Raw genomic sequence first — 144,179 nt, 5'->3', positions numbered from 1 at the left:
ACTGTGAGTGAACAACGAAAAAACCCTGTGGTCATAGCTGTGCAGTGGTAGAATGTATAAATACAGAGAAAATCATTAGGCAAGAGCAAAATGAACTAATATGTGATTTAGTATTGCATAGCAATTCAAATATAAATAGCTGTAAGGAGTACCTCACAGCTATCATTAATCAATTCAAATTAAAAATGTTTTTCAAAGCGTGAAATACACAAAACAGCTATTCATATTCTGTATTTAAGTGTGACTGACTTCAATGCAACTGTTCATAGGAATATGGGCAAACCTATTAGTAGATAAAGTGACCAAAGAGCAGTGGGAGGCGTTTAAAAAATAATTACTCGCAACACAGAACCAATACATATCCTTAATGGGCAAGTGTTCAACTTTCCAAAATAATCGCAATGGATGGAAAAATCAGTAAGAAAGAGGCTGTATAAAACAAAAAGGGGTAGCATGCAAACTATAAATATATATTGTACAGATAGAAGTTGACAAACAGATTGTACAAAAAGAGAATCTGAATGCAAACTTGTTAAGGAAGTCAAAAAAAAAATACAATGGCTTTTCCCGGTGTCATCTGTTGCAATTGCAAAAGTAGAGTTGCTTTCTCAGCAATTTTGCAAAATGATGATAGTGAATGGACAATTAACAGGAGCAGCGTCAACCTATTGAAAATTAACGTTGGAATCTTCCAGACACACAGGAGACAAGGAAAGAGGTGGGAGGCCGGGAACATGAGGTGGGTTGTTGTCAGCACTGTCTTCTGTCCCCCAGGCAGCAATTCAGTTCCAGGTGGGAAAGCCCATGAGCTAATTTCCTGCCTTGCCTCCATTGAAAACCTTTAAGTGGTCAACGAGAACAAAGAGACCGTGGAGTGCAGGTTCATAGCTCCTTGAAAGTGGAGTCGCAGGTAGATAGGATGGTGAAGAAGGCGTTTGGTATGCTTTCCTTTATTGGTCAGAGTATTGAGTACAGGAGTTGGGAGGTCATGTTGCAGCTGTACAGGATATTGGTTAGGCCACTGTTGGAATATTGCGTGCAATTCTGGTCTCCTTCCTATCGGAAAGAAGTTGTGAAACTTGAAAGGGTTCAGTAAAGATCTGCAAGGATGTTGCCAGGGTTGGAGGATTTGAGGGAGAGGCCGAACAGGCTGGGGTTGTTTTCCCCGGAATGTCAGAGGCTGAGGAGTGATGTTATAAAGGTATACAAAATCATGAGGAGCATGGATAGGGTAAATAGGCAATGTCTTTTCCCTGGGGTCGGGGAGTTCAGAACTAGAGGGCATAGGTTTAGGGTGAGAAGGGAAAGATATAAAAGAGACCTAAGGGGTAGCTTTTTCACATGTGTATGGAATGAGTGGCCAAAGGATGTGGTTGAGGCTGATACAATTGCAACATTTAAGAGGCATTTGGATGGGTATATGAACAGGAAGGGTTTGGAGGGATATGGGCTGGGTGCTGGCAGGTGGGACTAGACTGGGTTGGGATATCTGGTCGGCATGGACGGGTTGGACCAAAGGGTCTGTTTCCAAGCTGTACCTCTCTATGAGTCCATAACTTCAGGACCTATTTCCTGCCTGGGCTGCAGATTTTTCAGTTTCACGTGGGACAGTCTGCTTGACTGGTAAAGCTGTGCCAGTGGTCAGACAGCATGGGGTCTGGGAAGAGGAGTCTCTTCATTGGTGCTAAGATATGCATGATCAAGGGCATGGATGTGGTGCCAGTGAATGGCCGCTGATAGCCGCACACAGATAACATTACAGCGCAGTACAGGCCCTTCAGCCCTCAATGTTGTGCCCTTGCTTCCAACCCCATGCTCCCCATCTTCACCAGCATCAGTCCCAACCCACAATACTCCTCAGCACTCCCTAAAACAACACAACTCATTGCGGCTTGTTATTGTTCCATTCCATGTGTCCATGAAGCATAGTGGGTCTTCCATGTATGGGTGTGTCAGTAGTTTGTTTCGTGACACCCACTGAACTCAGAAGATCCTGTTTTCTTAGTGGTAGCATTGTCAATGAAAATAAGGAAATGCTTGAGGTGTTAACTAATTAGGTTGTATGACCAAGAGCTGGTGGAGTCAGTAAGTCAGACATCCCACTGGAAACAGTTGTTGAATCAAGATCAGGGAATTACCAAAGTTAAACTGAGCAATAAAGGGAGTTGGTGCCGAATAGTGACACCACTGGACTAGTTAATGCAAAGGTTAATTCTGTGGGGCTGGAATTCAAATCCCACTATGACAGCTGGTGCTAGTTAAATTCAATTCATTTAAAAAAATCTGGAATTCAAATTTATCTTCTTAAATGGTGACTGTGAAGCTGTCACTGTTTGTCATTAACATTGCATCTGGTTCACAGTTGGTCTTTAGGGAAGGCAATCTGCCAGCTTTACCTGCTCTGACCTACATGTGACTTCAGACCCACAGCAAGTACCCTCTGAAATGGCTGTGCAGACTCTTCAGTTCAAGTCAACTGGAGGATGGGCAATTAATGCTGATCTTGTCAGTAATGCCATGTTTCATGAATAAATGAATTTAAGAAAGAAACTGAAGAGAATAATGACATCAAACAGCAATGCGTGCCCAAATCTCAACGGGTTCCATGGCAGGAAGTAAAAGCAAGCAAGATAACGGCATTGCTGAAATATAAACTTGCAACATTCGCTCGATGTAGGAACTGTTCCACCTGATTAGAAAATTGCCCATGTCACACTGCAATTTGAGAAAGATGAGAGAGGGAAGTTCGAAAGCAATTAATTAAGTATTACTTGCTGGTAAGTTACCAGGTTAATGGTAAGTTACTTACACACTGTGATCAGAGAAAACCAGGATGGATTTGTAAAGGTTGATGAACCTAACTGGATTTTCTGAGGTGATGACTGAAGTGTTGGTCAGAGGAATGTCTATGCAAGTTATTAAAATGGACTTGTGCCAGATACTTCATAAACTCCCTCATGAGAGATTGCTCAGCGGCTCACACTGTTGCCCCAGAGCACCAGGGACCTGGCTTCGATTCAAGCCTCAGGGGACTGTCTGTGTGGAGTTTGTACATTCTCCCTGTGTCTGTGTGGGTTTCCTCTGGGTGCTCCGGTTTCCTCCCACAGTCCAAAGATGTGCAAGTTGAGTGAATTGGCCGTGCTAAATTGCCCACTGTGTCCAGGGATGTACAGGCTAAGTGGATTAGCCAGGGGAAATGAAGTTATAGGTATAGGCCGGGGTGGGTGGGTTGGCTGGGGTGGAGTGTTGTTCTTCAGGTCATGACTTCATGAGCTGAATGACCTGCTTCCACACTGTAACAACTCTGTGAATCTGGTCTGTAAGCATTTCCTTCCTCAGAGCACTGTTCCTCTCCCTCCATGGACTGTAATGGTTCAAGGAAAGATCTCACCAACACCTTCTTGGGGGCAGTTCGGGATTGGGAACAAATACTGACTGAGCCAGCAGCACCCACACGAAAAGAAACATGACCAGAGTAGGAGACATGATTCGGAGATGCCGGTGTTGGACTGGGGTGTACACAATCACCTGATGAAGGAGCGTCACTCCAAAAGCTAGTGTGATTAGATTAGATTACATTACATTACAGTGTGGAAACAGGCCCTTCGGCCCAACAAGTCCACACCGCCCCGCCGAAGCGTAACCCACCCATACCCATACATCTACCCCTTACCTAACACTATGGGCGATTTAGCATGGCCAATTCACCTGACCTGCACATCTTTGGACTGTGGGAGGAAACCGGAGCACCCGGAGGAAACCAACGCAGACACGGGGAGAACGTGCAAACTCCACACAGTCAGTCACCTGAGGCAGGAATTGAACCCAGGTCTCTGGCGCTGTGAGGCAGCAGTGCTAACCACTGTGCCACCGTGCCGCCCCGTGTGCTTCCAATTAAACCTGTTGGACTATAACCTGGTGTTGTGTGATTTTTAACTGAGTAGGAGAGACAGAGATAAAAGAAATGGCCTGATTTTCCTAATTGTTAGGATGTGGCATGTGATGCAGGACAAGGATCAAATAATTGTGCAGCCTCAAATAATTGCTCCTTTAATTACGAATTTAAATGATGGACTAGACATGGCACTCATATTTACCACGGACACAAAAATAACATTGTAGGACATGTCAATGGGACAATAACAAGGCACAGAGATACTAGATAAGTGGGTGACCAAAGCTGAAGTAATTTATTTCAATGCAGCCACACAATGACCCAAAAAGAAGGAAGTGTTGCTCTCTAAATAGGGAAAAACTAGTAAAGAGTGGAAGATCCAAACAGACTACACAGGGGAGGGTGGCAATTGCAGATACATGAATCATTAAATTGTCATGAACAGACACAGAAAAAATTTGAGAGGCCAATAGAACCTTTTAGATCTACAGACCAAATATACAAGGGAACCAAAGGTCACTGTTTATTCAGTGTTATTATCAGTTATCCTTTGATTAACTGTGCAGTATCATTGTTTATTCAGCAGGGTAAAGGCTACTCACTGAGTCACTGTTTATAGACACGGATGCTTCCGAAGGATGAAGAATTCTCCCAAGTCCAAATTCTCTGCTGTTAAAAGCTGTTGTCTGGTTTGTCTTCATTATGTTTTAGAAATCAAGTCACAGTCTTACTAGACTGTAGGGCTGCTCTCTCATTTGAGAGAAATGACTCATGGTGATTTAACCTGACAGCCACTATACCTCAGGCGAGTGGAGAGGTTGAGAAGGAGAGTCATGCATGGTTATCTCAACCAGAGTTGAACTCATGCTGTCAGTATCACCCTGTTTCACAAACCAACTGCCCAGCCAACTGAGTTAAACCAACACCCAGCTTTATACAGATCTATCAGCAACATATTGGAAATTGTTTAGGTGGTCACAATGGATATGAGTTTTATCTGTTGTAGCAACACTTATGTTATCTCTCTTAACATATGAAGCAGAAATGTGAATATTTGGTTTGATTTGATTTGATTTATTATTGTCACATGTCCCTAGGTACAATGAAAATTTTTGTTTTGCATGCAGTACAGGCAGATCATACCACACAAAGAGCACCAGTGTAATAAAACAGAGCAAAGAATATAATGTTATGGCTGCAGAGAAGGTGCACAAAGAGCCGGGACTGGTATTAAATTTAAAATTTGAGAGGTCCATTCAGAAGTCAAATAACAGCGGGAAAGAAGTTGTTCTTAAATTCTTTGGTGTGTGTGTTTAAGCTTTACTATCTTCTCCTTGACGGAAGAGGTTGGAAGAGATTATCACCGGGTGGGAGTTTGCTGCAACGAGAAATATAGATGGAGTCAATGGATGGAAGGTTGGCTTGCTTGATTATTAAGGCCCTGGGCAAAGCAGTTATCATACCAAGCTGTGATGCATCTGGATAGAATGCTTTCTATGGTGCATCTATAAAAATTGGCAAGAGTTTTTATGGGCATGCTGAATTTCCTTAGCCTCCTGAGGAAGTAGAGGTGTTGTTGTGCTTTCTTAACCGTGTGCCAGTGTGGGTGGCACAGGGCAGATTGTTGGTGATTGTCACTCCTAAGAACATGATGGTCTCCATCATCTCCACCTTGCTGTATTAATGCAGACAGGCACTTGCCCATTCCTTTCTCCCTGAAGTCATTGACCAGCTCTTTCATTTTGCTGACATTGAGGGAGAAGATTGTTATCTTTACACAGCACCACTAAGCACTCTATCTCTTTCCTGCATTCTGTCTCGCCATTGTTTGAGACCCAGCCTTCAACAGAGGTATCATCAGCAAACTTTTATTACGGATTTAGGATGAAATTCGGCCTCGTGGACATGAGTGTGCAGGGAGTACAGTAGGGGCTGAGTACACAGCCTTGCAGGGTGCTGGTGTTGAGGATAGTCATGGGGATATTATAGTATTGAAGCATCCAACAGGCATTTATTATAACTGCTGTATACAAAGATTACATTCCACAGAAACATTAGTAGCTGGACTAGTGTTAAACTATAGCTTTGTAAAGACTGTATCTTCCCCTTCTGCATTTTTGATCATGGACTGAAAAGGGGAGGAGGCCTGTTTTAAAATCCAGGTTTGTAGAAAGAATTTGTTCTATCAAGTTACCTGATGCTAATTATAAATAATCTTGACCTTGCCATTTGCTCAAGCAGTGGAGGAGGTTACAGCAGATGACCTGGAGCCAAGGGGTCAGCTGGCAATAAGTAGCTGACTGGTTTGTGGAGCAGTGAACAGTTGCCAATGGTAGACGCCTGCCAGCAACCACATGACTGGATCCCTGTAGCTGAAGAGTTTGTGGGTGTGAGTTATTAGTCAAAAACCAATGAACCTCTGGAAGAAAAAGGCGCTGTTTTTTTTCTACATCGAAAAATACCTCAGGCCTGAAGAAAACCAGTTTATTATCTCTCATCAGTTGCAGTAAGGTCAGAGATTTTATCAGTCACCTTGTGCCTCCTACAAACAAGTGAAGGTATGATTAGAATCTCTACAGTGTGGAAACAGGCTATTTGGCCTAACAAGTCCACACCGACCCTCTGAACAGCAACCCATCCAGACCCATTCCCCTACCCTTTACCCCTGACTAATGCACCTAATCTACACATCCCTGTACACTATGGGCAATTTAGCATGGCCAATTCACCTAACCTGCACATCTTTGGACTGTGGGAGGAAACCCACACTGACAGTTCCCCGAGGCAGGTATTGAACCCACATCCCTGGAGCTGTGAGGCACCGGTGCTAACCACTGAGCCACCGTGCCACCCAAAATAAAGAAAGAATATTAAAAAGCAGCGCACCTTGACAAGTAAAATGATTATTTCAGCAAACACTGCAGTGAGGGAGCACTGATCTGCCTTCCCAGTCTCTCTCTGTGCCCACAATAACCAGGTTTTATTTGTGACCCTCTGTGTGTGTCTTATAACAGGGGTTAAAGTTTTCACTCGAAGATGGTTTACAATTGTTGGCATGTAACTCGAATCTACCAACTTATAATAAACAGTAATTCTTGGTCAGTACAGAACCCTGATCTATGGGTTCTCACAACCTGCATTGAAGGGACAGATACATTGGGGATTTCTGTACTTATATCAAATCTTTAATTTTTGTGATGACTCTGGGAAAAACAGGACTGGATTACCAATGTGCTGTGTAATAGTGGAGTATTCTTCCAATATCACAGAATCCCTACAACGTGGAAGCAGGCCATTCGACCCATCGAGTTCACACCGACCTCAAAGATCATCCCGCCTCAACCCGCCCCCTGCATTCCCCAGTCCAATCCACCGAACATCTTTGGATTGTGGGAGGAAACGGGAGCAACCAGTGGGAACCCACGCACACTTGGGGAGAATGTACAAACTCCACATGGACAGTGTTTTTTGCTGTTGGGCGGCACGGTGGCATAGTGGTTAGCACTGCTGCCTCACAGCACCAGAGACCCGGGTTCAATTCCCGCCTCAGGCGACTGACTGTGTGGAGTTTGCACATTCTCCCCGTGTCTGCGTGGGTTTCCTCCGGGTGCTCCGGTTTCCTCCCACAGCTCAAAGATGTGCAGGTCAGGTGAATTGGCCATGCTAAATTGCCCGTAGTGTTAGGTAAGGGGTAGATGTAGGGGTATGGGTGGATTACGCTTCGGCGGGGCGGTGTGGACTTGTTGGGCCGAAGGGCCTGTTTCCACACTGTAAGTAATCTAATCTAGTCACCCAAAGGATGGAATTGAACACAGGCTCCTGGTGGTGTGAGGCAGCGGTGTTAACCACTGAGCCACTGTGCCACTCAGTAGAATAACAGTATTCAAGTGATCCCAGGGCAGGATATAATATGGGATCCTTTTTTCCATCAGGTCGCATGTTAGGATCAGCGATGACATAACTATGTCTCACATTTACTGTCACCATAGTCCGAGCAAATCAGAGGGCTGATCTCTCACTAGAGAGTGACAACTGGTGGTGACTTTATCCTGAGGTTCACCTTGCCTCAGATGAGGGAAGAAGATGAGGAGGATCAACATTCAGAGTAACTTCAGAGTAACTGTGTGAATTAAACCCACACTATTGGCATCACGTTGTATTGCAAACCAGCCATCCAACCAGAATGTGTTAACCTGTGTGTCTTAAAGATGTATTGACATACTGATAGTGATGGTTAATAACAAGCACATGGGCTAACAGTACAGAGGTCCTGCTTATTCAGGGGAAGGGTTACCATTTTAGTTGTAATGCTCATTGCAACACAGTCTCAAGCCAATGACCATTTTAACTGGAATGTGTTGAGTGTTTCCCTGTTCCCTACTGGGAATCCATCCTGTGTAACATATGATAAGTATTAAATACTGAAGCCATAGTGTTGGAGTGTTTTTTGCTGTTGGGAATATCTCATTCCAGGCGTAATTCAATGCTTCCTCTGATCTCCTGTGCCTTGATGCTGTCTTCAGATGGTTCAGTTTGTGCCAGCTGTGGAGAAACTCTCCCATCAGGTCTTCATTAACCTATAAATAAACCCTTTCAAGGAAAGGAACAGAAGGAGAGACCTGGAGACAACCTGGTCCTTCACAGGACAGAGAAATCTCTTTCATTTTGCTGTTTTATTTCACAAAGAAAAATAAATAAAAATGTAATAACTAAATTTGCAATTGTAGTGCCACTTCAGGAGTAGTTGAAACAGTTAGTGACAGCTTTCAGTAATGAAAGGGAGTTCAACAAGGGGACAGGAGAGCCGAGGTAGGGGAGAAGAAGGTTTTCCAGACCGTGGGGTAATGGTTGTGGGATGTGTCAGAGGCGCTCTGCTGATGACACAGAGTCCGATAGAATGTGTGTTTTTTATTCATCCATTGGAGATGGTCACTACTGGCTGGCCAGCAATTATTCCCATACCTCAACAAGGTGGTGGTGAGCTGCCTTCTTGAACTGTTGCCGTCTATGTGCTGTAAATAGACCCACACTGGTGTTGGGGAAGGAATTCGAGGATTCACACAGTGACACTGAAGGAAAGGCAATATATTTCCAAGTCAGGATGCTGAGTTCTTTGGAGCAGAACTTGCAGGGGGTGGTGTTCCCATGTATCTGCTGCCCTCATTCTTCTAAATGGAAACGGCCTTTGGTTTGGACAGCATTCTATCTAAAGTGATTTGTGTGTCTATTTATGCATGTGCATGTCTCTGTGGATTCAATTGTAACAATGACATATCCTTGATCAAATATTAGATTAGATTAGATTAGATTACTTACAGTGTGGAAACAGGCCCTTCGGCCCAACAAGTCCACACCGCCCCGCCGAAGCGTACCCACCCATACCCCTACATCTACATCAACCCCTTACCTAACACTACGGGCAATTTAGCATGGCCAATTCACCTGACCTGCACATCTTTGGACTGTGGGAGGAAACCGGAGCACTCGGAGGAAACCCATGCAGACACGGGGAGAACGTGCAAACTCCACACAGTCAGTCGCCTGAGGCGGGAATTGAACCCGGGTCTCCAGCGCTGTGAGGCAGCAGTGCTAACCACTGTGCCACCGTGCCGCCCAACAGCAAATACTGTTGTGGTTCTGTTCGCCGAGCTGGGAATTTGTCTTGCAAACGTTTCGTCCCCTGTCTAGGTGACATCCTCAGTGCTTGGGAGCCTCCTGTGAAGCGCTTCTGTGCTGTTTCCTCCGGCATTTATAGTGGCCTGTCTCTGCCGCTTCCGGTTGTCACTTCGAGCTGTCCACTGTAGTGGCCGGTATATTGGGTCCAATATACTTGATCAAATAGCTAATATATGTTCAATCCTCCGTAATACACTCAAATCAATATCTATGAACAATTACTTCGCTGGTATTCTCTCTCTTCATGTGGCCTCCCTGTTATCCGAACAATGCTTATCATTGTTTTTGCCACAGGTTTTCTCCATGTAGTAGGGCAAGGAGAAGGTCTCAAGTACCTCAGCTGATCCAGTCCAATCACTTTAGCTCACACTGTTGTGTTATGCTGCACCACACTCTAACCAACTGAGCTGACCACACTACAGGGGTGATTGGGAACTGATGCTGCAGAAAAGGCTGAATCTGGTGCTGCTATTACTGATAGATCCACCAGATGGCAGTGCAGCCCGTTGTTTAACTCCTTCAAAGAGTTGTACAGTATCAGACTCAAGAAAATTCAGCAACAGGGAACAGGGTGGGGAGTATTATTTACTCTGGAGGGCTGATGCTAAAGTTGGATACTTCAGTGGAATTTCTTACTTCATCTATTCTGATCTAATTTCCCAGCCCTTTTCTTGTTTCCTTTATCTTTTATTTTATTTTCAAATCCATTATCAATCATTTTAAATAATAATACTTTTCTTGGAAAATCAATTCCTGCTCTCAAACCAATTCTCTAAGATGCTTCATATTGTAATATTCCTCAGTCTTTGTCCCCTTATTAGCCACCAGCAAATGAAAATGATATTTTCCTTTCAGAAATCTTCAATGGACAGGTTCCATTTCACTCTTCAAAGGTAGGAGGTTCAGAACTTGAATCCAATCTGTATTTTGTACAAATTTAACATCACTCCAGCATGTGCTTGATATTGTATTTATAAATCCACCTGAAAATTACTGAATCTCATTTTTTAACCTCAATCCAATTTCCAACATAGAACAGGCAGCATAAAGTGTTGATACAAATATCACCCAAATGCAATTAACACAATTTGTAATTTTGTGTCAAATGGTGAGTTCATATCTGGCATTCAGTTTTCTAGGATAATCTCTGTCTGTCCTCCTAGAGGAACACCAATAAAAACAAAAAATGGAGAGAAACGTTGGGAGCCTGAGTCTTTAACTTCAGCTGAACCCAGCTCCTATCACAGTCCTTGGGCCTAGGGAACCCACAGATACATCATCCAGGAGGGCTTCATTGGTGAGATCATATATTAATGATCTGGATGAAGGGACTGGGGGCATTCTAGTGAAGTTTGCCGATGATACAAAGTTAGGTGGACAGGCAGGTAGTACTGAGGAAGTGGGGAGACTGCAGAAGGATCTAGACAGTTTGGGAGAGTGGTCCAGGAAGTGGCTGATGGAATTCAATGTGAGCAAATGCGAGGTCTTGCACTTTGGAAAAAAGAATACAAGCATGGACTACTTTCTAAACGGTAAGAAAATTCATAAAGCCAAAAGACAAAGGGATCTGGGAGTGCTAGTCGAGATTCTCTAAAGGTAAACATGCAGGTTGAGTCCGTGATTAAGAAAGCGAATGCAATGTTGTCACTTATCTCAAGAGGGTTGGAATATAAAAGCAGCGTTTTGCTACTGAGACTTTATAAAGCTCTGGTTAGGCTCCATTTGGAGTACTGTGTCCAGTTTTGGTCCCCACACCTCAGGAAGGACATACTGGCACTGGAGCGTGTCCAGCGGAGATTCACACGGATGATCCCTAAAATGGTAGGTCTAACATATGAGGAACGGCTGAGGTTCCTGGGATTGTATTCATTGGAGCTTAGAAGATTAAGGGGAGATCTAATAGAAACTTACAAGATAATACATGACTTGGAGAGGGTGGACGATAGGAAATTGTTTCCGTTAGGCGAGGAGACTAGGACCCGTGGACACAGCCTTAGAATTAGAGGGGGTAAATTCAGAACAGAAATGGGGAGACATTTCTTCAGCCAGAGAGTGGTGGGCCTGTGGAATTCATTGCTGCAGAGTGCAGTGGAGGCCGGGACGCTAAATGTCTTCAAGGCAGAGATTGATAGATTCTTGTTGTCTCGAGGAATTAAGGGCTACGGGGAGAATGTGGGTAAGTGGAGTTGAAATGCCAATCAGCCATGATTGAATGGTGGAGTGGACTCGATGGGCCGAATGGCCTTACTTCCACTCCTATGTCTTATGGTCTTATGGAGATACATGGAGATGCACGGTGCACCAGGAAGGAACATAGGCAGTGGATATAACTGTTGTCATCGCTGCCCAGTGGAGTCACAGGCAGATTGTCCTCTAGGTTTACTTGGAATTTAAGGGTGATGTTGCTGAAGTACCAGCAATAGTACCTGTAGAATGTAAGTTTCTCTAACTCCCAAGTCAGATGCAATTCCAATGTTGCAAAGTGATAGTGCCAAATCAGAGAAGCCCAAGAGTCACCCTCAATGGGGAACACCAAATTAGAGTCTGGGACAAACAGTGTGCAGACCATCCCTGAGTGTGCTTTATAAAGGGCTCAGGTGATGAGTCCCATTACCCATTGCCATGCAAATCATAATCAGCGAGCTCCACAAGAAGATAAATTAGTGATTCCATGTGAGCCTTGGAAGGGTTATTCCACAGCCTTTAATGCAGAACCATAAACTATAAATGCAGGTTTTGCAGTTGGAATGAACCTGAAAGAACTGCCAGTCTGCAGGAAAAGTGAGGAGGTGCATAGTTTATTATCTTCTGACAGTCTTGAGGACTGTAATGAAATTTTATGTGATTTAATTCTGAGTTATGTGCGGTTCTTGCAAGGCTAGCATTTAATGCCCATCCTGAATTGCTTTGAAAATGTGGTAGTGAACAAGATTCTTGAACCTTGACCGCTGCAACCCATGTGCCTTTAGAAAGGGAATTCCAGGCTGTTGACCCAGTGATACTAAAGGAACAGCAATATACTATCAAATCAGGATGGCGAGTGGCTTGGAGGGGAGCTTGAAGGTGATAGTGTTCCCATGTATCTTGCTGGCCTTGTCCTTCTGTATGGAAATCTTAAGAGTCATCGAGATGGACAGTGTGGAAGCTAACCTTTCAGTCCAACTCATCCATGCTGACCAGATGTTCTAAATTCATGTAGTCCCATATGCCAGCATTTGGCCCAGATCCCTATAAACCCTTCTCGTTCATATACCCTTCCAGCTGCCTGACCATGGGTTTGGAATGTGCCATTGGAGAAGCCTTGGTAAGTCACTGCAGTGAATCTTACAGATGTTACTCAGTGATGGTTCTTGGGTGTGAACGTTTGAGAAGGTGCTAAGGTGCCACAGCCAGAGATTGGTTTGTTCTGGTTAGTGTCGAGCTTCTTGAGCTAAATAGGTTGAATTTTCTTGACTAAGAGTCAGTAAGGACTGCAGATGCTGGAAGTCAGAGTCATCAATGTGAAGTTGGAAAAGCACAGCAGGCCAGACAGCATCCGAGGAGCAGGACAGTCAATGTTTCAGGCTGAAACCCTTCATCTGTTCATCACCATGCTCACTTGCTGTCTGTGAAATAAAGTAGCTCACCATTTAGATCTCATGATGTCTCATTTTCCCAAGTTTCTCCCAAACCATTTTCTAAAAGTCATGGGAAATACACATTGTAAATAAGGAGTACTCAAGTCTTCCTGGTTTAAGGGACGCAGAACACTGAAAACAATTTAAAACCAACTGCTGATGTTTGGAATTCTGTGATGTTTGCTGTGGTAAATCAGCTGCTAATAATGCCCCTAGTCCCATTTCTCAATAATGACCCCTTTCCTGGATATCAAAGGGGTACTGTTACCCTGTAATACCATCACAGAGTGTGGATCTTCAACAGAAAGATAGAGGCGAGTTGAGAAAGACATGGAGGAAAATAGGAAACAGGTGTTGGGAAGGATAAAAATTCACATCGTTACACATTTTGGCTTAATTTTGAACACCATTCAGGACTGCCCTGGTAAAGGTTCTGAGATGACTGCACTTGCACTGACATGTAGATTAACAATGTAATCTGATGCCATTTGTTACTATGAGAAAGCTGCAACAGGATACATTTTATTAAGGGATAAAACTTGTAAAAACATAGTGACATTCCTGTTTTACTCAGTTCCGAAATTCTTTTAACCCATTACCCTCTTCATATTTATTCAGGCGCGATCACAGCCCTGTTTCTTGGCTGTCATGTTATATTGATGTTTCTGTTACAATGGACATTTTGCCCTTCACTTTTCACTTCCCGTCTGTGGAGACACCTAGAGAATGGGGCAGAACGTTTTTATTCAGTGTAGAGTTAGAGGTTATCTACATGAAGTTGAAATAAAAACTCTAAAGATAAAATTGGTAAATATTTGAAATAAACGATGATTCGGCCAACAGGGAAAGATTCGGTTAGCATTGGCTTCCTCTAGCACAATATAATCTGAATGGCTTCCCTCTCAACTGGAAACATCTAACTGTTAACCGATGCCAAGCAATCAAGTCTATGCCAAGGCAGTGGGCATAGGCAGGTTTGTCAATCACTACACAGAAAAAACAGCAGAATAATTCTGCCTTCACACACAGTTCATGCACATAGCAACATGCACACATGTAAGTAACTCGTAGAGGTGTATGCATATGTTCATAAATTAGCACTCACACATACACATGCATGTCTACATGCAAAGGCTTAAGTACAGGCACATGTACATATGCACACACTCACATTACACACTTATATACACACGTGCACTGGCAGATTCACAGCAATGTGCAGACACTCTTTTTCTGGAAACAGTCACGATTTGCAGTTCGCTGAGAAAGGGGGAGGGTGGAGTTGAATAATTTCCTGGCTATTGTTCCCACCCAGCCAACCTCTTGTATCCAAAGGCAAAATTGTCCTGTCAAAACAGGGAGGTCCTGATTAGTTGTCAGCTCTGTAGTTCAGGACTTGAAGTAAATGACAGCACACTGACAATCTCACGCAGGTGAAATCGGGAGAAAGTGAGGACTACATATGCAGGAGATCAGAGTCGAAACGTGTAGTGCTGAAAAGCACAGCAGGTCGGGCAGCATCTAAGGAGCAGGAGAATCAAAGTTTCAAGCATAAGCTCGAACGCTCAAAATATCGCCTCTCCTGCTCCTCGGATGCTGCCTGACCAACTGTGCTTTTCCAACACTGCACTTATTGACTCCAGATGAATTCAGCCGACTTTATTCAAAGCAAGGTCCTATTGAACAGGTCTTTTACTTTTTAAAAAAGATTCTTTGAAAAACACTTGTTTCCAAAATTTCTGAAGTTGCTCAGGGCAGTGGGTGACTGCAGTCTGCTTCTTATAGCATCTTGTGAGACACAAACTGAATCCTAGGGGTAAAAACAATGACTGCAGATGCTGGAAACCAGATTCTGGATTAGTGGTGCTGGAAGAGCACAGCAGTTCAGTCAGCATCCAAGTAACTTCAAAATCGACGTTTCGGGCAAAAGCCCTTCATCAGGAATAAAGGCAGTGAGCCTTAAGTGTGGAGAGATAAGCTAGAGGAGGGTGGGGCTGGGGAGAAAGTAGCATAGAGTACAATGGGTGAGTGGGGGAGGGGATGAAGGTGATAGGTCAAGGAGGAGCGGGTGGAGTGGATTGGTGGAAAAGAGGATAGGCAGGTAGGACAAGTCCGGACAAGTCATGGGGACAGTTACTGAGCTGGAAGTTTAGAACTAGGATGAGGTGGGGGAAGGGGAAATGAGGAAACTGTTGAAGTCCAGTCCTCACCCTTAACAATTTCTCCTTTGAATCTTCCCACTTCCTCCAGACCAAAGGGGTAGCCATGGGCACACATATGGGCCCCAGCTATGCCTGTCTCTTCGTTGGCTACATAGAGCAGTTGATCTTCCATAATTACACCGGCACCACTCCCCACCTCTTCCTCCGCTACATTGATGCTCGTGCTCCCGCGAGGAGGTTGAGCAATTCATCAACTTCACCAACACATTCCACCCTGACCTTAAACTTACCTGGACCATCTCTGACACCTCCCTCCCCTTCCTGGACCTCTCCATCTCCATTAATGACGACCGACTTGACACTGACATTTTTTACAAACCCACCGACTCCCACAGCTTCCTCTTCCCACCCTACCTCTTGCAAAAATGCCATCCCATATTCCCAATTCCTCCGCCTCTGCCGGATCTGTTCCCAGGAGGACCAGTTCCACCACAGAACACACCAGATGGCCTCCTTCTTTAGAGACCACAATTTCCCTTCCCACTTGGTTAAAGATACCCTCTAACGCATCTCGTCCACATCCCGCACCTCCGCCCTCAGACCCCACCCCTCCAACCGTAACAAGGACAGAATGCCCCTGGTGCTCACCTTCCACCCTACCAACCTTCGCATAAACCAAATCATCCGCCGACATTTCCGCCACCTCCAAACAGACCCCACTACCAGGGATATATTTCCCTCCCCACCCCTTTCCGCCTTCCACAAAGACCGTTCCCTCCGCGTCTACCTGGTCAGGTCCACGCCCCCAAACAATCCACCCTCCAATCCTGACACTTGCCCCTGCCACCGCAGGAACTGTAAAACCTGCGCCCACACCTCCTCCCTCACCTCTATCCAAGGCCCTAAAGGAACCTTCCACATCCATCAAAGTTTTACCTGCACATCCACTAATATCATTTATTGTATCCGTTGCTCCCGATGCGGTCTCCTCTACATTGTGGAGACTGGGCACCTCCTAGCAGAGCGCTTTAGGGAACTCACTGCCTTTATTCCTGATGAAGGGCTTTTGCTCGAAACGTCGATTTCGAAGCTACTTGGATGCTGCCTGAACTGCTGTGCTCTTCCAGCACCACTAATCCACAAACTGAATCCTGGCTATTGCCCCGTGATAAGACAGTCTTTAATTCTCACTAAATAAACATTTTCAGGCAAAACCCCGAGAAGGATACAAAGATGATGCTGGAGTATTGCGACTTATTGAGAGCTGTCTACAGCAAATCTTCTTATTAAATACCTCATAATCATTCTGCTCCTTTAAAACTTAATTCTAGGTCTATCAAAATTACTAGCAAAATTCCCTTAAATCTACTTGCAGGCCTGACGATCCTCCTGTCAATGGGGCCTGATTACCAACACCAGAACTGCAAGACCTTAGGAACCCTGAACTGCGGGCCGATCAGCACAACAACAGGACCTGATTCCACAACAATTCAACATTGAGAAAGCCTGACCAGATCAACCAGAAGACTGCCCAGAGTGATCAAGGCCACAACCAGTGCCCAGGACCCTATTGGGAGCACACATCTAGCTCTTAGAGCAGCAGACTTCCCTCACCGACACCTGGGATCAAGTAGGAGCAGCCACCTACCCAGGATACGTGGGAGACGCACTGGACTTCAGGTGAAACTGAAACTCTCAGGTTTCAAGCCCCCCCTCCCCAGCTTATGCCTGGCAAATGTCCAAACTGAACAAGATAGATGATCTTAAAGCTAGACTCACCTTCCAAAGGGAATTGAGAGACTGTTGTGTGCTGTGTTGTACATAGCTCACTTCCGCTGCACCTGACTGCACCTTCCACCCTGAAAGTTTCTCAGTTCACCAAATGGACCACTAGCGCCCTCGGGCAAGGCAGGGAGGGGTGCAGTCTACCTCCTAATCAACATCTCCTGGTGCTGAGACGTTATGGCCCTGGTGAGTCATTGCTCCCTGGATCTGGAATAATTAACAGTGAAATGCTGCCCATACTACCTGCTGCCTGAGTTCACCTTTGCTATCCCTACAGCAGTCTGCATTCCACCCCATGCGAAAGTGGGGATTGCAGTTGATGAAGTATATATTGCTACAAACCATCTTCAGATAGAATACTCCAAGGTCTCGTTCATCATAGCCAGTGACTGCAACAAGAATGTGCTACCAGAGTGCCATCAATAAGTGTCCTGCCCCACCAGAGGTCTGAACATGCTTGAGCCTTGCTACACAACCATCAAAGATGCCTACTGTTCCATTCCCCATCCGTGAAAATTAACACTATGCTCCTGCTCCAGGCTTACAAGCAGAAATTGAAGTGTGAGGACCCAGTATAGAAAGTAGCGCAGCATTGGTCTGAGGCAATGGAAGGGCTTCTACTGGATTGCTTAGAGTCGGTGGATGGTCCACGTTAAAGAAATCAGTGACCAATACCGTTACAGATTGCAGTCGTAAGTATGTTGAAAACTGCATGCCAAAGAAGTTGTCAGCTGGAAACCATGGAGATCCACTCCCGAATGAGTTACAGGTCTGAGGTATTCAAGTCAGATGACCCTGATCTATACAGGAAATCCAAGTAAGATCTTTGCAAGGATGCCAAGAGGTAATACCAAACTAAGCATGGGACCCAGACTAACCACATGGACACTAGTCATTTGTGGCAAGGTTTGGACAACATAATGAGCTACAAAGTGAAGTCAAACAGAATCATGGACCAAGTGCATCTATACCCAATGAGCTCAATGCATTCCCTGTGTTCACTTTGAACAGAAGGTCAATTAAACCTCAGAAAGATTGAAGGAGCTAGGGCTTTTCTCATTGGAGTGAAGAAGGATAAGAGGTGACTTGACAGAGGTGTACAAGATGTTGAGGGGTATAGATGGAGTAGACAGTCAGAGACATTTTCCCATTGCGGAAGTGTCTATCACGTCAGGGTATAATTTTAGGGTAATTGGAGAAAGGTTTGGGGAGATGTCAGAGGTAGGTTCTTTACACAGAGAGTGGTGGGTGCTGGAAGGCACTGCCAGCAGTGGTAGTAGAGTCAGATACACTGGGGACATTTAAGTGACTCTTGGATAGGCACATGGAAGATAGTACAATGAAGGGTATGTAGATTAGTCTGATCTTTAAGTAGGATAAAAGGCCAGCACAACATCGAGGACCAAAATGATTGTACTGTGCTGTACTGTTCTATGTTCTATATTCTAAATAATGTCACCTACCCCAAAAGCCTTGGATGCACCTGTATCCACAGTCACCACTACAAACATGAGACCAGCTTTCTTGAGGGTCAACCCACAGAAAGCAACTAGCCTGGATGGAATCTCCAGCCATGCACCCAACATTCTGTATGGACCAGTTGGTCACAGTCATCTCCAGCTTCTCCTTACTACGATCCAAGCATACTCTAACATTAGCACAAGGAAATCCACTGGATTGTGACTGGCATTGAATTCAATTATTAGGCTGAACAATGTGAACAATTAGTAGCGACTGACCAAACTTACAACAACAGAACTTTTCCACTGTGCGCTTTGTACCAGCAACCAGCTCAAGCAACAATGCCATGAGGAACCATCACCTCCACATTTCCTTCCGAAACATACACTATCCAGCCTTGGACATATATCATCACTCCTTCAGCTGTGCTGAGTCAATCGCTTTGAATTTGTTAACCAAATATTATGTTTCTCAAGATTCACAATTTCAGAATATCATCCCTTCAAGGAATACCGATGTTGAAAGAGGAAAATAAAAACTAAAATCAGCTAACATTACAAGATTAGGTTGTTAGGTGAAGAGCAGTCATCAGACATTTTAGGATGACTTTCTTAAATTAATCTATTCATTAAATGTTGACATTACTGGCTGAGTTAGTATGTTCTCACCATCCCTAATTGTTCTTGAGGAGGTGATGCTGAGCTGCCTTCTTGAACTGCTATGGTCCATGAGTGATAAATGTCTGTCATTTGTGTGGCATCAATATTAATGGTCAGTTATTAGCACAAGGCAGGTATTACCAAATTTCTACACAGACTGCTCCAGTATTTGAAGAGTCACAAATGAGTCATAGAGTCATAGAGATGTACAGCATGGAAACAGACCCTTCGGTCCAACCTGTCCATGCTGACCAGATATCCTAACCCAATCTAGTCCCATCTGCCAGCACCCGGCCCATATCCCTCCAAACCCTTCCTATGCATATACCCATCTAAATGCTTTTTTTAAATGCTGTAATTGTACCAGCCTCCACTTCCTCTGGCAGCTCATTCCACACACAACCCAGCCTCTGTGTGAAAACATTGCCCCTTAGGCCCCCTTTATATCTTTCCTCTCTCACTCTAAATCTGTGCCCTCTAGTTCTGGGCTCCCCCACCCCAGGGAAAAGATTTTGTCTATTTATCCTATCCATGCCCCTCATGATTTTGTAAACCTCTATAAGGTCACCCCTCAGCCTCCGACGCTCCAAGGAAAACAGCCCCAGCCTTTTCAGTCTCTCCCTATAGCTCAAATCCTCTAACCCTGACAACATGCTTGTAAATCTTTTCTGAACCCTTTCACAACACCCTTCTCACAATATTCCAATAGTGGCCTAACCAATGTCCTGTACAGCCGCAACATGACCTCCCAACTCATGTACTCAATACTCTGACCAATAAAGGAAAGCATACCAAATGCCTTCTTCACTATCCTATCTACCTGTGACTCCACTTTCAAGGAGCTATGAACCTACACTCCAAGGTCTCTTTGTTCAGCAACACTCCCGAGGACCTTACCATTAAGTGTATATGTCCAGCTAAGATTTGCTTTCTCAAAATGCAGCACCTCGCATTTATCTAAATTTAATTCCATTTGCTGCTTCTTAGCCCATTGGCCCATCTGATAAAGATCCCATTGTAACCTGAGGTAACTTTCTTCACTATCCACTACACCTCCAATTTTGGTGTCATCTGCAAAGTTACCAACTATACCTCTTATGCTCACATCCAAATAATTTATATAAATGACAAAAAATATTGGACCCAGCACTGATCCTTGAGGCACTCCAATGGTCACAGGCCTCCAGTCTGAAAAACAACCCTCCACCACCACCATCTGTCTTCTACCTTTGAGCCAGTTCTGTATCCAAATGGCTAGTTCTCCCTGTATTGCATGAGATCTAACCTTGCTAACCAGTCTCCCATGGGGAACCTTGTCGAACCCCAGTACTGAAATCCATATAGATCATGTCTACCACTCTGCCCTCATCAATCCTCTTTGTTACTTCTTCAAAAAACTCAATCAAGCTTGAGAGACATGATTTCTCATGCACAAAGCCATGTTGACTATCCCTAATCAGTCCTTGCCTTTCTAAATACATGTATATCCTGTCCCTCAGGATTCCCTCCAACAACCTGCCCATCACCAACGTCAAGCTCACCGGTCTATAGTTCCCTGCCTTGTCCATACCACCCTTCTTAAATAGTGGCACCATGTTAGCCAACCTCCAGTCTTCCAGCACCTCACCTGTGACTATCGATGATACAAATCTCTCAGCAAGAGGCCCAGCAATTATTTCCCTAGCTTCCCACAGAGTTCTAGGATATACCTGATCAGGTCTTGGGAATTTATCCACTTTTATGCGTTTCATGACTTCCAGCACTTCCTCCTCTGTAATATGGACATTTTTCATGATGTCACCATTTCCTTAAGTTCTATATATTCATGTCCTTCCCCACACAAAAAACTGAAGCAAAATACTTGTTTAGTAACTCCCTCATCTCCTGCGGCTCTACACAAAGGCTGCCTTGCTGATCTTTGAGGGGCCATATTCTCTCCCTAGTTAACCTTTTGCCCTTAATGTATTTGTAAAAACCCTTTGGATTCTCCTGAATTCTATTTGCCAAAGCTATCTCATGTCCCCTTTTTAGCCCTCCTGATTTCCTTCTTAAGTATACTCCTACTTCCTTTATACTCTTCTAAGGATTCACTCGATCTATCCTGTCTATATCTGACATATGCTTCCTTCTTTTTCTTCACCAAACCCTCAATTTCTTTAGTCATCCAGCATTCCCTATACCTACCAGCCTTTCCTTTTACCCTAACAGAAATATACTGTCTCTGGTGTCTCATTATCTCATTTCTGAAGGCTTCCCATTTTTCCAGTCATCCCCTTATCTGTGAACATCTGCCCCAAATCAACTTTTGAAAGTTCTTGCTGAATAACGTCAAAATTGGCCTTTCTCTAATTTAAATCTTCAGCTTTTAGATCTGGTCTATCCTTTTTCATCAACATTGTAAAATTAATAGAATTATGGTCGCAGCCCCAAAGTCCTCCCCCATTGATATCTCAGTCACCTGCCTTGTCTTATTTCCCAAGAGTAGGTCAAGGTTTGCACCTTCTCTAGTAGGTACATCCACAAACTGAATCAGAAAGTTTTCTTGTACATGCTTAACAAATTCCTCTCCATATAAACTCTTCACATAATGGCAGTCCCAGTCTATGTTTGGTAAGTTAAAATCCCCTACCCTAACCACCCTATTCTGAACATTGTGCAATCATCAGTCAATATTCTCACCTCTGACCTCAACATCAATGATAAATATTTACAAATCATCTATTTATATTTGGGTCAATGCATTTAGATCAATATATTGAGATGAATGTTCACTTACCATTAGCTGTTTACCACACGTGGCTCAGTATATAGTCAGCACTCTTTCTGCACTATTACGCTACTCCTACCAGGGACCCTTACATAACTCCCATTTTAGCTTTAAATACTTATTCATGTAGTGATGCGAAACTTGAGTATTACTGGAGAACCATATTTTATTGAAGCATTTCATCTTGTATTCAACAGGACATTATTTCAAGGGCCAAGGATGATTCAAGTATCAAAAAAAAGGCAGCTGGGCAAGGCAATCTATTTATTTCCTCTCAACAGATGGGGGCATGGCTCAACATGCAAGTTTGTGTTTTTCCCTGCCAGGAACTGTCGAAAGCAAGGTTTAAATATCAATTACAACCCCTGGTCTGTGTTGTTAGTGGACTAACCTATTTTGAAGTTCATAACTTAAGGACAGCCATTAAATTCCTCTGCATTGCAGGTAAAAGAAAAATACAAAATCTTGCTCTGAGTGCTGAAAGTCAGCCACCATCGAAAGGAAAGAGAACAGGTTTGATGGGCCTGATGGCATGCTCCTGTTCTTATTTCTTATATTCTTCTGAAACAAAACAAAAAGAAGTTCAACTAAGCTGCAAAACCAAACATCTTAAAATCAGCTATATATTCGAGATGTAATCTTTCAGCAGTCAATTAATTGTATTGCTCAGATTTTCCATTCCCAGACACTTTGGCTGTTTGTCATGTTTTGAAATCACATGTTGTACTTAAACGTCCAATATTTCCATAGGTAATCTGTGGTTAAGGTCCATGGTTACGACACTTGTTATGTTCTCCCTTATTATTGAAGTGATTTATTTTTTTAATTTGTTATATCTGCTTCAATCTTTTGTAAAAAAGGGATATCAGAAAAACGTTTTGTGAGAGATATAAAGGACATTAAATGTTATTATAAGCTTATTAGCGAAGAAATTACATGTTGTCCATGTGTGTGAGAAATGGATGACTTCCAGCTATCAAGAAACAAAAGCCACTCTATCCCAAACCGCTTTAAATTTCAATGTTTATGATGTCCACTCATCATGGTCAAGAAAACACAAGCAACACCTCTTCTTCCTCAGGCAGCTCAGGAAATTTGGCATGTCCATAAGGACCCTCATTAACCTCTATAGATGCACCATTGAAAGCACACCATCTGGGTGCATAACAGGCTGGTATGCCAGGACCATAAGAAACAACAGAAGGTGGTGAGCACAGCCCAGGCCATCACAGAAGCCAACTTTCCATCCATGGACTCCATTTGCACGGCTCGCTGCAGTGGAAAGGCTATCAACATCAGCAAGGACCCATCACACCCCAGCAATGATCTGCTACAATCTCTTCTGTCAGGCAGATGATACAGAGCCTGAATATATGCATCAGCTGGTTCAGGAACAGCTTCTTCCCAGCCGTTATTAGGCTGATGAATGCACTCTGTAGCCTCAAATTATGCTGGCCTTGGTCTCACCTAGTGCATGCCCCATGTAATGTAACGTGTCTGCTTCAGTATAAGTCTTTCTGATCTATATGTCCTTGCTTACTACGATCTGCCTGTACTGTTCATAAATAAAGCTTTTCACTGTACTTCAGTATAAATGACAATAAATCAATCAAATCAATTCAAAAGGTCAAAGTCACAGTTACAACAGTCCTCTGGAGATTCAAAAGGGGTCGTTTGAGGAGGCTTGACAAGTTACTGCTGCACGTCCTGTACACTCTGCAGTAATATGCTGCAATGTTTTGCATTTCTCCACAACTACATAATTAGTTTGTCCTGAGGCTCTTGCAGTGGCTGCACAGATGCCCCTAGCTTGTCCTGAAACCAATTACTAAGGACTACCCTCCTCATGGGAGTTCAAAATCAATAAATAGAGTTTGTCACAAGGAAATTTTTAATGCCCTTCCTGTGTTTCCCATGCCAAGTAATAGTTCTGATTCTCGATGGTTGCTCCATCTAGGGCACCAGATTGTGCCGTAAGTTGGTTGAACAGATCATTATAGAGTGGGTAACCATGAGGTAGGACATGGTTGGTTTCAACCTGTTTGCGAGTTTTTTCCAGTCAGTGGATCTATTGGGGAAGGGTTGCATGCAAAGACAGAAAACCAAGGAAGATGTATTAAGTAGAAGTTTGAATTGTCCAAGAATCATAGAATTTCTACAGTGTGGAAGCAGGTCAGTCAACACATTGAGTCCACATCAACATTTCAAAAAGCATCCCACCCAGACCCACTCCATCCTGTAGCCCTGCATTTCTCTTGGCCAATCCACCTAACCTTTGAGTTGTGGGAGGAAAACAGAGCATCCAGAGGAAACACACGCAGACACTGGGAGAACATGCAAACTCCACACATACAGCCACATAATGATGCAATTGAACCAAGTCCCTAGCACTGTGAGGCAGCAGTGCTAACCATTGAGCCACTGTGCCATCCAATGTGTTGCATATTGTTGCATTTAATTAATTGTCAATAAGATGTTAGGGTGAGATCTATGTCAGACAGGGCCATTGTACACTGCAGAAAAGAATAAGGCAGCAAGAGCTGAGGACTGGAATGTTCCCAAGAGGAAACAGGGGATCCTGACAGCAGAATGAGTTCCAGCAGAAAATTGAAGGAACAGACACAGAGAGTGCTGGAGAATTGTAACTGTTTTGACAACATCTGCGAAGACAGAAACAGAGTTAACATTTCAACTTAGGCAACATTTCATCTTCCATTAAGGCACTTTACAGTTTCAGGGTCTCAGTATTGAATCCCATTCCTTCAGAAACAGACCATAATATGCATGCTCCCTAGTTTTCTCAAACTCCTTGCATGACTCATACACTCCAGGCACAGCCTTGTCTTGGTTACTCGGCTCACAGCAGACAAGACGCATTCTCTCCCCTTTCAGACCTTAATTTACACCCATTTTACATCTTTTTTCACTCTTTCACCACTATTACAATCCTTCTGGTTTTTGCACTGGTCGTCTATACCATCTGTCCCCTTGTATTTTCTCCATCTTTGTCAAAATTATACTTTTAAAAACCCATTTCAGTTCTTAAGAAGAGTCACATTGACTAAAACTGAAAGAACTGCGGATGCTGGGAATCAGAAACAGAAACAAAAATTGCTGGAAAAGCTCAGTAGGTCTGGCAGCATCCGTGGAAAGAAATCAGAGTTAATATTTCAGGTCCAGTGGCTCTTCCTCAAAATTGATGCTAGCTCAGAAAAAGTTGTTTTTACGCAGAAGATAGGGTGGATGAAGGGATTAAGGAGCAAGCGATTGGTGGAGATTAAGCCCAAAAACAAAAAAGAGCAGTTGGACAGACAAAGGAGTGGATAACGATCAGTCTGGGAGAATGAAGAGCTACTCATGGGGACAATTCAATGAATCAGAGAATACCTACAGTGTGGAAGTGGGCCATTTGGTTCATCGAGTTCACACTGACCACTAAACATCATTTCCCCCAATGCACCGCCCCCCTCCACCCCCCACCAACTCTATCATTGTAACTCTGCATTTACCATCGCCAAACCATCTTTGGACTGTGGGAGGAGACCAGAGCACCCAGGGGAAACCCACACAGACACAGGGAGAACTTGCAAACTCCACACAGACAGTTGCCTAAGACGAGAGTTGAACATGAGTCCCTGGCACTTTGAGAAGTCACACAATGCTAGGTTATATTCTCAACAGGTTTGTTTGAAATCACAAGCTTTTGCAGCACTGCACTGAAAGTTTGTCATTTCAAATAAGCCAGTTGGACTATAAGCTGGTGTCATGTGACTTCTGACTTTGTTGACTCCAGTCCAACACCAGCACCTCCACATCCTGCTCTGTGAGGCAGCTGTGCTAACCGCTGTGCTAGCCCATATGCTATTCATATGTTAATGGGTCACATGTTAATTGTATGTAGTAGCAGACCATGTAATAACAAGGTCAAAACGATGACTGCAGATGCTGGAAACCAGAAGATAGGGTGGATGAAGGGATTAAGGAGCAAGCGATTGGTGGAGATTAAGCCCAAAAACAAAAAAGAGCAGTTGGACAGACAAAGGAGTGGATAACGATCAGTCTGGGAGAATGAAGAGCATAGAGTACAATAGGTGAGTGGAGGAGGGGATGAAGGTGATAGGTCAGAGAGGAGGGTGGAGTGGATAGGTGGAAAAGAAGATAGGCAGGTCGGACAAGTCATGGGGACAGTGCTGAGCTGGGCCTTTGGATACTGAGGAGAGAGGATATAAAGTGAGAGGTGCTACACCTTCTGCAATTGCAGAGGGAAGGTATTGTACTCTGTGTTACTTTCTCCCCAGCCCCAACCTCCTCTCATTTATCTCTCCACCCTTCAGGCATTCCGTCTGTATTCCCGATGAAGGGCTTTTGCCCGAAATGTCAATTTTACTGCTCCTCAGATGTTGCCTGAACTGCTGTGCTTTTCCAGCACCACTAATCCAGCATGTGATAACAAGGCCTGGTGTGTGGGGTTTGGGGTAAGGACATGGGAGAAGGTGCCTCAAGGCCTAAAATTGTTAAACTTGATATTGAGTCCAGAAGGCTGTAGAATTCTCAAGCAGAAAATGAGGTGCTGTCCTTCCAACTTGCAATGCAACAGGGTTAGGGTTAGGGTCAGCATTGCATCAAGCCAGGGAACAAGGTAGTGTGTTGAAGTGCCAGGCAACTGGAGGATCAAGGTCTTTTTTGCACACAAAACATAGATATTCTCTGAAGTGGTCAACGAGTCTGTGCTTTGTTTCCCCAATGTAGAGGAGACCACATTGTGAGCTGTGAATATAGGAGACTAGATTGTGTGAAGTGCAGGCAAAGTGCTGCCTCAGCTGGAAGGTATGTTTGGGCCTTTGGATACTGAGGATGGAGGACATAAAGGGGGAGGTGCTACAACTTCTGTGATTGCAGGAGGAAGGTGCCATGGGGTATGGGGAGGTGTTGGGAATGAAGTAGGAGTGGACTAGGTTCTCCCAAAGGATCGGTTCTTACAAAAAGCTGACAAGGGAGGGGATGGGACTATGTATCTGATGGTGACATCCCACTGGAGGTGGCGCACATGGTGGCTAATGATCCTCTGGATGTGGATGTTCAATGGACAGACAAAGGACTGGATGACAATCAGCCTGGAAGAATGTATAGCTACTAATGGGTGAGATGTAGGTGAGGACAAGGGAGATCCTTTTGCTGTTGTGGAAGGGAAGAGAGAGAGAGAGACAGAGATGTAGGTGAAGACAAGGGAGATCCTTTTGCTGTTGTGGAAGGGAAGAGAGAGAGAGAGACAGAGATGTAGGTGAAGACAAGGGAGATCCTTTTGCTGTTGTAGAAGGGAAGAGAGAGAGAGAGAGAGAAAGAGGGCTGAAATGAGGGAGGTGAGTCAGACCCAGCTGAGAGCCTTGTCAACTACAGTGCTGGGGAATCCTTCGTTGAGGAAGAAGGTGGACATTTCGGAGGCCCCGTTGTCAAAGAAGGCATCATTAGAACAATGTGATAGAGATGGAAGAACTGGAATAATAGAATAGAGTCTTTCCAGGAAGTAGGGTGCATAGTCAAGGTAACTGTGGGACTTGATTGGTTTGGAGTGGATTCATACTTAGTACTCTGCTCTTCTATTTCTCTCCAACAGTTCTGGGACCAATAGGGTGTGCCATCAACCAACTTGCTGCTGTGTCCTAGCTAGTGTCCAACCTTTTGAGTGTTGTTTGAGCTGCACTTGTTCAGGCAAGTGAAGAAATTCCATCACGTCCTGACAAAATTGTGTTAAACAGCGGTTTAACTAGTAACGAGCAGAGAATCAAACTTTGTCCTTGAATACATAGTCAACACTGAGAAAGATCCCTGGATATGTCACTGCTCACCAAATTTCAGTGATTCCTCGTCATCTAAATGAGGATGACTACTCCAAGAGTAGACAAAACTATGTTGTAAAGATTACATTCTTTCTAGCCAAAAAGTTTTTCAAGTTCAGGGTTACTGTGGACGATTGATACATATATGAATTCTACAAATTTATGAAGTTTTGGGATACGGCTGGGACTTTCGTTCCCTAGTCTGGATCATAGAGGTGGGATATTTCCTAGCTCTACAAACCTGACTAGTGAAGCTGGCTTTTTGAGGTCGGATTCTAAATCCAGTTGGTGTGACTTGCTGGGAAGCTCGGAACAAGAGCAGGTCTGGCCTGGCCCCGTGCTCTGCTTTCCCTGTACTGTCACTGAGTAGGGATTAATAACTAATGAATGAAAGCATATGCATCCCTCCATGCCTCAGCCTTCACAGTCTCTCTCACTCCTCCCTCACACACTCCCCATGTCCTATCAATGCTAAGCCATGCCCCATAATCCCTTGTACCCAACCTTCCAAGATGGTGGCAGTGGAGCAGCAGTGTCTAAGCTTCTCGCCTGGGGCATGTCCATTCCATCTGTTTTTTTTTCTTTTTTCCTTTTCTCGTTCTTCTTCTCTTTTCTTTTAAAAGTACTTTTTTTAGTTGTTTTTTGGAAAGCAACTTACCTTGGAGAAATGGTGACAACATAGGAGCAGCTGAAGGCCAGATCAGAGTGGGCTGGAGGTGCAAGTGGAGTGGGGTGGCTAGCTTTGCCAGAATGGATCAGGACAGTGCTTGGACTGGGGACCGGTGTAGGTGGTTAGTGGCTTGTAAACCCAGTCAGACCACATGTTGAAATGCCTTGCAAATGATCTACTGCAGGCCCTTTGTTGAAAGACTGCAATGATAATCTTTTTAACTTTTTCTTTAACTTGTACTATAAATAACTGTAATGTAGTTTTTTCCCTTTCTTTCCTTTATTTCTCGATTTTGCATTTAAGATTTGTACCCAGGTATTTTGTACTGAAGATGGTGCCATGTGGGGCGACATTGTACACTTTTCACTGGACTCCTGTACTTCTGTACCTAAGTACACCTGACAATAAACCTCATTCTAATTCTTACGTCTCACGACATCCTTCACACCCCATATACCCACCTTTCTGCTCCTCCATAACCCAAGTTCATCTATGATCCCACTCATCCCTTTGTAGTCCTGATGACAACTTAGTGCCAACATAGCCTGCCTAACCACCCTTCCTTCCCCTATTACCACACTGTTGCCATGCCAGTTTACCAAATGTCCACCATGGCAATGTCAGGAACCATGCTGCATAGCATAAAATTAAATGTTTATAGATGACATCACTATTTACAAGTGTCACATTTATTTAAAACAAACATTGAAATCCCTTCAACTAATCTCACATGTAAACAAGCACTGTATTCTAAGTTCTTTAATAGTTTTGATCGTTGACAGATTTAACAGTTATTTGACAGTTCTGAGGACTTTACACACATTTTAGGTCCATTCATGTCTACTTTTAACAATCCAAAAGTGTACCAGAAAATTCCAATCACCCCAATGGCATATGAACTTCCCTCAGGGTTCATGAACAGTGGATATTCTAAGCTGAGCTGGGGCCATATCTAAATGGGCACTTCATCTCTGAGCTGGTCTAGTCTATGCATTCTGAGTTCCAGACAGTGGGGATATGCAGATAGATTTATCTGGATACAGTTGATCATTTAAGTGACCAGTGTGGCACAGGAAAGGGGAGAACAGGAAACAGGAGATTCGATGTTTCGGGCATAAGCTTTTCAAGGAGGGATTATGCCCGAAGTGTTGACTCTCCTGTTCCTCAAATGCTGCCCGACCCGCTGTGCTTTTCCAGCCCCACACTGTTTAACTCTAACTCTCCAGCATCTGCTCTCTTCACTTTCTCCATCTGAATGAATCCATGAACCGCACCCTTACAAAGTCTGGCCGCCTCCAATCCAACCCCCATGAAACCGACAATGTTGAATTCAGGATGAGGGCTTCCAATTTTCTGGAATCTTCACTACATTTGCTTGATGAGCGGGATTTTCTGCTGTGGCCAAACCCTAGGCTAGAGTTTATGTGGAATTGCTGGTGTTGGACTGGGGTGGACAAAGTCAGAAGTCACACAACACCAGGTTGTAGTCCAACAGGGTTATTTGAAATCACAAGCTTTCGGAGCACCGCTCCTTCATCAGGTGACATCTGATGTCATGTGACTTCAGACTCTGGGCTAGAGTGTTCAATCAAAGTGAAAATGTTTGGGGGAATGGTATCTTGTGTTTCAATTCTGAAGTCTGCCTAATACCAAGTCTGAATTCTTTGATGTTTAGAGTTTAAAGAAAACTCATTTTTAATTTGGGAAAAGGTGAAAGGTAAATAATAGCAACAGCTTGTGCACTGACAGTGCGTCTCCAAAGTCCATCAAATGTGTAGAGAAAGTCAGGATTTAACCAGTTGTGCTTCAATCTTTCTATTTAATTTCAAGATGAAAGAGTGTTGGGATCGCACAGGCAGCTGACTAGCATTTCTACCTGAATACAAGGCCCATGTAATTCACATTGGTGATAGACTTTGATGAAGGAAAGTTTTCTAAAGTAGACCTGAAAATGCACTGACACAAGCCATCTGCCAAGATCTGAGAGCAGCTCGAGGTCAAAATTTTGAATGGTTTACCACACTGGAATATGGTGGCGGCTCAGACTCTGATTGGAAAGTCCTGAATGTGTGAGGCATTCAAATAAGCTAGAAGATTTTCTTAGCTTTAGCCAGACAGAGATGTCTCCAAGGAACCTCACACTGTGAAAGACAGGTCTAGTGTTAAAGGTTTCTAAGCTGGGAAAGAAAAAGATCAGAAATAAACTGACAGGAATAAAGAATGACTTTTAACTGGTCCTGGGAATACATCTACAGAAAGGACTATAAACATTTACTTAATATAAAGACTTATACAATTAAAAGTAGGGCCTGGGACAGTGTTTCTGGACAGAGAGACCTTGGGGTTCAGGTACACGATTCTTTGAAGTCTGCATCACATATAGATGGGGTGGTTAAGAAAGTATTCAGCATGCTTGTCTTCATTGCTCAGTCGTTTGAGCATAGGGGTTGGGACATTATGTTGACGTCGTACAGGTCAGGCCTCTTCTAGAGTGCTGTGTCCAGTTCTGGTCTCCCTGTTATAGAAAGCATATAATTGAGCTCGAGAGGGCTCAGAAGAGATTCACTAGGATGTTGCCAGGAATGGAGGGTTTGAATTATAAGGAGAGGCTGGAAAGGCTAGGACTTTTTTCACTGGAATATAGGAAATTGAGAGGTCACCTTTTAGAGGGTTATAAAATAATGAGGAATGCAGGTAAAGTGAATGATAAGGGTCTTTTCCCAAGAGTTGGGGATCTCAAGACAAAGAAGCATATTTTGAAGTTGAGAGATGGAAAATTTAAAAAGACATGGGCACAATTTTTTACACAGAAAGTGGTTTGTGTGTGGAGTGATCTTCCAGAGGAAATGATGGACACAGGTATATTTACAATGTTTAAAGGACATTTAGGTAAACACGTGAATAAGAAATGTTAGAGGGATGTGACCCAAGTGCAGACAGATGGGGTTAGTTTTGTTTCGAAGAATGGTCTGCATGGGCTGGTTGGACCAAAAGGTCTGTTTCCATGCTGTATGAATCTATGGATCTATAATATTTATGGTTGTACTATAGATTAAAGTGTAAATTGCATACAAAAAGAGTGTTTAGCTAATTGTGCTTTAATACCGTTTGTATAGTAGATGTCTTAAAACATGAAATCTTGTCATGTCATCTGCTCAGCTATCAACTGGAAGTTTCAATCAATTTCTTTTTAAAGATGATCGGTCTCTATTTGAAATGTATTTTTTTCCTCTATATTGCACATTCTCCCCGTGTTGGTGCGGGTTTCCTTCAGGTGCTTCAGTTTCCTCCCCTGGTCCAAAGACATGCAGGTGAGGTGGATTGGCCATGCTAAAGTGTCCATAGTGTTCAAGAGGTGGATTACCCATTGTAATATGTTGCGTTATGGGGTTAGGGTGTTGGATTAGGTGGGATGCTGCTTGGAGGATTGGTGTGGACATGATGGATGGAATGGCCACTTTCCATACTGCAGACATTCTATGGAATTCCTCACAACATACAATTTCATTCCAAAATTCAAATATCTGTCAGAGAAGGGAAACCACAACCTATGTTGAATTGAATTGAATTGAATTGAATTAATTGTCACGCGTACCAAGGCACAGTGAAAAGCTTTGTCTTGCGAGCAATACAGGCAGATCACAGAGTTAAGTAGCATAGATAAGTAATTAATAAGCAGCAAAAACAAAACCGCAGGGACAGGCAAATGCTATGAGTTTGTGAGTCCATTCAGTATTCTAACAACAGCAGGGTAGAAACTGTTTCGAAATCAGCTGGTGCATGTGTTCAGGCTTCTGTACCTCCTCTCCGATGGTAGAGGTTGTAGAAAAACATTACCAGGGTGGGATGGATCTTTGAAAATGCAGGCAGCCTTTCCTTGACAGCGGGCCTGGACAATAGATTCTATCGTTGGGAGGTTGGCTTTTGTGATTGTCTAGGCCAAGTTCACCACTCTCTGTAACTGTCTCAGATCTTGAATGGTATAGTTGCCATACCAGGTAGCGATACATCCAGACAGAATGCTCTCGATGGCACACCTGTAAACGTTGGGAAGGATATTTGCCATCATTCCAAATTTCCTCAGCTGCCTGATGAAGAAGAGGTATTGTTGGCCTTTGTAACCAGTGCGTCCACATGAAGAGTCCAAGAAAGCTTGTTGTGGATGACCACTCCAAGGAGCTTGACACTCTCCACTCGTTCCATCTCTGTGCTGTTAATGTGTAGGGGGGGCATCAGTAACATCAATAACATCCCGCTGAAAGTCAATAATGGGTTCCTTGGTTTTGCTGGCATTGAGAGCTAGGTTGTTCTCAGTGCACCATTTTTCCAGATCTTTCACCTTCCGTCTGTAGTCTGTTTCGTCGCCATCTGAGATTCAACCAACAATGGTGGTGTCATCAACGAACTTGTAAATGGCATTAGTCTGGTATCTGGCGACAGAGTCATAGGTATACAGCGAATACAGTAGGGGGCTGAGTACGCACCCCTGGGGGTGCTCCAATGTTGAGTGTTCATGAGGATGAAATATTGTCCCCAATCTTCACTGACAATGGCCTGTGGGTCAGGAAACTGAGGATCTTGTTGCAGAGAGTGGAGCTTAGTCCAAGATCACTAAGTTTAACAATCAGTCTCACAGGATAATAGTGTTGAAGGCTGAACTGCAGTCAATGAGTAGGATTCTTACGTAGCTGTTCTTGGTGTCAAGATGTTCTAAGAAGTAGTGAAGAGCAAGTGATATGGCATCTGACGTGGATCTGTGGTCCAATAGGCAAATTGGAGTGGGTCAAGAGTATTGGAGAGGCTGGAGTTGATTAATGCCATGACCAACCTTTCAAAGCACTTCATGAACACCGAAGTTGACAACTGAGCGGTAGTCATTGAGACATGCTGCATGAGCCTTGTTAGGCACAGGGATGATGTTAGCCCTCTTGGAACAGGCAGGAACAGTGGCCTGCTGCAGGGAGAGGTTGAAGATGTCCAAGAAGACCTCTGCCAGTTGATCTGCACGTGCTCTGAGTGCACGGCCTGGTACCCTGTCTCAGACTGAACTCCAGTTTTATTCGACAAATTTGACTCTGGAATGTCAGTTAAGCTATTTAGTTGTAAAATAACTGCCACTGGTAGAGGTCATGAGCAGGAACAAATATATGCAGAAGGCAACAATGTGACATTAATGACATGGAGCACGTCCGATGAAAAAATATAATCAGAAAGATATCACTGCTATTACCCTCTTAGATCAGTCTCCCCTTGTTTGAAAACCAAAGCAAATATAATCTAAATAGAATCAATTATTTCTGTCCAATCAAGATTAAGACTTTAGGATTGCAATTAATATTCTTGGATACGTCTAACTTTCTCCAAACAAACCTTATTCTGCTATGGTTTTATATTGAAATTTAGCACCAGAAAAGGAATCAGTTAACTCAAAAACTTGTTCCTGTTTTCTCCACATGCCCTTTCAAACCCCGAGACCTAAGAATTATATATCTAACTCTTTGTTAAAAGCATTCAATGTTTTGGCCTCAACAGTTTTCCTGTGGGAAAGAATTCCACAGGTTCACCATTCTCTGGGTGAAGAAATTTCTCCCCATCTCAGGCCTAACTGGCCACCATTCCTGTGTTTTTCCTGTCTAGTCCTGTTAGAATCCAATAGATTTCTATGTGATTGCCCCTCATGTTTCTAAACTCCAATGAATGTAATCCTAACTGATCCAGTCTCAGTTCATATGTCAGTCCTGCCATCCCAGGAATCAGTCTGCTAAACCTCTGTTGCATTTCCTCCATTGCCAGAACATTTCTCAGATAAGGAGACCTAAGGAGCACACAGTAATCTCGATGTGGTCGCACTTGGCAAATGCAGCAACAAATCCCTACTCAGTGCTCAAACCCGTTCGCTACCCACAAGATACACACTGCAGAAATTGACTAAAGATTGTGAAACAGCACCTTCCAAACCCATGCCCACTTCCAGCTCGAAGGACAAAGTTAGCAGATACATGAGAACATCACCATCTACAAGTTCCTCTCTCACACACTCAACATCCTGACTTGGAAATGGATTGCCATTCCTTCACTGTCATTGGGTCAATATGCTGCAATTCCCTCCCTAAGGGTCAACCTATAGCTTGTGGACTGCAACAGTTTAAAAACTCAATTTGTGGGCGGCACGGTGGCACAGTGGTTAGCACTGCTGCCTCACAGCGCCTGAGACCCGGGTTCAATTCCCGCCTCAGGCGACTGACTGTGTGGAGTTTGCACGTTCTCCCCGTGTCTGCGTGGGTTTCCTCCGGGTGCTCCGGTTTCCTCCCACAGTCCAAAAAGATGTGCAGGTCAGGTGAATTGGCCATGCTAAATTGCCCATAGTGTTAGGTAAGGGGTAGATGTAGGGGTAGGGGTAGGGGTATGGGTGGGTTACGCTTCGGCGGGGCGGTGTGGACTTGTTGGGCCGAAGGGCCTGTTTCCATACTGTAAGTAATCTAATCTAATCTAACCATCACCTTCTCGAAGGCAACTAGAGATGGCCAATAAATGATTGCCCAGCCAGCTATACCTACATTCCATGAGTGAATTAAAAGGTCATGGAGATATTCCACTTCGTTCCCTCATCTAAATCATGAATATGCTTTGTGAATTGCTTGGATCCAAACATGGATCCCTGTGGTACCTCACTAAGTTATTGGCTGCCAGTCAGAAATAGATCTATTTATTCCTGCTTATCGTTTCAAGTCTACCAGGCAGTTCTCTATCCATGTCAGTACACTGCCTTCAATCCTATGCACCTTAATTATACATGCTAATCCTTTATGAAGAACTTCATCAAAATCCTTCTGAAAATTCAAGTAAACCACATCCACTGGCTTCTCCTTATCAACTCTACTAGTTATATCCTCAAGATATTTCAGCAGATTTGTCAAACATGATTTCCCTTTCATAAATCTATTCTGACTCTGTCCCACCCTGTTTCTGTTTTCCAAATACTGTGCTATTAAAACTTTTCAAATGGACGCTAGCATATTCCTTATCACTGATGTCAGACTAACAGGTCTATAATTCTGTTTATTCTCTACTTCAGTTTTTAAATAGTGGGGTTACACTAGAAACACCCCAATTGCTAGGAACTGTTCCAGGGTCTATAGAATCTTGAAAGATGACCATCAATGCATCTATTACGTCTGTGTCCCATTCCTTAAGTGTTTTGGGATGTAGATTATCAGGTCCTGGGGATTTTATCCCATCAATTTCCCTGCCATATTTTCCCTACTAATACTGATTTCCTTCAATTCCTCCTTCTGACTGGACCTTGTATTCTTCAACATTTGGGAATATTATTTCTGTCCTCTTTTGGAAAGACATAACCAAACTTTTATTCAGTTAATCTGTCATCTCTTTATTCCATGTAATAACTTCCCCAGTTTCTGATTGTAAGGGACCTACATTTGTCTTCATTCAACATTTTCTCTTCCCATCTCTATATAAGCTATTACAATCAGTTTCTATGTTCCCCACAAGCTTACTCTTGTATTCTGTTTACCTGCTTTTAATCAATCTTTTCATCCTCCTTTGCTCAAATCTAAAGCACTTCCAATCCCCAGGTTTGTTGTATTTTTTTGTGAATGCATGTGCTCTTTTCTTGGGTCTAGTGCTCTTCCTAATTTTCCTTGTTAGCCATGGCAGACCACCTTTCCCATTTAATTTTGTAGGAGAAAGTGAGGACGGTAGACGCTGGAGATCAGAGCTGAAAAATGTGTTGCTGGAAAAGCGCAGCAGGTCAGGCAGCATCCGAGGAGCAGGAGAATGAACATTTCGGGCATAAGCGAAATGTCAATTCTCCTGCTCCTTGGATGCTGCCTGACCTGCTGCACTTTTCCAGCAACACATTTTTCAGCCCATTTAAGTTTGTGTCAGGTAGGAATGAACAATTGTTACCATTCATCCATGTGTTCTTTAAATGTTTACCATTGCCTTTTCACTATCATCCCGTTAAGTAACACTCCCCAGTTTGGTTCCAGATCCAGCGTGATGTCATCACCCTTTATTTGGTCTGAATTCTCTCCAGCGGCTGAAACCACTTTTTTAATGTCAACCTTATTCTCTACCGGAAACTTTAATAACCATCAACATTGGATATGCCCAAAAAGCAGGTTGATACATCCTGAAAACCAAAATTGATACATAAGCTATTGCCAACATGTGACCAGTACACATCATAAAAGACATGTACCCAAACAAATGGCACTCCATGGTACAAGCTACAATGACCAACTCACAGCTTTTAATGGATCATCAATTCCGCGCCATTACACAATCATATTGCAGTGGCAGTATGCAAGTTCAACTTGGATTTCTGAAGTCTTCCACTTTGTTGATATCACTGGTCCAGCAATGGTCAACACTACCAATATACACAAATCTCAACATCGTAACCATTTAGAAGAAGCATACACACACACAGTGTTGGGAATTGAAAATGCTCTGTCCCAGTTGGGGAACACTTCAGCAGTCAAGGACATTTGGCCTCAGATCTTCGGATGACCATCCTCCAAAGCAGACTTCAAAGATACACAACAACGCAGAGCTACTGAGTAGAGGTTGATAACTCAGTTCAGTACCCATAAAGGCAGCCTTAACCAGAATCTTGGGTTCATGTCACACGGCAGGTGACCCCACTACATAATACACTTCACACACAAACTCACACACAAGCACACATACACTTGCATTTACACACCTACTCTTACACACAATCACACTCACACACACACAGAGCCTCTCTCATACATATGCTCTCTGTCTCACTCTCTTTGTCTCTCTCACACACACACACACACGTCTATGGGGTCAACTAATATTTGTAGATACATTCTATTTTATTCAAATAGCACACGATCTGTCGGCAGTCAGTCCATGTTGAATTTTATAAATTCCTACTTTGGAAATAGAACCAGTCTGACTCAAGGTTGGGATACAGACAGACTCTAACCTCACACTTTTTATCCATTGTCTGAGCTAAGATGTCGCCTTCTTTTTATAAACCCTGAAGTTATCTCAGGAATGCGACTTGAAAGAAATTCTGGGATTTACATATAATGAATTGAAACATGCATTTCCATTCTAAATGATTAAAAACTTAACAGAAATCTGGGTTTATTCAATATGTCATATCAGTTTATGACACTTTGATCTTTTATTATAAATTCTGTGTCCTATAGTCCTGTCCCACTAGCTACCTGATGAAGGAGCAGTGCGCCGAAAGTTTGTACTTCCAAATAAACCTGTTGGACTATAACCTAGCATTATGTGATTTTTAACTTTGTACACCCCAGTCCAACACTGGAATCTCCACATCGAGAATAGAAGAGGCACAGGACTTTCCTTTTCAAAGAGTGAGGAGAATGAAACAGATAGCAATAACAGATAACAGAAACCTCCAGCAAGAAGGTAGGGAACTATTACACTTACCAACCAGACAGACCAGGCAAATGAGAAACCCAGTCACAAGCATCTGGATACCAGAAAGTTTTCTGAGACAGCCAACAAGCCCAGGTCATATGACATCATGACCAATCATGCAGCTGATTTACAAGGGACGAGAGGCCAGCTCAGACTAATGTATGATGCATCAATCATTAACACAGAGTGAGGAAGGAATTCTGATAATGATAGTGTGATGATGCTTATTGACAGCAACAAAACACTGAAGCTGTCAGCCAAAAATAACAAAGAGTAGAGTCATAGAAATATCAGGCCATGAGATTAGAGATTATGTTTGAGTACAATTCTGCTAGTGCTGATAACTCAAAGCACCACTTGGATACACAATCTTGAGTTGTGAGAGCTCATTGAAATCTATACCATTTATATGGAAGAAGTGTTACAAACTTAAACTTCCTTTTGGAAAGGAGGGGGCTGTTGTACATGTACCTTGCCATTAAGAGACTCATGTTTAAGGAGTTTATATGCCAAGTACATACAATGTTGTGATTTTGCATCCCAGTCAGTCTGCAGTGGATTTGCAAGCTACTCACACAGAAATCAGTCAATGCATTACAATGTCTGCTTTATTAATTAGAATGTGATTTACTGTTTTAAATACATTAATCCATGGAATTATTCAATCCCCAGTGAGTGATTATTTGATCATTATCATTAACATGGTACCAGCTAAAAAAAGACAAAAGCAGCAGACATTTGGGAACACCACCACCTGCAAGTGTCCTCAAAGTCACAAAGCATGGGAGAAACTCTGATGAAGATCTGGAACTATATGGCATTTCTTCAATTTCGCTGAGTTAGAATCCTGGTATTCCACCTCTGCCCTTGCCCAATCCAAACAGCATCATCAATGTATTTTTACCTCATGAATTGCAGCAGCTCAAGAAGGTGACTCACAGACATGTTTGCAATGGTAACTAAAGATCGGTAATAAATGATAAATGAGTGATATCCACAGCCTGTGAATGAACAGAAAAAGAGACTCCTTGTCCAATCCAGTCATGGATGACCCACAGTTACTTCAAACTTAACATTGGCAGAGAAAAGCCATCACCTGTACTCAAACTCCTGCCTATATCATATAACTACAATGCATCCGGCTCAACCATTTCCCTGACTTCACTGACATTTACCCGGTTTGCTGGATTCCTCATTACACCTGAGTTCATTTCTTTCTCTGTGAAGTGCATTTGTTTATATTTATACAAAAAGCAGAATGTAAATGCATGTTGCTGTTATAATAGATGCACATTTGAAGAGTTAACCGAAATGGACCTGCAGAACTTCTTTCCAGTCATCCACTAATTTGCTGACAGTGCATGGAATGAGCTGAACTCTGCACAATTGTACTGTGTATGTGACTGCTGTACTTACCCATTGGCTTTACACTACTTTAAAAGAATGTTCATTGTTATGCTTTATATGATGCAAAGGCATATGAAAATGTACAGATAGCACTGTGCCATAGTGGGACATGTAAAGGAAACAACAGTATTTCTTTTCTTGTTCCTGCAGATTTTGTACAATTACACAAAACCACTTTATAACAGGATGTGAAAGAAAACAGTAAAGCTTTGGAAGTTGTGGATCATTGACCACTCACTATCTGTATCACAACATTAAACTCATGGGTGCCTGAAAAATAGACTATTCCTATTTCGGATCTGAAGAACTATTCGTATGAGCTGTTCCCAAATGAAAGTTTATAAGAGTAACTCAGAGATCAAAACATAGTTGCTGATCCTATTATCCTATTTCCACTTGAAATATAACTGAAGATTACAACTTTTTGGACTTGTTCCTAAATTAAAATTTACAACACAGTAATAGTCATTTTACTGATAAATGAATGTAAAAATTCAAATAAATTTAAAAATAAAACCCTGGAGCAAATGCAAAATGCGCTTTTCCTTGTGTCATACAGAGTTCTAATGTAGAATAATTGATAGCCATCAATTGTTATGAGGTTTGACCTCAAGGGAGAGGCTGAATAGACTGGGGATATTTTCCTGGACCATCAGAGGCTGAGAGGTGACCTTATAGATATTCATAAAATCAGGAGGGGCATGGATAGGGTAACTAGAGAAGGTCTTTTCCCCGGGTAGGGGGAGTCCAAAACTGAAGGTCATAGGTTTAAGGTGCGAAAGGAAAGATTTAAAATGGACCAAGGGGCAACATATTCATGCCGAGGGTGGTGTGCATTTAGAATGAGCGGCCAGATGAAGTAGTGGAGGCTAGTACAATTACAACATTCATTTGGCAGCTGGATGGGTGTATGAATCAGAAGGGTTTGGAGGGATATGAGCCATATGGGACTGGGTTAATTTAGGATATCTGGTTGGCACGGACAAGTTGGATCGAAGGGTTGGATTCCATGCTGTATATCTCCACGATTGTGTCAGCAAACCTCAATATTATCATGATATCATGTAATTTCTAGCATAGTAGAAAGAGAAGAAGTTGGACTTCATCATATTGTGTCTTGCAACATTAAGTGCATCAAAGAGTTTAGGATTAATTGGAGTGCAAATATGCTTGAGGGATCTACAGCAGCATATGGAACACAGAACAGTACAGGACAGGAACAGACCCTTTGACTGACCATGTCTGTATCCACTATGATGCTATTCTAAACTAATCCCATCCACTTGGACATTGTCCATATCCCTCTATTCCTTGCCTATTTGTGTGTCTGTTTAAATACTTCTAAAGTGTTGCTATCTTCTCTGCTCACCACCTCCCCTGGCAGCGCCCCTCCAAGCACCCACCCCACTCTGTAAATAACATTCCTTGTGCATGTCCTTTAAACTTTTCACTCACCTTGAATCTACACCTCCTCGTACAGGACATTTCCACTTTGGGAAAAAGACTCTGAGTATCCATCCTATCCATATCTCTCATAACTATCAGGTCACCCCTCAGCCTCCAATGCTCCAACAAAAACAATCCAAGTTTCATGTAATCCCTACAGTGTGGAAGCAGGCCATTCAGCCCATTTACACTCCAAACAGCACCCCACCGAGACCCAACCTTTACCCTATCCCTGTAACCCTGCATTTCCCATGGCTAATGCACCTAACCTGCACATCTTTGGATTGTGTGAGGAAACCAGAGCACCTAGAGGAAACCCACACAGACAGGGGGAGAATGGGCAAACTTGACACAGACAGTTCCCCGAGGCTAGAAACGAACCCAGATCCATGGCACTGTGAGAAGTCACATGGCTCCAGGTTATAGTCCAATAGATTTATTTGGAATTACGAGCTTTCAGAGCTTGAGGGTGATTTATCCAACCTGTCCTCATAATACACTCCAATCCTGGCAACATGCTGTAAACATTGTGACGACGCTGCCCCTTTAACAATGTTATATTGTCCATGTATTTTTCAAGAGAGGTCATGAAGGCAGAGGTGCCGAAATGTCTGGACAAGTGTCAGATTTCACAGTGCCAGAGGAGTGGTCAGTTCTCCCGGTGCTTTCCAGTTTCTTTTTGTTGTAGCAGAGAAAGTGCTGTTGTGCAGAAAGATTCCAAGCTTCAGCAGACGGTTCCTGACTGGCTTTCTCTCTGAAATCTCTTTGGAAGTTGTTTCCTCGTGCCTGTAAAACTGGAGTTTGAATTAACCTTTTGGCAACAAGTGTGCTTATGGGATGCTGTGGGAATTGGAACAGCTCTTTAGTTAAGTTGCTATATCGAGTCAATTGAGTTTTCAAATAACTATGTTATTCTAAATTCTGTTTCCTTATGTTCGTGTTTCAACTGTAGTGTTTATATCAATTCTGTTTTGCTTAAAACCAAGTGGTTTAACCAGTTATACCACTCCTAGAGTATCCACTTCACATCTGCCTTTAAAATGTGAAAAATTAGAGTCTAGGTTACCTTCTTGAAATGTTTTGAGGGGGTTCGGTCTCGTCTATAGCAACCTCTTTGGCACCCATTTCAAAGCCTGCACATTCTTCTTATAGTATGGTCACCAGAACTGTACATAATGCTCCAAATATGGAGGAGCTCTAACATGACTTGCCAACTTTTATACTCAAAGTAATTGCAGCACCAATCTTCTGATAACACCATAAACCGCACTGAGTCCATTGGGCCACATGACACCATGAGACCATAAGAAAATAGTTGAAAAGGTGCTCGGAAATGCAACAACTAAAATTAATGTTTGGTCAAAAGGAAACAGATTAAAGAATAACTAAGATCTTTCTGACGTAACAGAATGGAATGAATTAGAATGTGAATAAATAGTTGGGTCTCAAAATATAGGCAGGGGATTGATCAGCCCTTTTTTTTTAAATAATTATCAGTACAGCTTTGAGAAGTTAAGTGACTGTTTCATTTCTGCTCCTCATCCATATGTTCATCTGGGATCAATCTCAAAGACAGGCTGAAGCAAGTTGAAATAGGAGCAATGCCTAAAAATAATATTGAATGGAAGGTTACTAAGAATGTCTTGGAGTAGCAATTTTTTTAAAAATACATAACAAACAAAATGTATTGATAGGGCACTCAAACACAAGAAATCACAGGCATTAAATAGCTACTCCTAAAATGAAACAAGGACTGTGCATGCTGGAGATCTGAAGCAAAAACAAATTTTGCTTGAGAAACTCAGCAGGTCTGGCAGCATCAGTTGAGAGATAACAGAGTTAATATTTCAAGTCTAGTGACCCATTCTCCGAAGTGGAAATAGTTACTTAATTTCTTTCTTTGATAAGGGAAGAGAAAAAAATCTAACCTTCACGATCAAGAAAGGAATGAGTAGGTATGGTTATGAATAGGTGAGATGATTTTATATCTTGCAAACATTTGATGTGTTTTATAAAGGAAAATAGAAACTGACATTTATGGAACATATTTTGTTTTGTAAATTGATGAATGGATGTGTTGTCTTGTTCACTGTGAATGATCCACCAAACCACAGTTTAACGGAAAGGTGCAAACCTGGTGATTGTTTTGACTCTGTCAGGCACTTTCAGTTATATCATTCACTTGGATCTGTGAATTGTGGATTATCACCTTACAGGAACCATGCCTTGTTCCCCACCTGCTTGATATCTTGCATTTCAAAATAAAAAGAGAACTTTTCATACTTTTATACTATTACTTTTTATTCAACTTTTCTCACGCTGATTTTCTGCATTTTGATACTGAAATTAAAACTGAGAAGTTCCCTTTAAATCAACCTTAAAAAGAAAAGTTAAATATTCATCATGAATGAACAGTCAATGAGAATTGAGACACCTTCAGGTGTTTTGGTCTCAGGCTTGGGTATTTCAACCCTATTCTTGGTCCACATGTGCATTGTTTATTTTTAAAGTTACCTGATTCCTCCATTTTCATTTAACTCTTTGCCATCCTCCCCCCATTTTAGATCTATTTTCATCCAAATTCCTGTTTCGTTTTGGCTTTGTCATGCCATGCTCTATGCACAGTCAAGCTGCATTCAGTATCTCATTTTTGTGACTTACCCAAATGAGTATGTTTCTGGTGTAAGCCTAAGCAATGAGAATTAGAAACTGATCAGCGATGGACCTATCACAGGCAAACATGATCCTGACCTGAACTCATGTCCACACATATTCCCAGCAGTGGTTTCCTGGGTGACAATCAACAATAAGAATTTTGGATGAATTTAATTTTGTTACAATTTTCTGAGGAGGTGTTTAATAGTTCTCCTCTTATTCCTCATGTTAGAATACCACAATGACTTTTTTTTGAAGAAAAGAGTATACTGGTTCTTTGTTCATAAAATCCCCGTTTGCAGGACCCGGGTGGTCAAAGTGAGCAGACAGGGCACAAAGTTTGTTGTCTTACAAAAGTGAGAGATAATAGACAGGAACCCACTCTAGGTGATCTTTCTTCAGTAGCTTAATTGCTTGTCCTAATCTTCATGAGTTGCACTTATTTCTTATGAGACTAAGGACAAGTCTGTAAAATATAATCTAAATCTGAGCTGGTTTATTTGTAATCATTTTGTCTCACCATTCCCCAGTTGGGGATTGAGGGCAGATTAAGTATGAAACCATTGTACTTCCATTCCTTCTCCTCCTAAGGCTACACATCATACTTCTGTATCCAATATGGCAGTGATTTCTAAAATCGTAATTGCAGCACCACATGCGCCTTTGCAGTCCTTCCTATCTCTCTGTAAGAGTGATTCAGTTCACCCCATTCCCCTGTCCTTTCCCAGTAACACTGCAAATGATTTCTCTTTTCATGCTTATCTAATTCTATTCAAAAGCCTCTGTTGAATTCAACTCCTCTACAGTGCATTCCAAATCCTAACCAATCTTGTGTAAAATAGCTTTCCCATGTCACCGCCATTTTCCAACCACCTTAGATTACTTTTCTCTGGCTCTCAACCCCTTTACCAATGTGAGTGGTTCATATCCATCCATATTATTTCATAATACTTTTTCATGACATTCAACACATTTATCAAATCTTGTCTCAGTCTTCTGTATTTTGAGCAGAACCAACCCTGGATTCTCCAATCCATTCATGAAACTGCAGTCTCTCATCCCTGGAACTAATCTCACCATGTTTTATACATTCTTTGAAATGCTTTCAAGTCCTGCAGTGCCCAGAATTAAGAGACAGTGTACCAGTGGAGGTTCTCTAAAGCTTCATCATGACTGCCTGTCCGAGAATTTCTCACATTCCCCGGGTTGGAGATTGGAGGAATGAACCAAGACATTGAAAACAAGGAAGGGTGAACTAAGATAGAAGAAACCCTTGTTTAACAATGGAGCTTATTGTTTTATCAATGTATACATTATAGCTCTGAATGTCTAGATAGCTATGTCTCCATATCTGGAAAGCACTCAAGTTTGGTAAAGCTGTGAAAAAGAAAAAGTACAAACAGAAAACAAGGTACAACAAGTAGAACTAAGAATGTATGTTGAATCTGTCTACATACTTTATTCCCCCAACTCAGAAATCTTCTCTAGCCCTAGAACCTTCCAAGATCACTGACTTCCTCCAAATCTGATCTATGCTGGCCACGCCAATGGTCACTATACTTCTAGCTGCATCGGCCATAAACACTGAACTTCCCTTTCTGAACCTCTCTGCCTCTCTAACTTTCTTTCCCACTTTATGTCTCTCTGTAATACTACCCTATGCAAGCTGTCCTAATAATTCTTTCTTTGGCTCAGTGTCAATTTTTAAAAAAATATGATTAGGCTCCTGTTCAATGCATTGTGATATTTCAGTGTATTAAATGCAAGTTGTTGAGATATCAACATCAAAATGGTTTTATAACAGCAGCTATTGCTTTCAAATAAATTGCAATTTGTGTTCTTTGAACAGGTATTAATCTGTTTCTTACAATATCACAGAAACAGGTTTATATGCATTAATTGCCTTTTCTAGCATAGTTTGTTCAACTTACCCTTTTGCAAAACAAAGTATTCAACTTGTAAATTAGGCTTTTAATCTTTTGACTAATGTTGGTGCCTTTGTCTATTCAAATTAACGTAGGTTTAGGTTTTGGATGCAGTTTTGGAAAATGAGAAAAATATGTTGAGAGAGAATAAGAACAACAGGAACAGGAAAATGAGGTGCTCTAAACTCTTCACACTTTAGAATTGGAATTTGGGTTACATCAGTAACAAGTTGCTGTCAGTGAGAGGGATTTGTTAAGGCACTCCCTATTGCCACTGTTTATTAAACATTTTACATAGTGTAAGAAACTGTTACACATGCCATTTCTTCAATAGTACACAGTTCTTTTTCATGTAAAAATTCATGCATGTAATAACAGAAACATCTGTCTGAGGAAATAGTTCATGGCAGTTAATTTTAAGTCAGAAGTAGCCCTTGTATAAGTGTTTTGGTTTAATACTTAATATGCTGCAAGGGATTAATTGTAAAGTTACATAATCATCATCAAGAACTATTTGCATATATAGTAGACGATGTCCCATTTTAATGGGAAAATCGCATCGGTGATTATTTAATAATGCTATATTTTAAAAGTCCAAAAGCTCTAAGAACTAGGGAATAAATTGCTTCCAGCTATTTGCATCTTATAGAAAATAGCTGTATCAGTGCTTTTGTCATTAGTAACACTTTATAGGAATAAAGTTTTCTCAACAATTACTACCCTATGTGTCCCTTTACTCAGTAAAAAGGCAGAGCCAAATGTACAGATAGAAGGTCTACAGGCTACAAAATGACTATATTTTGTCAAAATGGATTTGATAGTAAAACTGCATCTGTGACCGAGGTCAACTCGTGTAATACTGTAACTTAAAGGATTTGTCATTTTCTGCATAATTTATACAGTAACTTGCTTTATACGAGGATGCGTGGTTGATCCAACATTGAATTCTTACAAACGCACAGCGTTCGCGTATCCTGTGTAATCAAATTTTCTTTAGTATTCCTAAGGACAAAACACAGCTCTTTGTAGCAATGTTCTTCACTTGTTAACACTGTTTGTCAGGATAGATGTTCCAACAGATGTGCCCTTTCTTTCAGTTCATTTCATTGAGGAGACATCCCTGTTCAACTGATGTCCTTTCTGGAAAAAAGCATCATCAGTAAAATAGAAGCTGGGAGAAAGTTCAGTTCCAGTAGTCCTGAAACTAGTCAAATGCCCACAACTGGTCTTCCAATTGGAAATTTGTTGGCGGATCCACAGTTATTTTACTCTGTGGATACATTGTAGGACTGCTTAGTAATCCAGTGTTGCTAAATGATGATCAAAGGAACAACATCTGTAACTGGCAAATGTCAATAATTAGTTACAAGCTCTTAATTGTTGCAAATGTCTAATATTTGCTCTTGCTTCATGGAAGATCATTGATAGTTGGTCAAAATGGTTACAAATCTGCTGATGTACAAAACTATTACAATGTGTTCACTTGGTCAATGTTCACTTTGAGACAACAGATTACTGTTTGGAGACTTTAGAGGTGGCAAAATGTCCATAGCTAGCTAATGATTCAGGAATGGACATAAATCCAGTTTAGTAACAGGTCTGCCACATATTAATGTTCCAAGGCCAAATGAAGTTCCATGATCCCAAGAGTTCCAATATTGGGTATGGATTCACTTATTTCGCAAGCAAGGAGAAATAAAGGTTAATGCTAGTAATAGCTGCCCAAGTGAGAGGGAACATGTGTGTTAGGATGACGGGGCACATTTGGATTGGGGTAAATGCCTGCCGTAGGAGAACTCCAGTATGGTGAGGTTGCTCCAAAGAAGCTAGAAGACGTCACTGGCATCGAGGTGGGATGAGGGGATACAAAGTTCATCTTCTGTGGATGTGCATGATAAGCAGACATGTAGGATAGGTCTGAAGGATACTTATACATAGAAGACTCTGTTGGATGTGGTTGGAGAGCCTGTGCAATGCCATGGAAGTCAAATTTGTATGCATAACGTTTGCCATGAACCTTGGTCATGATGTTTTTGTCGTAATAATAGCGCAGAGCTCTGCTCAGCTTGTCATAGTTCATATTCGGTTTGCTTTTCCTCTCTCCCCAGCGCCGCGCCACTTCATCTGGATCTGTCATTTTAAACTCGCCATTGGTTCCCTCCCAAGTGATGCAGTTGGCATTGGAACTGTCAGACAACAACTCGAGGAGGAACTGCCAAAGTTGTATTTGTCCACTTCCTGAAAGAAAATGAGAGTTTTGGAGTAAGGCTTTTGCCACTCAGTGATAATATGCAAACAGCAAATTCACACTTTGCAACATTCAAAATATGGACATCAAATTCTGTGGTGCATGGAGAAATCAAAACTTTCCTAATAATTCTATAAGTTACTACACTACCAATAGTTGAATTGAGCCTTACAAAATTGCTACTTAGAGCTGCTACCTTCCAACTGCTAACACCCAAGGTATGCCAGGGTAAACCTGCAGAGACCAGTTTGGGATCCTGATCACAGTTTAATGATGGTCCATTTCACTGATATCAGGCATGGAGGGATTGTCTTATAGGGTCATAGAGTCATACAGCATGGAAACAGACTCTTCAGGCAAACCAGCCCATGCCGACCATAATTCCAAACTAAACTAGTCCCACCTGCCTGCTCCTGGCCCATATTTCCCACCAAACCTTTCTTATTCACGTACTTACGCAAATGCCTTGTTGTAATTGTATCCACATCCACCACTTCCTCAGGAAGCTCATTCTACATTTAAACCACCCTCTGTGTAAAAGGTTTTCCCCTCATGCCTTTTTAAAATCTCTCTCCTCTCACCTTAAAAATGTGCCTCCTATTCTTGAAGTTCCCCATCCTAGGAAAAAGGCACTTACCATTAACCCTATTGAAATCCCTCATGATTTTATAAACTCCTATAAGGCCACCTCTCAACCTCCAAATCTCCAGTAAAAAAAGACTCAGCCTATCCAGTCCTTCTTTATAACTCAAACCTTACATACTTGGAACATCCTGGTAAACCTTTTCTGAACACTGTCCAGCTTAATAATATCTTTCCTATAACAGGGCGACCAGAACTGGACACCATACTCCAGAAGAGGCCTCAACAATGCCCTGTACAACCTCAACATGTTTTCCCAAAACCTATACACAGAGGACAGAGCTGGAGAGAGGTTGAGTAGATCCAGGCCTGTACTCATTTTACGATAAAAGAATGAGAAATGATCTTATTGAAACGCGTTCAGATTCTCAGGGGGCTTGACACGTTATATGCAGAAGGGTTGTTTCCCTTGTGGGAGAATCTACAATAGAGGCCATTATCTCAGAGTAAGGGGTCACACATTCAAAACACAGATGAAGAGAAATTTCTTCTCTCAGAGAGTGGTGAATCTGTGGAATTCTTCACAACAGAATGCTGTTGAGGCTAGATCATTCAAGCACATTCAAGGCTGAGATAGACAGTTTTCCAATCAGTAAGGGAATTGAGGGTTATGGAGAAAAGGCAGGAAAGTGGAGTCGTGGGTTATCGGGTCAGCTTTAATCTCATTGAATTGTGGAGAAGACCCAATGGCCAGAATGGCCTCCTTCTGCTTCTATGTCTTATCATATTGTCTTCCTAATCTATATTCACAGTTTTCTGCTATGTCAGAACAGAACTTCTTTATAGTAATATCCTGAGTGCAGATATATTAAATATCTACATTCAACTGCCAATGATTTGATGAATTGACTGGAAGAAGTAATTATTGGTATGACATGGGGTCTTCAATGGTTTTGTAATTCACAGAATTGTGACAACACAGGAGGTCATTTGGTTGCTGACAGCAGAGTCAAATCCATCAGTGGATGTGTCAGTCAAGACCTGTGTCTGAAGAATCTAAGGTGTCTATTGGTTCTGACGTCAATCTGGGTCAGCTGCTGACTTGGCTACCGTGAATTCTGTTGAAACTGAAAAGCTGGACATACGAGCAACATCCACAATTCCACCTCAGAGCAAGCAAAGTACATGTACAAACAATGACATCTTCTGAAAATCTATCTTTTTTAGGAGATTCTGAAAGGAAGCTCTAAAAAAATCAAAAGACCAACAACCATGTAACTATGTAGCAATTAAAAATAGCAAGGCGATTTGAATTATAAGGAGAATTCCTTGGGATAAATGAAGGTACTGATCTGACCAGTGAGTGAGGTCGTAGGAAGAGGTTTTTGTGTCACTTGTGCAATTTTGGGATTACCTATTGAATAAAGTAAACTTGAATGCATTAACGTGCTGTGCACCCTATCAGCAACATCACGGTCATTTTGCCTATTTGTGGCATCTAATGACAGATGGAAAGAAAAGTTGGTTCTACACATCAACAAACCGAAGCATCCCAACTATGCAGCATATTGTGAAAAACTGAACAGTGCTGAAACATAATATAGAACATAGAACATAGAAAAGTATAGCACAGAACAGGCCCTTTGGCCCACGATGTTGTGCCGAGATTTAATCCTAATGTCAAATATAGTAACTTAACCTACACACCCCTCAACTCACTGCTCTCCATGTGCCTGTCCAGCAGTCGCTTAAATGTCCCCAATGACTCTGCTTCCACCACTACAGCTGGCAACACATTCCATGCATTCACAACTCTCTGCTTAAAGAACCTACCTCTGGCATCTCCTTTATACCTTCCTCCTAATATCTTAAAACTATGACTTCTCGTACCAGTCAATCCTGTCCTGGGGAAATGTCTCTGGCTATTGATTCTATCTATTCCACTCATTATTTTGTAAGGCCCAAGAACAGAGCCCTGCGGGACCCCATTCAACACTGACCTCCAGGCAGAATACTTTCCATCTACTTCCACTCTTTGCCTTCTCTCTGCCAGCCAATACTGAATCCAGATTGTCAAATCTCCCTGTATCCCATACGTTCTAATTTTATGAATGAGTCTACCATGGGGAACCCTATTAAATGCCTTGCTGAAGTCCATATACACCACATCCACTGCTCGACCATCTTCGACCTGTCGTGACACCTCCTCAAAGAACTCAATAAGATTTGTGAGGCATGACCTGCCCCTCACAAAGCCATGCTGACTGTCTTTAATCACACTATGCTTTGTCAAATAGTCATAAATTCTATCCCTCAGAATTCTTTCCAAAACTTTGCTGACCACAGACGTAAGATTGACTGGTCTGTAATTGTCAGGGATTTCCTTATTACCCTTCTTGAAAAGAGGAACAACATTTGCCTCCTTCCAATCCGCCGGTATGACTCCTGTGGAGAGTGACGAGGCAAATCTCCTTGCCAGCGGCTTAGCAAACTCCGTTGTCACTTCCCGGAGCAGCCTAGGATAAATCTGGTCTGGCCCTGGGGACTTATCAATTTTAATATTTCCAAAATTCCTTGCACATCAACTTCATCGATCTTGATCTGGTCAAGACTGTATCCCAGCTCCTCTAAGTTTTCATTTACAACAAGTTCCCTTTCCTTGGTGAAAACTGAAGCAAACAACTTATTTAGGGCTTCCCCTATCTACTCAGACTCCAAGCACAAGTTCCCTACGCAATCCCTGATCGGCCCTACCTTCTCCCTCATCATTCTCTTATTCCTCACATATGAGTAAAATACCTCTGGATTCTCCCTAAGCCTTATTGCCAAGCCTTTTTCATGCCCCCCTCCTGGCTCTGCTCAGTCCAATTCTGAGCTCCTTTCTCGCTAGCCTGTTATCCTCTAAAGCTGTGCTAGATCCTTGCTTCCTCCACCTTACGTAAGCTGCCTTCTTCCTTTTGACAAGAAGTTCCTCTGTTCTCACACTTTAAGTGTATAAAACAGACTGACATACTGAACTATTCAGCTATAAACTGCATCATGTTAAAATGATAGACCACATTGTGTTGAACTGAAACCTTCCAAATTAATGTACTAAAGGACAGTAATAAAGGACACCACATTAGAGATTATCTCACATTATGATAAAAAGCACCTTGCTAAAATGCTGTAGCCCACAAAAATACTATACCACACTGGAAAAACTGAAACAGATTAATATATTGTAGCAAACTGGAAAAACTGAACACTAAACTTTCACCTTTCTGATAAACTGAGCACTATAATAAAACATGGCACCAAACAATAATAAACAACTTCATATTGAAATACTTTCAACATTGAAGTAAAGTGTAACAAATAACATACCATACTATTCTATGACAAACTGAGCCAAACTGTAGTACCGCGCCACAGTAAAGCAAAACCTGGAAAATATTATGATAAACTGCAGTACTCGAACTAACAGACTGAATTTTTAAAATGATTGGATTTTTTGCACACTATTCTAAAGTGACCCACATAATAAACTGTATTATACAATGATCAAATGAATCACATTAATGTGTCTGCAGTAATAAAGTGAACAACTCTAAAATAATGTACCACATTGTCATAAAATTAGGAAATTCACTATAGATGGGATAACTGGCCAAAGGATATCCACCTGAGGGTCCTCATGGAAGTAAGGCAGGTGCTGTGTAATCTTTAATAGCACAATGGAATGTGGCTTTTAGATTGGAAGATGGTTAATGTTGTCCACACTTTTTAACAGAAAGAGATAAAATGTATTTACTTAACTATAGGCCCATTCATTTGATTCTGGATTATTGGTGCTGGAAGAGCACATCAGTTCAGGCAGCATCCAAGGAGCAGCGAAATCAACATTTCGGGCAAAAGCTCTTCATCAGGATGAAGGGCTTTTGCCCGAAACGTCGATTTCGCTGCTCCTTGGATGCTGCCTGAACTGCTGTGCTCTTCCAGCACCACTAATCCAGAATCTGGTTTCCAGCATCTGCAGTCATTGTCTTTACCCCATTAATTGGATGTCAGTAATAGAGAAGATATTTAATGGAATCATGCAGGAGGCAAGATCTGACTACTTAAATTGAGAAAGATATTGTATGATGCCTTCATGACTACAATAAAAGGGAATTTCTGTCACATATCCTTGACTATAGCTTTTGGTGCAGTTTGGAATAAGAGTGAAGATTTTTGATATTAGAGGCTATCAACTGTAATCTAGCTCTTACCCTTCCCCTTGCTTCTGACATCAATCCCAACCATCTTCACTCATCTCTGACTTTGGGTCTTTCTGTGATCCTGAGCATTGGGGAGATGTGATGTTCTTGGTCAGGTCCACGCTCCCCAACAAATCACCCTCCCCTCCCGGCACCCTCCCCTGCCACCACAGGAATTGCAAAACCTGCGCCCACACCTCCTCCCTCACCCAAAGGAGCATTCCACATCCATCAAAGTTTTACCTGCACATCCACCAATGTGATTTATTGTATCCGTTGCTTCAATGCGATTTCTTCTACACTGGGGAGACTGGACGCCTCCTTGCAGAGCACTTCAGGGAACATCTCCGGGACACCCACACCAGTCAACCCCACTGCCCCGTGGCCCAACATTTCAACTCGCCCTCCCACTCTGCCAAGGACATGCAGGTCCTGGGCCTCCTCCACCGCCACTCCCTCACCACCCGACGCCTGGAGGAAGAACACCTCATCTTCCACCTCGGAACACTTCAACCCCAGGGCATCAATGTGGACTTCACCAGTTTCCATATTTCCCCTCCCTACACCTTACCCCAGTTCCAACCTTCCAGCTCAGCACTGTCCTCATGACCTGTCCTACCTGTCAAACTCCCTTCCTACCTATTCGCTCCACCCTACCCTCTGACCTGTTACCTCTATCCTTAACAGCCGATGCTTCCCCTGGCTCCATCCAATAAAGAACAGCAAGCCTTTGATTGTCAAGTAGCTCTCAGTGGGTGGAATACCTATCACTCAAGTCCTTGATCAAAGGAAAGATGGACAGCTGTCAATTAATACCTAGACTGCCAACCTGATGGTGACCTTCCACTTGCTCTCAAGCCTGTCAGCTAACAAAATACCAGCCACTCTGTCTAGTTTTGAGTCCACATATGATGCGTGATATTCAGGTTTAGTGAAAAAATGTCAAGGAGATTAAAGGATGGATCAGATTGACAGTTTGAAAAATCTTGCTATCAAGATGGCCCCAGGGCTGGAACTGTCACCTTGAAAGGTGCTTTAAAAGATAATCATAAGATGGCAACCTAGTATGTTACACTTGATTTAACTTGCTTCAGTTTATAATGGATAACAGAGTCACAATCCTATATGGTTTGAACTGTCCACTTGAAAGAAGAGTTGATTTGAAAGAGATTCATTAGCTAATGAAACACTAAGTTACATTTACGCTGAGTTGCTAAAGGTTATAACAAACAATTGGGTCACAATCCTCCACCATTTAAGTTGAGACATTGGATAGATATAAGGCGTAGACTTTTTTTGGAGAATGATGCACCTATAAGAAAAAAGCCAGTCAGTTCTGGCAAAAAAACTGTTAATTTCCTTCAAGAAAGAGCAATACCTGTGTCTGGTGAAGATGGAGCTTGAGTGCTGCATGACATTAATCAGGGCAAGAGTGATCCCCTGAACATGTTTCCAAAACAACGTCGGAATGAAATTATCCAATTAATTTTTATTTAAATAGTATGGCTTTTATTCAGTTTCCTGCATATTTCTAGACCAGTGAGTGAGGTTACATACAGTTACAATTTTTATCCTGTCTAACACTGTAGGTGTGACTCTGCACATATTTAAAATACTGCAATCCGTACTGATAAATTGACCAACTCTAAAATACAATAACACTTTATAAGATACTGAACCACAAATATCACAGTGCTGTACAGTATGCAAAGTGCTGTATAATAAATTACTGGATCACAATGTGGTTCAGACAAACACATGCTAAACCTTTGGATCATACTAAATGAACTAAGCTGTGAATAAATATTATCCCACATTATTATAAATTTAAGGAAAAACAATGTCATAAATTGACCTGCATTTAAGTATTGAACAACAATAACATATGCATTGTAATACATAGAACTGCACTAAAATACTGTACAATATAGTAGTAAACTGAGTTACAACAAAATATTCAGCTACACTGTAATAAACTAATCCACAAAATTCCATATTAGATAGTAATAAGTTCAATAAATTCAATCCTACTAAAAGAAATAACAAAATAAAATATTTTCAAACTGTAATGGGCTAGATGATACTGAAGTACTCAAACCACACTAATGAAAAGAACCACATTAATACACAATAATCTGCAATGTAGTCAGTATGAAATATTGTACCAGACCATACAAAGTAAGTAATATAGTGTCTCACTTGAACTGAACCATTCTAAAATAGTTAACTGCAATGCATTAAAATAAATCATATTAAATCACTGTAGCACAATATAATCAACTTATTGAACAAATAAATATTGTTTTAATAAATATTAATAAATTTAACTACCATAAATACTGTACCACACTGTAATGAACTGAACAATAACTGCAATACAATGAAGCACAACAGGACACCAGCACACTGCAAAAACTGCACCATAAAAAATACAGCAACACATTGTAATAATAAACGACAGCACTTCACTGCAATAAACAGCACAATAAAGTACTGTACCACATTTTAATGAACTGAACCATGATAAAATAGGCAACTATTTTGTTATAAACCAAACAAATGCAGTATTACACTGTAATGAACTAAATGATGACAAAATAATCTAACAAGCTGCAATAACCTACTCACAATAAAATATTTCACCAAAGCATAATAAGTTGAACCACAATGAAATAAACTAAATATTATTCTACCCAGTAATAAATTAAATGGCAGTAATTATTCAACTTCAATATAATAAACATAAACCAAATTAAAATTCTGTAAAAAAAATGTAACACCTCAAATCCGAAATAAAGAATTTACTGTGTTTTAAAAGCAAAATGACAGTGATCTACTACAGCACAGTGCAATAAACTGATGCAGACTAAAATACTGTAACATACTATAATAAGATGACCCAAATGAAAGCTGCTGTGCCACATTGTAACAACTGAATCGCAATAGTTGTACCAACTTGTAATAAAATTAAACACAATAAAATACCATGTGACACTGTAATATACTGCACTACAATAGCATACTGTATACCTGAAATAACTGAATAATACTGAGTATTGCAAAGCGCTGAACTATTATAGGACACTGGTATACTGTTAGATTTGAACCACAATAACCTGCTGTACCATACTGTAATGAACTACATCACAATGAAGTACTGTACCACACTATAATCAACAGAATTGCAAAATACTACACCAGAAGGTAATAAACTCAACTACTATTGAAAATTTCACCATTGTGTATTGATATTCCTTTACCATGTCATTATCTCAAAGACAATTTAAGAAACTGCACCACAAAATACTAAATCACACAAAAATTAATGGAATAATAAAACATTATCTCATAAACGGAACCACAAAATAATGCAAACTACAACAAACTAAATCACAACGGAATACTGAACTCCAAACTATAAAAAACAATACAATAAAGTTGTGTACTATATTGATGAAAGTTGGACCAAAAATAAATAATGTATGATGTTGTAAAAATAATAGACTGTTATTTTTCAATAAGATACAGTACCACACTTTGATAAACTGAATATAATATTGTATCAAACTTTAATAAAATGAATCACACAAAGGCACTGAAATATACTAACCTAAGTTACTGTAACACATTGTAAGCAACTGAACAGATTGTTCTACCATACTGAATTAAACTGAACCACAATAAAATATCACACTGCATTGCAACAAACTGAACTACAATAGGGCATCGTATCACACTGTAATAAATTGCAGCACAAAAATAGTGTAGCTCACTGTTTTCGTAAACTACTGCTTCAGCTATTGACAATCAGCGAAAAAAAGCACTTTACCACAATTTAATAAACGAGCACACAATAATATAGTTCATCACATTTTACTGAACCACAAAAACATTTTGAATGACATGGTAATAAATTGACTCACAATAACAAACTGAACCTCAGTAAAATATTGTACTACTCTATGAAGGCAAACACAGAATGAAGGAAGTCCCATTCTGTAATAAATCCAGGGATGTAATCGAACAGTGTAATAATCTGGTCTAGAGTAACATATTGCATAGTACTGTAAGAAACTGAAGAATGAACCACAGTACCACACTGTAATGGAGCTAAGAGGGGTGGCGGAGACAACAGCATAGTGGCAAAGCCATGAGACTAATCATCCAGAGTCCCACAATAATAATCCACGAACATAGACTCAAATCCAACCACAAAAACTGGTGATATTTAAATGCAATAATAATTCTGACTCATAAAGATAACTTCAGCAATGGTGTTGGTGACAATTATTATAACTTTTACAATAATTTATCTGGCTCATTAATGCCTTAATTCCCTTCTGGGCAGGAAATTTACTATCCTTACGTGGTCTGGCCTACATTTGACTCTAGACCCACATCAATGTCGGTGACTCACAGTTGCCCTCAGAAATAGTCACTCAATCCAAAAGCAATTGCGGATGGTCAACAATTCTGACCTTGCCAGAAAGGGTTCCATAAATGGATAAATAAAATCTTAAATATACCACAATGAAACAAATGATACTACTTTGCAATGAATGGATTCTGTATCGCACTTATTATACCAAGTGATAATAAACTGAGATACAATAAAATACAGTCAGAGTGATAACAAATGCAGTATTAAAGTGCTCTATAAATGTGTTATTTTTTATCCATTGGTGGAGTATAGGATTCATTGGTTGGAACAGCATTTATTATGCCTCCCTTAGTTCCTTTGAACTAGGATGCTTACTAGGCCATTACAGAAGACAGCTAAGAGTCAGCTGCATTGCCGTCGGTTTGGAGACATATGTAGGCAGGACTAGGCAAGGATGGGAGATTCCTCTCCGAAAGGATATTAGTGAATCAAATGGGTCACATGGTTGTCATTAGATTCATGTTTTTAAGTTCAGATTTTTAAAAAAATTTGAACTCAAATTTCGTCTGCCATGGCAGAGTCCAAAACTATGTCCCAGTATATTGGTGCTCTGGATTTCTGATATTACCACTGCAACACTTAAAAATCAATGCCGTACATTTAGAAACCATAATCTTCTTTCAGCAAATCCGTGTTACCAGCACATCTGACATGATTCTTTTTTCTTTTTCAGTTCATTGGATATGGATATTATTGGCCAGGCTGATAGTAATTATCCATTCCATTGGAATGTGCCATTGAGCTGACTTCCTAAGCTGCTGCTGATGTAGATACACCACAGCACCAATAAGGAAAGAATTCCAGAATTTTGAATGAGTGATAGTGGAGGAATGGCAATCGTTGCAAGTCAATGATCTGCTGCTTGAAGGAGAAATCACAACTAATGGTCTTCCACAAGCATCTGTCTTTCTAGATGACAGAGGTTGTCAGTTTGAAAGGTGCTGTCAAAAGACCATTGGCAACTTTCTGCAGTGCAGACTGTAGATGGAGGACAGTGCACTGTGGTGGAGGGAGTGAATTTCTCAGGTGCTGGTTATGATACTAATCTAGCAGGATGCCTTGTTCTGAAATGTGAAGAGCCTCTTGTGTGTTTTTGGAGCTTCACTCATCCAAGCAAGTGGAGAGGATTATGTCACACTCCTGAAGTGTGCCTTGTGGATATGGACAAGTTTTAAAGAGCTCGGAGGTGAATTACTTTTCCCAGAATTCCCAGCATCTGATCTGCTCTTGTGGAACTGAGTATTTATATGGATTAGTGGTGCTGGAAGAGCACAGCAGTTCAAGCAGCATCCAAGGAGCAGCAAAATCGACGTTTCAGGCAAAAGCCCTTCTGATCCAATTCTGGTTCTTGGACTGGGGGTTCAATAACCATAGGTCTTTGAACATTGAGGGAAGTTAGTTAGATTCTCTCTTGTAGGAAAATGATCTCTGCTTGGTATTTTTATGATGGAATGTTACTTGCTACTTACCAGGATGAGCCTGAACTTTCTCAAAGCCTTACTGTTTGTGAGTCTCAAGACTTGAGTTTAGTCAAACTGGTAGATTTTAAGAAGCATTTTAAAGGGGGAGGGTAGAACTTTTGAAAGGTTTAGAGAGGAAATCTCAGAGTTTCCTGTTATGGAGATGGAACGTATTGATCAACTACACTGTGATTAATGAACTACATTAAAATACAGACTATATTCATAAACTACACTACATCAAATAACATACCAATAATGAGGTAAGGCTTCAGTCAGAATGAGGCACAGATTTAAAATAATTGGCAAATAATTCAGATGGAGAATAGAATTTTATAGCAAGTTGTTTTGATCTGAAATATGTTACCTGAAAGAGTGGGAGTAACTTTCAAAAGCAATTATATACATATTTGAAGTGGAAATATTTGGAGGGTGACTAAGAAAGGTATATATTTATATAGTGCCCTTCACAACTCAAAACATTCCAAATTGCATTATGTCCAAGTAGACATGGGTGTAAGAAACATAGCAGTCAACTTGGGTGCAGCAAGATTCCATAAACCACAATGTGATCATGACAAGATTATTTTATTTGAGAGGCAAATACTGGACTGGACATTTGGGAATGATATTCCCATATTTTTCAAAACAACAAGTGAAATCTTTTATGGCACTTTGGAAAGCAGACAGGACCTCTTCTTTCTGGATCTCATCCAGAAGACTCCCTCAAGCATTGCATTAAAGGGGAAGGGATGAGTTGGGAAATGAGACAGAACTGAGTACCTCCTTCAAATATCCAGAGTAGGCAGAAAGGTTATTTCTTGTGTTAAATAATTCAATGATTGTACTGCACCACACTACAATATATTACACTTTCATACTGCTATGTGGTGTAACATGCTGCACAGTAATATGTATATATAGTGCCACATTGAAAAGCTGCACCACAATATAATTCATTACTTGTGCTATTATAAGCAAAATAGATAATAACTCAACACATTCAGTGGAGCCCGAAATGTCTTTTCAGCTTTCAAGATATGTTGCTCTGCTATTAAGCATCTGTAAAATCACTTTCTCTAAATGTCTTCTACATATGATTGTTAAAATAAAAACTGAGAAGTACTGAGGATCATTGTCCCTTTGTTCCTTTGCCAAGTTATGGAATTTTTTGATGATTGTTTTGACATAAATAGTGGATCCAAATAGCAGAAAGTAAATAGCAGCTAATCAGCCTGTGCCTCTAAGTCAATAAACATATGTCCATTGCTCATTGTTTCTGGTGACGTTGCAAATCAGTTTTCTTTTGTTAATTCAGTACAAATAACGTGCACTGGTACACTCCAGCATAGTTCTATACATCTTTCGCAGATAATCGCCCTTTTATCGATTCATCATCTTACCTGGATTGGCTAACCGGCTGCTGGTGGGTCCTAGAATTTGATATGGATCTGAAATACAGAAGCACTCTCCTCAGTATTCACCAGAATGGAAAACTAAATAAAAATGGATTTAAATTAAAAGAACATTCAAATCAAATGCTGGAATTCTACAACAAGCATTCATCTAAATAGAAAGCGTCAGAAAAGTATCAAATTTCCTCTGTTTCAGACCCGCCCTCTAGCTCACGCTGGCCTCTGCCCTTTGTTGTGCAATCGCCTCAGAAAATGTACCAGACTGGTAAATGACAATTACACCAGAGTCACTGATACTACCCAGTCAGTTTACTCATCCAGTTTTGGAGCAGATTGCAGGAAGTTTTGAACACCAGATCACCAGGCACACATTTAGTTTCCTATTCCAGTATAAGTTCAGTCAATAGCCCTGTGTGGAACAAATCTGATTTCATATGCACACAGCCAACTCCACAGTTTTAGATATAAGCAATAAGTTCTTGCTTTATACATCAGCCCACCCAGGGCTAGTGCAATGAAGATTGAAATGTTGGAGTTGAAGTTTAGGCTTAGGAAAAGTGCCCAGGAAAGGTGAAGATCTTTTAGGGATGTGGAAGGAGAGTGAAAATAAAGAAAGAACACTCAATTAGTGTCCTACATCAGCTTACATCTTCTCCTTATTTCTTTCCATTGCTACACTGACAGAACATTCTGCAAGGCCATCACACTCTTTCTTTTACTCTTCACTATTACCTGGTTGGGGTCGAGGTTGTTCTGAGCTTTTATTCACACTTTGCGTTGCTCCAGGAGAAGCTGAAAAAATAGATTCATAAACTAATTCAAAACATTACGTATAGAAGCACTTATTTGAACAGAGGATGAGTAACATTTGTCAGTAAGGTTGAAAGTGGTCAGAAAACACGATTTTTCTGAAAAGCAGTTTAATAAATAGGAGACAAAAATAGAAATTTCTGGAAGAGCTCAGCAGGTCGGGCATCTTCTGTGAAGAGAATCAGAATTAACATTTTGGTTCAAGTGACTCTTCCTCAGAACAGACTGTCATAGAATTGGCATTATGGAAGAGAGAAAGGACTGAGGAACCTTTTATCATTCAACCTTTGGAAAACATTCATTCAAATAGTGTTTTCAGTGCTCATAGTAAAAAATAACCATGCTCTGAACTTTGACAAGCATGTGTTTCTCAACCACTAAGGTTTGAAACCAGATAACACACTTTATGGTTCAGAAATTAATGAACTGACTCTGGATCTCAGAGCCATATTGATGGAAAAGGACCTGCCATTGATCTGTCTGTGATGGATGATTTGACCATAGAGGAAATGCTCTAATTGGCCTTCAAGCTTCTTAGGAAAGATGTTGCAAAACTTGCAAGGGTTCAGAAAAGATGTACAAGGATGCTGCCAGGACTGAAGGGTTTGAGCTGAATAGGGTAGGGCTATTTTGCCATGAGCATCAGAAGCTGAGGGGTGACCTTATAGAGGTTTATGAAATCATGAGGGGAGTGGATGTGGTGAGTAGCCAAGGTCTTTACCCCTTGGGCTGAGGAGTCTAAGAGCAGAAGATATGGATTTAAGATGAGAGGGTAACAAGTTTAAAGGGAACTAAGGGGTAACCTTTTCATGTAGAGGGTGGCGCGTATATGGAATGAGCTGCCAGAGGAGTAGGTGGAAGGTGGTACAATTACAACATTTAAAAGGCATCTGGATGGGTAAATGATTAGGAATAGTTTAGAGGGATATGTGCCAAATGCTGGAAAATGGCACTAGACTCATGTAGGATATCTGGTCGGCCCAGAGGAATTGGAGTGAAGGGTCTGTTTCAGTGCTGTACATCTCTATGACTCTACGACACCATAACATAAGTGTATAAGTGTGGACTGGACCACACTTGATTCTAATGTTTCACATAATTAAATATTAAATTGGAGCTCAACTCTTAAAGAATGGTAATTTGGGCAAAATACTTGAGAGCTACTGGCATGGGTGAAATTGCACCCAGTGTAAACTGTTCTTGGGAGAAAAGAGTAGCAAACGCAGCATCAAAACATTATGAATGTCAATATATCATCAGCTATCTCAATTAAAATTGGTCGCAATGAAATTCACAGTTAAGAGAAAAAGGAACATAAAAGAGAGCTGATAGAGAAGGACTATAATATGCTAGTGCTCAGTTTGGGAGGATTAAAGGTTGATTGACTCTTATTTTTAAAGTAATTACAGCACTTACTGAAAATGAAAATGGCTATAAATTGGACAAACTCCTACAGCAATTAAATGAGTTGAAAGTTATTGGTTGAGATTTAATGTCACTGATATTAAATTGGTTTCATTGCCAATTGGTTGGGGAACTGGCAGGAACCCCTAACTACTTCTGAAGCCCGCTAAATTTTAGTACCTTTGTGGCATTTCACTGACCTAGTGTCAGATCCACCCAAGGATTCAGAACCCGGGGAAGGGAAGATCAATCCTAAAAGCTGCTGGTCAGATAGTCACTCACAGGTGATTGGAGTGAGAAGACAGTCATGTGAGGACAGACAACAGACCTTGAGAAATAGGAACAGGATATTGGCCATTCAGCCCCTCAGGTCTGCTCTGCCATGGTTGATCCGACATTCTTCATGTTCACTTTCTTTTCCTTTCCCCATAACTCTTGATTTCCATAGTGATCAATAATCTCAGCCTTAAATATACACAAGGACTCTGCCCTGATGGCTCTTTGTGGCAAGACATTCCAAAGACTTACAACCTGCTGAGAGAAGAAATTCTTCCTCATCTTATCTCCTTTATTCTGAGACTATGCTCCCTGGCCCCCGGCACTTTCCTGAGGAGAAACATCCTTGCAGCATTTACCCCATCAAGCCACTTAATCCTGTGTGCTACAGTGAGATCAACTCTTATTTTGAAACTTCAGTGAATAGAGTCCCACCCTGTTTAGTCTTGGTTAACAATACAATCCATCCATGCCAGGGATCATGCTAGCCAACTTCTTCTGAACTGCCTCCAGAAATGATATCTTTCCTTCAAGCGGGGGACCAAAACTGCTCACAGTCCTCCAGAAGGGGCTTCACCTGCACCCTGTACAATTGCAGGAAAACTTCCTGACTCTTGAACTGCAAAGCCCCCTGAAATAAGTGCTGGTGTTAGCCTTCCTCATTATCTGATGCATGTATGATAGCTCTCTGTGTATTGTGCACAAGTACCCCCCAAATCCCACTGTATTGCAGCTTTTGGCAGTTTTTTTCCACTTAAATAATACTCTATTCTTTTGTTCTCCTTTCCAACATGGAACTTATATTTCCCACGCTACACTCTGTTTCCCACACTATACACAGCTCATCAACTTGAGGAGGGACAGGCGATCAGAGGGAAGGACACGAAAGGATCCTGAGTGTGATACATGCCACTTTTCCCAGCACAGATCATCTCCTCAGTGATACATTCCCATAAATAAAGGACTTCTGCCTCCAATGAAGTCACAGGCAAAGGTGACAAGGTTTTCTGGATGCCTTTCAGGAGGTATACAAAAGGCCATGTAGTTCCCATTTAATTCCTGAGCCACCAGTAAGTTCGATAGGTTCAGGGATAATTGGTGCCACGTGTCTCGTTTGTCAGTCTAATTAGCCACACTTTAAGTAGGCAAGTTGTACACATTAACAAGGCCTCTATCCCCTCCTATAGGAACAAGGACGGCCTGCTGCAATTATACAGTTCAGAGGAAGGGTCGCCCGAGCCAAAGCACTATCTCTGATTTCTCTCTACAGATGCTGCCAGACGTGCTGAGTTTTTCCAGCAATTACAGGGCTTTGGTGAGATCACACTGAGACTATCACGTGTGGTTTGTTCTCCTTAGCTGAGGAAGACTATGCTTGCTATTGTGGGAGTACAGCAAAGGCTTACTAGATTGATCTCTCATGACAGAACTGACATAAAAAGAGAGGTTGATTTGGTTAGGATTATAGTTACCAGAGTTTGGATAATAAAGTGAGGGAATTTTTTTAAGATTAGATTCCCTACAGTGTGGAAACAGGCCCTTCCGCCCAACCAGTCCACACCGACCCTCCGAACAGTAACCCACCCAGACCCATTTCCCTCTGACTAATGCACCTAACACACTATGGGAAATTTAACATGGCCAATTCACCTGACCTGCACGTCTTTAGACTGTGGGAGGAAATCCATACAGACACGGGGAGAATATGCAAACTCCACACAGACAGTCACTCTAGGCTGGAATCAAACCTGAGGCCCTAGTGCTGTGAGTCAGCAGTGCTAACCACTGAGCCATCGTGCCGCCCTTAAGGGATCTCATGGAAGCTTATAAAATCCTAACAGTACAAGATAGACAAAATGCAGGAATCCTAGAATTCCATTTGTAACAGCATGTGGACTGCAGCGGTTCTGGAAGGTAGTGCGCCGCCACCTTCTCAAGGGCGATTAGAGACAGACAATAAAAATGCTGGCCCAGGGAGTGATGTCCGCATCCCATGAGTGAATATAAAAAATGTTCCTGATGATTGGAGAGTCCAGAACCAGTCTAAGGATACAGGGTGGGCCATTTTGGACTGACATGAGGAGAAATGTCTTCATCCACAGAGTGGTGAGACTGTGGAATTCTCTGCTACCGAAAGTCGGTCAGGCCAAAACTGTATGATGTCAAAAAGGATTTAGATATAGCACATGGGGCTAAATGGTTGAAAGGATATGGGGTAAAAGCAGGAATCGGTTATTGTATTAAGTGATCAGCCATGATGATATTGAATGGTGTAGCAGGAGCAATGGGCCAAATGGTCAATTCCTGCTCCTAATTTCTACCTTTCCATTGTTCTTGCCAAAGGTTTTATAGGAGCTGGAGGACTGAGTGACATCTTGTGTGAACTAATTTAGGGCCTGACAGCCAGGCTTCCTTCCTATTGGACTGGACTAAATTTCATCCAATAAATCAGAAATGATAACAGCATCCAGTACATCTCTCAACGTCTTTTTATTCTTCCTCATAAATGGAAATATACTGTACCATCTCCACCGATCGGGAGACAGTTTCCTGGATCTGTATCATTGGATCACACTGGCATTGTACACATCACAGTTCTATGGATTTTTCACAGATCTGCAATATAACGCTGTGTAAATGTCCAACATATGTGATGCCCAGTTCATACAGATGTGGAGCCAGAAAAATCTCCTGTTTCCTTCTCTTGTATCCTTATTGCATTGAAATCAAGATTCACTGCACCAGTTCTAACTCAAATATATTTTTTTCAGGATTATCTGAAGCCTTTCATAAATCTCCACAACCTAAGATTGGTCTCTCTTCACGAATATTCATTTTGAGACTACTTTTCAAAGTTGCTGAAAGAGAGGCACCATTGCAAGCCTCAAATGCCAGAATGCTATACATTCATCTCTGGGATTTTCTGAACACTTATAATTCCCAAATGCAGGTCTGCATTCAAAAATCCACCATTAAACTTTGCTCAAACTTACTGATGCTCTGTTCTATTGATACTTGTACTTAGTTTTATTTTTAAATGTATTTAATGGCACTTACTTTTTGTCACATTGTTCATATTATTGCCCCATCCAGATCTCCTGCCAGTGTCATATGATGCATCTAAAATAAACAAAAGACAGGGTCTAGTAAGCCAATAATTTATTAATCCTGTACCAACAAGATCAGATCATAATATTCCAACAATCCAACAGAATTAATGAGGCTACTGCTTAATGTAAATGTGTCAATACTACAGCACTGCAACTCTGGACCTGCACAAAAACTAAACAGGGTTAACAGGAATCAGTAGGTCATCAAATCATATATGAATTGTGAAACTGGAAAATACCACAACAGATTATCCACGCAGTTACCTCATTCATGACCTTTGGTGTGCACAATGTTTTGTTCAACTTCCTACATAACAGCAACTTGGTTTTGTAATGCACTGGGGAAGAATGAAAAGAACGACAAAACCACATTTTCTTTAAAAATTCTGCAACATACAACAGGCAAATACCCAGAACTTGGTAACAATTGGTTTTCCCTCCTTCAAATGCACTGCACAGGAGATCTTGTGGTGCAGTGGGTAGCATCCCTAACTCTGAGCCAGAATCTCTAGGTTTAAGTCCCACTCCAGGATTTGAGAACCAAAGAAGGTATACTTGTAGCATAGCCAAACAGTTGAATATCAATTTTAAATCCTTCTAGTATACATCAATGGCAGGCCGTAAGAATGGGAGAGATTCCATCTTTGTGATAGAAAGTAACTGTAGCCTCCACCATCACTATCCATAGCTCCAGGTTATAAAATGTACACAAATGTGTGTGTTGAAACAACAGCTCAGATCCTTGGATGATCCATGAGGATCAGAATGGTGCAAGTAGAATGGGGAGAAAGTGAGGACTTCAGATGCTGGAGATTAGAGTTGAGAGTGGGGTGCTGGAAAAGCACAGCAGGTCAGGCAGCATCCGAGGAGCAGGAGAATCAATGTTTTGGGCAAGAGCCCTGATGAAGATTCCTCTGCTTCTCTGATGTTGCCTGACCTGCTGTGCTTTTCCAGCACTCACTATCAAATAGAATGGGGGTTTAGTTTGGATCTGGGATCTGCCTCCTTGCTCTAATTGTGGTAATATAGGTTGGACCTGTTTTCAGACAGAGATTCAATAAGAAGGAGCACACTGCAGTTTATTTCTGACAGTAGGACAAGAGGTTGATAACTCTTCCACAGGTAAGTGAAATCTTCTAGCTTGGATACAGGCTATTTGAAGAATGAGCAGTTGATCTGATAATGGCAATGACCAGCCTGAGTGTGACCACTGGTAGACATGTTGTCACAATGACTGGTATGTTACTGCAGACCTAAACTCATTGGCCCAGACTGTCCTGTAGTGGCACATCTATATGTAAGTACACGTAACCAGTGCAAACAAAAAAGGTATTTCTAAAGTGTACAACTATCTCATTATTTGTGCCATTTTGTTGGGAGTTTGTTTTCTTTGCAACATCAACTTTGCTGAAAACAGGGAGACGTTAATTATCATAGCTGCACACACCCATTCCATTAACATCAATGCCAGTCATCATTTTCCAGGAAGAATTAATTCTATTTTTAATATCATTGTCACTTCAGTTTGCTAGATCTTGCTGCACAAACAATGGTGAGCAAGCAATGTTCACTATTACCAATGTGTAACTCAGCCAGCAAATTCAATGGATTAAGAGATTTGCCTCAAATTACAAATCTCCAGGCCTTGTGTTTGATTTTGCTGCTGGGTGCTTATTGTTATTCAAATAGTACCTCACCCTCACTTCAACAGTATTTTTAAGAAGTTAAATTACATATTAATAACCCATTAACTTTGTCACAGTCAATTCAATATTATACAATTTGAACATGTGATAATAATATGGTCTAAAGTTTTGTGACACAGGAAGCGAACAATTTCAAATGTTCAATATAATTTCCACATAAAGCAAACATCAATACAACATTTTCTCTTAATTTTCTTTTTTGTCCCTTTCTTTCACTCCCACTTAACCCAACCATTTTTCTCTTGCTTCATTTTACTTTCTGTTTTTGATTTCAAAGCCAATTTGTGCTACTTTCTTCTCCTTTCAAACTTTTTTTTCTAAGCTAAAATCTCATTGACTATGGAAATGTACTACTGGCCCCAACAAAGGCCCCAATTTCCCTGTTGCTCCTGCTACATAGAGTCATAGAATCATACAGCTGTACAGCATGGAAACAGACCCTTCTGTCCAACTAGATGCCTTAAATTAATCTAGTCCAGATGTGGAGGTACTAGTGTTGGACTGGGATTGGCAAAGTCAGAAATCAGATAACACCAAGATATAGTCCAACACCAGGTTATTGTTTATTTGAAATCACAACCTTTCAGAGTGTTGCCCCTTCGTCAGGTGAAGAAAAGTATTATATGAAATACAATGAAAAGTCAGAAACATGGGAGTGATATTAGGGAGGAGTTTAAAGAGTTATTTATAAGTGAGAAAGTCAAATGGACAAGTTTGGGGAAAGAATTGTGTGACTTTTGGTCTCCTTGTCTGAAGAAGGACATACTTTCTATTCAGGGAGTCCAGCGAAGGTTCACCAAACCGATTCCCAGGATGGCAGGGGTGTCATATTAAGAAAGATTGGATTGCCTGGGCTTGTGCTTCCAGTAATTTAGAAGAATGAGTGGGGATCTCATAGAACCTATCCAATCCTGATGGAACTGGACAGGCTAGATGTGGTAAGAATGTTCCTGATGCTAGGAACATCCAGAACTAAAGATAACAGTTTTAAGCGTAAGGGTTAAGCCATTCAGGACTGAGATGAGGAAGACTTTTTTTCACTTAGAGTTGTGAACCTGTGGAATTCTCTTCCATGTTGAAGGCTGGTGCAGTCTCGAAGGGCCCACTCTTGCACTTATTTTTGATGTTTCTAATTCCAGAGCTTTGATACTAGGTAGATGAAGGCAACCTACTGCCCCCTCACCTCACCTCCCATCACCAAACCATCATCTCCCAAACCATCCACAACCTCATCACCTCTGGGGATCTCCCATCCACAGCCTCCAATCTCAGAGTTCGAGAACCCCGCAAAGCCCGACTCTACCTCCTACCCAACATTTACAGACCTGACTGCCCAGGTCGACCCATTGTCTCAGCCTGTTCCTGCCTCACCCAACTTATCTCAGCATGCCTTGACACTGTCCTGTCCCCCTTAGTCGAGGAACTCCCCACCTACATTCGGGACACCATCCATGCTCTCCACCTCCTCCATGACATTTGTTTCCCCGGCTCCCAACGTCTTATTTTCAGCATGGACAACCAGTCGCTGTACACATCTATCCACCATGACAAAGGCCTCCAATGCCTGCATTTCTTCCTGTCACGTCGACCCAACCAGTACCCTTCCACTGACACTCTCATTCGACTGGCTGAACTGGTCCTCACCCTCAACAAGTTCTCCTTCCAATCCTCCCACTTCCTCCAAACTAAAGGGGTTGCCATGGGCATCCACATGGTCCCCAGCGACACCTGCCTCTTTGTCAATGTCGAACAGTCCATTTTCACAGCTACACCAGCACTAGTCTCCATCTTTTCCTCTGCTACATTGATGACTGTATCGGCGCTACCTCGTGGTCTCATGAGGAGGTTGAACAGTTCATCAATGTCACAAGCACCTTCCACCCTGACCTCAAGTTTACCTGTACGATCTCAAGACACCTTCCTCCCTTTCCTGGATCTCTCCATCTTCATTTCCGACGACTATCTCAACATGGATATCCACCATAAACCCACTGACACCCACAGCTAATTGGACTGCACCTCCTCCCGCCCTAACATCTAAAAAAACACTATCCCTTATCCCAATTCCTCCATTTCTGCTGCATCTGCTCCCAGGAAGACCAATTCCACCACAGAACATTCCAGATAGCATCTTTCCTCAAAGACCACAATTTACCCTCCCACATGGTCGACGAGGTCCTCCAGCTCATCTCCTCAACATCCCACACCTCCGCCCTGAAACCCCACCCCTCCAACCCCTACAAGACAGAAATCCCCCCTCCCCCCCAACACCCGCCTTCACCTTCCACCCACCACTCTCTGGATACGTTGCATCACCCTCCACCATTTCCACCACCTACAAGCAGACCCCACATACAGAGATATATTTCCCTCCCCACCCCTATCTGCATTTCAGAGAGACCATTCCCTCAGCGACTCCCTTGTCAGGTCCATGCTATCCCCCCCCCCACCCCACCAACCTACCCTCCGCTCTTGGTACCTTCCCTTGCTACTGCAAGAAGTGCAAAACCCGTGCGCACACTTTCCCAATGTGGATTTAACCAGTTTCCCCATTTCCCCTCCCCTCACCTTATCTGAGACCAACCCTCCAACTTGGCACTGCCCTCTCAACCTGTCTTACCTGTCCATCATCCTTCCCACCTATCTGCTCCATCCTCCTCTTTGACCTATCACTTTCAGCCCCTCCTTCATCTACCAGCTTTCATCACCCAGATCCGCACCCAATCTCCGCCATTTACCTCTTAGCCCCCTTGGCCCACAAGTCTCATTTCTGATGAAGGATTTATGCCCAAACGTCAATTCTCCTGATTCTCGGATGCTGCCTGACTGGCTGTGCTTTCCAGCACCACACTCTTTGACGTAGATGAAGGCATACCAATAGAGAAATGAACAAAATCTGGAATAGTCAAAGGGAATTTGAGGGGTACAGGCAATTTGGCTGCTGTGGCTTGAAGGAAATTACAGAGTTGGGCAGCACGGTGGCTCAGTGGTTAGCACTGCTGCCTCACAGCTCCAGGGACCCAGGTTCAATTCCCGCAACTGTCTGTGTGGAGTTTGCACATTCTCCTCGTGTCTGCATGGGTTTCCTCCGGGTGCTCCAGTTTCCTCCCACAATCCAAAGACGTGCAGGTTCGGTGAATTGGCCATGCTAAATTGTCTGTAGTGTTAGGTGCAGGGGTAAAATGTAAGGGAATGGGTCTGGGTGGGTTGCTCTTTGGAGGGTCGATGTGGACTTGCTGGGCGGAAGGGCCTGTTTCCACACTTTGTAGGGAATCTAATCTATGGAGAAATTTGAAAACAAAAATGAGAATTTTCAAACTAAGACATTGCATAACTGGGAACCAACGGAGATCAACACATCCAGTGTAATGGGTAAAAAGGACACAGTGCAAGTTCAGAAATGAGCTACAGAGTTCTGAATGACCTTGAGTTTAAAAGGGCTGACCGCAGTTCGTCATGAGCTGGAGTTAACCAAACATGGATGAGTGTCTTAGCAGCAGATGGGCTGATGCAGGGTGAATGGCAGCAGGTTAAGTGAATATCGGCAATCTTAGCAATGGTGCATATCTATGTTTGGAAACTCACAAATAGCTGACGTCTGACACCAAGATTGTGAACAGTCTGGTTGAGTCTGAGACAGTTGCCAGGGAGAAGGCTGGAACTGGAGACTAGGGAACTGAGTTTGTGGTGGGGATTAAAGGCTTCATTCTTCCCAATATTTAATTGATGGAAATTTCTGCTCATCCAATACTGGATGTGGTCCAAGCAGTCCAACGATACGGAGACACTGAAGGGATCAGAAGTCCCTGCTCAGGTGGGGTTTATTGGAACCAGAGGGAGATGAGATTTTTTTTTAAAATGTGGTTGGTTGCGATGTTTGGAAATGTAATGCTAAAGCAGTTTCGGTAGTTAGTTCCAAACAGATATTGGATATATACTTGAAAACAAAATGCAATAGCAGGGAGGTGAAACTAATTGGACAACATGCTAAAAGAGACAGACGGCCAAAATGGACTGAATGGCCGTAAAGTAAGCATTGCGTTGTGAGAATTACAAACCTGATAACAGTGCAGGAGTCCCTAATTGAATGCTGTAAAATACTGCGCTTTCATGACTTGAGTCACCTCGTTGACTGAGGGGCTGTTGTTAGGTCAGTATTTAAAGTCGCTCCGCATGAATATTTGTGAATGTTTAAATTTGTTTTATTCCCAAAAAGAAAGTTTAAGGTCAGCTGTATAAATGAAGGCACGGAATGTGGCGCAGCTTTCCAAAGCAAACTGGCCTTTCAGAAGAATTATTTAAATGTGGAAAAGTTAAATAGAGTTGGAAGGGGACGTTGTTCGAATTTGCTGGCTGAGGGTTTGTGTGAGTGTGTTGTACACCGGCCAAGAAGAGGCGAGGTCACGAGTTTAAATAATTAGTTGGTAGCCAGACTACAAGAAGCAATACACAAACAGGACTTAGGAAATGGCCAGGATTTAATCATTTCACTGTAAACACGCCGTTAGTGTATGTACAGAGCTACAATTGCATAATTATTGGGCGCCAAGCCAGAGAGCCAACCAGATCGTTATTCGTTAAAGGAATCCATCTCGCCCCCGCCCCCTCTAAAGATGAATTGTTTTTCTTTGCATTTGTTTTACATTCCGGAAAGACTGTTCCTTATAACAGAAAGAGAATGTTTCTCGTGTAATTAAGATGTTTACAAATTAATCAATTTCTTCAAACTCTTCTATATAATTATATAGACTGAATAAATATAAACATTCCAACAAATTAGATAAAATTACTCAGTAAGAATCAACTAATGAAAACGGATACTTGAAGCATTTCATTCAACCAAATGTCTACTGTAATCGAGTCCACCTTGGACGGAAAGGGGAATAATAAATTATTTTGTTTAATACATTTCAGTTTGTTTTATTGGGCAGCGAAATCAACTCTAAAATATCTCGGTGTTGTCTTCTAATGTTTGAACAGAATCGTCTGTCATTCGCACTGTAATCACTGTGGAGAGTGCCCGGGGAAAGACATCTATCCCCCAGCCCCCGCTCAGCGAATTGGGCAAGTTTCATGAGCTCCAGCGGTCCCCGAAGCGTTGCACTTCCTGAACTGTGGGCTAGAGCACAGCTCCCTCTTTGTTTTCCCCTCTCGCACTAGGTTTTTTTTTTACATGGCGTAAGTTTGCAGTCGAGTGTTCAAACCAGACAAAACACAAAATCGAGAGCAGAGCCGAGTTGAGTTCCTGCCACTGTGCTTTGTCTCCTGTCTGCAATCCCCTCTCACCCCCTCCCCATAAAAAAAATCTATCACCACTTCCCCCCAGTTTAAGTTCGCAAGATTTACTGCCTCACCTTGTCACACACAATACAACTTCAGTGTATAGAAAGACAAGCGTGTCCTGGGTTTCTGAGTTATTTTGGAGCTGGTTAAGCTCAACTGTTATAAAATGAAATTCACACTCTTTAAATCTTGAGAACTGTAGATTGTGACTTAGCCTTGTGTTTAGTGGATTGATATCCCAAAGAGTATAAATTCAAATCATGAAATTTGTTTTTTTTTTCTATTTTAAAAGAACTGAATCTATAAAAAAAAAAGTGGTGTTTCCTTTTGAAACTAAACCCTGCCCTGTTTCCTGGTGTGATTCCAATCATTGGTTCTGAACTGACCCATGATAGCAAGACTTGGTCAGCATGGACAAGTTGGACCAAAGGGTCTGTTTCTATGCTCTATGACATACTCGTAGGATAATGAAAGATCAATCATAAATGTCAGCCTTGTGCCCACAGCAGAGGATACTTTTAGCTGAAAAGAGAGAATATATCAGAGACCCAAAGGGACTCTATAATGTATTTGAGCTACAAGCAGAATTTTTCCTCTCAGGCACACATTTTGGAAAATCCACAATAGTTTGATAATTGTACATCTTTGACTGCAGTTGTACCACACTTATCAACACAAGTTAATATAGCTTTTGCCAAATGCAGTTTAAACTAGCTCTGTTATCCTTGCCTAGCAGATTACATTCTTTAAATGTATGTTAGCACGCAGATATTGCTCCTTCTTCTAAACATTATGAGTGTACAGGAGGGTGTGCCCACTATCTCATCAAATTAAAAAGACTCTGAAGTTAGTGCCCTTGAAAATCAACAGACCACCCAAACACTTCTCAGATTTGGCTATACACCCAACTGGAATTAATCTCTGCACAGTACAAAGTCCATGATGCGAGAACCCTTCTAGGAAACTATCTCACACGCAAGTGGCTCTAATGTCTTTTGAAGATGTTCAGCTATCAGACTCACACTGTATTTTTGCCTCACTTTGTCCAGAACTAGTTGGTACCAATTCAGAACTGGTACGGAAGCTGTAGTGTCCCATATCAAGGTTCTTCAGTAATTATTATATCAGTGTCAGTGCTGAATGGCTCTTGTGTAGTTACAGAATCATAGAGATGTACAACGTGAACTCATCCATGTCAACCAGATATCCTACATTAATCTAGTCCCATTTGCCACATTTGGTCCATGTCTCTCTTAAGCCCTTCCTATTGTATACCCATCCAAATGCCTCTTACATGTTTTAATTGTACCAGCCTCCACCACTTCTTCTGGCAGCTCATTCCAAACTTGCACCACCCTCTGTGTGAACAAGTTGCCCCTGAGGCCCCTTTTAAATCCTTCCCTTCTCACCTTAAACCTATGCCCTCTGGTTTTGGACTCCCCTACCCTGAGGAAAATACCTTGGCTATTCGCCCCATCCATGCCCCTCATGAATTTATAAATTTCTAGAAGGTTAGTGACATTCCTGGCATAAATTTTCAAGATTTGATAAAAGTGATCACAGGGAACAACTAGTAGTAACAAATCTGACCAATAACAATGACTTTTATTTATGTAGCACTGATAACAGTAAAACATTGCTGGGTGCTTCAGTGAAAAATGACAAAGAAATGTTTGACACTGAGCCACATATTGGGGTTGATGGTCAGAAGCTGGTTTGCAGAGGGTTTCAGGGAGCATATGGAATGAGCTACCAACAGAAGTTACTGAGGTAGGTACATTAACAACGCTTAAAAGGCATTTGAACAAATACATGGATAGGAAAGGATTAGAAAGGCACAGGCCAACTGCAGGGAAATGGGGTTAGTGTGGATGGACATTTTGGTCAGCATGAACCAGTTTGGGCCAAACTGTATTGTAAGACTTTATGACTCTATGAGACAACAAGGAGCACTTAGAATCAAAGACAAGGACGTAGGGCAAAAGAACGGAAGGGGACAGCTGAAGAGATGCCCCCGAGGTTAGAGCAACTAAAATAGTGTTTTCTTTTACTTCCACCTGAGTGGAAGGACTCTGGACTTCAAGTCAAAGATGCACCTCCAACATATAGCAGCACTGCTTCAGGGTTGATGTTGTGCTGTAACATGCTCAGTTCCCTATGCTCACACGCAGATTTATAGAGCCACAGATTTATACAGCACCGAAAAGGCCCTCCCCTATCAAGTCTGCACCAACATGTGAAAAGATGTGACTGACCCAATGCAGTTGATTGGCAGTAATATCTTGGAGTCAAGAGGTCAAAATTCAATAAGTGTCTAAGAGGGTTATTGGGCTGACAGAGTAGGGAAGAGTGAAGCCTTGAGACATTTAAAAACAAAAATGAGAATTTTTGTCAGCAGCCAGTGTAGGTCAAATATCATAACATTCAAGAGTATGGGACAAGCACAGGAAATTGGGATTAGCATACTTTTAGTGGTAGTTATGTTGGTGCAAACTCAATAGGCCAAAGGGCCTTTTCAGTCCTGTATAAAACTATGGGTCTACAGGTCAATGAGTGAGCACAGGGAACTGAACATGTTACAGCACAACATCAATCTGTAACGTAGCACTGAGAGAGTTATGCTACTGGTTGGAGGTGCATCTTTGACTTGAAGCCAGAATCCTCATGTACCCCCTCAGGTAGAAGTAAATAAAACACTATTTTAAAGAACAACAGGGAGTAAGCCCCATGCTGTGGCCTATATTCATCATTCAATCAGCATTCCACTGAATCATTGTCACTTGGTCAATGTGGAACTTTGCTATGCAAGGTTGCAGTTCTGTTTCCTACATTACAATAATTTCTTCAAAGTATTGGACTCCAAGTTATTACTGTCAATCAGCTGCATTGGGTCAGTCACATCTTTTCACATGCCTGACACAAGATTTCCAAAACGAACTCTTCACTCTGAACTCCATTAAGGCATGAGGTTACCAAGAGCGCAGAGAAAGGGGATCCTCAAAGCATCCCTGAAACAAATGCAATACTCTCCCTGCTTCAATAGAATCTCTCGCCCAAGATCACCCAGACTGGAAAAGAAACATTGCGATGATACCAACAACCTCAAATGTATGGTACTGGCCCACATGCAAACAATAGAAGGAAGTATCAAAATCCACCCAACCACCTCTCCAAACCCCACCTGCTGCAGGATGGATCCAGCATCAAACAGTATAGTTAATCCAGAACCCACAACTCAAGAGCAGTGGATATTTATCCTTGGTCCCAGGGAATTGTCTATGAAGACAACTTCAAAGAACCTGACCCAAAGGCAGCACGGTGTGGCTCCATGGCGAGCAGTGCTGCCTCACAGTATCAGGAACCTGCGTTCAATTCCACCCTCAGGCAACTGTATGGAGTTTGCACATTGTCCCTGTGTCTGTATAGGTTTCTTCCAGGTGCTCCAGTTTCTTCCACAGTCCAAAGATGTACAGGTTAGGTGGACTCGCCATGGGAAATGCAGGAATAGGGTTGGGTCTGAGTGGGATGCTCTTCAGACAGGTGTGTGGACTCAATGGGCTGAATGGCCTGTAGCCACACTGTAGGGAATTCTATGAAATGGAGGAGAGCAGTTCTGGTGAAACAAGACACAGTCTGAGTTCTGGGCTAAGGCAAGAAAGTCTCTGGGAAAACCAATCCTTCTGCACTTGGGTCGAAATAATGTCACAAGAGATCTGCTAGTATTTACTACTTGGTTAGAGACTTTGCCTATAATGTACAATTATGTTGTCTGAACATATTCTACTCAGATCACAGAGTACTGAGGCAAACCAGATCTGTGTGTTGGTTGGGTATGAAATGTGAGTGTTTCTGCTGGATTTCCACACTGGTCCCTGTCTCAGTGAGTACACTGAGTCCAATACTAGGTCAGGGTGGTTAAACAAAGCTCAGCCTTCGTCAGGATTGAGAAACGGGCTCCCGCTGAAATATCACGTCGTTTTGGAATTACTGGTTAAAACAAAATGAAAGTTTAAAAAAATGCAACCTCCAGGAATTACAGGGAAAGAGCCAGCCTCGCCCAATTCTCTCCGATCCTAAACCTCTAACAGACACAAAGTGCTGGCCGCTGACCACTTGGTCAAACCTATTTAAAACAGTGTGTACAGATAAACAGCGAAAAGCTGACTCGAAGGCTCTGTTTTTATTAGAGAGCAGGTCAGAACCTGATTGCTAGACCAGCCTGGGTGAGACTGGCAGTTATTCCAGCAGCAACACTCACAGATTAATTAAGGCGACAAAGAGATTTTTGTTTCTTTTTGTTTTATTTTCTCCCTATCAGTAATGAATGCGGCAGATTGTTTTTTTTTTATTTTGTGCACCTGTCTGACAGTGAGTAAGTCAGGCCAAGGACCCCCACCCACCTCCCACCAGCTCTGTTCCTGATGGGCTATTTGTTCAGCTTCCACTTGGAAAAATAAAAGAGGGCGGGCAGCCCCATTAAAGCATCACGGGTTGGGTTCTGATGAGCTTTTGTCTCAGCAATGCACCTTTTAGTTTAGAATTCAGGTAGAGGGCGAGGGGCAGCTGAATGGAGGCGAGATGGAGAGTGCACTCTACCGATGGCACAATACCGCACCTGCATTCGCCACTCCAGACTGCGTTCAACAAGCCGCCTGGAGAGACTGGCCATATCAGTTCAAAGACTCATCTCTCAAACAGCCGCACTGGCAGATTGCCCCTGCGCTCCATCCTCCTCCCCTGGTAACTGAACGAGAATTCGATTTCCACCCGCATTTCCGGCGCAATTTCAGAATCTTTTCCCTACTTCTCTCTCGAAATTGTTTCTTTTTTTCTCTGCCACTGATAAGTCACAATGTGCTGACAAGTCCAGAAATAACTCCCAACCCCCGCCCATCGCGGAAATGCCCCATATTTATTATCTAGGACTATGCCGAGTCTCCTCTCGCAATATTCATAGGCTATTCTGCCACTGTGTCCGTGCTATCTCTTTGAAACATCTGCATCCACCTATTCCCTTGCTATAGTTTTCAAACCTGTTCCCCTTCAACTAATTATCCAGTTCAATGTTAATGTTGTTACTGAATCTTCTTCCAGCAGTTTTTCATTGAAGTGCATTCCAGATCACAGCAGCTCTCTCAGAGAGAAAAAAAATCTGTCCCCTCCCCATAGTTTTCAAACCTGTTCCCCTTCAACTAATTATCCAGTTCAATGTTAATGTTGTTACTGAATCTTCTTCCAGCAGTTTTTCATTGAAGTGCATTCCAGATCACAGCAGCTCTCTCAGAGAGAAAAAAAATTCTGTCCCCTCCCCTTCTTTTGCCCTATATCCTTGCCTCTGATTCTAAGTGCTCCTTGTTCAATCATCAATGCAGGAATAGGCCTATGGCCCAAACTGGACCATATCGACCAAAATGTCCATCCACACTAACCCCATTTCCCTGCAGCTGGCCATATGTTTCTGACCCTTTCCTATCCATGTATTTGTTCAAATGCTTTTTTAAAAGTTGTTACTGTACCCACCTCAACAACTTCTGCTGGTAGGTCATTCCATATGCAATCTGCGTAAAAAAGTTGCCCCTCAGGTTCCTTTTTATTCTTTCCCCTCTAAGTCTCAATTCCCCAACCCTGGGACAAAGACTGAGTGCATTCACCCATGCCTCTCCTGATCTTAGTTACAAATCACACAACACCAGGTTACAGTCCTACACTTTAATTGGAAACACAAGCTTGTCACAACCACCTGATGAAGGAGCAGTGCTCCAAAAGCTAGTGCTTCCAATTAAACCTGTTGGACTATAACCTGGTGTTGTGTGATTGGTAACTTTGTACACCGGTATCTCCAAATCATGACTCTCATGATTTTATACACCTCTGTAAGGTTCCCCCCTCAGGTTCCTATGCTCAAAAGAAAAATGTCCTAGCTTGTCACACCTCTCCCTATAACTCAGACCATTGAGTCCTGGCAACATCCTTGTAAATTTCTTCTGCACTCTTTCCAGTTTAATAACATTCTTCCTATAACAAGGTGACCAAAACTAAACACAGTACTCCAAATGTGGCATCACCAACATCCTGTATAACTGCAACATAACTTCACAACCTCTGCACAGTGTCATAACTGATGAAGGTCAGTGTGTCAAAAGCCTCCTTCACTACCTTGTCTATCTGTGACTCCACTTTCAGAGAACTATGAACCTGATCTCCAAGATCCCTCTGTTCCATACACTCCTTAAGGCCCTACTATTCACGATAAAACTCCTACCTTGATTTGACTTTCCAAAATGCAAGACCTCACACTTATCAATATTAAACTCCATTTGCCAATTCTCATCCCAGTTCCCCAGTTGATTAACTGCTGCAATTTCCTCACTGCCCACAATACTGCCTAACTCAGTGCCACCTGCAAGCTTACTAATTATGATTGTACATTCTCATCCAAATCATTCATATAGATAACAAACAGCAATGGACCCTGCACCAAGACCTGAGGCACTCCACTAGTCACAGGTCTCCAGTACGATAGCATCCTTCTACTATTACTCTCTGCTTCTTACCATCAAGCCAATTGTGTATCCAATTTGCCATCTCACCCTGGATTCCATGCAATCTAACCTTCCAGAACAGCCTACCATGTGGAACCTTATCAAAGGCCTTACTGAAATCCATAGAACCTACGTCTACCATCCTATCCTCGTTAACCCTCCTGGTCACTTCATCAAATAACTAACAAATTTGTGAGGCATGATCTCCTACTCACAAAGCCATGCTGACTATTCCTAAACAAACCCTATCTTTCCAAATGTATGTATATTGTATCTCTCAGTATCTTCTCAAGTAACTTACCTATCACAGATGTTAAACTTACTGGCCTAGAGTTCCCAGGTTTTTCTTTGTAGCCCTTCTTGAATAAGGGCACAACATTTGCTATCCTCAAGTCTTCCAGGACCTCACCCATGGCTAACGATGATGCAAAAATATCAGCTAGGGCCCCTGCAATTCCTTTACTGGCTTCTTGCAGTGTTCTTGGATATATCTGGTCAGGACCAGGAGATTTATCTACCTTCACATATTCTAATACATCCAACACCTCCTTTACTGTGATATGGCCTGTCCCCAATATATCACCACTAAGTTCCCCAAGTTTTCATGTTTTCGTGTCCTTTTCCATGGTAAACACAGAGGAGAAATATACATTGAGAACCTTGCCAATCTCCTGCAGTTCTACATAAACATGTCTACTTTGGTCTTTGAGTTGTGGTATTCTCTCTCAAGTTATTCTTTTTTCTTTAATATACTTATAGTACCTCTTTGGATTCACCCTAATCTTCACGGCTAAGGCTATCACATGTCCCCTTTTTATCCTCCTGATTTCCTTCTTCAGTAAATTCCTGCATTCCCTGTAGACCTCCAGGATTTCCATTGATCCCAGCTGCCTGTACCTGAGCCACACCTCCTCCTTTTTTTTGGTCAAAGTCTCAATATCTCTTGTCATCCAGGGTTCCCTTTTCCTGCCAACCTTGCCCGTCACCCTCACAGGAACATACAGACCTTGAACTCTCAATACCTCACTTTTAAAAGCTTCACAATTGCTAGAGGTCCCTTCACCCGGAAACAAATTACTCCAATCAATCTCTGGAAGTTCCTGTCTGATTCCATCAAAATTCTCCTTGCCCCAGTTTAGAACATGAACCTATGGACCATAATTATTTTAAAATTAATGGAACTACAGTCACTGGTCCCAAAGTGCTCCCCCACTGTCACCTCAGTCACTATTTCACATGAGTACATCGAGTTTTGCCCCTTCCTGAACTGGACCCTCTAGAAACTGCGTGAGGAAACTTCCCTGAATGCACTTTACAAATTCCATCCTATCTAAGCCCTTAACATTATGGTAGTCCCAGACAACTTAGGAAAATTAAAATCCCCTACTATGACAGCCATTTTCCTCCAACAAATCTTCCCAATCTCCCCGCATATTTATTCCTCTACTTCCTGTTGACTATTTAGGGTCCTTTAGTACAGCCTGAATCATGCCACCATACCCTTCTTATTTCTTCGCTCCACCCACAAAGCCTCACTGGATGATCCTTCAGTTACTTCATCTCAAACTACTGTACTATACGTGCCTTAATCAAAAATGCAACTCCTCTCCCCTCCTTCCACCTCCTCTGTCCCGCCGAAAGTACCTGTACCCTGGCACGTTAAGTTGCCAGTCCTGTCCCTCCCTTAGCCATGTTTCGGCAATGTTATAAAATCCCAGTCCCATATACCTATCCACTCCCTGAGGTCATCAGCCTCAACTGTCAGCCCTCTTGCATTGAGATAGATGCAACTTAATCCAACAGGCATTCCATGCTCTGTGTTATGTTCTGGCCTGACCTGTCTCTTCAACTTACTGTTTCTGATTACTCTATCTCCATCCAGCCTCACACTTGTCTCCCTTGTGTTGTGGATCCTAACCCCTGCCAGTATAGTTTAAACCCTCCCTTGCAGTACAAGTAGACCTGGCTGCCGAGATACTGGTCCTCCTCCAGCTCACCTGTCCCCTTTGAACAGGTCATCTCTGCCCCAGCTAAGATCCCAAAGATCTAAAAGTATGAATCCATGACCGCTGCATCAATTCTTTCACCACGCATTCATCTGCCATATCCTCCTGTTCTTACCCTTACTAGCGCATGGCGCTGGAAGTAATCTGGAGATTACCACCAGCGAGGTTCTGGTTTTTAACTTTATTCCTATCTCTCTGTAATCTCTCTGCAGGACCTCATCCTTATCTCTACCCATGTCATTTGTCCCAATGGAGATGTACCTACTAGAGAAGTGCGAATCTTGACTACTCTTGGGAAGTAAGACAGGGCAGGTGGCATGGGGGGACCACTTTGGGGCCAGCGACCATAATTCCACTGGCTTTAAAATAGTGATGGAAAAAAATAGACAGGATCTAACAGTTGAAGTTCAAAATTGGAGGAAGGCTAATTTTGATGGGATTAGGCAAGAACATCCAAAAGCTGACTGGGGCAGATATTCACAGGTAAAGGGATGGTTGGAAAATAGGAAACCTTCAGAAATGAGATAACGAGAATCCAAAGACAGTATATTCCAGTTAGGGTGAAAAGAAAGGCTGTTAAGTACAGGAAAAACTGGATGACGAGAGAAATTGAGGTTTTGGTTAAGAAAAAAAAAGGAAGTCTATGTCAGGTCTCAACAGAGATTGTATGAGATTGCAAGAGTTCAAAGGCAGTAAGAGTATACTTAGGTAAGAGTATACTTAAGAGGGAAGTCTGGAGGGCAAAAAGGGGACATGAGATTGCTTTGGCAAATATGGTCAAGGAGAATCCAAAAGGATTTTACAAATACATTAAGGACAAAAGCGTAACTAGGGAGAGAATAGGGCCCTTCAAAGATCAGCAAAGCGGCCTATGGGTGGAGCCGGAGGAGATGGGGAGATACTAAATGAATATTTTGCATCAGTGTTACCTTGGAGAAGGACATGAAGATATAGAATGTGGGGAACTAGATGGTGACATCTTGAAAAATGACCATATTACAGAGGAGGAAGTGCTGTACCTGCCCTCTGTACAAAGGTGGATAAATCCCCAGGACCTGATCAGGTATAGCCTAGAACTCTGTGGGAAGCTAGGGAAGTGATTGCTGGGCCCTTTGCTGAGATATTTGTATCATCAGTAGTCACAGGTGAGATGCCGGATGACTGGAGGTTGGTTAGCGTGGTGCTACTATTTAAGAAAGGTGTTAAGTACAAGCCAAAGAACTATAGACCGGTGAGCCTGATGTCAGTGGTGGGCAAGTTGTTGGAGGGAATCCTGAGGGTCAGAACTTACACATATTTGGAAAGGCAAGGACTGATTAAGGATAGTCAACATGACTTTGTGGGTGGAAAATCATGTCTCACAAACTTGATTGAGTTTTTTGAAGAAGTAACAAAGAGGATTGATGAGGGCAGAGCAGGGGAACGTGTTCTATATGGACTTCAGTAAGGCATTTGATAAGGTTCCCTATGGGAGACCGGTTAGCAAGGTTAGATCTCATGGAATACAGGGAACACTAACTATCTGGAAACAGAATCAGCTCAAAGATAAAAAATGGAAGGTGTTGGTGGAGAGTTGTTTTTCACACTGGAGGCCTGTGACCAGTGGAGTGTCACAAGGATTGGTGCTGGGTCCACTACTTTTCGTGATTTATATAAATGATTTGGATGTGAACATAGGAGATATAGTTAGTAAGTTTGCAGATGACAGCAAATTTGGAGGTGTAGTGGATAGCAAAGAAGGTTACCTCAGAGTCCAATTTGATCAAATGGGCCAATGGGCTGAAGAGTGACAGATGGAATTTAATTTAGATAAATGCAAGGTGCTGCATTTTGGAAAAGCAAATTTTAGCAGGACTTATACACATAATAGCAAGTTTCTAGGAAGTGTTGCTGTACAAAGAGACCTTGGAGTGCAGATTCATAGTTCCTTGAAAGTAGAGTTGCAGATTGATAGGATAGTAAAGACGGCATTTGGTATGCCTCCCTTAATGAGTCAGAGTATTGAGGCCAGGAGTTGGGAGGTCATGTTGCGGCTGTACAGAACTTTGGTTAGGCCACTTTTGGAATATTGTGTGCAATTCTGGTCTCCTTCCCACCTGAAGGATGTTGTGAAACATGAAAGGTTTCAGAAAATATTTACAATGATATTGCTAGGATTGGAGGTTTTGAGCTACAGGGAGAGGCTGAATAGGTTAGGGCTGTTTTCCCTGGAAAATCGGATGTTGAGGGGGTGACCTTATAAAGGTTTATAAAATTTTGAGGGGCATGGATAGATTAAATAGAGAAAGTCATTTCCCTAAGGTGAGGGAGTCTAGAACTAGAAGGCATAGGTTTAAGGTGAGAGGAGAAAGATATAAAAGGGACCTAAGGGGCAACTTTTTCACACAGAGGGTTGTGCATGTGTGGATTGAGCTGCCAGATGAAGTAGTAGAGGCTGATACAATTGCAGCATTTAAAAGGCGTCTGGATGGATATATGAGTAGGAAGGGTTTAGCAGGAAATGGGCCAAGTGCTGGCAAATGGGACTTGATTAGGTTAGGATATCTATCAGCATGGACGAGTTGGACCGAAGGGTCTGTTTTCATGCTGTACACCTCTGTGACTCTATGACTCCATGACTTCTTCTACTCTTTGGAAATACTTCAGAATCGGAACTTCTCTTCAACTGTCTACTTTAGGGAGAAGAAAACCAACCCAGAATGAAAGTACAGTCAAAATAAAACTTGTGTTGTAATATAGTGGTTATACTGCAGCTCCAATCTCAAGTGTATGAGGAGTGGATTAGTGTGTATCATTCATGAGTTTTACTGGTTTTTGTTCCTTCTGGAAGCTGCTGTAGTCTTCCTGTTAAACTAAGGTTTGCATCCAACTAAGGGTGTGAATGCAGTCAATCTATTTCATGCTTTTTGGAAAGCTTTAGCATTTTTCCAAAGGAGCAGTTCTCCAAGTTAGAATCCCTACATGTGAGATGCAGGCCATTCAGCCCATTGAGTCCACACCAACTCTTCGAAGAGTATCCCACCCAGTCCCACTCCCCTTACCCTATCACTGTAGCTCTGCATTTCCCATGACTAATCCACCTAGACTACATGTCCCTGGACACTATGGGCAACTTAGCAGAGCCAATTGACCTAACCAGCACACCTTTGGACTGTGGGAGGAAACCAGAGCACCAGGAGGAAACCCATGGAGACACAGGGAGAACATGCAAGCCCCACTCAAACAGTTGCCCAGGACGAGGATCAAACCCAGGTCCCTGACAAGGCAACCTTGCTAACCACTGAGCCACTGTGCTGCCCAATCTTTTGAGAACAATCATAGAATCCCTATAGTATGGAATATAAACAATGTGTTTTATAAGGTAGATTTAGACACTGCATCAGTTGGATTTGAAACATTGACTTAGAAAGATTTGGAACATGAGCGAATAAGAAACAGAAGCAGAGACAAGCCATTCAGCCAACTGTGTGAGACTGTCATTCAGGAAGAAACCTCAATGACACCTTCTTGCATTCTCCCCATATCCTTAAATTCCCTTTGTACAATCTGTCTTACACCCAATTTGTGAGAATCCACAGCTCTCAGTGGGAGAGAATTCAAAGCTTCACAAATATTTGAGGAAAGAAGTGCATCCTCATATAAGCCCCAAATAGCCAAAATGTATTCTCAAAATTGATGCCCAGCTCTGGACACCTGAGTTCAGGGAAATATCTTCCTGACACCTACCCTATCAAGGCCATTATATAAATGCATATGTTTCATCGAGATCACTTTTCAAACTTGTATATTCTCAGGAATATAAGTCTAGTCTATTTAATCTTGCTTCATTGTACATTTTCCTCAGGCCAGACATCAGTCCTGTGAACATTCATATCACACTCTCTTGGTTCAGCTCTTTAGTAAGGAGTCAATCTGTATACAATACCGCCTTGCTGTTGAACTTAAACATTTGATTCTGAAGCCAAAGATCCTTTTATTTTAACAGATCTGTCAACATATTCTGGTGTCTTCAAAGATTTAGCCATGCCACCCCTTGGCCTTCCTGCTCCCAATCCCTTTAAGATTATAACATTTGTGAGATTGCATTGCAGTAATTGAGAGTGCAATGTAATATAAGTGAGGCTGTTGAGTAATAAATTAGGCTGTTTTGCAATAAGATTGAATGTTCTTCAGTAAATTTGGCTGTTCTGTAATAAATTAGACTGCACTATAGGAAGATAGAGTGTGTTGTAACAGGATTCTATTCTGTAATAAGTAGGACTGTTCTGTAAAAAGGTTTGTTTTGTAATAATGAAATAATGAAACTCTTCTGTAACTAATGAGACATTTCCATCATATTTGAGACAGTGCTGCAGTAAGTGAAATTGTCGCATATGAGTAAACAGTCAGGAGGAAGGAAAGCAACTGCAGAGATGAGGAAATAGTTGTTACCTTGAGGGTACAGATGTAGTAAGGTTGATAAAGCAAAAAAAATATATTCACTGCTTGCTGTCAGGGTGAAGGAAAACATTGAATTAGGAGGAAGAGTATTCTGGGGAGCATTCTGCAGTGTGTAGGGGAGTAAGAAGCTTTCAATATTATTGCAGATATAATGTTAATTCCAGCCATTAACAAAAAGATTGACATTTGTAGCAGGTATGTGAGTGAACTGTGACACTGGTCAAAACTCCTGAAAGAAAAATGAGTATCAGTTAAAACATGACTGGATGGCAAGGCACCAGAATTCAAGACAACAAGTGATTGGGGACCAGAGAAGGAAATTATCTTATTTTCAGATTGTAGGCACATACAATTTGTTTTTTTTGCATAAAGTTGAATATCAGAGCTTAAGAGCAAGGTAAGAGTAACCTTCAAAAAAAAATTATATGGTATAATCTCGTATAGTTGCAGTAATAGCGAGGAAGTTAGAAAAGAGTGAGAGGGCAGGAGGGAACAGAAATACAGGAGCAACTCAAGAAAATGCCAGGAGGCACTTACATGGAACAGGTCTGAAAGATACTATTGTGTTAGAATTAACCAGTTATGAGCAGAATTTGCCTACACTGGAGTAAATGTGGGTATGAGTAAGCATGAGCATTTGAGGAAAGTGTGATAGGCAGTCTGGTAGGGGAAAATGTGATAGCACACACTGTTAAATGTATATACAGTGTTTATGATCTTAATTTCTCCATGAAGCCACTAAGTAGATGTGTTTTCTTAAAACTTCTTCATTCACCCGTCATCATTTATTTAAATTGGCTTCAGTTTATGTCAACCAAATGCATAGACGAGTTACATCAACCCATTCATCAGTCTGTTTCTGCATGGTGTTACATTGCTATTTGTATTAATAGTGAATCAAGGCAACACTTTTAGGTCTGAGAAGTTTTCTGAGGCATGAAGCAATGCATATTACTGCCTGAGCGCTTCTATCATTTTAAATTTTAATTGGGAAACTGAATTCGTTGCTGGAAAAGCGCAGCAGGTCAGGCAGCATCAAAGGAACAGGAGAATCGACGTTTCGGGCATATGCCATAAAGGTCGATTCTCCTGTTCCTTTGATGCTGCCTGACCTGCTGCGCTTTTCCAGCAACACATTTTTAAGCTCTGATCGCCACCATCTGCAGTCCTCACTTCCTCCAAACTGAATTCCTGATTTGGAAAAAGCAATTCCAAAATGTGAAAACCTGTGTTCCAAATGAAGAAATGGAATTTTCATTCTGGAGCATTCTGGTTTCATTCTGGGAACATGAAACCTTGGCAGTGAGGATTCACCCTACATTTCAATGTTAAACTGTCACTTCTTCAGGCAGAGTCATGAGAGTGCCTTACTTACTGTCTAGCTGCACATTTCAAAACAGCTGCTGAGAGACAGCCTGGGAACAGACATTTTGTACTGTATTTCCCTTTCCAATGACGTTGTTGAGTTCTGCTCCTATGACCTCATGAACAAGGCGTGAAATTTCATACAGAAGACACTGACTGTTGGCAAGTCCCGCTTGTGATCTCATCGCAGGAAATTCTCTGTCTCTTGACACTGAAGCATAAAATCAGACTCTACAGAAGGTGAACAGATCACCACCTCAATTAAGTTATCAACTGAGACATTATGACTGGCAACATTAGTGGATGAGAGCTTAACGTATTCATAAATCTGGCTCTCTAAAAATAAAGACATAATATGGTTCAAAATATTGAAATTTTGTTATGCTCTTGAGGAATGAATTTCAATGGTAAGGCCGTATTTTGGCAGTTCCCAACTGCCCTTGAGCAGTTAGCTTCTTGAAACTCACAATGCTGTTAAGCAGTTCCAGGATATTGGCCAAGTGATAGCGAATAAATAGCAATATTGTTCCATGAAAGATTACTGGAGGAGGATTTGAAAGTGGCACTATTCTCATGGATCTGCTGCCTTATTCCTTCCAGTTGGTACAGATTATGGATTTAGAAGATAGTCTGAACTGCAACAATTTACCATTGATGAGTGAATGTAACTCAACCTCAGAACTTTGTTCTGATCCATTGGTTGTAAGTTCAGTGAGCTCTGACTACAGCATGTGGCTCCATTGTTCAACACGGGTGTAATCCCATGTTGTACCTTCATCATTGAGAACTGAGGAAGAGTCACTCAACCCAAAATGTTAACTCTGATTTCTCTCCACAATGCTGCGAGACCTGCTGAGCTTTTCCAGCAATTTCTATTTTTGTTTCTGATTTACACCATCCACAGCACTTTTTTTTATGTTATAGACTGTAGTTGAATACAATTCCGCTGCAGCCAACAGTGCCCACTGAATGACTAGTTGTGATCTGCCAGATCTATTATAACCATGATTCATTTTGCACATTGGTAGTGCCTCAGTGTGAAGACAGTATTTTGTTCACACTACACAGCGATCACTCCTACCAACACTGTCATGGAAAGTAAGGATAGTTAGGTCAAATAGCTTTTCCTTCTAGTTTGATCAGTCACTACTTGCTCCACATCCAGTCTGGCAGCTCTATCCTTCACCATTTGGCCAGTTCAGTCAAGCTGGTGCAACTGAATGGCTCTCACTAATGGACATGGAAGACCACCACCCAGAGTACATTTTGTGTCCATGCTTCTTCCAAGTTATGTTCAATATGAAGGATTCAACAACCAGTAGAATTCAGGCAGTAATAATCAACAGGAGGTTGCCTTTCTTGTTTCCCCGTTGTCTCTATTATCTGTGTGGATAGATAGTTGGATGGATAGATATGTAGAGAAATAGGTAGCAGGCAGATAGAGACTGAGATTGTTGTTTTACAATCTCATTACATCCCAAACTAATTTATGGTCTTTTTCATACTTTAGTTATGCATGTTGTAATCAAAGAAAATAGTTGCCAATTTACACATTGCCACAAGCCCCACACAAAAAATGTGCTAAAGGACACATAATCTGCCTTAATGGGTTTTTTTCTGGCCAGGACATTGAGGAGAAGCCCCTGCTCTTTTATGCATTAATTTTATGGAATTTTTGTATCCACCTGAGAGAGAAGACAGGGCGTCAATCTAACATTTCATCTGAAAGATGGCATCTCTCATTAGGTAGAATCCCCTCAGCTGCATGATGTACCTACAACCTGTGGCATGGAAACAAATGTGTTACTGCTGAGCCATCGATGACATATTCAGGAGATGACTTGAATACCACAAGTGCAACAATACTTGAGCCATGCCCATGACAACTCTCTTACATTAACAACATGGAATACAGGTTTTTTTAAGGATGTATATTTTAGTGAGGCCTGTCATCCAATCAATGTTAAGTTGGTTAGTCTCTGACATTATGAGAAAATTGTTCTGCAGCTGAGTCTGAAATTTAACATATATATTGAGCAAACATTTTTTATTATTATTATGGTTATTGAACCTAAAGTTCATTCAGTGACAGTTCCCCCATCTATAACTTACAGTATTATGGAAAATGTTGTGGGCCTATAAGTCTGAATCTCCTTAAAGTCACTCCCATATTTTCAGAACTGTGACTTAGCTTTTTTTCCACATGAAAGTGAGATTCCTTCTCACATCCCAGTGAAGGTACTGCAGCACAGTGAAAAGGTCCAGTCTATATAGTTGATGAATACTTTCGTGGGCTTTACTAATCGCCAATGTGCAGCACGGTGGCTCAGTGGTTAGCATTACTGCCTCACAGTGCCAAGGACCTGTGTTCAATTGCTGTCTGAGGTGACTGTGTGGAGTTTGCACATTCTCCCCATGGCTGTGTGGGTTTCCACTGGTTGGTCAGGTTTCCTCCCACAATCCAAAGATGTGCAGGTCAGGTGAATTGGTCATACTAAATTGCCCAAATTTTTAGGTGCATTAGTTGGAGGTAAATATAGGATAGGGGAATAGGTCTGGGTGGGTTACTCTTCAGAGGGTTGGTGTAGACTTGTTGGGCCAAAGGGCTTTTTTCCATACTGTAGGGAATCTAACCAAATCAAGATTATGTGAGCTTGTACATTCATTGCCAGCAATAATGTACAGTACTTCAGCTTAACACAGAATAGACTCCATTTTATGTTATTTTTGTTGCTGGTTATTGTAAAATACAGAAGCATGGGAACATAGAAAATATAGGCCATTCTGCCTTTGAACACTCTCCACTATTAAATATGGTTACGGCTGATGCTCTATTTCATTGCCATGTTCTGGCTGCTTCTTAACACCGATATTATCTGGAAATCTATTTCTTTGTTAAATATGTTCAGTGACCTTGCCTGCACAACTTTCTGTGGTAGAAAATTCTATAGATGGACAACATCTGATTGGTGATGTTTCTCTTCATCTCAGTACAAAATGGCTTTCCAGTACATCCTGAATCAATGATCCCCTCACCCCCAATCACCATCCAGGGGAAACACAATCTCTGTCCAGCCCTAGTTATGCCATTTAATGTGATTCCCTCTCATACTTTATATTTATCTAAATTAATTTATCTAAATCGGGCGACTGCTGTGTGGAGTTTGTGAAGATGGGGGGAGGGGCAATGAATAAACTGCTGAAATCCACATTGATTCAAAAATAGTGGGCGGCATGGTGGCACAGTGATTAGCACTGCTGCCTGACAGCGCCGGAGACCCGGGTTCAATTCCCGCCTCAGGCGATTGACTGTGTGGAGTTTGCACGTTCTCCCCGTGTCTGCGTGGGTTTCCTCCGGGTGCTCCGGTTTCCTCCCACAGTCCAAAGATGTGCAGGTCAGGTGAATTGGCCATGTTAAATTGCCCGTAGTGTTAGGTAAGGGGTAGATGTAGATGTAGGGGTATGGGTGGGTTACGCTTCGGCGGGGCGGTGTGGACTTGTTGGGCTGAAGGGCCTGTTTCCACACTGTAAGTAATCTAATCTAATGTAATCATTCTTCTACACTCCAATCAATACAGACCCAAGTTTATAAGCTTCTAACTTATCTGTGAAAAAGTACAAGACCCACAATTTGAGTTCTGCCCTTTATTGCTTACTTGCTCAGGAGATATGGGAAACAGCAGATCCATTACTTCTTTTCTGTTACACTGGGAAAATGGTTCTGGGCCTGCTCTTTCAATGTGCTGGGTGGTCATGCTGCCAACACACTGCTGTTTACTCAGCAATTACTTGTCATAACTGTTCTGATTTCAAGAAATTCTTTTTGTGCATGAATGGCTCACCAGGAGATATACCAAGAGTTAAACGCATGCAATGGAACATTTTCTTTACGCTTTCCTGAAATATGAGTGCACTAGAAACGATGACAGATGCTATTTGGAAGGGAGTTCCAGGACTTAGCCCCAATGACAGTGAAAGAACGGCGATATAATTCCAGGTCAGGATGATGTGTGACTTTGAAGGACTGGTACTTCTATGTATCTGTTGTCTTTGTCTTCCTAGGTCTAGGTGTTGTGGCTTTGGAACGTACTATCAAAAGAGTGTTGCCAAGTGTCTGGAATCATGTGTGCACCAAATCAGACAAGGTGGGAGCATTGGCTCATTCCTGAACTGGTTGGGGTTTCTGGAACTGTTAAAAAAAAGCAACTTCTGTTGTTTAGTTTCTACTTCAGGCCCATACTTTACCAACTTTATTGATTTCACAACTTGCCATGGCTGCATTTGAACCCACACCTGGGTGTTAGAGTTCAGTACCAAAGACAATAAGCTAGTAATACCTTTTCCATTTCACTGTGGAGTACTTTCGAGAAGGCTCAACATTTTTGTCTAAGGGTTTAATACCTCTAAGACGCACAATATCCTTCCTAGACATAGGCATCCAGTACTGTTGAACTCTTTACTACAACTCACAGGACAGCATCAGACGAGAGTTTTGCCATAATATATGTCATCCATATTGGTCTACGGCCTATGCTGCCAGTTCTAACCTTGTGTAGCCAAGATAAGCTGAAGACTGTTTTTTAAGGCTTTCTGAAATTCTGTTTTGTTTCCAAAACTTTGTGTTTGGGTCAACAAGTGACCTGTTTATAATCAGTGCTTCCTGCTAACCACAGGCTGGAAAACAGCTGTCAATGTCATTGACTCAAGGTCCTCTGCTTGTAGGAAGCACATCATTAACACAAATGTACGTCTTGTCAGGTTACTGTAGGTTAAGAGATCGGGTAAAGATCTGGCAAATGAACTACAGTGTATGCAATTGTGAAATTATCTATTTTGGCAGAAAAAAATAAAAAGATGCTTATTACTTAACAGGTGAGAGGCTGCAGATCTCGAAGACACAGAGAGATCTGGGTGTCAAAGAACAACTAAAATTACAGCACAGCAACAGGCCCTTCAGCTCTCCAAGCCTGCACTGATCCAGATCCTCGATCTAAACCTCTTGCCTATTTTCACAGGATCTGTATCCTTCTGCTCCCTGTCTATTCATGTGTCTGTCTAGATAAATCTTAAATGATGCTATTGTACCCGCCTCTACCACCTCCACTGGCAACATATTCCAGGCACTCACCATCCTCTGCGTGAAAAACGTTCCACACATATCTTCCTTTATTTTTATCCCCTTACCTTGAACTCGTGACCCCTAGTAATTGAGAACCCACTCTGGGAAAAAGTTTCTTGCTATCCACCCTGTCTATACTAATCATGATTTTGTCGACCTCAATTAGTTCCCCCCTCAACCTCCGTCTTTCTAATGGAAATAATCCTAATCTGCTCAACCTGTCTTCATAGCCAGCTCCCTCCATACCAGGCAGCATCCTGGTGAACCTTCTCTTCACCCTCTTCAAAGCATCCACATCCTTTTGGTAATCTGGTGACCAGAACTGTATGCAGTATTCCAAATGTGGCCAAACCAAAGTCCTATACAACTGTAACATGACTTACCAACTCTTATACTCAATACCCCATCCGATGAAGGAAAGCATGCCATATGCCCTCTTGACCACTCTATCGATTTGCGTTGCCACCTTCAGGGTACAATGGACCTGAACACCCAATCTCTCTGTGCATAAATTTTCCCCATGGCTTTTCCATTTGCTGTATAGTTTGCTCTAGAACTGGATTTTCCAAAGTGCATCACCTAGCATTTGCCCAGATTGAACTCCATCTCACATTTCTCTGCCCAACTTGCCAGTCTATTTATATTCTGCTGTAGTCTTCGACAGTCCCCTTCCCTATCTGCTACTCCACCTTACTGCAAACTTGCTAATCAGACTACCTATACCTTCCTCCAGATCATTTATGTATATCACAAACAACAGTGGTCCCAGCACAGATACCTGTGGAACACCACTGGTCACAGGTCTCTGTTTTGAGAAAGTCCCTTCCACTACTACTCTCTGTCTCCTGCTGCCCAGCCAGTTCTCTATCCATCTAGCTGGTACACCATGAACCCCATGCTGACTTCACTTTCTCCATCAGCCTACTATGGGGAACCTTATCAAACTCAAGACTATATATATGTCATTTACAGCCCTTCTCTCATCAATCAACTTTGTCACTTCCTCAAAGAATTCTATTAAGTTGGTAAGACATGACCTTCCCTGCACAAAGCCACGCTGCCTATCACTGATAAGCCCATTTTCTTCCAAATGTAAATAGATCTTCTCCCTCACTATCTTCTCCATCAGCTTCCCTACCACTGGCGTCAGGCCCACCGATCTATAATTACCTGGATTATTCCTGCTACCGTTCTTAAACAAGGGGACAACATTAGCAATTCACCAGCCCTCGGGACTTCACCCGTGTTCAAGGATGCTGCAAAGATATCTGTTAAGGTCCCAGCTATTTCTTCTCTTGTTTCCCTCAGTAACCTGAGATAGATCCCATCCGGACCTGGCGACGAGTTCACATCAATGCCTTTTTGAATATCCAATACTTCCTCCCTCCTTATGCTGACCTGACCTTGAATAATCAAATATCTATCCTTAACCTCAACATCTGTCATGTCCCTCTCCTTGGTGAATACCGATGCAATGTACTCATTAAGAATCTCACCTGTTTTTTTCTGATTTCCGGCATAACTTCCCTCCTTTGTCCTTGAGTGAGCCAACCTTTTCTCTAGTTACCCTCTTGCTCCTTATTTATAAATAAAAGGCTTTGGGATTTTCCTTAACCCTGTTTGCTAAAGATATTTCATGACCCCTGTCCACCCTCTTAATTCCTCATTTCTGTTTGGTCCTACTTTCCCGATTTTCTTCTCAAGTTTTGTCCATTTTCACTCACCAAGACCTTACATATGCTTCCTTTTTCCTCTTAGCTGGTCACACAATTTCACCTGTCATCCATGGTTCCCTTGCCATTTCTATCCCTCATTTTCACAGCTACATGTCTTTCCTGCCCACTAATTAACCTCTCTTGAAAAGCCTCCCATATAACAAATGTGGATTTACCCTCAAACAGCTGCTCCCCATCTACATTCCCCAGCTCCTGCCGAATTTTGCTATTGTTGGTCTTCCCCTAATTTAGCACAATTCCTTTAGGATCACTCTCGTCATTGTCTAAAACCTATGGAATTGTAATCACTATTTCAAAAATAATTCCCTACTGAAACTTCAACCACCTGGCTGGGCTCATTCTCCAACACCGTTCCAATATGGCCCCTTCCCGAGTTGGTCTATTAACTGCTCAATAAAACCCTCTTGGAGCTCCATCATGTCCTAGTGCATGAATCGTGGAAGGTTAGTTTTCAGGTCCAACAAGTAATCAGGAATGCTTATAGAATGTTATAATTTAGTGAGAGGGAAATTGAATGCAAAAATAGGGAAGTTATGTTTCCGTTATACAGGACATTGGTAAAACTGCATCTGGAGAATCGTTTACAGTAACGGTCCATACTTATGCATCTGAAGCAGTTTAGAGATAGTTTTATAGACTAATACTTGGAATGTGCAGGGTTGGCTTATGAGGAAAGAGTAATTATGATAAACTTGTATCCTCTAAAGATTAGAAGAATCAAATGTGACTTAATTGAAACAATTAAGATCCTGTTGGGATTTGATCATGTGGATACCGAAAGGATGTCTCCTCTTGTGGGAGAACCTAGAATTAGGGGTCATACTTTGCAAATAAGGGGTTGCATCTTTAAACAGAAATGAGAATACATTTTCTTTTCTCTCAGATGGTTGCAACCCTTGAAAATTCCCTTTCTCAAAAGACAGCATATGCAAAACCTTTAAATATTTTTAAGACTAAGATAGATAGATTTTTGATTACAAAAGGGATGAAATATTAACAAGTGTCTGCAGAATTGAGGTTAAATTAAAATCAGCCACAATCTTATTGGAAGGCAGGGGATACGCGAAGGGCTGAAAGGTCTCCTTTTGTTCCTCTGTTCGTAAGTTGGCCGAGATCAGACCTAAATTGTACTTGGGATCAAATATCCTAACTTTGAATGATATTGCATGTTCCTCAACTGTAATTATATCAAAATATTGGAACTTCCTCCTGATCAGCACTGTGGGCATTCCTCCCTTTCCTACTCCTGCAATCCCCATTCCCACTCCCCCATCCCCCATCACCTTTCCATGCACTGCAAGAAGTTAGCTCAGCATCATTTTCTCAAGACTAATTAGAGATGAGCATAAAATGTTGGTGTTACTCATCCTGCCCATTTCCTATGAATGTATCAAAAAATATTAAAGGCCAATGAGCTCCTGTCTCAATGGCTCATATTTCACCTCGCTGTGATTCAGCACCCATTGTGGGCGGCACGGTGGCACAGTGGTTAGCACTGCTGCCTCACAGCGCCTGAGACCCGGGTTCAATTCCCGCCTCAGGCGACTGACTGTGTGGAGTTTGCACGTTCTCCCTGTGTCTGCGTGGGTTTCCTCCGGGTGCTCCGGTTTCCTCCCACAGTCCAAAGATATGCAGGCCAGGTGAATTGGCCATGCTAAATTGCCCATAGTGTTAGGTAAGGGGTAAATGTAGATGTAGGGGTATGGGTGGGTTACGCTTCGGCGGGGCGGTGTGGACTTGTTGGGTCGAAGGGCCTGTTTCCACACTGTAAGTAATCTAATCTAATATATCCATGGCATAGGGTCACATTCCTTTGTTAATTATCCTCCTGTTTGTTCATTTGTTCACCTGATAGTCAGTATCCTACCTCTCTGTCACTCACTGCTCTATCTCTCTGTCACTCAATGTCCTGTCAGTATGACTCAGTGGCCAACTTCTCTGTGCAGTCGCACAGTGTTGCTCCTGTACTATATTTTATAATGCAGTGGGTGCTGATTTCGCACTGGGTAACTGGACTACTATGTGCCACCTCTTTGTTATAGAGAATAGATTAAACCACTAGTCTGTGCTAAGGTGGGTGGTGCCAAACAAGGAAATAAGAAGGTTCTTCCAACACTGAGCTGGGAAGGGGAATGTTGACATTAAATCTGGGGAATTAAGATCTGGGTTGTCCCATCTTATTGATTGATTGGTTGATGGGAACAACTTTAGCAACAGATTTTAAAAGTTAAAACATTATCAATGGTAGGAGGAAAGAGTATGATAGCTACATGAATAAGAAATGAAATATTTGGAGGGATGTGGGCCAAGAGCAATAAGGTGAGACTTGTTTAGTTTGGGATAATGGTCGGCATGGACTAGTTGGTCTGTTTCCATGCTATATGACTCTATGCCTCAATGACTCTTTCATAGAGCCAATAAGAACAAGATTGGCTGCAAAGTCTTCTTCTGTGCTGCATCAATTCATGATTCACATGAGAAAAATGACCAGTTGACACGAGATACCAAGATCTAAACACACCCATGGAACCAAACCCAAACATTAGTCAGTACATTCTGCAAGAAGAGAGGTGTGGTCCATTCCAGATGCTGAATATGAGCATCACATTGTTTTGCTTTCTGGTGGTCATGGGCCAGTGACAATATACCTCATTCAAATGCATTGGAACATTGTAACGAGTTGCAGACTGACCTCAGCCCTCTCATAGACATACTGATCAGGGGATAAAGTTCCAACTGACACAGTATGTGTGGAATGATATGCAAGGAAGAAGTTCTAGTTGGTTCCTTCAATGCTACAATCAAAAATCCTAAACATCAGATCTATAGTATTGCCATAACTAAACATTGCTAACACTGATTGGACATACTCCTAGAGATTTCATCTCACAATCTGCCTGTCATTGGCATCCCACCCAGTCAAACAGGTTTTAACTCTCATTTCCATAACTAATAGACAAAAGTGTTCCACCAAAATGCAAGAAAATATTCTATTTTTAATGTCCGTATTACTTTCCTCAGTAGTTTGTAAGAAATTAATCCTCAAGACTCCAGGACAAATGTGGAGGTTTAACAACCTTACTGTAACAACAGAGGAGAAATAATAATCACATGAGCAAATTACTCACTATATGAGGATCCTAACTACTGACTATGTTTAGATGTTTATGATCTGAATCTTAACAATCTCAGAAACATTGACTTAAGAGTTGGGTGGGATATCCTTTGGGACCACATTCCAGTATTTATCTGTTTTGGGAGGGGAACTCTATTTAAAGCTGTTTACTGGTTAGTGTTGAGTAAATCTGAATTTACATCCCCAGTGACTCTTGCTGTTTTTATGCGATACTCAAACCCAAAGCGTGCCACATTCTGATTAAATGTATCATAGAAGCAGGCAACTGAAAGCACAATTATCTAAGCTTTGTTGTTGGCTCCAGCCTCAGTTTTACACCACTGAGATGGGAGAAGTTCAGTAATATACAATGCTTCAGTATTTTTCAGAGGGAATCCTGAGATGTTCTAGCATTTTCATAATGTGGGTATTTAAAGGCAGAAGTGACTATTATCTTCAAGACTTTATTGTCAATCAGAGTAGAAGTCCCATTGTCTCTTAATATCCAGTTTTCCTAGCCCAATGATTGTTCGAATGCCTGGATCCTTTAATGCTTTGTGCAGTGAGAATTTGTCACATATGAATCCAGCAAGTCAGGTTACTCTACATGGGGAGAATCAGACTCCAATTACTAAGACTGCTTTAGAGCAAGAGTCATTGATTAGTGATCAGAAATAGGAAACCTGGATGAATTAGGAGAAAGTGAGGACTGCAGATGCTGGAGACCAAAGTTGAAAAATGTGGTCCTGGAAAAACACAGCAGGCCAGGCAGCATCTGAGGAGCAGGAGAATCAACGTTTCAGGCATAAGCCCTTCTTCAGGAATGAGGCTGGATGAATTAGCCAGTTTCGCTCAGAGGAACTTCAGGTATGTTTAAAATGTTGGTTTGCCTTCTGCTGAAGATCTGCAAACTCATCAGAGACCAGCAGATTGACCCAGAGACTAACCTGCTCCATGTGGTTAAGCTACCATGGGATAGTACATTTCCTGATTTAACCTTTAAGGGGAGCTCCATCTTTTTATTTCCGTGCTTACTTCCAGGTCTTGTATTCTCAACAATGATAGTTCAGAATTTGCAGTCAAGGTAACAATGAAGCTGCGAAACAGTGTCTCAGAAAATGGCACAGCAAAATTTGGTGAATGGCTGATGTGAGGCAACACACAGATATCTGACACTAAAAGCAAAGTACTGTAGATACTGGAGATCTGAAATAAGAACAAAAAGTGCTGGAGAAAGCAGAAAAATCGCGTTGAACTCAGAATATTAACTCTCTTTCTCTCTCCACATTTGATGCCAGACCTGCTGAATTTCTGTGGCATTTTATAATTTTAATTCAGATTACCCAAAAGTTGCTGGAGTGAAGAAAGTATCTTGCTATGATTTCATGAAGCTGCTTCATTCTTACACTATAGATACAAACTAAGTTAACTGCAGAAAGTTAAGTCTTGCCCATTTCAGTCTAAAGACCACTTAAGACATGATCGATAATACTTCAATTCAACCTCTGTAGAATGGAAAATGTGGAGTCTCATTCCTTTTGATTTTTTGTTGGAAGTGTTAAAAATATCATTGTCTTTTTTTTTCCGTGTTGTCCATATTTTTCTCTACCCTTAAATCCAATCTTTCTTTCATTGTGGAGACGTTTAATTATTTTGAAAGGAAATTGGATACATGCAGGAAAATGGTACTGACTAGCCATGAGTGCAATGATACAAATGACATTCTTCAGTATCATAATGACTCCATAGACTTAATTTTACAAAATGTTATTGTTCCACCGTCCCCCCAAGGAGGAACTATCTCACAATTCCACAGTAATTTACTACTGGCAGCAGTATCAACTGCTTTAAGGCAGGAGGACTGCTCCCATCTTGGGAGGCGATCTACCCACTTAAAGAGTTGCCAGTCAATTGGATGGCTGACAACCCTGTCCCAGCAGCACCAACTGGGAGTAATGGCTGCTCTCAGAAATGCTCGCAGATGGCTCCTGGTTCTGCTATGCATCTTCTTTGTTACTGCCGACATGGGGTTTACTCGTATAAAGTGGTGAATGACTAACAAATAAACAATGTTCGATAGAAGAGATACATATTGAAATAATGAGAAGTAGCTTCTCACATGCTAACTAAGGAACATTAAGCTGGTTAACAGCATTACACTTGTTCAGAGATATGAATGCTTCAGGCCTACTTGTACCACATGGTTGTCAACAGTAAAGGCAAAATTAACTGACTTGAACAACTGAAACAACAACTAGAACTGACTAACTATATCCAGAGATAATCATTTATTTCCCAGTGGGTAGAACTATGCAAAGGTGTCAGAGTTAACTCTTGCAGGCTAACTGCTTTGGTGCTAGGTTGAAGATCAAACCCAATGAATCTATAACTTAATCACAATGAGAAGAAACAAAGATATTGGAAGCGGCCGTGTGCCTTCAACCCTCTGCTGAAGTGTCCTTTAACTGGTAATTTATTTGGACAAAGCAACATATGGACATTGATGAAACATTGCACATCATCTTTAACATAGTAGTACTGCATTCTCCTTAATAACCAGAAGATTGTTTCAGCTGTATTTCCAAATCACAAATAAAAATATTTAAATGAAGCAAATTCAACTAACCTTCTTTGCCTGGGAGACGCGCTGATTGGTCAGTGTGAGATGACGTGGAATAGCTTAATGGAGAGCTACCTATGGAAGATATTGCAACCAGTCAATTAAAGATCTACAACAAACAAACAACAGAATGAATATTGATAACAGTATATTCCTGGGCAGCCCACAACCAAGTAACCACTTCACAGTGTTTGCAAATCAAGAGTATCTTAGCTGATACAACATGAGTAATGGCTGACAGAGATCAAAATTATATCAGTGCTTCAACAGATGACAAAATAAAACCACAGAGCTGTATATCTGAATTTCTTTAAAACTTCAAAAATATTAATTAAAGTTATTTCATCTGATCAACATGCATTAGAAATGTCAAGTCAGAATTGCAATGGCAAGAATGTAACATGATATATCTCACCTACGAGACTAAATCTAATGTACCTATGATTCGATGGTTTATGCAAACCAATGTTATTCTAAAAATGATGGTTATAAGATGAAAATAAACAAGCTGTATTAATAGAGCATCCCACACTTACTTCAGACGTCACAAAATGCTTCAGAGCCAAGGAATTACTTATCCAACACATACTTAACAGTCACTTCCATAAATATTTTGCAGAAAAGGAATATCATACAAACAATCTATTATTGGGTGAAGTTAGTCTATTCTCATAAAATTAGTCCATAGCAAATTGATAACCTGTTTCACACATTAAGTTAAGGGGCAGCTTTTTCGCGTGGTGGGGTGGTGCGTGTGTGGAGTGGGCTGCCGGAGGAAGTGGTGGAGGCTGGTACAATTGCAACATTTGGAGGGCATTTGGATGGATGTATGAGTGGGAGGGGTTTGGAGGGATATGGGCCGGGTGCTGGCAGGTGGGGCTGGATTGGGTTGGAATGTCTGGTCAGCATGGACGGGTTGGACCGAAGGGTCTGTTTTCACGCTGTACATTTCTATGACTCTATGACTTGAACTTAGAACCAAGAGTTATGCCTATTGAGCCACAGCTGCAATCTTGTACTATTTATTTGATTTACAAATCAACGTACAATAAGGAAGACTGTAATAAAGATACACAAGAATACACACAAGAAAGAGAAAGGATGAGGAAGCTGACGGGGTTAGATGTAGAAAGGCTTTTGTGCAGATAGATCTGACAGAAATACCAGTGGGATTTCATGACCAGTGGTACATTGACTTAGGTGGTGCTCTCTCCCGAATTTGCACTTTGGTTCCATGATCCAGGTGTGGGCCATTAATTGAGTACAGTAGTGAAATAACGTCATTCAGGACTAATAACCTATTTGATCATCATTTGATCCATTTGAGGCTTTGAATTCAGTTTAAATTTTGACCTCAGAAATAAATAAAAACACACTCAGCTCAACTGGGTGACATGGTGGCTCAGTGGTTAGCATTGCTGCCTCACAGCACCAGGGGCCTGGGTTCGACTCCAGCCTCAGGCGACTGTCTGTGTTGAGTTTGTACATTCTCCCCATATCTGTGGGGGCTTCCTCCCACTATCCAAAGATGTGTAGTTTAGGTGGATTGGCTATGCTAAATTACCATAGTGTTCAGGGATGTGCATGTTAGATGCATTAGTCAAGGGTAAGTGTAGAGTGATAGGGTAGGGGAATGGGTCTAGGTGGGTTACTCTTTGGAAGGTCAGTGTGGACTTGTTGGGCTGAAGGGCTTGTTTCCACACTGTAGGGATTCTAGAACTGATCCATGGCCTGTTTGATTCAAGTCAATGAACTAAAAAATTGCCTGTCATAGAATGGGCTGAGGATTTGTTTAGATATTATTTTGAACTGATGAGTTCAGAGGGGTTATGACACACATCTCAGAAACTAGTGAGACTTAACCCTAGGTTTCCATGCTCAAAGGTTTTGTATATTACCACTGCACCAGAAAAGCCCTGATTATATGAACTGTGCTGAGGATCTATTATCCAACCAAGTAATTGCCACTGACAAGAATCAATTTCAACCTCTTCCTACCCATTGCTTTTATTGATATGGGATAAGGGTGCCTTGTAAATTTAGCCATTGGAAAAACTCTGTGATTTACTCCATGTAGTGATATGGAACCTTTTACATACACGTGAACAAAGAGGCAGAGTTTCACATTTAATTTGCAAAGCAACATTTCCAACAATGTAGCATTTTCTTGCATTGATCTGTCAATCTATAAAACCATAAGCCATAAGATAAAGGAGCAGAATTAGGCCATTTGGTCCATCGAGTCTGCTTCAATATTTGATCATAGCTCCTCAACCCCATTCTCCTGCCTTCTCCCCACAACCCTTGATTTTCTCCTCATCTCAGTTCTCAAGGGTCATCACTTCAGTCTGAGGCTGGGCCCCTGGGTCCTAGTGTCTCCTACAAGTGGACACATCTTCTTCACATCCAGTCCATCCAGGCCTCTCAGTGTTCTGTAAGTTTCAATGAGACTGGTCCCACCCTGCCCCCAATCTTTCTGAAGTCTATTGAGACCAGACACAAAAGTCTCAACCACTCTTTCTATGACAAGCCCTTTGTCCCCAGGATCTTGTAAACCCACTCTGCACTCTCTCCAATGCCAGCACATCCTTCCTTAGATACCCAAGTAGCTCACAATATTCAAAATATGGTCTGACCAGTCTTAAACAGCCTCAGCAGTACAGCTCTTTATTATAGCCCTCTTGAAATGAATGCTATCATTGCATTTGGTTTCTTAACTGCCGACTGAACCTGCATGTTAACCTTAAGGGAATCCTGAACCAGGTCTTCCAAGTCATTTTATTCTTCAAATTTTGAAGACTTTCCCTATTTAGAAAATAGTCTACACATCTATTCTTCCTACCAATAACCTCACACTTTCCCATATTGTGTTCTATCTGCCACTTTCTTGTTCACTCTCCTCGCCCAACTCTGCAGGTCCTTCTGCAGACTCTCCACTTCCTCAACACTACCTGTCTCTCTACCTATCTTTGTATCATCTGCAAACTGAGCAACAATGCCTTCAGTTCCTTTTTCTAGGTCATTACATATAACGTGAATAGTTATGCTTCCAACACCAATCACTGCTGCCATCCTGAAAAAGATCTTTTTATCCCCACTGTCTGCCTTCTGCTGGTCAGCCAATCCTCTATCCATGCCAGTCACTTGTCCCTAACACCATGACTCATCTTATTTAACTGTCTCTTACATGCCCCCCGCCCTGTCAAAGGCCTTTTGGAAATCTGTCAGCATAGATTCTGTTCTAGATTATTGCATGAACCTACTAATCCTCCAATTCTGAATTGAGAGGACTACCAAAGAAATAAATGAGTCTAAACATAAGGCTTGTGCAGTGCAGTAGTAGTATGTCTACCTTTGAGCCGGGAGGCCTAGGTTCAAATCCTACCTGTTCCAGAGTTGGGTCCTAACATCTCAAAACAAATTGATTAGCAAACAGATTTTTATATAGCTAGAGAATTCTCTTCAATTTCTTTGTCTTCATTCAAATCACTTTCAGTTCCATGTTGGCTGGAACTGAATGTCCTTGTTGTATCAGTCCAGCAAAAACATCTGACAAATTACCAATGCCAAGAAAGAAAACTGTTTACACCAATTTAAACAATCCCTACCTCCCAAATCCCAAACAAGTGTCCTATTTATTTTTTGAACTAAATTGTCTCTTTGTAAATCAGGCTTACTGAGTATTACAGAGTATGATAAAATTAGGATACTTTTTCTTATACCAGTTAAAATGAGGGAACACAGCCAATATGAGAGATACCACTGGGTCAATTAATTTGCACTCTGCAGATAAATATTAAATTATTCGCTTTGGTAGTAAAATCAGAAGCTGGATTATTATTTGAATCATCATAAATCTGGAAAAGAGGATACTTGGGTGTCCTTAATCGCCAGTTAAGCATTCTGGTGAAGTAGGCAATGAAGAAGGCAAATGGTACATGGTCTTCATAGTGAGAGGATTCGAGTACCGGAGCAAGGATGTCTTGCTGCAATTGTACAGGGCCTTATTGAGATCATACCTGGAGTATTATGTGCAGTTTTGGTCTCCTTATCTGAGAAAGGATATTTTGGCTTTGGAAGGAGTGTAACAAGGTTTACCAGACTGATTTCTGGGATGGGAGGACTGACGTACGAAAAGAGACAGGATCAGTTAAGATTATACTTATTCGAGATGAGAAGGATGAGGCATAATATCACACAAACATATAAAATTCTAGCCGGATTAGACAGGGTAAACACAGGAAGAGGGATTGCAATGACTCAGGAAGTCAGAACCAGGTTAAGGATTAGGTATAGATAATTTTGAACTGAGTTGAGGAGAAATTTCTTCACCCTAAGAGTGATGACCCTGTGAATTCTCTGCCACAGAACATTGGGACCAAAACATTGAGTATTTTCAAGAATGAGTTTGATATAATATTTAGGGCAAAAGGGATCAAAGTGTATTGGGAGAAAAGGCAACCAGGGAATTGAGTTGGATGCTCACCTATGATGATAATAATGACAAAACAGGCCCAAAGGGCGACATGATCTACTCCTGCTCCTATTTTGTATGTTTTCAATATTTCTATCTTATTTCATAATAATATTTCATCATAAACACATAGGAATGACAGACACACATACCCACCCAAAATGTTTTAATATGTCCTTCCCCACAATAAAGGAAGGTTAAAAAAAATACATTATTTTAAAAACAAAGAAAACTATGTTCTCCTGGACTAAAGTTCTGAAAAGATCACAATAACTGTTACTATCACGACACAGTGAACCAAACATCATTTCTGCTATCACCTAACAGAGCTGGTCTGCTTGATCCCACCTAATGCAAAATCCAACTGACAAAACTAATCACCAAACGTGGTCAACAGAGGCATTTGCTCCTCTATCCACTCTTGAATTTATACTGTGGAGAAATGTTGTTTTGTTCATCATCACCTTGCCCTCGTGGACAGCCATAATATATCAAACACTCCTAAGGCTAAAACTGTCAGAAACTCCATGTAAAACTGAGATCCTCACAGTTCCCTGCACATCATTACACCTCCACGATGCATCATTTACAGTTAATCCAGTTGCAGGAGGATTAGAATCTATTACAAAAGTCACTAGATTCAACTCTTCTGTTAGTCTATTACAATGACAATGAAGAGTTATTTAGGCAGTAGAATTATAGTTCTGTGACTGGAATGGGCTTTGTTTCATATGATGTCAATGTTTCAGGGTCTTGGGAATGTAACTGACAATACATTCAGTTAAAGTGTAATTCTTTGTTCACACACTTACTACAGTTTTTAAAAATATTTTTCTTATGTAGTTCACTGTGACGTCCTAATTTTCAACCTAAATCACACAGCAACCACGGGTAAGAAACCAGACACTGACCAATGCTACTTTGGACTGATTGTCTGGAAGTGAGCTACATAGAGTAAAGGTGAAACATAGGGAGTCTGCTGGGCTGTATCTGGAATACTTACAGAGCGTTAAAATCTGTGAATGGAACAATCCAGAGATTAAATGTGCCTCACCCACTGCTTCAGTTCCAAATATGAACACTTGCCTGCTGCAGATGGAAGATTCAATTTGTCTAGACCCACTTCCCAGTGGATGGTAAAATGGCTTCAAGACATGACGTCTGAATTCCCTGTTGTAGATTTTCCAATCTAACTCCTACATTTGACCAGAAGGGGGAGTGTGACTCACATGTTCATAAATCAATACATAAAATCGAAATGTCTGAAAAGAAAATTCTTTCAAGTCCATGGTTCATTTATTTATCAATCTGACCTTCTGTTTATTGATTTGGCTTGTGTTTTTTTTTATTAGAATGCACTCGGTTCACAGCATTTTGAAAACATCCTTTGTAAAGTTGCTTCCAAGTGGTCATGCACTAAGTAGACTATCAGCAGGCTACCAAAAAGGGGGAAAGTTGTTCTGAGCAACTTTGGGGAAGTCTGCCCCTTCCGTAATAAAAGAAAGAACTGTGGATGTTGGTCATCTGAAACAAACAAAAACAGAAAATGCTAGAGAAACTCAACAGGTCTGAAAGCATCTGCGGAGAGAAAACACAGTTAGTACTTTCAGTCCAGAGACCCTTTTTGTTTGTTTCAGCCCCTTCCCTGCCCTGTAGCTCATGAGGTGATGTAGAGACATGTACCATTTAGTTGGCAGAGACCGAGCTAAATTTTTAAAAATACACTTATAAGATATGCCAAATAAAAACCAAAAGAATTGTGGATGCTGTAAATCAGAAACAAAAGCAAAAACTGCTGGAAAAGCTCAGCAGGTCTGGCAGAATCTGTGAATAGAAATCATAGTTAGCGTTTCCGGTCGAGTGACCGTTCCTCTGAACTCAACCTGAAACATTAACTCTGATTTCTCTTCACAGATGCTGCCAGACCTGCTGACATTTTCCAGCAATTTCTCTTTTTTTCTCATAAGGTATGCCTCAGTCCTGATGTAATGCTGGCCCTGAATTACCTGCCCTCCTGAACATATTAATTTACTTTCCAGTCAATCTAATCTATTATTTTTGCATTAAAAACACACACTTATTGCATTATGTCTGAGAGCATCTCTAACAAAATACTTTATAAATCCCAAGTCTCTTGCTACCTCTGATTTATATTTGTCCCCATTTAGAACACACACTGAATTGGACCATAACCTGCAATGAACCATAAGCAATGTACTAAGAAATTATAAAGGCTATTTTGGCCAAATACTTCAGGCACCAATAAATAGAAATCAGGAAGGGTATCTGCCAGTACTACACCCATCAATTCTATACAACAATAGTTGAAAAGAATCTTTATTTGGTTATTTATCTGCTTGTGTCAAAAACAATGATAATGCTTTACTTCCAGCTTGGTTTCTCTATGTTACTACTTGAAACTAAGTTTTGCACCTAGCTATCTTCGTACATAACGTGACGACATTGTACACTTTTCACTGTACCCCGGTACTTCTGGAATGAGTGCACATGACAATAAAGCTAAATCAAAAAGGAAGAGGTGGCAGCTTGGGCTGCAATGAAGGGTTACTCTATTTTCAGTGCAAGACCTTTTTGTGCCATCGTTGTAAAAGAATTGAAGCCAGCACCAATCCCAGAGATTCATTAAAAGACTGGTAGATAATTGAAATGCTGACAGACACTCCTTAAAGAACCAGCTCCCAAAACACTTCATTTAATGACATCTGAAAATAGCAATTAGCGGACCAAGAATAAACATGTCATTGCAAAGAATTCAGACCACTGCTTAAAAGAAGTCACATTTTAGTGTTCACTTCTTATTGGATGTTTGAAGAGGACTTTTGAAGCACACCAGGAGACTTTCGAAGAAACTCTGTTCGAAACAACAATTTAAATAGTATCCATTTATAGAGTATCCTTAATGTAATAAAAGATCCCAAGTGGAATTCATTTCCACAGAAGGCTGCAGAGGCCAGGTCATTGAGTAAACTGAAGACTGAGATAGAGAAGTTCTTGATTATCAAGGGCATTCAGGGTTATGGAGAGAAAGCGGGACAATGGCGTTGAGAAACTTATCAGCCATGATTGAATGGCAGCGCAGACTTGATGGGCAGAACAGCCTAATTTCTGCTCCTATGTATTATGATCTCAAGTGTGTCATAGTAAATTATAACACTCATTCACAGGTGGAGATTTTATGGCAAATGATTGAAAGCTTGGTTGAAAAGAGAAGTAGAGAGTTTTTGGGCTGAATTAAAGGAACACAGCTACACAGCTATCTTGAAAGCTTGTGAGGCTGGAGGAGATAACCACAACAGAACGTGTTGAAGGCACAAAATGATTTGGAAACAAAGAAGAGAGTTTTAATGTTGAGGCATTGATTAATCTGTGACCACAGAGGTGATAGGTGAATGAGATTTCATGGAAGTAAGAATATAGACAGCAGAATGTGGAGTGATATCAATTTTAGGAAGGATAGAATGTGGAAGGATTGCACTGGAATAGTCATGTTCAGAAATAATAACAATGGTGGAGGGATTCTGACAAGCTGATAAGGTCAGATTGTGAGGATGTTACAAAGGTGAAAATATGCAGTGTTAGCAATGCTGTGGATATGTGGTCAGAGGCTAATTTATAAATTGAAGGCTCTCAACAGTCTGGTTCAGGATCAGAAAATTGTCAAGGGCAGGAATAAAGTCAGTGACTAAGGAGCAGCTTGTAGCATGGAGAAAAGACAATGGTTTTGATTTTCTTCGTGTTTTATTGAAGGAAATGTATGTTTATCCAGTTCTGGATGGTGGCCAAGCAGTCTGATAATTTCAGAAAAAATAGTAACAAATGTTGGAAAACTCAAGTGTTGGAAAACCTGTTCAACCAAAGTACAGCATTCCATCCATTCTCAACAGGTCCTGGAATAGAAGGTGAGCTCATAGCCTTTAATTCAAAGCTATAGTGCTACCCACAGAATGGCAAAACTTCCTAGCAGTACTGCAGAGGGAATTGAAAACCAGGAGAAAATGTTAAAATTTAAGTGTTGCTGGACTGGCAACAGTTATAGGTCAGCAAGAACAATAGTGAAGGGCAAAGTGAACTTGATACCAGTTAAGATACAAGAGGTAGAATTTTGGATAACATACAATTTATATAGTATACACAGTGATGATACTAGCCAGAACACTGGAATACTAAACTCTAAACATAACAAAGGCATGAATGAGAATTTCAGATGAGTTGAGGGAAAGGCAAAGGCGGGCGACGCATGAAGATGACGTAGGAAGTGTTTGCAATGGAGGAGATATCAGATTGAAAGTCTAACCCAGGACAAAACATGAAAATACAAACACGAATAATTAAATTTGACCTTTGGGAATATGAAAAATAATTGTAAAATTTGAACCAGAGCTTCAAAATGGTTTAAAATATTCTGAGTTAGTGGTTTGGTTTCCTATCGATTTGTATTTAGAATTTAGTTTGTAACCCTTAATTCCCTTTCTACTTTATAGAAAGGCTCTGATCCTGATTCTTCCAATCTTTAAATTGCATAATTTGGAATTGAATCACCCAAACATTTTATTCAAGCAACTTGCATGTCTCATCCACAGTCCAATGTGTTTTTTTTGACAATCTCGTGTTGCAGCCAAGAACAGCAGAGAGTTAAGACCATTGACTAGCTCAAAGTTCAACCACAAAATGGTCAATAGAAAGGGAATGTCAGGCCAAGAGTACATAGGAAGATATAAAATAAGAGTAGGAATTGATCATTTGATCCCTCAAGCCTGCTCCATTATTTAATATCATCATGGTTAGTCTATTTGCTTTACGAATTCCACATTCCAATCTACCTCCAATAACGCCCATTCCCTTGCTTAACCAGAATCTAACTACCTACTCCTCAAAAATATTCAATGACTCCACTTCCACCATCATCTGAGACAGAGAGTTTCAGAATCACACAGCCTTCTGAGAGAAAAGCTTCTTGCCTTTGTCCAAAAGGACAATCCTTAATTTTAAAACTCTTTCTATACTAACCCAGAAGAAAAAAAAAATCCTTTCCACATTCACTTTCTCAAGACCATTCAGAATCTTACACACTTCAAACAACTCCCTCCTCATTCTTCTAAACTTCAGGAACAAGCCTAAATATGACAAGCCTGTCCACTTTATCCAACCGATTCTTTCCTGGAATCAGTGTGATAAACCTTCTCTGAACCACTGAGTGGGCTAAAGCAAATTTTATATGGAGAGGAGAATGGATTCAATAAATGCAAACTGGTGAGTAGATTTGAGACCAAGTGACAAACTGATGAAAGTGATACCAGATAGAATGAAGTATGGGGGTTCATGGCTGGTAACAGGTCAGAGGCCTAGATTATAATGGCTTGTTCATGGAGCCATACCTTAGCTACTTGGAATTGTATAGTAAGATTTTTGGTTAGACAGCATCATCCTCAAATTGGGAATTTCTTGTTTCAATTGAAAAGTGAGATTGAAAAATAGCATTTTAATTTCATGATCTGTCAACTTTCAACATGTTCATTATCTTTTCTATGTTAGTTTGCAGTCTATAAAATGGAATAGTATTGACACATCTTGGTAATCATTTGTTGGAGAATTTATTTTAAGAGAATAAGATTGCCTTTTTTTTCACTTGCAACATAATGGAAGCAAAATGGAACGTGATGATGAATAACAAAGTGGGGAAATAACTATTTAAGAAGACAAAAGGTTTGAACACTTAAGAAACAAAATATTCACTGACCAATAACACAACAATCACAATGTACATGCCAGCATGTGAGAAGACCATTCAGCCCATCATGCCCTCAGTAGCTATTGAAACAATGAAATCTACTTTCTTGTTGCCCTTATGACCATGACATTCCTTTATCAATTATATACTTTTCTTCCAAAGATGTGCATGTTAGGTGAATTGGCCACGGAGGAAAATGCAGGCTTACAGGGATAGGGTAGAGGATGGGTCTGGGTGGGATGCTTTTTGGAGAGTCAGTGTGGACTCAATGAGCTGAATGGCCTGCTTCCACATTGTAGGAATTCCTTTATTCAGTGGCAATTTATAAGGTATTATATACTCTTATAATAAATATTTGTTGCCCAATAATGCCTTGCACTAAAAAATCAATGTGTGTGTGAGTATTGATCTGCACTTCATTTAATAATTTGAAATATTTCTAATATGGAAGTATGATTAAACTATACTGTGTGTTAAACTATATGTGGACTTAGAAGGATAAGTACATGAGAGAGTCAAAGCCAAAGGATTTTGGGATGTTTTCTGTCAGATTTTGAAAATGGATCTAAAACAGTATGTGAGTCAACAACTACGAGGGAAATTTGGCATGGCTGAAGTGAGGAGGAGTTGTGGAAGAGCTGTAGTGTGCGGGCGGTAATATGTTTCATTCCAAAATGGATTTGAGGTTGGGAGCTGCCATCAGTTTAGAGGATAAGAATTTACTGAGAGAAGCAGGTCTTTCTGTGGGAGAGAAAGGAGCACCCAATATCCATGTTATATTTATCACAAGAACATCATGTCCAGGTAAACAAAAACATTTCCTGGTGATGGCAAGGAGGAACTAAGGAAATTCATGAGAGCTAAATGAAATATAAGGATATGATGTCAGGGTGAGGTGAAGTGGAAGAAGCAGCTGTGCAGCAAAACCTTTGGCTCAGATCTGCTTTGCCTCAATGACATATTTCTGTGGTTCAATATTCCACATACTTCTATGACGCATTTTGAATTGAACAATACCATACCTAACTTTTTGATTAAAATAATTTTATAAAATCTCTAGCACTTTAAATTAAATCAACCAACCAAACAGTAGCCTCTGTTGTATTACACTTTCAATAAAAACAAGCAGAATAATATTGTTAACAGCACCAGATGTGAAAAGTTATGATCCTGGCCTGCTGAATTAACCTCTTTCTTCTGAGCTTCGTTTTTATGTTTTAAAGGGAATACGCTCTTTCTATTGAGTAGAGCTCCCACTTGGAACCCTAAGGAATTGGCTGGCCCAGTGTTTTTACCTTAGATCTTCTCACAAGTGTATGATTATACAGTAATGATTTTTACTTAAATATTTCATACTGCAATGGAGACTATTGATGGTAGTATGATATACGCTGAGCCTTTTGTGATGTAAGGGTAAAGCGCTTTCAGGTTAGGGAATGCAGTTGAAAAGGAATTGTCCCAGAAGTCCCGTGGAGACTTTTAGGGTTTATCAGGGAAATAATCTGGGATTAAACAGAGAGGTTCATCCATTTGCAATCATATTAAATACCTGGAAATTGAAACCTAACACCATATCCCAGCTACCTCTTACAGGAACAACTGTAAATGAAAGCAATAAGTATTGGAGAACCTCAGTAAGTCTTACAACATCTATAAAGAGAAAAACAGAGTTACTGCAGTGACCCTTCTTCAGAACTGATAGCAGCTGTAAATGGTGGTGTTTATGCTAATGACAGGGGGTGGTGTGAGGGGAAGGAGAGAATAGAATACAAAGATTCAGAAAGGGAAAGAAAAGGAAAGGCAGGCAAACTGATTGCTGATGATAAGTCAAGAGACTTATCATAAATGGAGTAAAAACCAAAGGAGGTCTATTCCCCAGGGTGGGGGAGTCCAACCTAGACAGCAAATGCTTAATGTGAGAGGGGAAAAGAGGCGTAAGGAGCAACCTCTTCCATGCAGAGGGAGGTGTGTGTATGGCATGAGCTGTCAGAGGAAGTGGATGGGTATATGAATAGGACGATTTAGAGGGATACGGGTCAAATGATGGTAAGTGGGACTAGATTTATTTAGGATACCTGGCTGGCATGGGTGAATTGGACCGAAGTGTCTGTTCTCATGATGTATATCTCTATGTCTCTATAACTGCGGATGCTGTAAATCAGAAACAAAAGCAGAAATTGCTGGAAACGTTCAGTAAGTCTGGTAGCATCTGTGATGTGAAATCAGAATTAAGGAAGGATCGTCAGGCCTGCAGTATTAACTCTGATTTCTCTGCACAGATGCTGCCAGACCTGTTGAACTTTTCCAGATAAATGGAGTGCTCCACCAAAGCTCAACATGAGTTGGAGGAACAACAGTTAATTTTTCACTTAGGTATCTTACAATTTTCAGAACTCAATATCGAATTTAGCAATTTCTGAACGTGCACACTCTCCCCTCTATTCATTGCCTTTCCCTCATTGCTCTGGGTCCCATTCCGAAAGGGGGGGGGGGGGGGGGGGGAGTGGTTCCAGCAGAACTAACCCATTTCCAACCACTCACATTCTCATTGGCACCCATTCAGTGTTTCCCTCCCTCCCAGTTTATCGCCAGCAACCCCTTTGTTTGCCTCTCCTCATTGTCTCCTGTGGGCACCATCTCCATGTATTCTACTCAACCCCTTCCCTACCCATCTCCGTCATCAGTTATGAATACCAACCTCACCCAGTTGCTATCAATTCTGAAGAAGACTCACTGGACCCCAAATGTTAACTTTTTTTTCTCTCTCTCTCTCCACCAATACTGCTCGAACTGGAAAGGTTTTCCAGCTATTTCTGTTTTGGGATTCAGATCTCCACTGTGAGCAGTACTTTGTTTTATTTATATATTAGGAAATTGCATGGATTAAAGGCCAAATTCTCACCCTCAGATCAAGTATCATTTCAGCAAATATTTAATCCCGAAAAGCACGGGATTTCATTGTAATTTATGAATACTCTGCCTCAGGGATCGACGTGAGTCAATGCCTTTAGCCAACGTGGGGCACCAGTAATAACGCCAAACACAGTTACCTTTACAGTGAATACAAAGGAGAGGGTAAGCAGCTGGTCTCACTTAAAGTCGCTTATACACTGGGACACCTGAGACACAGTTTGGCAGAAACAGCAGCCTTTCATTTATTAATAGAACCAAAGACTGGAGTTAAGGAGTGTTAGTGTGGACCTGTAACTGTTTGAGGCACAGGCAGTGGTTAAGAAGAATATGTGGACTGTATATGTGAGATCGTTTCCGCACAACGCAGGCAGCATCTCCTGTCTGTGCGTGCAGACTGCAACTGTTATGCAACCTTTATCCCCCCTCATTCATGTTCAGCTCGAAGGCCGGAGTAAAAGCCCGAAACAGACCGTGACCCTGAAAGCCTCAATGAAATCCTGTTATTACTTTATTATTTTCCCTCCCACCCATTCCTTTTGTCTCCTCTGCTTCCCTACCTTTCAGAGCACATTATCCCAGTCCATATTTTGCAAAGATAGACAGGGCGGCAAAACTGGGGGGTTCTCAGTATTTCTCAGATTAATAAATTTCATATTACACTTAAAATTGCAATGAAATCTGCTACGGGGAGCAGGACAGAAGACGCCAAGTTTTGTTTAAACAGCCAGAATAAGGTGAAAACATCGTGCAGGGAAACAGAAACTGGGAATTTTGCAAATAATCTGATGTATCGATTAAATTATATGCAGTCAGCTAACCGAGAGTCTGTAACGTGGGTACGGTCGGAACAAATTTCTGACACTGATTGTTCGTCTGAACATTTGAATCATATTTGTAAAGCGGTTCAAATCGTTATTTATTTTATGTTGGTTTCACATTTTGCAAGGTTTTGTACGCATTTACGATGTCATTCTGTCCTTAACCTCTGCGATAATTTCGAAGATTTCATTGGATTAGATGTTAAATGCCTCTATAATGGGATTAATCAACGCCATGAGAGTGCGCGTTCATGTGTGAATTTGTACAATTATAAATGGTGTCTCCTTGCTTGTGTATGTTTGATAGCTCTGTGTGTTGGAGCGGGGAGGAGGATAGGGAAAGGAAGTTTTGTAGTTTTATTAACCTTCTTAAACCAAAAAAACTTGTCTCGTCCGCTGGTTAAACAGTTAATAAAATCCAAACGCATTTCAGTAAATCCGGGTTTAGTTTGAAAATGCCTACGATTACTCGGGCATTAATCTCTGCTCCCTTGTCTCTTTACCCAGTGTGATATTAAAGGGGGCCATCGTGCAACCAGAGTTAGGTTTTGTCAGAGACATTTCACATCCTAAACATCCCAAAGCTCCAAAAATGTTTTCAAATGTTATAGAGACCTTGAGAAAGACTCCTCTCATTCTTGCACGGGATACTGACTCGGGGACAAACCTCAGTGCGGAGGCCTCGCTGCAGAGCGGTTCAGCTGAAGAGTTGTTCTGAACAGGAACGGAAGGTTTACGAATCTCCAATCAGGTCTGTGATGTCGATTCCCAACATCACGGGCTTGCGGTTCGATTAGAAAGCCCCAGCCCGCAAAGCTAATCGTGATTAAATTTCCACGGTCTGATATGGAGAACAAGCTGACACTGCACAGTCTTTTTACAGGACAATTGGACCCGAGACGCCTTTAAGCAAGCGGCCGACTCGCAACCTCAGTCAGCAATGTTGGGTCATCTCTCTCCCGCACAGGGAGGGTGCCATCCGGCCAGAACCAACAACGGAACCCACTCTTTAGAGGAATATTCCACACCTGGAATTGAATCGGTTCTCCCTTTGATGGTGCTCGTTTCAAAACTCAAAAGTCGAGTTTTAAGCTCAGGTGGATTCAGCCCCAGAACATCCCGAACTGAACAAATGGAGTGAGATCCATTGGGATCGAATAGTACAGACCAGAATGTCTCCCCACTGCGCTCACACACTAACCACACTCTATTACATGTCGGCAATAACCTTATACTGTGTGGGCCAGGGAGTTACAGCACGGAGAGAGTAGGCGGCCAGAGTGACTAGCGAAGGCCCAACTAAAATCAAGCAGGATTTTTTATGTATATATAGATATTATGTATTATATATATATAACATACATACGATGGAGCTCGAGAATACCGAAGCTAATCTAACCTGCCCCCTTTTCATTCCATGAATGCTAGTTCCAACTCCACTGAAACCAACCTCCGGACAACTGCCCCGTTTGGCTCTAACCAGCCCGACTTCGATTCTTTGCAGAAAGTACCAGCCACACTGAAATCAGCCGCGTTTTCAAAATCCTTGCAGCCAGTTCGCTCAAAAGATTACGGAAACAATTCGTTCGCTAATCGCACCGAGACTGCTGTCTGACACAGTTCGGATTTACTGAAACCAACTTGACGCGTTGAACAGGGAAATTGTTCCATTACCCTGATGCACGTTGTATGGCACGATCTGCCTGTACTGCACTCCAAACAACACCTTTTCACTGTTACCTAAGTCCATGTGACACTAATAAATCAAATCAAATGGGACTGCCGGGCAATCTGAGCTTGCACTACTCCCCACCCACATCCTTTTCTTCTAGAAACGTATGCAATATTCGATATTTCAGCATCTTAAGTAATGGATAGAAAGGCTTTTTACACGGTAAGGGTGGATGGGGAGAGAACGGAAGTGGGGTGTCGAGATAAGGGGTCAGCCGTGAGCAAGTTGAACCGCGGGGAGAATCGATGGGCAGAACGGTCTCTGTAAGCGGGAAGAGACTGACTCTGAGAGGCGTGATTATTACAGAAAAAAAGGTATGCAAAGACTCGGGATAACGAATCAAGTTATTCCCTAATCCAGTCGTCTAATTAAAATTGTGACATTGCATTTAACTGAAAGAAATTGCCAGTTTTATAATCGACATTTATCATTATATGCATCAACTCACTCTGGGTGTAACGCACATGCTAACAGCGCCGACACCTTAGAAATAAACGGCACTTCTGCAATTCTTGCCCGCGCTGTTTTAGTTTATCTTATTGGAACAGAAATCCAACAGTCCAGCGGTTGTTGTAATCAATTTCTCCCTGTTCCTCATAAATCAGATGGAAATAAAAAGCAGCGTATTTTAAAAATTGCAACAATGAAACTGTATGTATCTGGAACCCCACACCTGGTCTTGAACAAAAACACATCCAAGAAATAAATGTACAGTACCCCCTGCCGCCACGGTGTCCAATAATCTCAGGATTCAATTTCTGAATGAGACCGAAACCCATTGGTTTATCCACAGACACGAGCTTCACTACATTTTGCAACGTGTACTGACACTAGCAAAACATCACATTTGAAAGCTACAGACATTTCAGAACGAGACCACACAAGACGGGTCCGTGAATTGCTTCCTTCTTTCTAATTCGTTGAATACAATCATTTTGTAAACTATTGGCAACAAAAGACTTGCTCGATTACACTCTGACTGCAACTGATGAGATCCAGGATAAGTTACCACCACTTTCAGTGGGATCTTGATCCTCATAACACCGACACAAGCAGCACTGACTCACTGACACTTCTAGTTAGACTGATGGTGAGAGCTGGAACCACACTTACTTTCCCTGAGGTAATTTAGGTGTGAGAGCAGGACTTCAGCGTTGTAGAGGGAGGTCAGGCGGAGAAAGTCTTCCTTGTTCATTTTACAGAGCTCCTTGCCGTCCGTGTTGTGAAAGAGGGCCGTGTCGATCTCCAGAAGCCCGTATTCCTTGATGGCCCACTCCAGCCACTGTCTGACGTGTTCCTGGCTCCAAAGAGTCGGATCTGCGAAACACCAGCCATTTAAAGAACTCATCCAGAATCCTGCACAAACCGCACCGACTGCACAACACTAAACTCTCCAATCCACACGTTGTTCTCGTTAAAGGGACAGTGCCGATTCTGTACGCAGTTAATACTGAAGCTTAGCTCCCACCAGCCGCTTGACTCAATCCAGATGTATGCGAGCCAGTCGGCTAATTTCTGGTAATGGAAATTGAGTGCATAATTGGATCAAAATCAGTGAGCTTTAGAGATGTGGTCGAGTCTTATCACTGATATTTCACCTTGGTGTAATTAAAGCAAAACTGAGACGGGGGCACGCGGGGGGAGGGGGAGCAAGGTGGGGAGGGGGACGGGGAGCTTCTGAGAGACCTCCATTGATGGGAAGGCCTCCATCTGGCCTGAGAGACCACCTTTGCTACCTTTCCTGTAGTTACCTGCCGGCACGATCACTCTCCGCTCGTTGGTGGTCATGTTAGGCGGCGGTGGTCCGTTCTTCTCGTCCATGTAATTGCCGTAACTCATGGGGTTGGTGTCGGTGCCACTGACCAGCTTATTGCACTTGGCCACGCTGCAGTCTACAGGTGAGTCCCTGTCAGGGATGAAGAAGGAGACAGACGTCAGAGCCAGGAAGGCACAAAGCGACACAGGTGCCGCAGTTCGCTCCCCGTATTTGTTCACATTTGTACAACCAAGCGCCCTGAACGAACTTCCTCTGAAAATATGGGCAATTGTTCCCAGAGTTTGTGACTCACTTTAATTACATCTGTGTGTGCATACAGCGGTCAACAGTAGATTATCCCATTGTTTAAATGAATATAATATAACATCGATAAGAGGAAAACGAGCAAGATTTCCTGTATGCGTTAGATGTGAATGAAATTTTCTAAGGATCGATTTCGTTTAATTTTTATGCGCCCCCCCCCCCCCCCCCCAATAACCCAAATGCAAAACTGGTTGTATTCGGCTAAAAAAAATCAACTTCACAGGCCCATGCACGTAATCCAATGTTCAACAGAGACTGATGACAAAGAGAGGGGAGACAAAGTGAGGAATAAAGAGCAAAAGGAGACAAGATGTGGCAGAGATTTTAACATGTCTGAGTGCAGCCCTACAGAGGCGGGACACAGTAATGTAGGGACTGTTTATATTACTGGGCTAGGAATCTAGAGAACGTGTGTTCAAATTGCCCATTGCAATTTGAGGATTTGAATTTCATTTTCTAAAAGATCTGGAATCAATAAAAGCTGACGAAAGTTTTGGGACCAGTTTACAGATCGAGACGCACATGGAGACCCAACGGGCTCGCTGTCATCCGGTTCTCCTCACCCGGTTTGGTCTCCGCGTGTCTCTCGATCTGGAAAGTGGCAGAAAAATCCACCCCGTTGTGTGAAAGGCCCACCCTAAGCTTTTCAAGAGAGCGAGGGATGAACTAATCCCCGCAATAAATGACGCATTTTACACAGAAGTTAAGGTGAGATGACATCCTAGCCTTGCTGTTTTGTTTTCTCGCAAGGCCCTCTATGTTTGCTGACGGAGAAGCGACCCCGTCTCTTTGGCAGCACAATGAGCAGATCATAATCCAATCCCACAGCCCTCCCAACAGAACCACGCCATACAGCTGGGGACTGTACGGATCCGGTTGTAAGTATAGTCGAGTTTGTTCTCTACAATAAATATGTAATCACGTGCAAACATATTATGTGCAAGCTTGTTAGAAATACAATGGGAGAATTCATGCACAATTTTATGTTACAAATTGAAGTAAATTTCATGTAAGTGTATGCTTAGTTGACACAAACACTCTTGGGTGGTGTGTACTTAAGAAATGATATTGGGCGAATGAGGCAGTGGGGCATTACCACATGTTGAGTGGAGATGAATTCAGGAGATGGACAGTTTGATGGCCCCGCTCTGCCTGTGGGATCTGCTTTTGTTGGAAAAGGCTGTCTGATCCGATGTTACCTGGACCCGTTAATATGGTCGTATTCCCTCTTGATATGAACCCTGACGGGCTGGTTGATCCATTCTTGTTGAGGCAAGGGATTGATTTTGTGCGTTTGTCCATAGTCGGCTGCAGCTGAAGCCGTCATATCCGCTTTGGGGAGGTGGGCAGCCACGTACGAGGTGTCAAACAGGGACTGATCGTCACTCACAACCGACAGGGCTTCCTGAAAACAGCAGAAAGATCAGAGGGCATACAGTCAGAAAGTTGCAGGTACAGACAGTAATCCCAACTCGAGATAGTGAACCCTCCAACATGAGGCAGAGATTCAGGGGGCAATCAAACCATGATAGAGCGCCCCCTCTCCGTTATGTAATTGTGACAATAGATTAATTATTGAAAATGGCCTCAACCTCAACAATGAGAATGCAATCACTTCAGAAAATGTTCATCAATATCCTGCACATCAGTTTTAAATCCACCTCCACACTATGGACTATCTGATACGTTATAAATGTGTACATCCCGGTGAGCCGACGTGAGTGTGCGTTTTTATGGGTGTCACAGAATCATCATTAAGAACTCAGGCCGTGAACAAAACACCCATAATCGGTTGGAACCCAGGCTTTGCTGAAAAGGATACCTTATGGCGAAGCTTGCGCCCATCAGGGCAATTCGCAAGAAATACCAATTGGTATGTTTGAGAATTGCCTTGACCAATAACAGACGTAAAACGTACGAACAAATGCCTTTTTTTCAGCAAATTTTAACGGAATATTTATTAACTGAGTACTTCCAATAACCATATTATCTCAATGAAAACTGAAAGGACAGGAATGTCAAATATATTCGGACATACTGTCCCCAGGAGCTGGAAACCCTAGTCTGGTACCTCCTGATCCATCTCTGGAAGTGACCGGGATGTCTACAGGTTACAGAGAAAATGCTATGGCATTGGCGAGTGCCAATCTTGCATTCAAAGGGTGTAGCAAAACTAAGGCAAAGTCTGAAGCAGGTTACTAGAAGGTTCGCGAGCGGTTTGACATAGGAGTGAGCAGTTCCTATCCGCCGCGGCCCGGACTAATCTAGGACATTGGCAAGTATTTTCCCCATACTGTCTGTGTTGCTACAGGCTTGTCTGCTCAGTGACTCTGCACTTGCCAACGCTCAGAAACCCAAGCCAAAATCAAACTTCTGTGAGCTCGGCTTAAAGGGGTAGAGCCAGAGCGGGGAGGGAGCGGTGAGAGGCGCCTAACCCTGCTCCAGCTCAGAATTAGTATGGCAGAGAGAGAGAGAGAGAGAGAGAAAGAGAGAAACACGAAATAAACACCGACAAAGTCGAACATAAATCAGAGGGAGTGCGGGAGGAGAGCAGATAGTTTTCCATCTTTATTGTGTTAAGGAAAAAGGAAATCTGTCAGGAAACAGGGGTGTAAAGAACGGAAATGTATGCTGGGTCGATAAGGGAGGGGGTTTGCTGAGGAACCTACAGTTCAGTTATGAATCAATCAAGCCTTCACTAGAAACTGTTTGTTGCAAGACCCTGAGGAGCGCTCACCCTTCTCTCTCTCTCTCTCCGCTTGAGCGTTCGCCACTCTGTAACACTGGATTTGAAAGGGGGTCCTCCTGCCTAGTCCTATTTATTGGTTCTCCCTCTGCCCCGGGGACAGTAAGTCTCTTTTCGGACCGAGCAGCTGCGGGCTGCGGGCGGCGCGCACACACAGCGCGGCCGCTCTCCTTCAAGGGGACACATCGCAGGGAATTGCTGGTCACACGGGACACTCCAAAGGCACGGTCTCCGCGCGTCTGAGGGTAGGGGTTGGCATTGGTCTTCAGAGCCGCTGGGCGCTGTGCCACTCGGCGTTGCGCAGTTGGTCGTGGTCAGTGGCAGGTCCCCCCCCCCCCCTCCTCTGTAATGAGAGCAGCCCCTCACTCTCCTGGTCTAACCCAGGGTGAATGATAGCCAGCTCTCTGCCCCGGGCTCAACTCGAGATGCAAATGTTCACAGCTCCTGCAGGACTGAGCACAGTGACCCCCTCCACAATCCTCTGCCTCTGCCATATCCCAGGCCAAGAAAAAGACATTTCCAAAGGAGATAGACAATCTGACGGAACGGCGCTGCTGTTGGTGGGCTGGAAACTTGGGGTGGGGGCAGTTGGAGCGGGGAGGCGGGGGCGGGGGTGGTGGGGGTGGGGGGGGGGGGGGGGAATGAGGTGAAGAAAAAAAAGTGGCGTCACCCCGAAGGAAAAGCGAGAAACAAAACATCCCGAGGACAGGAGGCTCTTCAAGCCAGCCCAGAGCTCCCCCCCCCCCCCCCCATCCCCCAGCCCCCTTCCCTTTACCTTAATAGTGCCGTCCATTTCCCCCGATTTCTTCCCTTTTCCACAAATCGGAACAATATCGCAAACATGACACGGTCAGGAGGTAATTACAACCACAATTCTTACTCGGACAGGCGAGGTAACCGGATGAAAGATTGGCAATTCTGGGAAGTGAAGTCAGCCGCCCGGGAGGAAGCTGCTGAACCAATGGTTGGGGCTCATTACACATTTTTTTTTGAAAGCAGGATATTTTGGCCGTCAAGATAAGGGAGGAAAAAAAAACACAGAAACAATAGTCGTTTCTCTTTTCCGTGGTTCCAATGGGTTTTCCTGTTCGCCCCTCACCCTCACACACACACACACATTCACAGTTACTTCAGAGTAAAACAAAACCACTAACGCTTATGTTTACAACTGGTCACAGAGTCAGTTAGCAATCGTCCACGACCCTTGGATGAGTACCATGGGCAGATTATCTCCATCCCCTTGCGCCCTATTTCAGGAAGACTTTGACATGTATTTGTTTACGAAGGTCAGACGAAACAATCCTGCCCCCCCCCCCCCCCCCCCCACAGCATCATCTCGAGCAGCCAACAGCCTTTCCCCAAACCCCTTGAAAAGTTACCGGTAACCAGTCACCAAGCTAAGCAATTCTCCCAGCGGCTTACTGTTACATGTTCATCTGCACTTAAAATACACGCTTAGGAACGTCTTATTGTACTCGGCATAATTCAGAATGAATGGTTTACCTGCTCAGGTGATTTTTTAAAAACTTTATTTAAATGTATTTATTTGGAATCTGCCCTTCAAGTCCAGACGTCTCGCTCTTGCTTTGTATTAAAACGCGTTACAGGTCTTCAGTTGCCTTATCCGATTGTTCGGTCTTGATTAACTTGGCGAATTTAGCACGCAGTCCTCTCTCTCTCTCTCTCTCTCTCCCCCACCCCCTCCATTCCCCCCGCCTCTGAAATGATTCTCATCAATCCAGGCAGCATTTCACTGGAACTGCAGATCCCAACCTGAGCGGATCGCAGTGAGGCACTGACCAATCGGGAGAGGGCTATATTTTCAGCGCTAATTGCAGGTTTCGCTCCTGGATGTATGCAGTTTCACTTTCCCTCTCTCTCTCTCTCTCTCTCTCTGTCTCTAGCGGAAAACTCTCCGTCTCCTAAAGCCCCGGTTCACTGTAATCAGTTACTTTAAACGTGTCTCCAACCTGGACGTCCAAGTGTGGGATTTATTCAGAGCGAGTCAATGAGAGAGGGGAAGAGGCTGGCGGTTTGCAATAAGAGTAATAGAATATTTTAAAGAGAGAGAGAGAGAAAAATACACCATATTGGTGTGCTGGCCATGCCAAGGATTGCTTATGCAGAGTTGCTGCAGCTCTCTAATGAATGCACCTTTCTTTACAGGTAACGGAGATTCTCATTCCTGATCAGCGGCGGAATGTTCCTCAGAAAGTCAGCTATTGAGTCCCTGTCCTCCTGCTCTCTCCCCCCTCGCCCGTGAGGCCGTACACCGGGCCCCATTCGCACCCCCACCCCCTCCCCCGGCATAGCACTCTCCCTACCGGGCTGCAGCTATATCGCTGTATCCCTCAATCCCGAGAATGCCGAGTCACCGGGGCGGGGGGGGGGGGGTGGGGGGCAACAGAAGGCCGAGTGAACAGACCCGAACGTTTGTTTACAATGGAGAACAGATTCTCAGGTTGTCCCTGGCATTTCACTTCTTTTTTCAAGAATTTAAAAACAAAACGAAAATTCAAACCACCAACAAGAACCCACCCCCCCCCACCCCCCACGCACACACACCCCATAATTTATGAGGCAGCTCTGGCGGTGGGCTTTAATATCTCATTTTACTTTTTTTTGCGGCGGGAGGGGCGAAGATGACGACAATTTCAGACATTCAAATAAAACGAACCTATTGACTTAGCCTTGGAATGGTAGGGGCAAATTCCCACAATTACAATGGTCCTACGAAATGTTGGGGGAGTGGGTGGGAGGGCGGGGAGGTGTATCTGCAACTCTGAACACACAAGCAAACTGTCTGAGCCGTTGCTCCAGGCCATAATTAATTTGAGATTTATTTTTATTGGACAATTTCTAGTCTCCGCTGACCTTAGCAAAACAAGTCTGCAACCAGGACCTGGATGCGCTTGAATGAAACATAATATAACTGCAAAGTCTTTCTTGTTGGCCTGATTTGGGGTTTGTCTGAGTGTTTAAACATTGATATTGTACATAGCTGTCTTTCTAAAGTCATAAGATGTCGGGGGTTTGCAATGAGTTCGATGTCTCGTTCTGAGCATCGTCATTAGCCCATGTCAGCCCCGTGGAAAAAGAAGGGGACGGCGCTTTCTCGCGGAGTCTTGCTCACGTGGTGAGCTTTGGTTGAACTCTGGAAGTGAGAGAGCAAGGAACAGAGTGAGAATTGTTCCACGTTCACAGACCTCTCCGCCTTGGTTGGAGACTGTCTGAAAACCAGCCTTTGTGAAGTAACACAAACGTTATGACTGGGTGAAAAAATATGCTATTTCAAGGGCGTTAGGTACAAGCCCCAGGTCTACATACTGCACTATTTAATAACGCCACAGAGTATCAGAGACGTCAATGTTTTCGAAAGGTCTTCTTTAATAGGACCGAGGTGCGTCTTAAGCTTCGGTGTCAACGCTTCTCCTTTTGATCGTGAGCAGTTAACACTGCCTGAAATGAATAGACCTGCAACTGCGTGTTTTTCACCTTAAAAATAATACACAAACTTCTTCAATCACCGCAGATATTTACATTGTATGAAATTGATGTAATTTTTTTTTAGAAACTGCAAGGTGTCTGCATTAGATGCAGGTGATCGAACTACATTAACGAATTGGACGCTACAAATGTTCTTTTTTTCAGTCGAGATGATTTATTTCACTGCTGTTTTAACCTCTGGTGGATTTTTATCCCCTCTGGTCGACTCAAGGTGGGGGGGGGGGGGGTGGTGCAGGAGGGGGAAAGTTCCTCGTTTCTAAAAGGTCTGACTCTGTGAAGAAGTGGACTGCCCAAAAAGAAGGGAGTAAAAGATGAAGGGAAGAGTAGTTTAGTTTGGAATTGGCCAGATACGATCTACAGACAAACGCTTGGGACGTCGGCCACGTGACTGTAGAAACCACAGAGCGGGCCTTACTCTATGGCTGAAACCCCCTTTCGCCTAATCTTGGCAGCAACTACAGCACCTCCGAAGCGGATTTAAAGTCAGTCCATATCCACGTTAAACACATTCCCGAGTTGAATACTCAATTCAAAACTCATTTATGTAGATTGTCTACTTAATTTGATTTCACACATGCTGTGACTGGGCCTGTAGTGGGGCTGCCAGGCAATATCAATCCGTGCAAAATAAAGTTATAAGAAATTCGTTTACCTTTCAAATTCCTATCCGCCATTGAACTTGAAGTTTGGAATATTAAAATTTATGTTAGTCAGAATGTTCAATTCTATCTTTCTTTAAATCAATTCCAGCATTTTCGAAGTTACGCCATACCTGAGTGATGCCTGGGGATGAGGGTAACTCTCCCAGCAAGTGATATCACAACGGCAAGGATCACATAAGCAAAGATATTGTGAGTGATAAGGACTGAAAGTCGCCCCCGTATTTAACAAGTAACAGGCAGGGTCTAGCTTTTCAGTCAGTTTCTGAAATTGCAAACCACTCTGAAATTGTACAGGGTTATTGCTGTTAAACAGGTGGAAGTTCAGACACAGCTGAAGGAACAATTTCAACAATATTTTCCAGGGTGCTCCCTTTTTTTGTCTTCGATTCTTCCTTCCAGCAAAACAATGTTAAATGGTTTGAAGTTCAGGCCGTTTCAGGAACGCTGCTGTCTCACTCTTACCTTTACGTAAGACGAGGTGTCCGGAACAGTCTGAAACATCTTCCTTCAAGCTGCCCCACTCTCCCGCTCCGGTCCGATCCACGTCCTGAAAGGAGTCTCACATTTGAGAAGGAATACAGCAGGCGAGTTTTGCTAGTGCCTCTTTCACCCAGGCCACCACACCTTGACCCCTCTACATTTCCTGTCGACTGCCTGGCCATGTTGAACCGCACACAGCGGACATAAAATGCATTCCAAATCACTCAGATAGGACATCACTTTACCCCAATCCGTCACAGACACACCTACAAGTATTGATTCTCAGGAAATGTTTAAATACTGCTTCTTCAAATGCGTATTACATTAGTGAGCCTGTCTGTCTGTCTATCTATCTATCTATCTATCTATCTATCCTCCTGTCTCTGTCCCGCAGGCTCCCTCCCTTCCCGGTATATCTGTTGCAGGGTTAATTTTGTTCACCACTCTTTCTCTCTAATTTCCTCCACGCCCATCTGTTCTCTCCTTAACTTCTCATTTGCCCCCCTCCCTCTTTTTCCTTCTGATTTTTTTCCTCTCTTCACCTTTGTATTCTGCCAGCATTCATTTGGATGTGTCCGCTAACCGGAGAGAGTCAGTCTCTTCTCATTCTCGAACACGTTTTAAGTTTGCTTCAACTGTTCATTGCTCCGTGCTGGTTTTTTTTTTAAAAAACCCAATTCTTCACCAGCCGTTTTTTTTCACGATTTAGGCTCTTTAGAAAGAACACTAGAATAGACATACTCACCCTTTACGCCGGTTAAAAGTACGCTGGGTTTCTTTCACTGAGGCGCAGTAGTATAGCAGCGAGACAGACTAGTTAACGGGCCATTGCTAACCTAATACTGGCTGTGCACAAGTCTTGACAAGAAAGTCCATACTGTGGTATAGTGGGGGCTGTGTGCCTCCAAAACTCCAGACAGACCGAGTTCAGCAAAGCCTCGGGGAATTATTATTAACAGAGCATTTTTTAAAAAGAAAAGCCATGGTTTAGTTGATCAATTTCTGGGATGAATTCGAATGAACTGTTGTGAAATGGAAATCCTCCTGAGTCAAACTGAATTCAAAACCCATCCCCATGAATTACTGCCCCCACCCCGTTTTACATTTTCACCATAAACCCGGAGAAGTGGGCAACTCCTAATTTTACTCTTTTTTTTGAAAGGAGTTAAACCAAGAAGCGACGCTGAGTGGAGCTCCAGCTCCGTAGCTCCAACACAAATCTCCAACTTTTAATTTAAAATGAATGGGGGGGGGGGGGGGGGAGCAAATGAGAAGTTAAGGGCTTAACTTTAACAGAGCCAGCCCTAACTTTAGTAACAAAACCAAAAACAGAAAATATCAACTTTTTTTAGACAAAGTTATTCAGGGTACATGTATCCTTTTTCAAAAAAAGACAACCTAAACTTTTAATTCCGTCAGTCTCCCCTCCCCCACTGCGACCCAGGCTGCAGCATATTGAAACAGTTTTCTCTGAACAGTAACATCTAACGAGTCGGGGTGAAAGGGGCCAGACAGGTCGCTCTGTCTGCGTTCAGCTCTACCGTTCAATTATATACTAACGGAACTGATGAAGGTATTTACATTTCTGGGCAACGCAAAGTTAACTAGTTCGTGACATTGTAAGGAAGTATTATTGAGGGAGAAAGAATACACATCTGACTCTTCCAAAATCACAGCATGTTAACAGTGAATCACTCGAATCCTTTAGATTTTTTGGTGGTGTAGTTTACAGCCACGGCACAACGACGCGCACACAGAGACAAAGATACACACAGACACACACACAACCACACAACACATACACACATTCAAACACATACATACACACACAAACACAACCACATAAGCACAGACAGGCACACACACAACCACAAAACACATACAGACACATTCAAACACATACATACACACACAAACACAACCACATAAGCACAGGCACACACACAACCACAAAACACATACAGACACATTCAAACACATACATACACACACAAACACAACCACATAAGCACAGACAGGCACACACAACCACAAAACACATACAGACACATTCAAACACATACATACACACACAAACACAGCCACATAAGCACAGACAGGCACACACACAACCACAAAACACATACAGACACATTCAAGCACATACATACACTCACAAACACAGCCACATAAGCACAGACAGGCACACACACAACCACAAAACACATACAGACACATTCAAACACATACATACACACACAAACACAGCCACATAAGCACAGCCAAACATCGAGACACACAAAAGTACAAACACATAAACAAAGACATCTACGCACAAACATGTACAGACACACAAACACAGCCACAAAACACATACAGACACAGACACGACCATGCAAACACTTACAGACACACAAACACATATGCAACTACACAAATGCAGCTACACATAAACACATACAGACACAAACACAGCACACAAGCTTATACAGTCTCACACAATTACAGCCACTCAAAGACACACACAGACTCAAAAACACAGCCACGTAAACACATACAGACACGGCCACGCAAACACAGCCAAGTACAAACAAATGTGCAGACACACGCAAACGCATACAGCCACAAACTCAGCCACACAAACAATACAGGCGCATAAACACAAATACACACAAACGCATACGGACACACGCAAACTCCAGACTCGCGCACACACACATACACACACTAACGTACACAGATATACGGACGCAAACGAAGATAAACGCAAGAACACGCACATTCACGCAACTGAATGGGAAGTTGATTGAGAATGCGTGAAGGCCGTGACATGGAGCAGCGCCGAGTTCTGGAGCTGGTGAAAACAAGCAATGAGAACCAATCCAGCAAATTGTAAGATGTGACAGTCTGACAACGATCGGAATAAATAAAATGCAAAGAATTGGAGACATCAAACTCACAAACACTTTAACTTGAGTGAAGGGAAACGAGTCCTTCAGTAACGGGATTCCTCCTTCATCGCTTCTACAGCCCCAGTGCACAGGATCCATTATTCACCAAACTGTAAACTCGATGGAAGCTCAGTAAATAGTTGATTTTAGAATGGTTGCATTTGAGAGAAAGCATCTGGTGCACGACTTCTCAGTCACAATTTACCGCACACTCGAGTCTTATGTAAACAAAAGAAAATGCACGTGTTAACAAGAAATATGGCCTGGAACTTGCGGAAGAGGAATTTCAGAAATGGCATCGCTATTTTGAAGGGCGATGTGAATCATAGAATCACGGAATCTTAAAGCACAGAAAATGGCCATTCGGCATATCTGTGTGTGTGCTAGCGCTTTGAAATCTGTTCAAATTAATCCCGTACCCAACTGCTCCCCATAACTCTGCAAATCTTTAAATGCAAGGCCCCATTGGCCTTTTTGAAAGTACTTGCGATTTTTAATCTCCTGTCAGGGCATTCCAGATGATCACAACACTTGTGTGAAATAATTTCCTTTCATTTCCTATCTGGTTACTTTTCTAATCATTTACAATATCTAAGCACTTTTTATTCGCATACCATTTGGAAAGTTAACCGTTTCTTCCTGCTTGCACTGCCAAAACAACAACGCCTTCCCTTAACACCCCCCACCCCAGTTGGAAAGAGAACGATTCAAACTTTTTCCAACTCCTGGATATAATTGAAACCCTTTATCTCGGGTTACATCCTGAAAACCGTATCCTGTACCTTACCGAGACAGTGCCATCCTTCCGGATTTGTGGTACCCAGCTGAACATATATTGCAACCGCAGTCTAGAACATAGAATATTAGAGCGCAGTGCAGCCATTCGGCCCTCGATTTTGCGCCGACCTGTGAAACCAATCTGAAGCCTATGTATCCTACACTTTTCCTTTTTCATCCATATGTTAGATCAATTACCATTTAATGTTCTTAAAGTTGGCGAGTCTACTAGTGTTGCAGGCAGTGCGTTCCACACCCCTACTACTCTGAGGAACGAAACTACCTCTGACATCTGTCCTTTATCTATCACTCTTCAATTTAAAGCTATGTCCCCTCGTGCTAGCCATCACCATCCGAGGAAAAAGGCTCTCACTGTCCACCTTATCTAACCCTCTAATTATCTTATGTGTCTAACCAATGACTGGTAAGTATTTAGCACAGTTTCCTTGTTTTATTATTTGGTGCCCTATTTATAAAGCCAAACAGCCTATAATCGTTTGTAACTATATTATCAACTCGCTTTGTCAACCCCAATGATTTATGATTTTGCATCACCAAATTTCCATCCAAATAAATCATTTTGATGATACAGTCGCTTCATATCATTATCCCCACATGTATTAGTTCACATTTACTCGTGTTAAATTGAAGTCGAGTTAGGCATGGGGGTCTCTTGGACTCTGCTGCGTGCTCCCTTATTTGTGAAGATCACGGCGGATCTGATTACAGCATTCCCGCCCGCAATGATTATCTTTGATTCTTCGTCAAGAATCGAACTATTTCTGCCTGAGAAAAACATTCGATGAGCTACACCTTTCACCAACTTACACCTCCTGAAATGTGCTGCTGTGCTGATCAATACAGATATTTTCTTAATCAACCTCTGGGACAAGTGGGACTTAAACCGGGGCCTTCTAGCAAGTAAGTAGGGACACTACCACTGCATTACAAGTGTCCTTTCCTGCTCAATCCATTGCCAACATCTGAATCATTTGCTGGTGTAGGACTTGGGCTCCTTACATCCAGCTTTTTTCCCTGGAGTGCCAGGGGCCGAGGGGTGACCTTATAGAGGTTTACATCCCAGGGTACTGAAGGAGGTGGCTTGAGAAATCATGGATGCGTTGGTGATTATTTTCCAGAGTTCGATAGATTCGGGATCAGTTCCTGCGGATTGGAGGGTGGCTAATGTTATACCACTTTTTAAGAAAGCTGAGAGAGAGAAAGCAGGAAATTATAGACCAGTTAGTCTGACCTCAGTAGTGGGAAAGATGCTGGAGTCTATTATAAAGGATGAAATTACGACACATCTGGATAGTATTAACAGGATTGGTCAGAGTCAGCATGGATTTATGAAGGGGAAATCATGCTTGACTAATCTTCTGCAATTTTTTGAGGATGTAACTCTGAAGATGGATGAGGGAGATCCAGTAGATGTAGTGTACCTGGACTTTCAGAAAGCATTTGATAATGTCCCACATAGGAGGTTAGTGAGCAAAGTTAGTGCGCATGGTATTGGGGGCAAAGTACTAACTTGGATTGAAAGTTGGTTGGCTGATAGGAAACAAAGAGTAGTGATCAACGGCTCCATTTTGGAATGGCAGGCAGTGACCAATGGGGTACCACAGGGATCAGTACTGGGACCGCAGCTTTTTAAAATATATGTTAATGATATAGAAGATGGTATTAGCAATAACATTAGCAAATTTGCTGATGATACTAAGCTGGGTGGCAGGGTGAAATGTGAGGAGGATGTTAGGAGATTACAGGGTGACCTGGACAAGTTAGGTGAGTGGTCAGATGCATGGCAGATGCAGTTTAATGTGGATAAATGTATGGCTATCCACTTTGGTGGCAAGAACAGGAAGGCAGATTACTACCTAAATGGAATCAATTTAGGTAAAGGGGCAGTACAGAGACTGTACAGAGATCAGAGTACAGAGTTCTTGTACACCAGTCAATGAAGATAAGCATGCAGGTACAGCAGGTAGTGAAGAAGGCTAACAGCATGCTGGCCTTCATAACAAGAGGAATTGAGTATAGAAGCAAAGAGGTTCTTCTGCAGCTGTACAGGGCCCTGGTGAGACCACACCTGGAATACTGTGTGCAGTTCTGGTCTCCAAATTTGAGGAAAGACATTCTGGCTATTGAGGGAGTGCAGCGTAGGTTCACGAGGTCAATTCCTGGAATGGCAGGATTACCTTACACTGAAAGACTGGAGCAACTGGGCTTGTGTACCCTTGAGTTTAGAAGACTTAGAGGGGATCTGATTGAGACATATAAGATTATTAAAGGATTGGACACTCTGGAGGCAGGAAACATGTTTCCGCTGATGGGTGAGTGCCAAACCAGAGGACACAGCTTAAAAATACGGAGTAGACCATTTAGGACAGAGATGAGGAGAAACTTCTTCACCCAGAGAGTGGTGGCTGTGTGGAATGCTCTGCCCCAGAGGGCAGTGGAGGCCCAGTCTCTGGATTCATTTAAGAAAGAGTTGGATAGAGCTCTCAAGGATTGTGGAATCAAGCGTTATGGAGATAAGGCAGGAACAGGATACTGATTAAGGATGATTAGCCATGATCATATTGAATGGTGGTGCAGGCTCGAGGGGCAGAATGGCCTACTCCTGCACCTATTGTCTATTGTCTATTGTTTATAAAATCATGAGGGGCATGGATAAAGTGAATAGCCAAGGTCTTCTCCCAGGGTAGGGTAGTCTAAAACGAGAGGGCATAGGTTTAATGTGAGAGGGGAAATATTTAAAAGGAACCCTCGGGGCAACCTCTTCACGCAGATAGTGGTGCGTGTATGGAGTGACCTGCCAGAGGAGGTGGTGGAGGCTGGTACAACATTTAAAAGGCTTCAGGATGGGTATATGAATAGGAAGAGGTTTAGAAGAATATGGGGCAAGTGCTGGCAAATGGAACCAGACTAACCTACGTTATCTAGTCGGCATGGATGAGTTGGACCGAAGGGTCTGTTTTAGTGCTCTTGCATCTTTATGACGCCATGACATTGTGTTTATTAACACGAATAATACTTTTAACACGGATTAAAACTTCATACTTTTCCCAGTCAGTAAATCCATTTAACTCTTCACCTAACTCTTAAGATAATTTTCAGTCTATATGTAGGTACATGTGTAAAGTTGAGTATTGCATTCCCAGATAAAGGTGACTGAAAGAGCAGATCGAGCAGGTACTCGGAGTGAAGACTCTCTCAGAGCCTGCTGCTCCACTGAATCAATATATATATAATTTACAAAGTAGATCGCGTACAAATCAAACACAGAGAGGTTACTGAAAATATAAAGCAGCAACAGCGCATTGTCGAAATACCACTCATCAAGGCCAGAAGAAGTGAGGACTGTAGATGCTGGAGATCGGAGTCTAGAGTATGGTGCTGGAAAATTCATCCAGGCAGCCTGTTTGTAAAATATGGGAGAACGATTCAGGAGAAAATACTTTGTGAAACAAAATTGAGGCCCAATCCGCTGTTAGGAACCATTCTCTAAATCATTTGCAACGAATCTTCAAGTAACCGGGATTAGTGGAGCTGATGCAAAAAATAAATTACAGGACACATCATTATAACTAAACGAAATTTGTTCGCATTTGTTTTGGAAAATTTCAATTGGGGTATGTTCGTTTCAAATTTAAATTGTGCTAAAATGATCTTTAAGAGGCGGCCGATTGGGTTAAGCCCACTGCTGCAGGCCATTCGGCAGCCTCTCTTTAACCTGTACTAGCTCTTCGCTCTCATCTAGCAGTGAAGACGCACAGGTTGGAATCAGACTATTTCTGCTGAAAGGTCAGCGGCCTGAGAAATTAATTCTGCTTTATTTTCTCGCTACCGATGCTGCCTGCGAGCATTCCCATCATTCTCCGATTATATTGGAGAATTTCTAACGTTTTCGGTCAAATCGTGTTTTCCTTTTGTGTGTGTGTGTATTAAAGAACGGCAGAGGGAGGCCGCTGACTGGATTTAATCAAAACCTCCAGACATTCATCTGAATACTGTGTCAAAGAAAGTAACCGATTTATACAAAACCGCGTGAAGAGCAAAGTACGTCTGGCTTGCATCTCCATTAATTTCCGGAATACACTTTATTTTTAAAATGCCGGATCCGAACCCAGTGAAAGGCAGTTCGGTTTGGAGCCGAGGCTAGAATTCCGGGGTTTACAGACTGATGCTCAGAATCCAGCAGTGCCAACACCAACAAGAACTCCCCAACAACCTGATTGAAATGCCATAAAAATAACCTTTTCCTAGCTGCCATCAGTACTGAGGAAGGGTCACTGGAACCAAAAGGTTAACTCTGATCTCTCTCCACAGATGTTGCCAGACCTGCTGAGTTTTCCCAGCAATTTCTGTTTTTGTTTCTGATTTACAGCATCGGCAGTTCTTTAGGTTTTTAATAAGATCGGTAGCCACGATGTGCTGGTGTTGGTCTGGGGTGGACAAAGTTAAAAATCACACAACACCAAGTTAATAGACCAAAAGATTTATTTGGAAGCACTAGCTTTCTGAGCGCTGCTCCTTCATCAGGTTACCTATTAATTTGGAAGTACCTAATACCTAGTGCTTCCAAATAAACCTGTTGGGCTATAACCTGGCGTTGTGTAAGTTTTAACTTTATTAAGATCAAATGAGGACCTGCAGCTCTCAGATACACGCGCGGCCGAATCAGTGACTGCTAATAACTGGAGCTTCGCCAATAAAGCCAGTGGCAGTGTTACCATCAGAGTCATCAACAAGTCCGCGCTAGAAAGAAGCCTTTTCAAATTACTCAGTGATGTCCAAAACACCAGATGTAATCTTAACTTAGCAATACTGCTTCCAACAGAGACAGAGTACAATAAATCTGACAGTCCCAAGACAGCAGGGTAAAAAAAAAATACCTCAAATAAATCAAAGAAATACAGATGCTGGAGATCTGAAAACGAACACGCGGGTCGTTCTCGCCGCTGAAACGGAAAGCTCCCATTTCAAGTGTCACCTCACATTGATCACGAAAGAAGCATTGATGCTGCTCAGTGTTGGGTATCAGTGAACCTCCAAAATCACTCCGACAACTTCACACTGTGAAAATGTGGAAGAGAACACAGTAAAAGCAATTGCTGTCAAAATATGCTTTGGAGAGATGGCTTCTCCAATTTTTTTTCATAATTCTCAACTATATTAATATACATTTGCCTATGTCACCCGTTCTTTTGAAATAAAAAAAAAATCACTCTTCAGATGTGAATATTGCCGGTAATCATTGCATTTGTTAAATGACTCAGAGAAGGTGATGGTGAGCCATCTTCTTGAACCACTGTAGTCTATGTGGTGGAAACACAACCATATTATTATTAAGAAGGAATGTGTGCACTTACACACAATGTTTATATGCTTGCTATATACTACACATATCACATGTATATAGCAGATGTACAGCTCTTTGTTATTCCCTGATGGACATCAAATAAAAGTAAACATTTTTATTCATTAGAACTTAGTTTTCCCACTCCAGGACATCACTGCAGGAATTCTTCAGAGTAGTGTCCCACGAGGAATTATTTTCAACTTCAGTATCTGAGGAACTGTGAATGGTACTGAACACTGTGCAATCGTCATGACTCGTGATGCAGTGGTTCATGCTCATATATAGCAAGACTTGGACAATTTTCACATTGGATTGATAAATTATAAGTAATATTCACACCATACAAGTGTTAGCAGTAACTACCAGTAACAACAGTAGTACTAAAGGTGGTAACAGGTACAGTGGTAGTAACAGGAGAGAATGTAAGCATTTTCCCTCAATATCCAACAGTGTTACCATCATTGAATCTCCACCATCAGCATCCTGGGGATTACCATTGACTGGAATCAGAACTGGACCATCCAGAAAAATACTGCAACCACAAGATCAGATTAGAGGCTGGGAGTTCTGTAGCTAGTAATTCATTTGTTAACTGCCCAAAGCCTGTCCACCATCAATGAACACACACTGTGGAGATTGATGAGATACTGATTGGGTGCAGCTTCAACAATACTCCAGAAGATTGACATTATTGAAGACAAACCAGTCTGCTTAATGGCACCCTATACACTCTTTAAAGCACTAACTGCTTCCACCATTGAGGCACAGTGACAGTAGTCTTACCACCTACATATTGCACTAAATCAATTAGACAAATTTCCTTTGACACCACCTTCCAAACATGCAATGTCTACTATCTAGAAGGAAAAGGGCAGCAGACACATGGAAACACCAATTGCATATCAGTTCCTGTCCAAGTCACATATTATCCTGACTTAGAATGATATTGCTGTTCTTTCAGTGTTGATGGGTCCAAAACACAGAACCTCCTTCCCAACAGCACAATGGTTGCACCAACACAAAGTGATCTGCAGCTCACCACCACTTTCTCAATGACAATCAGGCAACAAATACTGGTCTAGTCAGTGATGCTCACATCTCAGGAATGAATATGAAAACATAGTTATCGTACATTTTCATTGAAAAAACACAGATCATACAGAGATTCATTTAAATATTATTATAACAGGTCAGGTCTCAGTTGTCAGATACAGGTTGTGGTTTGTTCTAGGCCAAAGGATCATTGATATGAGATTGAATGCAAAATCTTTACACAGAGAGCAAGATAATATTCTTTTCAGAGAGTTGTAAAGCAATGGAAGTTATTTCTATAGTTAATGGTTAAGGCAGAACCTTTATTAACGTATAAGGTTAGATAAATAAATGGAGGAAAACGAATGTAGAGAACACTGAGAAAAGTGCAAATAAATGTGATTCATGTTATTTGTTGTCATATAGCTCAAATGGCAATAAGCTCTAGTTGGGTTCAGCAGCCTACTTCGATTTATATTTTTATGCATATAGGTATGCAGACATTGGAACCTGCCAATATAGATAATCATGGGTGCGTCTGTTTCATTGTTATGTTGTGACTCAGTTGAGAAAGTGCAGAGTCTCAAACCCCATTACACTTAGGGTCAACACAAAAGTTAATGATTTAATAAAAGCTTGCATAATTCTCAACTTACTTGCCTGTTGGAATCAGATCCTCAGATTTCTTGGTGGGCCAAAGTGCCTGTTCATATGTTGTATTGTATTTCATTAACAGAAAATACTGATCAGGTTTATGTGCTTAACAAGGATTACTGTTTAGTTATTTTCTAAACAACCTGTTCGGAGATGGTACCACAAACTTAGGGAGCAGGATGGGACTTGAACTCAGTGGAGGTGACACTATACTGTGCTGCAAAGAACCTAAGGATTACTACTTTTTTGATTCTTATGATGTTTATTTTCTTTTGATTCCTTTATTATACTCTCTGCAGCAGATGAGATCTAAACTCAGGCTTCCAGGCTTGAAATTACTGTTTATAAGTAAATTCTCATCACAAATAACAGCAATGAGCTATCAACACATGGCTCTACTAGTTAAAGTTACCGATCCCTTTAAATCGCTCTTATATGTTTTGTTGCTTTGTGAGTGTTTTCAAGATATATGTATTTTGTGTAGTGTGAATGCATATGTTCCATAACCATCTATTTTGGAGCTGTGTGAATGTAGGTTTTGGTGTTTATGTTGTTGGATATGGTGTGAGTCTTTATAAAACTGTGTAATTGCTCTGTTCGATGTTACTTTTTTCCTAGCAGTATCTGTGTTTCACTGTCGTGTGAGTTTATATTTAGGTGTGTATATGTGGGTGCTGTATTGGTATATATTTGGGTCTGTATATATTTACATATTATGTGAATATATGCCCTTGAGTACATGTTTGAGTGCTGTATGAGTGTATATACATTCAGGTGCTGAGTGAGGGATATTTTAATTTGCATATATTTTGCTGCTGTGTGTTCATTTGTCTGTTTGGGAATTGTGTGAATGCATATTTTCATGAGCATATGTTTGAATGAATGACATTCACGATTGTACTGTCACAAACAATTATAATATGATAAATTTTGTAACTTACTATAATCTTCTTTCTGAATTGACATAAGAAGCATTAAAATGAATGGCTGCCAAAATTCACCTGACTTCTGTTGTGGATTCAATTGCAATCAGCCAGATGGAGGACTAAAACTATACTTACTTCAAGAAAGATTAAAAACAGACATTTGAAATTTAAACTGTATTCCAGAAGGGTAAACAGAAAAACATTGGTAATCGTTTCTCTAGAGATGTGACTATGCCATTTGTATCTTATTAAGTTATTGGCTGAGACATTTAAAAAGTCAATTGTTTTGGCTAAAAGGCAATGGATGAGACTGTGCTCCAGACCTGGGTTACCCCAAATTGGGATAGCATCCATGTTGAGTTGGTCCAGCTGAGAATAAGTATTATGTGCACAAGCCTTAGGAAAACCAGTACAGGTAAAGATAATACCAAGCCACAATCTTCACAGAATTAACTGAGAACAGAATGTGCAAATTAGGTTTTTTTTCTTTTTGTCACCAGGACTTGCAGTGGAAAATATCCAGAAATCACTCCTGTTCTGTTGAAAATGAAATGAAGCAGTTTTCAAGTATCATACCAGCAGAAGAAGGAAGGAAAATGCACTTCACTTACTCCCCTGAACCATTGTACCTACTGAGCCCATCCATAAAGGCAAATTCAGACTATTCAACCACACAGCCTTCACTTCTGCTGAACACTGCTTAGTCCAGACATCAACATACAAACAATGAGCCTACAGCAATACCTTTAAAGGTTTGAATTGAATTGTCTTTAAACGATTTTTAAATCCTTATTTGCATTTCATCCCTGCGTATATTTAGTTAGTTTATGAATTCTTCATTTGTATGTTTTGCTCAACTATTTTACAGCAGAATTTTGCAATTAATTACATTTTATATTTACTAAGATTAAAGCTTTGCTGCAAGTTATTTTTAAATCAAATAACTTGCAAACTAAAAAAAAACAGATTGGTATACTAAAACACAGAAATTCTTAGCTCATAGGCCACTGAGAAAATACCTTTATCCGTGATGGTGACATATATGGCTGGGTGCTGTGTGAATGTTTATTTCAATATGTATCTGTTTAAATTCTCTGAGTGCATATATGGATGTGTAAATGTTTGGATGTTGTATGAGTGATGTCTTTTTTTTATAAATTCATGGAATGTGGGTATTGCTGGCTAGCCAGTATTTATTGTCCATCCTTAGTTGCCCTTGAGAAGGCTATGATGAGCTACCTCTTGAACTACTGCAGTACATTTGCTACAGATAAATTCACAATGCTGTTAGGGAGGGAATTCCAAGATTTTTTTCCCAGTGAGGATGGTGAGTGGCTTGGAGGGAAACTTGCAATTTTTGGTGTTCTCTTGTACCTACTGCCCTTGTTCTTCCAGATGATAGTGTTTGTGCATTTGAAAGGTGCTGTCTAAGCAATCATGGTAAAGTTGTGGTACGTCTTATAAATAGTACACACTGCTACTACTGAACATTGATGTTAAAGGGACAGAATATTTGTGGATGTGTGCCAATTAAGTGGGCTGTTTTGTCCTGGATGGTATCAAGTTTCTTGAGTATTGTTGAAGCTACACTCATCCAGGCAATTAGGAGTATTCCATCACACTCTTCACTTATGTGTTTTGGATGGTTGATACGTTTTGTGGAGTGAGGAAGTGAGTTACTTACTGCAGAATTCCTAGTTTCTGATCTGCTCTTCAAGCCACAGTACTTATACAGCTTTTTGAGTTCAGTTCTGGTCAATGGTAACCCCTGTGATGTAGAAAGTGGGCGATTCAATGACGATGATACTATTGAATGTCAAGGGATGATAGATTCTTTCTCATTGGAGATAGTCATTGTCTGGCATTTGTATTCGGTGAATGTTATTGCCACTTATTGGCCCAAGCCTGTATGTTGTCTAAATCTTGTTGCATTTAGGCATGGACACTTCAGCATCTGAGGAGTTACAAATTATGCTGCACATTATGCAATCATTAGTAGAATATCCCTACTTCTAATTTTATAATGGAGAGAAGGTCATTGATGAAGCAGTTGAAGATGGTGGGGCCAAGGACATTGACCTGAGGAACTCCTGCGGAGATGCCCTGGAGCTGAAATAACTCATCTCAAACAATAACAGCCATCTTGCTGTATGCCAGGCCTGACTCCAATCAGCAGAGAGTTTTTCCTCTGACTCCAGTTTTGCTGAGGCTCATTGCTGAGGCGGCCACTTCAGTTAAATGTACAGGGCAATCACTTTTGTCTACTCTTTGGAATTCAATATGGAACACAGCTGCTATCCCAACTTGTCCACTTTTGAACTAGGGCTGTAATAAAGATAGAAGTCATACAACACCATGTTATAGTCCAACAGGTTTATTCCAAGTCACAAGCTTTTGGAACGCTGAAGCCTAGGGCTGAGCTCAGGTTGTAATGACATCAGATGCTGAGTGGTTTGATGGAACCCAAATTGAGCATAAGCAGCTTATTACTAATCAGGTGTTACATGAAAGCACTGTTAGTAACAACTTTCATCACTTTACTAATGATTGATGTGATTGTAATTGACGGGTTTGGATTTCTTTTGCGTTTTGCATTTAGAATATCCTTAGGCATTGTCAAGTAGAGGCCAATGCTGTAGCTATACTGGAGCAGCTTGTTTAGGGGCATGATGAATTCTGAAACATGTGTCATGAGTACTATTGTTGGAATATTGTCAAGGCCCATAGATTTTGCTGTACCCAGTGCCATTAGCCATTTCTTGAACTCATGTAGAGTGAATTGATGTAGCTGAAGATAGGCATCTGTGATTCTGGGGATCACTGGAGGAGGACAAGATGGAACATCCACTCGGCAATTCCAATTGAAGACTGTTGCTCATGCATTGGTTTTATCATTTATCATGAATGCCGAACTTTTAAATGGTTGAGTTTTAAAATGTTTGACTCAAAGTATAACGGAAAATTAAAGGTAAATATCTCAGCACGAAATCATATCCATAGGGCCTGGTTGCCCCAGGGAGAGTAACACAAGCAAAAAATTAGTATGAAAGCCTTAATACAGACGCAGTAGTGGTACGGAAAATTTGGAATTACTTCAAAACATTTAGAGAATCTGCATCTTTTAACATTTAGAAAGAACATTAAAGAATTTTTGTACAATGACGAGTACTGATCCATATGACTTGATGACTCCCAACCTGGAAGCAGCATCAATGAGGAGGGCATTAAAATATGGAGACCATGTGGCACACTGGCACAAAAACAGAGGGACCAAGAGAAGAGAGGAGCTGGGACCTGTGATTGCTTTGGAAGCAAGTGTGCAACCATACAAAAAATTACACGCTAGAACACTGTTTACATGAATGCTGCTAAATATGTAAAATTGGCAGCTGAGATCCAGATGAAAAAGTATTAGAATTTGCTTTGAATAACTAAAACTGACCTTACAGTTTGAGTAAACTGTCTACTTCTTCCCTGAAATGATATTTGTTGTATTCATCATTCCAAGTGCAGTATACAGTTCACACTGATCATAGTTTATGTAACTCAATTTTAATTTGAATTGATTCTAATCCACCTTAAACTTACAAAAAGTGGAATCTTGCCCAGAAATTTCTTCAGTTAGTTGTCATTCAGGAAATTTACTTCTTTTGGTTTATGAATCACATAGGGATTATAAACTGTAATTTGTCTGCTTTCATATTTGAATATTGTGGGAGTGTAAATTCAGGTGCACTATGTCAATGAATATTGTGCATAAATGAACATGCATTTCTGGGTGCTGTTTGAGTGTATAATCAGTTGTGCATGTGTTTGGGGCTACATGTGCATATAACCATGTGAATGTACATTTGGGTGCCGTGTGACGATAAAATCAGGTGTGTATATGTTCAAGTGCTGTATGTTTCCATATTGAGTGCATAGATGTTGAGTACTGTGCCAGTTCATATTCAGGGGTGTATATATTTGAGAGGTGAATAAGTGATTTTCAAGAGAGTATATATTATAGAGGAATCTTAATCATCTGGCATTTGATTAAGTGAATTTTGGATTGTCTGAACAAGATCACAAGGTCCCGATGCATGGCTAACTTTGTTATCCCGCATTTGATTAACCGAACAAAATACTCGTCACCTGTGTCTTTTGGCTAATCAAGGTTACTCTGTACATTGGAGTGCTGAATGAATGATTTAGGGCTGTATAAATTTCAGTGTGATGTGAGTAATATTTTGAGAATGAATATGTTTAGGTGCTCACTGAGTGATATCCAGATATGTATATTTGGATGCTGATATTTAAGTGCATATCTTTTGAAGACCTTTGACTGAAAACTAGAACATGAAAGTACTTTCCTCAAGTTCTGTGAAATGTTTAATTATTATTAAGAATATTTGAAAAGGACACTTAATAAAACTAATATAATTTGAAAAAAAATTCTAATTTTATTAGAAGATAAGAATCGCTAGTCCTTGAGACCTGGCGACCCTTGATGTGGAAGCAGTACCCACGAGTAAAGAAGTTAAAAATAAACCATGTACTGGCAGACACAGATTAGATGTAAGATATAAAGGAGAGCTACAGGTTGAGGAGCTGAATGATGAAGATGAGCAGTAAACATATGCAGACCAGAAAAGAGAGCAGAGAGAGACAGAAGGAGGTAGATAAGAAACCTTGTGAAGAGAAACAAATCACAGTGGGAAGAATTCTGTTTTATTGCATTGGCAGAAAAGGAGACAAGCATTCTTAGAGGGGTTCTGTCTTGGCCAAAAGGTTTTTAAACTTGGAAAGAGATAGTAAAGAACCAGATGTTTTCCCAGAAATAGTGATCTGTACTTTGACTGGAAGTAGTGTCATATATTCTTCATGGATTCCCCAGTAAATCTGTGAGATCCATCTTGTTGTATCAATTAGCTGCTATTTAAAATATAATAAATACTTTAAACTGGCTGAAATTTGTCTGATAACTTAAGTTGTTCTTTTTTTGATTAGTGAAATAAAAGTAAAATCTTGTCCATTGGCGTTTCATTGAAGTATGATTCTTTCAATCTGTTGGCCTCCAGAGAGATCAGAATAAAATTGGGAGCTGATCCAGCATTAATCTGGAATTGGCTACGATATATGTTCACTGAACCTTTGCAGAGTTCAAACAAATAAGATTTCATATTTGCTTTTAGTGTGTTCACTGGGGAATCAACATGTACAGCTTTGATGGTTAGCCTTTGTGATGAGAGATGGCTTGTCTTTGAATGCCTCTAATCAGTCATCAGAAGATACCTTGAATGCCATTGCAAAAAAAATGGGGGCCAGTTTCAGATCAAGAGTTAAGAAGGAAGAAATTGTTGGACAAATGACTCAGTACTTGAAGCTTGAAGAAGAAAAGGAAGTTTCTGCCAATATTCAAGGAAAATCAACACTACTTCCATCTGAAAGTTAACAAAAAACGTTGGACAGTATAAGAAAAATCAAAGTAAACATTCAAAAGAGAATGTGAAAGAGGAAAGTTAGAAATGGAGGCATTGGAATTGGAAAGAGGAATAATTCTAAATAAACAAATCTGTGTTGGGAACAAAAGGTAAGGAAGACCTGGAACCAATTTCTTCTACTTCCGTTTTGGCAAAGAATATTTGCTTGAAACCTAACTAAAGTGATAAAGAAGTGGACTTACTAGACTTTTGATCTTTGAGAGAATTGAAGGGCCAATGAAAATGGGAACTGGGTGAGAATTGAGGCAGAAGATCAACATTAATGGTGGAGTAGGTTCGATCAGTGAAGATTTTCAGGTGTATTTTTAGATGCTGTGTGGAGAGATCACCCTGTTATGTGTGTATGTCCAAAGTACGAAACTAAAGAAAAACCCCTAGGTTTGTTTCAGCTTCTGTGCAATGCTATATTGTGAAAAAAAAGGAGAAGTTGCAGGGTTTGGTGTGTGAATCACTGTGCCAGATGTAAAGCCTCACAAATCTAGACCGTTAACAGGAGGATCACAATTCTTGAATATCTAACAGCCCCATAATATTTTGTCATCTTTAGTGATTTGGAAGTGCGATATCATGTTGCATTTTAGTGTCTCAATTCAGCTAAATTAATCACCTGAATGCGGGTGAATCCTTACTGCAGAAGACAGAATTCCTGCTGCAATTCACCACACTAGATGCAAGTAGAATTTTTTTTCTTTATACATGGGATGTGGGTGCTGCTGTCTCAGCCAGCATTCATTGCATATTTCTTATTGCCTTGGAGGAGATGGTGGCAAGCTCTCTTCTTGAATTGCAGACAGCCACAGTGTTGCTGGGAAAGGAGCTTGGAGTTTTGACCTAGTGTCAGTGAAGGAAAGACAAGTTAGTTCCAATTCAGGATAGTGTGCGAGTTGGAAGCAATTGCATATGTATTCCCATGCACCTCTGCCCTTACTGTTCCAGACAATAGTACTTGTCACCTTAGCTTACGATTTGAGGATTTGCCAATTTTGCTAAACATTGTGCAAGTGTCAGTAAATGATCTCACTACTGGTTTTATGATGGTCAATAGTCATTGATGCAGTAACTGTAAATGGTTGCAACTAGGACAATATTCTGAGAAACTCCTGTAATGGTGTTCTGGGGCTGAGGCTTGATGGTCAAAAAAACACAATAATCTTTCTTTGTGCTAGGTATGACTTCAATTCGCAGAGCATTTTGTTTTCCTTCTGATTCGATATTGTAGCCAGTTCTGCTAGTATGCCTTGATGCCGGACTCAGTCAAATGCTACCTTGATGTCAAGGACAGTCACTCTCACCTCAGCTCTGCAGCTAAGCTTTCCTATCCAAGTTTGGACTAAGGTTGTACTGAGGTCAGGAAATGAATGGCTCTGGTAGAGCCAAAATTGAGGATCAGTGAGCAAATTATTGCTGAGAAACTGGAGCTTGATTTCACTGTTGATGACGACACAGCAATTGACTTGGTTGGATTTGTTCTGCTTTTCGCGGACATGACACAGGTGGGCAGTTTTCCAAATTGCTGGTTAGATGTCGTTGTTGTAGCGAGACAGGAACAGCAGGGCATGGCTTGTTCTGGAGCATCAAGACTTCAGTACGATTGGTGGAATGTTGTCAGGGCCCATTACCTTTGCAATTTCCAATGTCTTTGACCAATTCTTCATTTTAAGAGGAGTGAATCAAACATGACAAGTGGTATCCATGATGCTGGGTAGCTCAGGAGGATACTTATTGGAATTTGCTGGGTGTAGGTAGAATCCTGTTGAATTCAGTATATTCAGACCATATGAATCATAGAATGGCTTGTTTAATACAAAGTAACTTTAATACAAGTTACTGAATTCCAGTCTGGCAGTACAAGCCAAATGCCAAGCCATCCATATAATTATCACAGATTCTAACTACAAAAGTATGTTTTGCTTGATTTTGAAGCTGTGATGCTTTCCAGCAAGTACATTGTTTTCTTTCATCTCGATTAATGTGTGCAAATGGCAGTTGTTTTCAAAAATTGCAGCTGACACAAAACTTGGAAATATTGTAAACTGTGAGAAAGATAATGATAGACTTCAAGACGACAGAGATATACTTTGAAAGGGAAATCAAATTTAATGCAGTGAAGTGTAAAATTTTGGTCAGTGGGCCCAGTAGAGTCTTGAAATAATGGACACCATTCCAAAATGAGCGTTCAAGCAGATGCAACTGGAGGCTTATACGTACAAATTGTTAAAGATGGCAAGAGAGGTTGCAAAATTGAAAAGAATTAAAGATGGCTTTAGAGGAAAGAGCAGCGAACATGGCTACGCCCCCACCAATGCCAGCCCCTATTAGTTCTAAAACAGTTTCCTGAGCATACTGCTCCGTCGGTTGGGGTCTGGTTCCTGATACTGTTCCAACTGTGCATTTTAAATACAAATTGGGGATATCAAAAGCAACCTGACACTCAAATTCCATCTTTCCCCCAGTAGCTCCTATCTTGCTCCATTTTACCTTCTCCTTGGTGTCTATATCTTTCTGTAATTTTGAACATTC

General features: G+C 41.7%; 1 protein-coding gene across 6 annotated transcripts; it reads right to left on the bottom strand.

Moving 5' to 3' along the window:
* Positions 1-45,655: 45,655 nt before the first annotated feature.
* On the bottom strand, positions 45,656-127,575 carry fli1 (Fli-1 proto-oncogene, ETS transcription factor). 6 transcript variants are annotated; one of them, XM_072593021.1, is made up of 10 exons: positions 127,432-127,575; positions 124,475-124,559; positions 118,297-118,502; positions 116,769-116,923; positions 116,131-116,334; positions 99,338-99,406; positions 65,347-65,409; positions 60,532-60,612; positions 59,788-59,835; positions 45,656-47,653 (listed from the first exon to the last, which is right to left on the bottom strand). In XM_072593021.1, exons 2-10 carry the CDS (start codon positions 124,511-124,513, stop codon positions 47,124-47,126), a joined length of 1,395 nt encoding a protein of 464 aa, XP_072449122.1. In that variant the 5' UTR covers positions 124,514-124,559; positions 127,432-127,575; the 3' UTR covers positions 45,656-47,123. The 6 variants fall into 6 exon arrangements, with proteins under 6 accessions (XP_072449122.1, XP_072449121.1, XP_072449124.1 ...); XM_072593020.1 differs by lacking the exon at positions 127,432-127,575 and adding an exon at positions 125,238-126,000; XM_072593023.1 differs by lacking the exon at positions 127,432-127,575 and adding an exon at positions 125,238-125,724 and having other exon boundaries at positions 60,532-60,591.
* Positions 127,576-144,179: the final 16,604 nt, after the last annotated feature.

Source organism: Chiloscyllium punctatum, chromosome 23 (assembly GCF_047496795.1).
Source record: "Chiloscyllium punctatum isolate Juve2018m chromosome 23, sChiPun1.3, whole genome shotgun sequence".
Taxonomy (NCBI): Eukaryota; Metazoa; Chordata; class Chondrichthyes; order Orectolobiformes; family Hemiscylliidae; genus Chiloscyllium; species Chiloscyllium punctatum.
Note: the sequence above shows the minus strand (reverse complement) of the source record. Positions and strands in the feature narration are given on the sequence as shown.

What these genes read in the sequence shown, in the direction of transcription:
- fli1 (XM_072593021.1), bottom strand. Translation starts at nt 124,513, where the DNA reads ATGTTTCAGACTGTTCCGGACACCTCGTCTTACGTAAAG. An exon ending in ACACCTCGTCTTACGTAAAG is followed by an intron (nt 118,503 to 124,474) that starts GTAAGAGTGAGA and finishes TGCTGTTTTCAG; the next exon opens with GAAGCCCTGTCGGTTGTGAG. An exon ending in GACCATATTAACGGGTCCAG is followed by an intron (nt 116,924 to 118,296) that starts GTAACATCGGAT and finishes CATCCCTGACAG; the next exon opens with GGACTCACCTGTAGACTGCA.